Source organism: Pantherophis guttatus, chromosome 1, assembly GCF_059756535.1.
Source record: "Pantherophis guttatus breed Tessera chromosome 1, ASM5975653v1, whole genome shotgun sequence".
Lineage (NCBI taxonomy): Eukaryota > Metazoa > Chordata > Lepidosauria > Squamata > Colubridae > Pantherophis > Pantherophis guttatus.
This window is the reverse complement of record NC_142063.1, coordinates 296,756,708-296,900,886: the sequence shown is the minus strand read 5'-3', so window position 1 is coordinate 296,900,886 and position 144,179 is coordinate 296,756,708. Positions and strand designations below refer to the sequence as shown.

The following is a 144,179-nucleotide window of genomic DNA, read 5'->3' as shown; positions in this document are numbered from 1 at the left end:
AAATTATTGAACCTATATAAGTTAAGAAAAAGTAAAAAGAAGTCTGAGAAACAATACAAATAAAAATTAGAAAAAGTTAAAGAAGCAACTTCCAATCTTATTTGCAGCAGTTACAAATCAACAGATTATCCCTCTTCCTTTTCTATGTTTATATCACATAGTTTGCTTCTATGGAAACTGCCCTTTGGAATGAACTGCCCCCGGAAATAAGCACAATCTCTGACCTCCGAGTTTTTCGCTGTGCCCTCAAGACCTGCTCTTCCGACAGGCAGGGCTATCTGTGTAATGGAGTTTTAAATTTGGTGTTTTTAAATTTTTGGGTTTTTAATGAATTTCGGCCGCAAATGTAAGAATTTTAATAATTTTTAAATTTAATTATGATGTTTGTATTGTGTTTTTACTTGGCTGTGCACTGCCCCGAGTCCTTCAGGAGAGGGGCAGTATAGAAATAAAATTATCTTATCTTATCTTATTTCATATTCACTCTTTTTAATCAGCAAATCCAAAAATCACATTTCATTATTTTATATTTTCAGCAAAAGGTCCATAAAAGGTTTCCAATCTGTTATAAAACCACATGTTGTTTTATTCCTGATCAAACAGGGATCAGTTTTGTCATTTCCACAAATTCTACCAACTTCACAATCCATTCCTACCGTGTGGGTATCTCCATATTTCTCCAATGTCGTGCATACAATTGACTGTTATTCAATTGCAATTATCTTCCCAGTTATGTTAAAACTTTCTCTGAATTGTGAATATGAAAACCTTTGAAAACTAAATCCCTCTGCAATCAATTGTTCTTCTGAGTTCATTTTAAGTTCTCCATGTTTCTGCACTAATAATAATTTTGCACTTTCATTTGACATGTTGCCCATTCTTTTTGCCTACCGTTTCTTTTCTATAAAATGCTTCTTATAATAAATAAAGGTATTTTTGGACACAGTTTGAGTTTTCATCTATTCCATATTCTTAACAAGGCGCTGCTAACATAACTTTTTAAAAATCTACATAAACTTTAAATTTATTGTTGGCTCAAATTATTAAAGTATTAAAGGACCTCAGCTTCTGCAATTAGAGCCAAACTGGAAATATATACAATTTGTTCTTTATTTAAAATCAGGGCATACAATTACTGTTGCAATCTTATGGCTTCTCTTTGTCCAGAAAAGCTTTGAAAGTCTGGGCTCACCATCTGGCCACCAACCTTCACCTCAACATCTTCACCACTATGCGAAGGCATATTAGTCTGTCATTTCCCTACTTGGTAGTGTTCAATAAATAAAAATAATCATTTGCTCCAATTAATGAACTCTTCATAATGGAGGAAAGGGAGAATTTTAATGTTTGTTTTTTTTTAACTCAAGTTGGCATTCTTATCCTAAGCCAGTTAACATGGCAGTTAAAGAAGAGTGCTAATTGAGCAGAAGCATAGTGGATCATTTTTATTAGTCATGATTAAATAGGAATCATCTGTTTCCTTATGACACAGAAGAAAGGCTGTCATTTAGACTCACAAAAGCAGTAAGATATGTAGGTGTAGTTTGAAAACTGCTCATATTTTTAAAGTAGGTCCAATTCAGGTTTACATATGATTTTCTTTTTTCTTTTTTCCTCCTTATTTTTGTCTGTTCAGCTTTGGCACATGAAAGCTTCTGGTAAATTTTACATCACATTTTTGTTTATGCCAGAGTTGTAATAATAAAGTTTTGGTTTACTAATCTCTAAGGAAAATCTCCTGGGTTTTCTGACTGGAAAATCTTAAAGGGATCATCAAAACAGCCCTGTTTGATGCAGAAAACGAATGTGTACCATTCTGTTTCTAATATAACTGATGAACTCCTGCCTTTACATTTAGCAGAAAGTATGTATATGAGTCCCAAATTGTTACTCATGAAAAGAGGAATGAGTGGCCTTTATTGGAAGTCATTCCCACAGATCTGGACTGACTAAACTGAAGAACCAACACAAGCTGATTGGAAAAATGCAAAACCACAACATTAAATCTACAGGAAGAATCATCTCAGGTTAAGCAACTGCAGTTACTTTTCAGCAATAAATGATGAACTCAAATGATGATTGAGTTCATCATTTTTGGAGCTGGATGATAAGCAGAATTGTTTCCTTCTGTTGTTTCCTGAAATTTAGCAAAGCCAGAACTGGAAATCATAGAGATGTAGCTGATACCCTCCTTTGTGAGTTCATCTTTTGAGTGTGCAGCATTCCAAACACCAGTTGTTCAGGAACGAAGCAATAAAGAACTTCTAGTCTCAGTAGCATCTGAAAGATTCTCCATAGATGCTTTGTGTATTATAGAAAATAAGATGATAAGACTAAAATGCCTATTTGGTCTGATATAACATAACTCTTCATACAATATTTAATGACTTGCTGCACATAGTAAAATATGTGAAATAGGGCTGAATACATCCTTTTAATACGCTGTTTTTATTTTTATTATTTGACTTAGAAAAGTACTGTACAACTGATATGCTGAATCCCGACACATTTATTCATTGTTATTACTGAAAACAAAACTTTTGCAGAGTGTCTCAAATAAAGAACAACTTTGAAACTAGAGAAAGGAAATGGAAAAAATGATGTTATAATATATGACCAAGATGGCAAACCTATGGCACGCGTGCCAGAGGTGGCATACAGCACCCGCTCTGTGGGCACATGACCTGTCACCCCAGTTCAGCTCCGCCACGCATGCGTGCACACCTCTCACCAGCCAGCTGGTCTTCAGGTCTCTGCCACGCATGCATGGGCGTGGGGCCCATGCGGGGGGCACGTGTACATGCACGGGAGCATTGTGGGGGCCGTGCGTGCATGCAAGGGGGCAGGGCACATGCGGGGCCCATACGTGCATTGCATTTTGGGGGTTCGGGTGCGCACATGTGCATTCGTGCATGCACAAGCGTGGTTTGGGCACTCAGTCCGGAAAAGATTAGTCATCACTGATAAATGATTTTGAGGATTAAAATATAAATAATAGATTACAGAGAAAATGTAAAGAAAAATGTAATCATAAAGTAAGTAGTTATGATATATTATACTTGTAACTGCTGTAGAAGAAAATTGGAAATCACTTCGTTATAATTCTTTTTTCTTCTTTCTTTGCTCTTTTCTTTTTTCTTTCACTTTTCCTCTTTTTTCATATTTTAAAAAAAGGAAAGTGGAGAAATTTAAAGGAAAGGAAGCACAACTGACATGGAATAACTCTTTTCAAATTGTACTGCACCTTGGATTCCCATTGACAGCTGATTGAAGGCACCAAGGGACTGCAGTGACATCAACAACAAAGTAGAAAAATAGAGCCATGTTGTACAGATAATGTGTCTTGTTTAACAGCATCACTTGTTCAAATGGAAGAAGTCTGACACATGGCTTTTGAGTTCAAACCAGCTCCACTTTTAGCAATTTCTGCACTCAACCCCCAGTTTTGCAAAGAGGCATGAACTTAAATAACAAATAATGGCAAGGATGAACATGATTTATATCAGCATAATTTGCATGCCTCCTTCCAAAAATGAAATAACTTGGTTTCATGGAACGTACAATTTAATATCATTTTAATTTTATATCGAGTATATGAATGGCCTGAGAATTTTTTAAATGTTGGTTTAGCAGTTTCATCTGATGTCAATAATTGTTTCTTTTCCAGACTCTCTAATGATTGTGAAATATATAGAATTTAAGTTGCACACTATTTGGAGGTTGCAGATTTGAAAAAAAAGAGACTTGCTTCCTCAACTTTCAACTATTCAGCTCAGTAAATGCTGGATAATTTCCAGCACACTTCCAGTCAATAATTCCTATATCAGATCAGAGTAAGCCGCTTGGTTCCATTGGCAAGAAACAGTGCAGCAAAGATAAAAATGAGTTAATTGATAGGATGGGACAAAAGGCAGGCAAAGGCAGGGAAAGAGAAAAAGAAATGAACAAGCTTTCTTCTTCCCTTGTGAATTTTGTAAAGTAATTAAACATTGGCAAGCAAAGAATCAAGCCCATCATTACTATGCATAACAGCATGATTCTTAAGCAGAATTAAGTGGTGCTACCAGTCATCCAAGCACTCCTTCTACCTACTTCTCCTCACTTTCTTTGGGAAAATAAAACAATCTTTAGACGTTTGGCTGCTTTCTGTTTTTCAATTCTGGCATCACTATAAAATTGAGGCTTCTTTTTTCCATTGCTTACTTGGACTTGTTATTCTGAACTTGGCCTGACTAATTTTCTTCAGTTCTTTTTTTATTTCCCTCCTTTATAGACAAGTTACCGTATATTCAGTCCTCTAATTCTTGAAGGAGTTGCATATTTCTGCAGGATTGTTCACTAAACCCAGCCAACTGCAATTTATTGAATAAACCATGGTTCAACAAACATTATTTAATGTGATATGGAACAAACTACTCTTTTTAGTGGATATTCTTGTCATTTATCTTAAATACAATTCAAATGACATAAACTTTATAACTCTGTGTGTGTGTGTGTATCTGTGTTTGGGTGTAGCAGGCAAGTCTCTCAGTCAATGAAAAACTACATCCTCACTGAAGTAAATCAGGCTTCATTCTGTCATAATGGAGCTGAAGCTCCAATGGAACTGGCTATATAGCCAGTTTACACTATGGTGGGGCTGTACTTAGAATGCAGTACTGCAGGCTACTTCTGTTGCCTGTCGGCTGCCTGCAATTCGGCTGTTCGATTCTCACCAGGCTCACGGTTGACTCAGCTCTTCATCTTTCTGAGGTTGGTAAAATGAGGACCCAGATTGTTGGGGGCAATATGCTGACTCTGTAAACTTCTTAGAGAGGGCTGTAAAGCACTGTGAAGTGGTATATAAGTCTAAGTGCTATTGCTATTGCTACATGCTATGATGATCCTTCCAATTCTCCATCTACCAACAATGTATTAAATAGAATTAGATCTCTGGGATTTACAGGTAGTCCTCAGCTTACAACCACAATTGAGCCCAAAATTTACGTTGTTAAGTGAGACATGTATTAAGTGAGTTTTGTCTCATTTTATGACCTTTCTTGCCACAGTTGTTAAGTGAATCATTGCAATTGTTAAATTAGTAACCCGGTTGTCAAGTGAAACTGGCTTCTCATTGACTTTGCTTGTCAGAAAGTCGCAAAACCTGATCACATGTCCCTGGGACACTGCAGCCATTGTAAATATGTACCAGTTGCCAAGCAGAAAAATTTTGATTTGGCCTCATGTGACCACGAGGATTCTGCAATGGTCATAAGTGTGAAAAATGGTCATAAGTCACTTTTTTCAGTGCCATTGTAACTTTGAACAGTCACTGAACGAACTGTTGTAAATCAAGGACTACCTGTATTGGTTTTGTGTTTTCTTGGTGGGCTAGCGTTTGTCACTTAGGACATTTGGTGAATTTATGTTGCAAAGTATTGTGGAAACTCCGAACACTGGACAATTCAGTAATCATATGAAGCATGCGATGTGAACACAGCCATAGTTTTACAAAGCTTATCTCATCTGTTGCTATTAAAGGGATTGGCATCTGTTGCATGCAGCCCTCAGCATACATTTTAGAGTGCTCTTGAGTACTATATGACTAAACCTCTAGACCAGTAATGGCTAATCTTTTTGCCATCGTGTACCAAAAGTGGGGGAAGCACGGGGTGGTCACACATGAGTGTGCCCACACCCATATGCGACCTCCCCCGTGCTCCCCTCGCTTTTGGCACGTGATGGCCCGGTGGGCCTGGTAGGCCTGTTTTTTGTCCTCCCCAGGCTCCAGAGCCTTTCTAAGATCCTGGGGAGGGTGAAAACGGCCTTCCCCACCCCCCTTGGATGCACTCCGGAGTCCAGAAATGGCCTGTTTGCCAATGTCCGGTGGGCTCAGAAGGCCCGAAAATCAGCTGGCGAACCTAAGCTCACGTGCCCCCTGATACGGCTCCATGTGCCACCTGTGGCATGTGTGCCATAGGTTCACCATCATGGCTCTAGACTCTGTTTGCATTTTTGGGGAAGGCAATTATGGGCAAAACAGATGCTGAAAATTGTAGCATGCACACCTTCAATAATACAGAGAAAGAGACAGGAAGGGGAAAATGTTGATCTCAACACTTCTAGTGCAATGTGATATCTCCCTCCATTGTATGTGCTCCATGTACTGGTATGCTGTTTTCCATAGTAGTAATGGTATAGAACTGAGATATAAAGATGCTAAAAATAAACATTTGAATTCAAACAGCTGTGAACAGAAGAACTATAAACCTCACTGGGAAATGCATTAACATTAACATTAACATTAACAGATTAACAGAGTTGGAAGGGACCTTGTAGGTCATCTAGTCCAACCCTCCGCTCAAGCAACAGTAGAAAAAACAGGACCCAACTCTCAATAGCTGTGCCTTAGAAGTAAGCAAGAAATATGGATACCTTCTGGATTCGATGTGCAGCTTCATTTACTGAGCTTTTGTAAAAGTATATCAGACTCATGCTAGAAGCATCTTCGCTCCCCCCTCCTTCCCTTGGCCTCACTAAGCGGCCTTGTTGAAATTGGGCTGGTTCACATCCACACTTGCTGCTGGGCTAAGGCACTTGCTCTGCCACTGCGTGATCTATCACATCCAGGCAGCAGCAAATAAATCATCTCCCAAGGTCTATGTTGTGCTGCTCAGACAGTGACTGATAGGGTTTCATCAGGCTCCTATAACCACAATGGCTTCCTTTACGGGTAAAGAAGAGCAGCAGGCACCGAAAAGAGCATTTCAGCTATGGAATCTTGGAATCTCCTTCCCCAGCAGTGAGTTTTGCCATAAATCCAGTAACCACTCATGGCCTTCTTGTTCTCTTTCATTTAAGTTAAATATACTTATCCAGACCCAATTCTTCTGCTGTATCCCTAGGATGAACAGCGGTCACAGTTTAGATAATCTATATCAATTGTTTCTTAGCCTCATCAACTTTAAGATGTGTGGACTTCAACATGATGTCTGGAGAATTCTGGGAGTTGTCCACACCTCTTAAAATGGCAGAGATTGAGAAATACTGGTCTATACAGTTTATTCAATGGCTGTTAATAATTCCTTTTGGAGTCCTTCTGTTGGGTTCCTAAATCAACTTAATGATTAAGGGTCAAGACTTGTTACTATTTGTATTGGAAGGAAGCTTTAGTCTTTGAACCACTTGCTAAACAGAACACATTTTCTAGATTAGTTGTTTTCCATTTTTATCCATTTATATTCCTGATATGGAACAAAGTAGCCACATGTAGAAACTGAAGTTAAATATTCCAAATAGTAAAATGGCTAGAAACATTAACTGTCCCTGACAGTTTGGCTTCTGATGGCAGCCTCCAACTGATACTTTTCCTATAACTATGAATATAAATTTATAGAATATAAATTTTATTTACTTATTTATTAATCACATTTGTATGGCTTACAAGAAGCCGTTCAGGGCAGTTTACAAAAATCAGTAAAAATAACAAATATATAAAAAGGCAAGGGCTAGTGTTGATGTCCCACAAAACCAGATCATGGCATCTCTGCCCTGAAGGTATACCCCAGATAGATCCAACTGGATTGCAGAAGGAGCTTGGGGTTGTTCCTGAAGATTTGATGCATACTTGGTATGAGAGGGTAAAACTTGCTCTATTCTCAACTCTTCCGCAGTAACTTCATACATTTTCAAGAAACAGAAGTTCAAAGTATCACCTACTGGCTGTTCTATCAGCAGATTCTTGTCCCCACATTAGAGGGCTTAATCTTGGCACCCGTGGATTTAATATTATATTATGCGTTGAGGCAAAATGCCTCTATGCCATGCTGAGCCACTGACTTGGCTAGCTATTGTCCTTAGTGTGCTTTATTTAACAAACTGTAGTTAAGCAAGCTATTACTTTCTGTGACATTGAAATTTTATGACAAGCCTTTCCACAAAGTTTATTTTGAGATACATTGATACTGAAGAAAAACTGAAGAGATGTAGTTACTTCTTTAAGGCTAAGTACATCTCTTGAGAAAGTTGGAATTCTGTTCTGACAAGATCCAAGATGTATATGCATCAAGGCTATTTTAATCATTCTTCAGAAGCCCCACCATCTACACTGAGAGAGCTGTTTTCCAAAATATGCATATGACCTCAGGCAGAGGTCCCAAAAGCAATTCATCAACTTGCCAAAGGTACATGGATTTTTCAAAAACCACTCAATGAATTCCAGGCTATGGAAGCCACTAATCGGAAACAAGAAGCTTCCCTCTTCCCTCTTCACTCTGAAGTGAAGCTTCAATGTCTCTCTTTAATACTTTCCAAAGTCTACTCAGTGCTTCCTTTTCTCCCAAGGAAATAGGCACAAAACTGCAGTTTCAGTTCTAGGTAAATAGGTCAATGATTGCTTGGCTAAGTTGCAAAATTATATGGATGCTTCATTCAGAAGCCCTCTTAAGTCTCATACTTGGATATCTATTCATTATGCATTGAACATACTAAAATTGACTTTCATGTAAACGTACAGAGCTTGTACAATAAGACCTATTTTTCTCACCCAAGGCCGGTGTTAGTAGAATCTGCCCAGTGCTTGCCACATATCTATAGCACACAACCCTATATTGAGCATATCAGTAGCAATAGCACTTAGACTTATATACCACTTCACAGTGCTTTACAGCCCTCTCTAAGAAGTTTACAGAGTCAGCATATTGCCCCCAACAATCTGGGTCCTTATTTTACCCACCTCGGAAGGATGGAAGGCTGAGTCAACCTTCAGCCGGTAAGATTTAAACTGCTGAACTGCATCATTGGTTTTCTATAAAAGAAAAGGCCACAAATGATCCTACCAAGTTGGCTTTATCTTTTCAATTGGAACAAGCCATTCCTTATGGGGAGAAGAATTTTAGGGTTGAAAGCTTTGGGTTTTTTGTTGTTGTTGTTTTTTTTTTTTTGGCAAAATTAACTTCCAGGGGAAACAAGATACTGTACATCTAAATGGAAAAGCCTGGCCTAAGTACAACTTGGGGGATGTTTAATATGCTGTATTCGCTATCATTACGAAAGAAGGAAATAAAAAAACCTGTTTCTGTTATTGAGAAGGGAAGGTAGACATTGCAGTCATGGTTGTGGGAGGTGGGGGTTGGGAGTGCTATCATAAATTCTGAGTTACCATAAATTCCTGATCAAAAAATTAAATAGGCTCAAGTTTAATCATACCACCAGTAAATCAAATATCAAATTTGAAGCAACGAATTACAAAGAGCCTCCTCACAGTCACTTAGCATTGATAAATTAGTAATGTAATATTAAATTATTCATATCCTTTCCTCCCCCTCCCCCTCCTCGCTGGGACTATAATGATATACTGTACACAGTAGTGATAATTTACTTAGGCTGAGTCCATTCATTTAATTATGCTGCTAAACTTTGTAGGCCAATTGGTCATCATGAGAGTTTCCAGGCAAGCTAATCACAAATATATAGAACATGTCCCTTATTGTCCCCAGCGGCTAAGTGCTAAAATGCTATTTAGTACTCCGAAGGTTAATGTCCTGCTTATGTAAATTGTCCAATTTAACATTCAGCAGCAGTATCATAAATTCTGGCGCCAAGATTTCATTAAACGTATGTTCAAACTAGTTGACCTTAAAGGTTAACAAGCACAAGTTAAACAGGACAATTATTTAACTCGCTTCTTATCAAGAGACAGAAGTGCTCCACTCAAGCCATTTAATAGTTCTGCATACTTCACAATTAGAATTCTTAAAAGGTCCCTGATAAAGTGGCAGGTCATGAATTTTCATAAGGATGTCAGATAATAACTATTTATCTGTGCTTGTTTTCTTCTCTTATAAACTTAAACTTTGATCTTAATATTCAATTAGAAATCCTTCTACTTAAAGGACCAGGTGGCTCAAGGTTCTTACCTTTACCTTGAATTTTATTTTAAATTGTGTGTAAATTAATGGTGTGTCCTTCTAAACATTAGCTTGGAATTTAGAGGATGTTATCCCCACATGCCTCCACTTCCATTCCTACTTGAAATCATTACTAAGATGCTGATTATATTATTATGACACCCAGGTACAGTTTATATTCTGGAAGAAAGCTTTTTTTTATTCATTGGTGCACATAATCGATTGATTGAACTAGAGATTTAAAATGTGGTTTTAAAAAAGCTATTAATCAGACTGTTTCAAAGCATAAAAATAGCATTATTTGGCTATATTATAAACCAGCATTCCTGAACTTGGTATCTTTCGATTGTAGGATTACAACTCCAGGAATTTCCAGCCAGTAAGTATGAACAGAGTTACAATCCCAACTCATCTAGAGGACACCAAATTGAGATAGTCGTTTAGAAGCAGTGGCTGGTTTATATATCATACCAACCAGGGGTGGCTTCTACTTATCTTTACTACCGGTTCGCAATGGGATCGTGCATGCGCACTCGCTTTGCTCATGCCCGTACCTTGCTTCTGCGCATGCACAGATTGCCAATGATGACATCCGGGGAAGTGGGTGGGGCCTCCCACCGGTTTTACTACCGGTTCTTGTGAACCGGTCTGAACCAGGGGCAACCTACCACTGATACCAACCCATAATACTATGTGGTTTCTTTTTTGTTTGCCTAATCAGTGAAGTACCCATTAATGGGTAATATTCTTTGCAAACTATCATGTGTTGCCTTGCAAAACAAAAAAAGCAATATTGATTCATGTTTGTTCTTAAGATTTGTGAAAGATTAACAGACTCTTGGCATGTCCTAGAGCACGAGTGTCAAACTCAAGGCCTGCTGGCCGGATCCAGCCCACAAGGTACTTAGATCAGGGCTGTGGGGCCACCCTGGAAACAGTGAAGGACCAGCCTGTGGTACCTCTGCCAGAAAAATGGAGTTTGGGGGGACACATGGCCCCCAGGCTCCGTTTTCAGCTGCAACGGCCTCCTGCGACCCTCTGCCAGTGAAAATGGAGCTAGGGTGGCCACATGCTTCATTTTTGCTGGTAGAAGGCAGCAGAAGGCCATCACTGCTGAAAACGGAGCCTGGGGGGGCCATGCACAACCCACCCACCCCCACCCCCAATCTCTGTTTTCACTGGCAGAGGGCTGCAAGAGGCTGTCACGGCTGAAAACAGAGCTCAGGAACCAGTTTTTGCTTACAGCACTCAGGCCACCATAGACGCCCCCAACATGAGTGCCGTCAAGCTGGCCACACCCACCCTGGCCATGCCCACTCCAGCCCCCAATGTCAAACACAACTCTGTTGCGATCCTCAATGAAATCGAGTTTGACATCCCATCCTAGCACTATCTGTTGTTGGGAGTGAGACAGTGTACAGAAATCAGGTCTTCTGATCACAGCGCACTTGTGTCAGAAGCACTGAGGCACTTCTGAGTTGAAAGGATTAACCATTGCTGAGGCAGTTGGAGGCTCCTTTCATGTTCTCAGCAGGAGCTGGAATGAATGACAGGAGCTTACCGCATCCTATAGCAGCATTCGGTTCTTGAACATGGGCTTGCTGCCTGTCAATCCAGTGTCCTAACCACATGAGCCACCATGCTCCAGGTCCTCTGATAACATTTCAAATCTATATTCTATATTTAGATAGTCCTTGGTTTATGACCAGAACTGGGACCAGAATTTCTATTGCCAAGCAAAACAGACGTTAAGTGAGTCAGAGCTGATTTTACAGCCTTTTTTGCCACAGTAAATCACAGTAATTGTTAAATGAATCATGCAATTGTTAAGTGAATCCAACTTCTCCCATTGACTTTGCTTGTTGGAAGCCAGCTGGAAGGGTTGCCAATGGTGATCACATGAGTCCATAGCACTGCAATTGTCATAAATACATACCGGTTGCCAGGCAACCAAATTTTGAAGATGCAACCATGGGGATGCTGCAAAGGTTTTAAGTGCAAGGACCATTGTAGTCACTTTTTGAGTACAAGTGTAGCTTTGTTGCTAAACAAATCGTTATAAGTTGAGGATTATCTATACAATAGAATCAAGAGATAGTTTCAGAGTTGCATTAAAACTAATAAAGGAAAAAAATCTCTGGGCCAGATGCTAAATAGATAATCATCTGTAACACAACTTGTCTTTCAAGCTTAATTTCATCACAGGAACATTCTCTATTAGCAGATACAATAATAACCACAATTTAGATTCATCAATCCATCATGTGCTGTCCTTTAACACTGCAAAGATGGAAGAGGTAGAATGAAAAGAAGTAGCACCAAGATACTACTTTGTATTGAGAGCCAAACTCTGAGGGCAATGGTATGTTAAGGAAAAAGACCAGCCTCTGGCTGGGGACCCCAAGAAAGGAAGGAAGCGATCTGCCCTCTTTTAGTTTTGAGCTAGCCTGTATTTCTTTTATGAAGAAACATCTCTTTTACTAGGTTCTATCTATTTTATGTAACTAATGACCTTTCATCCAATTCAAAAAGTGCTCATTTCAGACTGTTGGCAAGAGTAATGTGTCCCTTGATTGGCTGGGTGGGAGACAGAGTGAAAAAGAGAGCAAAAAGAGAAAGAAATAGAATGAGAATGACAAGAAAGGAGAAAAATAGAAAAGAGATGAGTCTCAACAGGAGAAAGCTGTCTCACTATTTCTAGAAGATCTGCCTTCTCTATTATGTCCCAGGAGAAAGCAGATTTGTTCTCAGTGTTGCTAAAATCCTATCACCACCTAAGGATTGCTGTGCCTTCACATATCTGCTATCATACAGTAATTCATCAACATAAGAATAAGTAGCAAGGAACAATTTTTCCGGCTCAATGGATATAATCAAGATAGTATCACACTGATAAATTGTTTACTCTAGTTTTATATTAGTCTGCCATTAATTGATCCTGCTTCTTCAAATAATTTGGATAACATTCAAGTTGCAAGGCAGAAGGCAAAGTCTAGGGAGAGTGTTGTGGATCTGTGCCTCTTCTGCGCAAGATACAAATCAGAGTTCATTGAGAAGGGTCTCTGAAATTTAAAAGACCCCTTCCTTAAAGGACCTCTCTCAGTTTTAGTCCACAGAGAGAACACAGGATAGAAGAGAAGAGAAGAGAAGAGAAGAGAAGAGAAGAGAAGAGAAGAGAAGAGAAGAGAAGAGAAGAGAAGAGAAGAGAAGAGAAGAGAAGAGAAGAGAAGGGAATGCAGCCTTGCCTGCAGATGACATATATATTGGGGGCACTGCATTAGCTACCAATAGGCTTCCAGGTATAATATACTGCTAATTACTGCTATAACACCCTTTATGCCTTGGGACTTTGTTACTTTCAGAACTCTCTCCTATGAATGGAATCTGATATAAAATTATTTTTAAACCTACAATAAGAAAATCTTGGAAGTCTGAATGTTCTCGCCTCTCCCTCCCTTTATCTTTGAGGGTCTTGACTGAGATGTTTATTCAAATTAGATTCTTTGAGTGGGCTCAGGCTCTACTTGTCTGATCTTTGCCTCGTGTGATGGGTCTTCCTTTTATTCCCTATGCCCTCTACATCTCCCTAAAGTATGGCATCATTAATAATTTCTCCTAGGAAGATTGAACTGGCTGAATCTATTGCTTATTTATTTGTTAAATTTATTTGCTACCTATCTCACTGCTGTAGGCTACTGTAGGCCGTTCATCAACATCACTAACCAGACTCAGGGGAATCTATAACCCCTTGCAAGCCAAAGCCTCCACCCCTTGAAATTCTTGTCAAAAATTATGAACTGCCAAAACTGTTTCTTGCAGAACAATGGAGTGGGGGGAAAGGCCATCATGCACGTGGAACTAAATTCTGATTATGGCACTTTCTCTAACCATCATTTCACTGTGTAAAGCTCAACTTAGAGTGCTTATAGATCCCATGGTTCTAGTGAAATATTTTGCATCTGTTATAGAGGCAATCTGAAAAAGAAGGGAATATTTCTTATGTGAACTATCTTCTCCTTTGGCAACATTAGAGTTTAGCCTTTTGCTTCACTGTTGCCAGGATAAACAAAGAATAGACCAGGATTAATACTTTATTCTTTCTTTTAAAAACTGCCTGCAGAGTGTAGTTAAAACAAAAAAAAAAAAAAAGGATTTTTTTAGCATAAGGACTACGTCCATGTTTTATATCACTGTGCACCATTTCTTTTCCAAATTTCATCTCCTGAATAACTGGCTCCAAACTCTAGTGAAAAAGAGGACATAAATAAAGCAGAATGGCTAATGGACTAAAAACACTTATGATCAGGTTTTCATAACTAACGTTATTGATAGCTTCCTTTGAACACATACTTCCATACCCTACAATTTTCTTTTCTACAGCAAGATTTAGAACCCTATTTGCAATAAAAAAAAAAAAAGCTAACATGGGGAAATGAAAAAGGAGAGAATCCATTACGTAGCTAGATGCCATGGATTTGTTCAGAGAATATAAAGGGAGGCCCACTTCTGAAAACCAAATGCAAAACAGCCTCTCCCAAGATTCTATCAAGCAGATTTCCCACAAACCTTTTATAATTATTTTGAGAAAGGGATCTGGATATTTTCTTATATTTGTCACAATCCTAAAACAAGAGATGCTGCTTTTCTGTTTTTGTTGGGGAATGATGTCATAAAATCTATACTATGTTATCTTTGTCTGTTTTTTAGGCTTTCGAGGCACTTGTGTTCTGCTGTATATAAAACAAATCAATGTGATGTTGAAAGTTAATAGTAGTAATTAATATTTGCAAGACATTTGTAAAGAAAGAGTTTTGTAAAAACAAATAGTTAACTATGTGATATAGTGTCTGCCTCAGTGGTGAAGTCCAATTATTTTTATTACCGGTTCTGTGGGTGTGGCTTGGTGGGCATGGTGTGACTTGGTGGGCATGGCTTGGTGGGTGTGGCAGGGGAAGGATATTGCAAAATCTCCATTCCCACCCCACTCTGGGGCCAGCCAGAGGTGATATTTGCCGGTTCTCCGAACTACTCAAAATTTCCTCTGTTGGTTCTCCAAACTGTTCAAAATTTCCGCTACCGGCTCTCCAGAACCTGTCAGAACCTGCTGGATTTCACCCCTGGTCTGCCTATTGGAACAAAATCCTGTTAGAAATCTGCTCAGCTCCTGTTCTGATCTTTGGATGATAATGGTGATGATGTCCTGTAATTTGGAATTCCCTGAGCAAGAAATATTATTATTTATGGCAGCCCTTCAAATATTTGAAGTTCACAATCTATATGTTTGAAAGGTTATCAGATGCACCCTTCAAATGGATTGCCTCTTCTAAAACTGAAACGTTCACTATATAGCCTCTATTGTATTCTGTAGTCTTTTACATATTTAAGAAAGTTCTTTTCTGAAGTGCCTAGGTAAGAATGCAACATAAAAAGGTTTTTTAAAAAATGTTTTTCCGTGACATCAATAATAACACCTATGGCAGGAAAAACATTTTTCTTTCTCTGATAAACATTTCAGTATATTTTGAACTATAGGGAAGATGGATGGCATAAAAATTTAATAAATAATAATAAGGAATGTTTTAAGCCTCTTTTTAAACCATCTAAATGGGGTTTAAATGGGCCATTTCCACGTTTAATGGCTATAAATAAGGTAAGTCATAAAAAATCCTTATTTGGGACCTGAATCTCCCAATAGATCTAATATTATGAGAAGGGGAGAAAAACTACCTTTCCTTATTTTCATATCATATCTAATTTTAAATACCAAGGGTGTGCCACCTCCCTCAGCCAATATATAGTTTCCACCTCCAGCTTTAATCTCCATATCTGGATGAGAGCAAGTGGTCTCCCAAAACCCAAAAGCCTCTTAGTCCTATCCTACTCCTACCCCTGCCCAAACCCAATCAAATAGTGCAAAAAGCTGAAAAAGTCAGAGGTTGCATGCTTCTTGAGATATTACAGAATCAACAGCCTGCTTTCTGCAGCTTCCCAGAAAGTTGTCATGCAAAGTTGTAGTCCTCACCCCTCAAATATTGTGAATCCATTTAAACCTTGTTTATGTTTCTTCTTATCCACCTTTGCTCAGGCAAAACAAAAACTAAATCTCCCTAAACCACAAATATATTAGTCTTTTCCTCAAGTGACTAATTTCAGTTGCTTTTTGCATTATCTTCATATTCATAATTTACAATGTACAGATAAAAAAATAAAGTTTTTTTCCCTGTATTTTCTGTTAAATAATACATTTCGATTTAATGTTCCCTTTACTCATCCTATATTAGCCATTCCTGGGGTACATCAAGAGTGCCACACTGAAATGTCTCTTATTTGTATAGAAAATTTTGTAATTTTGCCACAGTTTTCAATAAGGCAAAACATTCCATCTTATGTTGAAACAGAATGCTGTTTCTTATTACTTATTTGCTTATTCTGATTGATTATGTTTTTACACTACACAAAACAACACAGAGGCTCTTTTATTCCTGCCAGGACATTTATGATTTAAGAAATAAATAAATAAATAAATAAATAAATACCAATCAATCAATCAATCTTTAGTCAGTCATAGATCAGCAAATAAAAGAATACCTGAAGACATTGAATATCACTTTGTAAATCTTTGTATTTTGAGGTGACTGAAGTAAATGTTTATTATCTTATTGATTTTCTGAGAAAGTTGCAAATGGGGAAAAGTGTCAATGTCTTATTTTTATGTTTTTCTTATGTAATAAATTCTTTTAAACTGAACTAAGCATCACATGGAGCTAGATATGTTCTGGGCATAAATACACAAAATACAATATTGGGAAATGAACACACCACAGTAATATATAAATTCTATTCTGTACTTGTAATATACATTACAACATATGTGGTTCAACAGACATCTAAAATGAATACAGCATATAACTCTGTAATTATATGTGACAGCATCCTCTTTGTACCAGTGGTGAAATCTAAAATTTGTTACTACCGGTTCTGTGGGAGTGGCTTGGTGGTGGTGGTGGTAATGTGACTGGGTGGGCGTGGCCATTTTTTTTTTAACTTTTAAAACCATTTTTCTACAACCTCTTCGGCAACTCAGCTGGGATTGTCAGAGGCATTTGTTAGGATATGGCCTAACAAGTTGTCCAGGCAATATAAGTGTACTGTAACTTTAATCTGTAAATGTATTATGTGACTTTACTGCTGAGTCATGCTGTAATTAGATAATGACTGGTTGTGAGAATATTTAAGCAAGGTATTGTAACGTATTCAGTTTGATGATGAAGCTGCTATGATATGCTGCCATTGTGTATGAAGCTGATGTGATATGCTACCAGAGTATGATATATAGTGAGGAGTTGCTATCTGCTAATCATCGTTGGATGGATCTGCAACCATTGTGGTTTGTGAACCAGAGTGAGTTTGTTATTCTAACCAACTACTGTTTGTTGGGTAAGAAGATTCTGTAACTACTGGACTGATTTAAATGGCAAAGACTTGGAATTTGTTTAAAGACTATGAGACTGTTTTTTCTACTATAAAATAAGCTTTTGATAAACCAGTTTGCATATCTCTTATTCATTGCTCTCAGCAATGTTTCCTTGTGCATTTACTCTGCTGGTTGATAACACAACACCAATATCCTTAACAGCATTTAAAAGAAAAAAGGGGCTTTTTTCTTTTAAATGCCTCTGACTATCCAAGCTGAGCCGCACAATTATCAGAGGCGCTTTTTTTTTTTTTACTTTTAAAAGCATTTTTTCAGCCGAAGAGGTTGTAGAAAAAATGCTTTTAAAAGTAAAAAAAAAGCCTCTGATAATTGTGCGGCTCAGCTGGGCATGGGGGGGGGGCAGGGATTTTTGCTACCGGTTCTCCGAACCACCTGCCTCATTGCTACCGGATCGGGCGATCTGGTCTGAACCGGGAGCATTTCACCCCTGCTTTGTACCCTGTTTTCCCCAAAATAAGACATCCCCTAATAATAAGCCCAATTGGGCTTTTGAGCGCAGAGCAATAAGGCCAAGTGCTCATTTCAGGGTTCAAAAAAAATACAAGACAGGGTCTTATTTTCAGGGAAACACGGTATATGATCAAAGATTTCTTAATATATTGCCTGGGGTTTAAAAGTTATTTTAAAATGTCTTATAAATTCTTATCAAGATAAAGAGATAAATATAAAATTACAAATCACAGAATAGATCACAACACTCATCAACTCAATCAGAATGGGCAATCAATAGGGGAAATGGGGGAAATAATCCCAAAATATCAGAAAGACGACAAGCTTATTGTATTTAATGTCCATAGGTAATTATGACATTTTGGCAAAGATTTGCAATGGGCAGTTATACATTTAGAATTTCACAGGGAAGAGTACCTATCCTCATTTATGATGGGGTCACAGAATGGTTTCCCCTCTTGCCTCTGAAAAGTCTTAAGCTTTTTATTCTGTTCATTATATTTCTACCTCACTTTCCTGCCTAGATTTGAGAGTTGCCTGCATGATTCTTTCTCCATCACACTACACTATATATTTTTAAGCACTCTACAAGGTAGTCTTGCTGAAGTACTTACGTACTCCAATTCACCTAATAAGAATGACAATTTAGTAGGATTTGAATCTGAGGATCTTGCCTCTCAGTCTAACAAGATACTTCAAGAGTGGGCAACATTTGACCCTAGGATATGGCCTTCAGCCTAATTTCAAAAGTCTTTCTAAATCATCATTTAAAACTTTAGACAACAACCCTTTGACTTTCCCATGACAACTACTGCTATGATGCTACTTATCATAGCATCAGCCCTAAACAAATTACCAAGTCCCTGAAAAACAGAACTATACTGTACTATAAAGATTTCAATGCTAGGTGGTGTCTCTGTGTTTGTATGTCTGTTTCCTTTCCATGATTCCACAAACAGGAGAAACTCAATAAATATTCAAGCCCCACTGGCATCTTCATTACTGTATTTTTTTCTCTCCCCAGATTGCTGAACAATATATTTGGAATTTCAACAACTATGCTATTTACACTTCAAACTTTTGAATGCTGAGTCAGTTGTCTTTAAAATTAAGATCCATATTCATAATTAAAAGGTTTGTTTATATCTCACACTGCTACATAAAACCCTAAACTGGAATTCCCTTCTTATTGTAAAGATGGAAGTGAAAAACAATGATTTGGCAGAAATACTGTAGGAAGCCTAGGAAGGTATGCTATTCTCTGTAATGAAAAAAATCACTCATTCACTAATAAGACATTAGAAATATGGTGGATACATCTATTGATTCCCCTACCTTAAGATATACTTTTAACATGTCTCCACCAACTTGAAACAGTTAACAAGTTTATCAGCTTTTACTGATTCCAGTAAGGTATAGTAACAACCTTATCTGCAAAAATCCCTATCCCCTATGTAGCATTGTAAGAGAACCTCCCTCAGTCATAGAGCTCATAAAAAAGATGAGAACTGTAAACAGTCTTCATGTTCTGTTACTGATCACGGTAAAGGGGCATCCCACAGCCATCTTTGCAGGCATCACCTTCCAGGATTCCTGCTTAGAGATGGCACCATACTGTTTAGCCTGTGTCAGCTCTCCTAAGATAAACCTAGAGCTATTCTTGCTTCCTCTATAAATCCCATGGAGTTAGAGACACTTAGTCTTTTCCTTCCTCCTGCTCATTTGCTTAAGTAGTTGTTTCAATCTGGAACATTTATAGTGACTATGTGATTTCTCTGGAATGTTTAATGGAAGAGAACATGAGTTAGGTAAGGTGGTAGATGCTACAGGTGTTTCACATGGAGAGCCAGAAACTGCTGCCTTGACAAGAGCAGAACATGGTACCTTTGTCGACTCCCAGAGAGACTGTGCTGTTTAAGCTGATTAAATGGGCTAAGTCTGGTGCCCTTGAGGAGTAACTGAGGGCAAAAAGCAAGCAACGTCTTTCTTAGAATGTATGAAAGTTGGTTTAGGAGGAAAGTGTGTGTTTGGATTGCTGTCTCTTAACAGCCCAGTCTTCTATCGCATCCCAAGTCCCTTGATTATTTATGTATCCGTGGTTCACCCATCCATTTTCACATTGTTCCATATTATACTTCTACTAATTCTGTATTATGCTAATTTCTGTGCCAATCACTAATTATTTCACAGAAACTAATACAGTAGAACCTCTGGTCACGACCATAATTAATTTCATAACTTTGGTCGCAAACCAATTTGGTCGTGACCTGAACCTAATTTTGGAAATTTGGCACTTACAAAAAAATAGCATGGAAGGTGAAATTGGCCATGAAAAAAATGTGATTTTTTTGGTTGGAACTCGATTTGGTCATGGTCAGAAGCATTCATGACCAGAGGTACTACTGTATCTTGAACGTTATTGCTTTTCAAAAATATCTTGGATTTTAGGGAAGTCTCTATTCTTTATTGTTTATATAAATTTCTAATCTCAATTATTACAAGTGTCTATATTCTTAGTCATTCAGGCCATGGTTGTCCCAAAAGTGCTTTTTCAAAAGGCAACTGGAGTTTGTTTTTCTTTGAGGAATAAATCCTTCCTCAATAAATTCCTCATAAATCCCCCCATCCTCCACCATTCGGTCAGAGCTGAAGAAGCTTCTTGAATGGAGAAGCAAAATGTTTTCAAGGAAAAACAAAATCCAGTTGTCTTTTGAAAAAAACACTTTTGGATCAGTTATTATAACTGAGTTAGTCTATTAACATTTACATTTATTATGGCCACTCACTTTGGAAGACTGAAGTGAAAATACAGTGCAGAACTATCTGATTATTTTTCACTTGCCTGAATGCCTCTAATTTTAGCAAAATTCTTTGTTTTCCTTTAATGACAAAGACAAATTAGTACAGGCAGAATACTTGAGGCATCTCATGAGAATGTACTCACTGTTCTGCATATCACTAAAACTAAGAAACTAAAAGAGTTATTTTGGTCTAGTCTAGTGGGTAAGACATTAGGCTAGAAACCAGGAAATTCTGAGTTTTCCACTTTAGGCATAAAAGCCGATTTTGTGCCATTCATTCTCTCAGTTCAACTCACCTAATAGAGTTGTTGTGTGGGGGAAATAGGAGGAGGAAAAAGTGTTAGATATACTTGCCATCTTGAGTTATTTGAAATTTAAAAGAATAGCACTACAATTGTCTTGCCTGCTACCGGTATGTGCCTCTCGCAACTTAAACGTGCAGGAAATTGAGACCTCTGACATTAGCTATAAATCGTTCTACATGTTCATGTCAGAAATTCATTGTGATTTGCCCATTTCCTCAAATCTCATATAATTCTACCTGTATGCCTTCATAGCACAAGCCCTCTTTGGAGCGTGCAAACTAAATTCCAAGTAAAAGGGTTGCAGAAGGAAAGAAAAGCAGTAAACAGGAAGAACTTGAATTCATTAGTTAATTTAATTAAAGTTAGTTAATTTTGGACTGTAGATTTCAAGACTGGGTATGCTTTGATTATAATATATAATAAGTTTAAAGAAAGAAGTGATTGTTGAAATATGCCTGGAACAGTAGTGGGTTTCAATTTCGGCTGCTACCAGTTCGCTCGTGGGTGGGTGGGTGGAGAGACATCTGGGCAGGTGGGCGGAGCCTCCTACTGCCACCACTACCGGTTAACCCGATCTGGGGCGAACCAGTAGCAACCCACCACTGGTCTGGAAGCATGTCAAAATCAAAGACAACCAGGAAAGAAGTATAGACATCAGGAGTCCATTGAATGGCTAAGTGGATTGGAACAAAAGAAATTCCTTTTTCTGTTTTATGAATGTGATAGAAAAGGTGTTTTTTATAGCTTGTTTTAGATCAATATTTTTCTTAAACCCAGGCTAGGCTCTATGCATTTAGAATTAGCCTTCTCTTTTATGACTCCTCTGGTTATGTTGCACTTTAGCTTCCTAATCTCTGGCTGGTGTGTTTGATGGGTGTGCTGCTTTCCATCAAGTTATTTAAAAAGTGTACTCTCCAACAGTCATTAAGATTCCCTGGAGAGGCCCTGCTCATTGTTCCATTAGGGACATACTATAACCAGAAGTACAGATTAAGTTATAAGACTTCTCATGTTGGAAATAACTCCCAAGGGTTTTATTTGGTTGACTCAAATACTGTATTGTTTTATTTATTTATTTTTTAAAAAAAGATCGCCCTAATATTTTTATACCTCAGTTTGTACGCATCTCTGAATTCTTCTGGGAGAGACATATAGAAATAAGCAATAACATATAGCAGATATGATAACTATAGCCTTAAATTTTCTGTGTATAGAAAGCACTTCCTAGTCATGCTTGGAAATTGCCTCTAACTAGAACAAGTGCTCACTTGAGATGTAATTACTGAATTGGATTGCATAAAATCCTGCTCATTTCAACTTCATTTGGTCTTCAGATTTCAACACTAGAGGTCAGTGTTGTAGTTTTATTTCTTTTAAATAAACCAACACTTTCCTCTAATGTTCTGTAATTGCTTAAAATGTTAATAATTTTTTTTAAAAAAAATAGTTATTTGTTTTATTACAGTGCCTCCTCAGGAAAAATTGTTTGCAATGCCCAAAAGATATTCTAATAATTATCTTAAAATTATGCATCCTATACTTGATGCAGCCAGGTCTTTGAATTCAATTAACTTTTTACATAGTTGGAACAAAACTGTTTTCTGTGGTTAAGGATGTGCTTACAAGTAATAAGAAAGTGAGCATGTCTTTTCTTTTAGGATCTGAATGGAGCCTACATGTTGCAGAAAATAACTTTATATTTGATGACTTGAAGAATTAACAGAGAAAATAGCAATGAAGATAAAACTCTGGATACCTAGTTAAAGATGCATAAAACCAGGGGTGAAATGCTCCCAGGTCAGACTGGATCGCCTGATCCGGTAGCGATGGAGGCGGGTGGTTCGGAGAACCGGTAGCAAAAATCCCTGCCCCCTCCCCACCATGCCCAGCTAAGCCGCACAATCATCAGAGGCTTTTTCTTTTAATTTTTAAAAGCATTTTTTCTACAACCTCTTCGGCGGAAAAAATGCTTTTAAAAGTAAAAAAAAAAAAAAGCCTCTGATGATCCAGCTGACTTGCCTAATCAGCACAGCCTTTTTTTCTTTTAAATGCTTCTGATGATCCAAGCTGAGTTGTCTGATCGGCAGAGGCTTTTAAAAGAAAAAAAAGCCTCTGCCGATCAGGCAATTCAGCTGGGATCGTCAGAGCCTTTTGAAAGCATTTTTTAACAACCTCTTTGCCGAAGAGGTTGTAGAAAAAATGGTTTTAAAAGAAAAAAAAATTGGCCACGCCCACCCAGTCACATTACCTCACCACCACCAAGCCACGCCCACAGAACCGGTAGTAACAAATTTTAGATTTCACCACTGCATAAAACCTACCTGCACTTAATAAAAGGATTTTCAAAGGTAAGATAACCTGATCCAGGAAGAGAAGGAAATCGAATAATTACAGCTATTGCAATCACTTAGTACTACCGATGTTAGAAACATGAAGATATTGCTGTTAGCTAAAAATGTAATTCATGTATAAACATTTAATAAATATTTGAAATATATCTTATTTATTTACTTTACATTCATAGTGCGATAGTGCCACATTTTCCAAGAGACTCCTTGTAACACACACACACACATGATGGAAATACTATTTTAGAAGGTTGGTACTATCACTGGGAAGTACTGACTTCTTGTCCCTATATTTTTCAGAAAAGAGGCTGCTTTCAAAACAGCATTTTTATTATATTTCTGTTACTTTTACCATAATTGGGGAATTTAAAATCAGCCTTAAAAAAATGCTTACTTCAATGTTTCAGTCTGTACCTTCTGACAATAATGTAGTTAAATATTTTTAAGGCAGTGGCAATCAAAGTAATAATTGTGCGATTGCCAAAAACACAGAAAATTCATGGATGGTAATATCGGTCATATTATACCTCTGAGAGTATAAAGAAGTTTCAGGGATTTAGCAACTACTAATAGACCTTGATTTAAAACTAACGGAGCCTGGAATTTTAAGTCGTAACGGTCATAGGTCTAAGGCAATCACATGACTCTCCTGATTTTTTTACCTGTTTTCTGGCAGTTCTTAAACTCCATGGTCATAAAGCAAACATTGCGGTCATAAAGGAGACACTGCAGTCATTAAGCAAGTTGATGCATTCCTAAGGATGGTGGGGTTTTTTTGCTGGAAAATGGCCATAAAGGCTAGTTTCCAGCAAAAACAAATGTTGTAACAAATGTGGTCCATGGGACCACAGAACTCTGCAACTGGCTGTAAATGTGGACCAGTTTTCAAATGCCCAAAATGCAGTCATGTGACCATCGGAAGGGTGCTGCAGGAAGAACTCTGGAACCAGGTCATAAGTACCCTTTGGAGGGGAATCCTTTGTAACTTTGATAGGTTGCTAAGTGATTGGTCATTAAGCAAAGGCTATGGCGGCTCAGTTGCTAAGGAGTGTAATGTAATGGAGTGAGCTCCCGATACTTGCCCCAGCTTCTGCCAACCTAGCAGTTTGAAAGCATGTAAAACTGCAAGTAGAAAAATAGGGACCACCTTTGGTGGGAAGGTAACAGCATTTTGTGCGCCTTTGGCATTTAGTCATGCCGGCCACATGACCACGGAATTGTCATCAGACATTGATGGCTCTTCGGCTTAGAAACGGAGATGAACACCTCCCCCTAGAATCGGGAACGACTAACACATATGTGTGTGGGGAACCTTTACCTTTACCTGCATGAAGCAAACTGTAACGCTAGTTAGTGATTTTGTTTTTTGTTGTTTTATATTTTTAACTTGAAAGCTACTTCATATCTGAACACTGCCCAGAGATCTTTTAAAAGTGCAAATGAAGTTCAGTAGTTTAAAAGTGCAGTAGATTTTTTTTGTTTATGCAACAGTTTCCATTTGTGCTGTTGAATAAGAACTCCCATAATCCAGTGACAACTGTGGTTACAGAAACTATAACCAGTACCTCCGGAAGCTGACAGGCTGGGAGAGGCTGTCCGAATAAGTATTTTAGAATTGGCTGTTCTGATGGAATGGTTTCCAGTCTCAAAAATTGTTCAAGAGAAATTTAATTGTTTAATTATGTTTAAATGGTTTGCTTCAGTAGCAGCATGTTGTAGTAGAGAGCTGTTGCTATGTACTTTTCAAAACATTCTCCTGACCAAGAGGAATTACTTTAGCCCCAAACAAATCCTTAATTAGTTTTAACTGTGTCAGTTGTCTTGGCTCAGATAGAGTGCTTGCACAACGTATTAACTGTCCCCATGATCCAATTAAGTGTGTTATGGCTGTGGTGAGGCATGTCTTCTGAATTTAATTAGCCTCTTTGTACTCTTGAAAAATGCCAGTCCTACTTATGGCTATATTATTTCAATTTATCACTGCAAAGCTCATCTATACGTTTATTATCACGTAATGATTTTTGATGCCATCCTAACAGTCAGTGGCAAAGAAATTAATTATATCTATTTTCCCTACATAAATATAAACAGGTTTTATATTCATTTTCGTGATTTATCATTCTAAAGTAAAATCTAGACGTTGATGTTCCATAGTGCTTGATAATACTGACTTTGATACTAATTATTGATGCTATTCTAACTGAATATTTATTTTTATTTGATAAATTTACATAGCTGCCCATTTCAGATACATGCCTTTGAGTGGCATACAAAACTTAAACACACAAAAACAATACAACAAAATAACCAAAAGCATAACAAAAAACATTAAAAATCATTTTAAAAACCATTAAAAATCTGCAGAACACATTCAATTTCCTTAGCAATACCGGATCCCATGGCTAGAAGGCAAAGCCATGTTTTCAAGCCCTTTCAGAAGGCCAGCAAAATTGGGATTAATCTGATCTCAAGTGGAATGATATACCAAATAGAATAGAGTATTGTTTTCACAGGTTGTTCAGTTTAGGACAGTGTAGTCCTTTAGACTTGGAATTTTGTTTAGTACAATAATAATGTAATGCTGAAACTCTGTAAATTAAACATTTTAATTTCTAATGTTCTTAAAGGTCTTTAAGACCTAACTAAGCAAGGTGCCATACATTCTACACAAATTGGCAGAGGTGATGTGGTGAGGCAATTAAAAATGTGATGTATAGGGAGTAAGGCTTAGTTTCCCCATAATATAATGTTAATAACATTGCTCTTTCCTTAAAGAATGTTTGGTCTGAAAGAATAATTGCCTCTTACTGTAGTATTTATCTTTCCGGAATGACAGTTTAAAAAGAGATTTTTATGGGTTTATGGTTCAAAAAGACTGATTTCTCATTAGGTATTTGCTATTAAATACAAGTCAGACATACTTTGATAATCAAGATGATACAGTTTGCTTGATTGCACATTAAACACTTTGAGTAACTGCCAATATTGTTACTTAAAGAGTTGCTATCATAATGACATTCGTATTATTTTATTATTTTTCTTTTTATTCTTCTTATTTCTTTTATATGGTGCTTTTATATCCTTGTAAGATGCCTTGAGTCACCATGTGCAAGTAAACAGCAATATAAATTTTCTAAGTAAATAAGTATTAAGAATAGATAGACCTAAGGGACCACACTCAGAATCTGTTTTTTATTGTTGGAAGCTATTCTCATATTCCCTTCTTGGGAATCCTTGGATTTAGTATTAAATAATGTGCCCAGGTTAATTTTTGTCAAGAGGGAAGTGAGTGCCACACTGTTGCGTAAATGAGGCTCTATTTTTTTGTTTGATTGTGTGTAGAACAAAGATTCATTTGTCTAGTTGAGCACCCAAATGCCAGATTAAACTTTCAGTTGTGATGTGGTTCTTTTCTTTGGTTGAGGGATGAGTTGTATGTTGAATAATTCATCTCAATGTTTAGAAAGCCTCCTTGAAGAACAGTTGGTGCTAATGCAATTGGAAAGACTCATGGGTGAGCCCATTCTATGAAAATTCACTCCATTGATCTGTGATGTGTTGCATGACCCTACAGAAGTAGAGCATAGATGTATCCTCTCTGTCCTCCTCTAATATTGTTCTATATGATTTATCAATTTTACTTTTTTTTTAAAAAGTACTCTATATATTGTGCCACATTTTAAAATGCCTAATTCTTTTCCACATAACAATATTTATGGTGCAACTTGATAAAAAGCGGGAGTGGGAAATGATGTACAGAGTGAAGCCAGATGTTACCAAAGGCAGAGAAATGGAGAGAAGCCTTCAGAGAATTGCCACGAGGTAAGAGTGTGTATTTTCGCTCTTGAAAACAGATCTAAAGGCATGCCTGAGTAATCTGTTTCTAATCAAATTGAACTCTTAAGAAGTGACTCGTGGGAGTCAAATGATTTATACTTCATACTGTCTCATACTATATCAAATGCAACAAAAGATTTCAGAAGTCTCATGAAAGCTTATAATCTGGACAAGAGTATAACAAGTTAAGTGTTTACCCAGGAGGAGTTCTGAGCCTGAGCTCATCATTTTGTTAATTCCATCCTTTAAAAAAATATACATACAAATCAATCATTTCTCTCATTCTTCATATTTCTTTAAAGTGTAGTCACTCACCTCAACTTGCTGTTTCTGCAATCATATGACTATGTTGCGTTGGCCTCCACATAGCTGCATAGAGCTGGTCAAGGCATTGGTCTTATTTTAATACTCTTACAGGCTGCTTGAAAAAGCTAGCCCTCATACTGCGCTTAAATTACTGTGCTATTAAATTAAATTACTGTGCACTTAAATTACTGTGCTATTGGTTGATGTTCATCCTGTGACATAGCTTATTTTAAATGGTAAATAAACAGCAGTAGTTTATTTTAAACAGTAAATATAAAAAAACAATTCACACAAACAGATGGCATTTCAGTCTTCTATGTTATAAAGTACAGTTAAGAGAAATGCAATGTTGAATTGGGGATCTTGACTATATGTTACGTATCTGTATTTATTTTAATTTCTGGGTTCTTTTGGAAAACCTGCAGAATTTGGGGTAGGGGAACTTTTGAATAATCGCCTAACTTTCTAAGTCTTTTTAAAGAACCTGTTACTGTCATCCCAAGTTTTTCTCATTTGTGAATCTGGGCTTTGTGTCTGAAATGACACTATGTGATAAATGTCCTGCCATGTGTACTAGTGATACTGTCCCTATAATGAAAAGTAGTGGCCTGACTATTTCTTTTAGTTCCTAGGAGAGTGAGCAGTTTTGGTATAGGCAGGGCCGGATTTAGATGAAAAGAGGCCCTAGGCTATTCCACTTATGAGGCCCTTTCACCTATAGTGAAAGTGTAATTTTAATTTTGCTAACAATTTGAATGTAGGCCCCTCTTGATCTTGAGGCCGTAGGCTGAAGCCTAGTTAGCCTATAGGAAAATCCGGCCCTGGGTATAGGTTGGGAGTATCAAAATAATGTTTTTGAAAAGGTAAAGTAGCCTAGTATTTCTGCTAGAACAAGCTAGAAGAGAAGGAAGGAATGGAAAAGGAAAGAAAGTATGTTTTTTAAAATACATCTCTTTAAAAAAAGTATTTTTAAAGGCAAAGGAAAGAAAAACTCAACAAGTAAGCAATATTCTTGAAAGGAAATTATCTGTTACAATTAAAGCACCCAGTTCCCTTTGCACCATAGACCTCAAATAATTATGGGATTAGAGCTTTTGTCACATAACAATCTATGTGGGTTCTATGAGCAGTTCCAGTGTCCTTGGGCAAATACATGTGTGGAGAAATGTAAAGTGGGCAGTTACTGATGTTGGTTTGCAGAAATCAAAATTATCTTTTTACATTTGCCAGGAGTGTTCTGAATCATATACAAAAGCAGCAGAAATATGCGAATTGGCATTATGCCATTAATTAATTCAAAAACTCTTGTAGACTTTGCGTATGTGATATTCCCCTTCATCTGAAAATATGTGTGTGTGTGTGAGAGAGAGAGAGGGAGGGAGGGAGGGAGGGAGGGGCAGAGGGAGAGGCAGAGGCAGAGGGAGAGAGAGAGAGAGAGAGAGAAAGAGAGAGAGAGAGAGAGAGAGAGAGAGAGAGAGAGAGAGAGAGAGAGAGAGAGACGCCTCATGAAGCCTCATGAGTTCAAAAGATATTGAGCAAGTATTCAAAATAACTGGTTTGATTTTTTTTTCCAGCAGTTGCTTTAGAATCAAGGAAAGTTTTGGAATCTGTATTGATTAGCTCTTACTTTGATTACTGTAAATAAAGTTCACATCTGGTTCCCATTTTCAGATCAGAGTGCTTGTTATGAGCCTCAAAGAAGAACCGAATATACTTAGTATTGTTGCCTATCTTCAACTGATTTTTTAAAAAATATTTTTTTTCTTTAACATCTTAATTTTTGCAGTTTAATTTATTTGGGAAAATGTTACTGAATTGGCACTAAATACCAATTGCATATTTACATGACCCAAAGAGTCTCCAATTGAGATTAGATAGAATAAAATAGAATTCTTTATTGGCCAAGTGTGATTGGATACACAAGGAATTTGTCTTGGTGCATACTCTCTCAGTGTACATAAAAGAAAAGATACATTAAAGAAGGGAAATAGATATTTATTCCATAACAATCTTATTTTAAATCTATGCAAGCATTTTTGTCCCCTGGTTACCTCTCTCTGCTTCTCACATGGGGCTTTTGTCTCTGGGCACATTTATTTCTTTGTTTACTTGCATTTGTAGTCCACTTATCTCACATAGTGACTCTGGGTTGTATTCATAATAATAACAGAAATATGTAACAATCCATTAAAAACTATATCAATTTGAATTAAAAATAAAAAACAAAATGGCAGGAAAACATACAGGAAGTTTATTCCATTAACTACCATCTATCAGGTCCCGCCGAATCATGGGATTTCCAAGCTAGTTGACAAAGCTTTATGCTTTAAAGGGCCTTCTGGAAAGCTGACAGGATTGGGGCCAGCCTGATCTCAGGAGGAAATATGTTCACAATGATCAGTTTTACATGTTGTGTGAAGCCAGATCTGGTCATGTGATGACTCACTTAATATCTGCATTGCTTAGTGACCGAAATTCTGATCCCAATTGTGATTGTAAGTTGAGAAATAGCTGTAATGCTACTAAAAACCTGAAAGAACATGTTGGGGAAACATTTTATCCTACAAAATGCTATTTGTTGCATTGGCCCATCATTAATACCATTGATATTCTGGATAATATGATATGGGGTTGAATTCAAAAAGACCATTAGTCACATTAATTGGAACTGAGATGTAGTTCTAGCTGCAGTGTTTTATTAGTTTTTATTAAAAGCTGTATAGTGCAGATCTAGTTTCCATTTTGTTATACATTCTTGCTTAATTATAATAATGTATAATAATGTATAATAATGTAGATATAGATGTTACAGAAATACTTCCAAGAAAAATGTATGATTAAAATGTCAGCTGAGCACCAAGAAGTTGACTTATTTAGATTTTAAATAGAAGAGAGTGAAGAGTCTGACAAAATATAATTTCAGAAAGTGTATGTTTATAATGAATATTTGTATTCATGCTTGAACTTTCTACTCAGTAGTTGGTAGAAGAAGTCGTGGCCTCAGGCCACTGAAGTTAACTAAGCATTTTCTTGTACCAACAAGAAAGACTACGATTGAAAAGCTTTGTCATGTGTTTGTCATGTGTCAGTTGAGAGGCTTTGTCATGTGTTCTTTGTAAAGTCACTTTTAAGAAGCATGTTGAAACTCTCATGGATTGAAACAACAATATGAACTACATCCAAGTGTATAATTACAGTATTTTAAAAATTCCATTATTGATCATTTTAAACTGGGGCCAAATTAATATATATTCTTTTAATTGTTCTTAATGTTTGTATTGTATGTTTTTATCTGGCTGTACACCGCCCTGAGTTCCTTGGAGAAGGTGCGGTATATAAATTTGAAATAAAATAAAAAAATAAAAAAATAAGAACCTTAGGTGTTACCTATATGTTCTTAAATAAGTCCAGTTTATTTTTAAAAAAGTAGAATAATGACATCATGATACAACTGCTGTTCTAAAGAAAGTAATATATGGATGAACTGCATGCCTAACATAATATTCATCAAAGATTTCATCAGATTTCATCAAAGCCTATCCTGCCATCAAGGGTATCAAGGATGCAAAACAAGAGCATAGATTGAACTAGATCATAGAACTAGAATGTAGAGATATGTGATCCTGTATAAGAGCAGAATACAGAAGACCGAAGTGATGTACCAGCCAGCTCCAAAAGCCCAACACCAAGAACCCACCATCACAGTGAAGGGACAAAAGCTTCAAGCAGTGGACCGATTTACATACCTTGGCAGCACCCTCTCCTGTGCAGTGACAATTGACATTGAGGTCAACTGTAGAATCACTAAGGCAAGCTTTGCATATGGCAGACTACTGACCAATATGTGGGACCACTGTGGAATAAGCCTTGTTACAAAGCTCAAAGTCTGCCGAGCAGTAGTGCTAAACATCCTGATGTATGACAGTGAGACTTGGAGGCACTCTAGGCAATTGAACCATTTCCACACAACCTGCCTCCACAGACTTCTGAGGATCTGGTGGCAGGACAAGGTGCCAGACACAGAAGTCCTCTCCAGAGCAGGCCTGCCCTTAGTTCACACCCTGCTGATGAAAGCCCAGACACACTGGCCAGGCCATGTTACAAGGATACTAGATCATCGCATCCCTAAACAGCTCCTCTATGGTGAGCTCTTCTCAAGGAAAGCGATCGCATGGGGGATAAAGGAAGTGATACAAAGATTTGTATCTTTGTAGCCTCCTTCAAGTCCTTGGATATCGACACCACCTCCTGCGAAACCCTGGTACAAGATTGATTGACATGGCGCATGTTGATCCACCAAGGCTGCCAGGTATTTGAAAACAGAAGAACAACCACAGCACAAGAGAAGCAAGCACTCCACAAAGCCAGAGCTGCAAATGATGCAACAATGGTGCCCACACATGTCTGCCCGATATGTGCCCGTATAAGCCTTACCAGCCACCTGTGGACACACCGTGGACAGCCCACAACCCATTAGATGTCAAGGTCCTCTTCAAACACAATGGACGAACATCATTACAGCAGAATAGATAACTGGCCGAAAAGGATTTGTTTTGTACTATGGGGCATCACAGTATAAAAAGAGAACAAAATATATTTCTGTCAAGTTTTCTATTACTATGTTGATAAACTGTGAGCTAATGGAGAAAGTAGAGATGGATAAAATGTAATAGGACCTGATCAAACTTCCCAGTTGGAGAAGTTATGACTTAGTGCATCCATCTATCACGTGAATATAGAAGTACTGATAAACAAAAAAAAATTGTTTCAAATAAAAAGGAAATTATATTGAGCTTTCTATGTCTGTGAAATTTAATAGTTATGACATGAGTTACATTTATCTTTTTGTATGACAAAAATCAGTTGGATCCTTTGATTCTTCTTCCCTCTGAAAATTTGGGTGCCAGAAACTGTAATTTACCTAATATCTGATTTCCTTTTTGCTTCAGTTGAATAAGATTATACAATTGGATGGGCATACAAAATTCAATATTTTACATCACATATTTCCCAAGGAAGTTTTACTCTGTGATAATTTTTAATGAATATTTTTTTCACTTCCTTTTCTAGTCTCTATTTACTGCAGCTTCTCAATTCTATCCGTTGTGGGAATTAATCCAGTTCTGGAGAAGCGTCTGCTATATGACGTTGGCTTAGCTCTTCTTTCTTCATGACATTGGCTTAGATCTTCTTTTACTCTTATCTTTCAGCAGGTTAAGAAATAAATTGAATGCAAGTTTCATATTATTCAACAAGAGGCAAGGACTTGATTATTGAACCCAACTATTTATCATTGGAGTTTGAAGATTTCCTGTGCTTTCTTTCTACAGTAAGTTAAACCAAAAGTGGGTCACAATAAATATTATTTATTGCCATATCCTAAAGTTTGAAGTTCATCGTATCACCTGGTTCTTCCATAAATCCTATCCTTGGTTATCTGTTTCTATTCAGCAGATTGGGTGTTTCTCTTATCTGCTGTCCTCATAGCTTCCAAAGAAGTTCTTCAGTCTGTGAAATGCTACTTTAAAATCTGTAGCACTTTCTGCAGATTTAGTGAGATCAGATGGAAGTAATTGTTTTTTTTTTTTGAACTACATCCAAAGGTTTTGCTTTTCATATAATTAATGGTTTATCAAAATATTTCTTCATCCTTGCCAAACCTTATGACTTCTGTAGAAGACTTTTTTCTTTCTCCAAGATTAAAAAAAAAAAGCTTGTTTCTGGAAAGGATCTTTTTGTCTCCTCCTCTTCCTTCTTTCTTATCTGAAAAGCTTCTTTGGATGGGCAGATTCAACTTATTTCAGGCATATTGTTTAGGATGGGCTCATAGAAATTGTTTTAAACAATTATATAAATGTTCTAAATGTATATATAAATGTTTAAACATTTATATCCTGAGCATATTGAATACAACTAGGGATGAGGACTTATATAGGTCAATTAAACTAGAATTCTTATTTCTTTTCTATATCAGGTATGTACTGTATAATAAAATATAAAATATCCTATGCCAATTGCCATAATACTACACGTGTTCTACATGTAAATGCGATTTAATATAAAAACATATCAGCTTCTGAAGTGTTAGAAGCCAGTAAATTTTAACAAAGAAAGAATCAAATAAGTAGCAGAATTGAAAAAAGTGATTTATGGCCATTCTTCACACTTATATACATTGCATCAGCCCCATGGTCACGTGATTTAATTCGGATACTTGACAACTGGTTCACATTTTTATGATGGTTGCAATGGTCATGTGATCCCCTTTTGCCATCTTCTGACAAGCAAAGTCAACGGGGAAGCCAGATTCACTTAACAGCCATGTTTCTAACTTAACAACTGCAGTGATTCACTTAAACAATATGGCAAGAAAAGTTGCAAAATGGGGCAAAACTAACTTAACAAACTTTCTCACTTAGCAACATATATTTTGAGCTCATTTGTGGATCATAAATTGAGGAATACCTGTAGTTAATTCCAGAGAAGCTTGCAAAGGATGACACCTACAGTTACATTTTCTTTTGACACTCAATTGCAACTTTATTTCTATAATCATAAATGCCTTAAAGCTTTTTCATTGTTATATATGCAAGAGGAAGGCAAGCAGCAATGGGTGCACTGTATACCTGAAGGACCAGGATAGGGAAAGATTATCATGGGGAAAAAAAACCAACCTATGCAGTTAAGATTTGATAAGATTCGGCTTGATGGCACATAATCAATAATGCCAAAGTCTAGTTAATCCGAAGTTTCTGATCTTTCCCTTTGTTCCTAGCCTGTTATAGTCTTCTCATTTGTGGAAGATGAGAAAGCAGGAAATGTGAAGAACAGTTGAATTAGATTTATATATATGTACCTAGAATTTAACTGTTTGGAGTTTCCAAAATGAATATATTTTTTCCTATTTTTCTATAATTATTAAAATATAAGTAAAGTGAATAATGCATTAATGTATTTGCATATATTCTGATAAAATTCTTTACAAATTCATTCTGTATATTACTTAGATGTAATTTCTTGATTCTTCCCTTTAACTTGATCAGAAACTCTTGGCTAGTAAAACAATTTCCATTTTGATATTTTTGCAGAATCTAAACACACACTCACATTAATTATATTTATTAAGTACATACTGAATCCCAATTAAGTTTAAAGCACTGAGCATTTATTCAGGATGTGTGTGTGTGTGTGTATGTATAGGTATAGGCATAGGCATAGGTATAGGTATAGGTATAGACATATATATGTGTGTGTATGTCTATATTATGGTATAATCTGTGATCAGTAATTTGAACTGTATGAAATTTCTCTAGTATCTTTCAGAAGTTTTGAGTGACAGTTCCAGTCATTACATGCCATGCAATTTATAGTCAGAAACATCCAGAGAGTTATTTTTGTAATCAATATCATTTGTATTAAGGGAGAGAATGTAATGGGGACTATGTGTTAGCTGGGTTTCCATTACACTTATAAAGTCAGCAATTGGAAAATCAATCATTTGAAAGTTTGAAAATGAAGATGCTTATATTATAAATATTTTTGTGCTTCTAAGGTTAAATTAAAATTTAAATTCTGAGTTAATATTTTCCTGATATTTAAGTTCAGAGCAGTTCAAATCTCACCAAGCTTAGAAAAATATATATTTATCACAAGCTCCAGTAGCTTATGCTTATTTAAAACAATTTCTTTTCATTTTTTTGTTCAGAAGAATGTTTTGTGCACAATATCATAATCCCAATCTGGAAAGATCAAGCAAACTTTGGAATTTATTGGGAAATCATAGTCCCACTAAGACTTGCATATGGTCCATATCACAAATTGGAAACTGGTTCATTACATCTACAATTTGGCAGACTCTTTTCCAGCAAGGCCAATAGCTAATGTAGTATAAAAATGGATTCTTTCCGATAGACGGTGTGATCTCTCGGGTCAGGATTAAAAAATTCAACAAAATATTATAGCTACATTAACCTTATCTGGCTTATGGGCAGAGAATTTAGATCCTAGCACTGCCAGTCTCTCAGCTGCCTGTACAAACATTCCTCTCATAATTAATACAGTCTAATTTTTGTTAAAGGTATCATCCATAGAATTTCACTTTACCAAAAAATCTGAAGTTTAAAATTTTAGATAGAAGATATTTTCTTTCCCAGTTTTTAAAATAATAAATACCTTTGTACCTAGTACTAACTTTATGTAGTAGAATGCAAAATTTCAGTGTCATTTGGACACTGGCTGTGAATAGTCCATGAAAAACATTTGGCAGCGATGGTTTTCATTGAGACTAGAGCTGAAAAATATCCCTGATAACCTAGATTTGTTAGCCTTGTTTAAATATCCATAAGTGAACAGCAATTTTCTATAGGCAAATATACAGTATTAATAGTAAGGTAAAGGTAAAGGTTCCCCTTGCACATATGTGCTAGTTGTTCCCAACTCTAGGAGGCGGTGCTCTGTTTCAAAGCCGAAGAGCCAGCGCTGTCTGATGACAATTCTGTGGTCATGTGGCTGGCATGCCTAAATGCCAAAGGCACACGAAACGCTGTTACCTTCCCACCAAAGGTGGTCCCTATTTCTCTACTTGCATTTTTACATGCTTTCGAACTGCTAGGTAGATTAAATCAGCCAAACTTGGTATCTTCAAGATTATTGGCTTTCAGTTCTATAATTCCTGGCCCGCATGGCCAAAAATGTGAAATCCCAATATTCCTGGAAGGTATGATGGAAGAAGAGTTAAGACTTTTGTGTCCCTCCTTCTAATCCCCTAGGCATATAATTTGCCTCTTTTTGTCAAGTATAATTCTGCTTTCATGTTCTGCTCTTAATGAGAAATTAAGTCAACTTGCCTATAGACATTTTTGTCCAGCTGTTTACTTGTGGACATGTTTTTTGGATTTAAGAGGGAGTGATTCTCAAATGGAGGCCTAAGTTTGTAGGTCTAGTGGACTGATAAGAGAGAACATCCTAGATGCATGTTCTGCAATCCTCTTTTTTTTTTTTTAAGTGACCTTTATTTGGACATAGTTTAAATGACTGAAATGGTTCAGTAGGAGTTTGTACCAGATAAGAAGATTACAAATCTTCTTTGTAATATGCAGCTGCAATGCAGATACATTATTCTCTGAATATATCTAATAATTCCAAACTTCTTTCTGATATTGGGGTTGGGGGAAGCGTTATCACTGATTCACTCTGGATTCCTAGGGATTTATGAGCTAGTGATCAACCTTGGTTCTCCAATTAAGAATGAGATGAGAATGGGGAGATACACTGTCAGGTATGCTATAAATGTTGACTGTTTACTATAGTTATTCTTAACATTTTATTATGTATTTATCAAACTTCTATGCTGCCCATCTCACCAAAGGCAACTCTTGGTGGCTTACAGAAATCGAATGGCTATGTAATATGGATAGCTTACATATCCAGAGAAGCATGTACTTTTTCTCTCCCACTTCCTCTCTCTGTTTTACACACATTTTTCTTTTTTCTTCTTCTTCTATTTGTATTTGAAGCAGATAGAAAAATATAATAATTTTCATAATGAATTTGTATAACATTCTGTCTTCAGGAAGGCTGAACCAAATGCCTCTGTTTCCAAATAAGAGGGGCATTACGAGGGATAACTGTGGCACCCTACAGGTTTGCCATTCCTCTAAATACCATTGTAAGTATCAGCTGTGCACCTATCCTCTGCTTTCTTGATATACTTCGGAAGAATTTCCAGGTAGGAAAATTTCTTTTGCATCCAGGCTTCTATGCTTTCAGAAGTAAAATGCATCAGTGCATATGTACATTCTCACATTACACTAGAAGAAAGTGCATGCATCCATAGGAAAGAAACAAGTTACTCTATCCATATCTAAATTGTTTTCAAATATGATCATTTTTCCCATGCAGCAGAGTTTTATATGATATTTGTTTTCATGTTAGGCTGCTTTTAGAAATGAGAGGTATCTCTAAAAAGGCGTACAATTTTGATAACAGCTTTTTGGAAATGGGATATTGATTATCTAGACTAAAAGCTCATGAGGAACTTTGGAATCCTAATGGACGATCACTTAAACATGAGTCAGCAGTATGCAACAGCAGCCCAAAAAATTAATACAATCCTTGGTTGCATAAACAGAGGCATAGAATCAAAATCACAAGAAATATTAGTACCGCTTTATAAAGCTTTAGTAAGGGCACACCTGGAATACTGTATCTGGTTTTGCTCACCAAATTACAAAAAAAGATATTGAGACTTGGAAAAAAAGTGCAAAGAAGAGCAATTAAGATGATTAAAGACCCGGAGACTAAAACATATGGTTGCAGGACATGATAGTACTATTCCAGTACTTGAGAGGATGCCACAAGAAGAGAGGGTCAATTTATTTTCCAAAGCACCAGAGGGCTTTGGAAACAATGGATGGAAACTAATCAAGGTCAGCCACAACGTGGAATTAAGGAGAAACTTTCTAACAGTGATGACAATTAACCAGTGAAAGAGCTTGCCTTCAGAAGTTGTAGGTGCTTCATCACGGGAGGCTTTTAAGAAGAGCCTGGACAGTCTCTTGTCTGAAATGGTATAGGGTCTCCTGCTTGAACAGGGGGCTGGACTAGAATACCTCCAAGATCTCTTCCAGCTCTATTCTGATCATTAGATTTGATTTACTCCCAGGTTAAGTATATGTAGAATTGCCACCAAAGGCATAATGATGTGGCCTTTAATATTGTGTGTTTCCTTGATGCTTATTTTTTATAATTTGATGCTAGACTATTTTTTGCAGTTTAATTCTTAGTAGATGATATCCTGAAGTATGGCTTCATGGGCACCCCACTTATTTTAACAGATGAAAATATGACTTTGAAATATTGAGGTGGGGGAAATTCCTTGGGTGGTCCCCATCACGACTCCACATGAAAACATATGTCCTGCCTTAATCAAGGGCACAGTGGTGGAGTTACAGCATTTGCTGTGGGCTGAAAATGAAGTTATCCAGGGTAGAGTGGAGACCAGGTAATGTAAACAATGTTTTGTAATGTTTGCTTATTGTGGATGTTTTCCAGCAGCTGCAACTGAGTTTTCTGATTAAGAGCTGTAAATGAGGTTGTGAATGATCCCTTGTGTGCATCATTTTTCATATTTGGGTTTTGAAGCCCAGCATGCACACTTTTTTCTGAGTTGGTGTTTAAGACTGAGTTCTATATAAAGTAAAAGAGTTTTGTAATATTCTTCCTTGCAATACTTTCCCTCCAGAAAGTATTGAGGTTAGTTTGCTTTTTTAAACAAGGGATCGATGTTTAATTGGAGAGATTTTTTAAAACAAACATATCCTTTAGTCTAAATTTGAATTCATGCATATTGTATTATTCACTAAACTTTGGGGATGAAGCTTCTCCTATGTAGAAAGTACATGTTTTAATATATAGACAAAGGTTACCATCGGAAAGACTTTGTTATTAATATTCTCCATTTGCTTATTTTTATATAGAGTATGCAATGTTGCCTGTTTATAGAGTAGCATTAGAATGAATTCTATTGCCAATAGACTTGCTTCCTTCTACTTGTATTTTTATGAACATCCCTAAATCAGCTCCAGAAGGTCAGTGATCCATCACAGTGGCCTGTTCTATTCATGGAACTGATTGGATATAACCCATGCTAATTATACCAAGTCACAGTGGCTTAATTGAAGCAAGCCAAATCCCATCAGTACTGTAAAACAAAAAGATACTGTCATTGGCTTCAACTGACTACTCCTTACTTTAGTTATTTATTGTTAGAGAGAGTGGAAGAGGTATTTGTTTCTAATATGTGAAATATTTGCTAATTCCAAATCCAATCTGGAATAACTCTTCTTCACTACTTTTAAATCATCATTCAGAGGAGCAAGTCACTGTGTAGGTGGCATAAATAATGAAGTACTAGAACTAGACTGCAACAATTTGGATAGCCATTGCATGGCAGCAGCGGGTTCATGTTTCTGTACCTCTCCACTGTCATATATAGTGATTATCTGGTTTTTTGCAGCCATACTACAAAACCAATCTTGATTTTAGGTTGAGCCCCTTTTCAGTAAAACCTTAATTTCAAGTCTGCTTTTTTAAGTTACAGTTTTTATAGACAGTCATACTTGTGTGACATTCTCTTATGTTGCAACTGGGATCTTACCCATTAAATTGGGCCCTTTTCCTGGATTCCACTGGTTCGTTCTAAGGGAGAGGAGGAAGAATGAATAAAGGGAGAGATTAGAAGAAAGCTGCCCCCTAATGAAGAATTGAGGAAAAAAAATGCCTCTTTTGGAGTGTTTCCCTGTCCAAAGATTTGCTGTTATTTTTTATACTAGGATAATCCCAGAGAACAAGTTTATCATATAGGTAAAGGTCAAAATTATACTTCTGTCAGGACATCTTCCAACTGTACTTCATAGCCTCTAATACAGAAAACATAATAAGCTTTGGGTTTTTAAAAAGCACTTTGTTGAATTCATTAATGGAAAAAATGGATGCCATGGTACATAAATTCAGTATACTTTAATATTGTTAATTTGACCATCCATATCCTATGTCTATGGAGATTCTCAGCCATCCAGGTCATCCAGGTTGTCCCAAACGTGCTTTTTCAAGAGGCAACTGGACTTTCTGGTTTTTCTTTGAAGACATTTCGCTTCTCATCCAAGAAGCTTCTTCAGCTCTGAAGAAAAAGTGGCAGTGGGAATGGGGAGCAGCAGTGGTGGGACTCATTACATTACCAATTTCTCCTGTGTCCCCTTGGGAAAATTAATTGTTTACCCCAATGTAGAATATCTAACTATTTTTAAAGTATTCTTTGAAATGATGATGTTTTAAATTTAAAATGATTTTGTTTTATTAGCTACCGAGTGGCTTTTAAAATTAAGAGTTGGTTTCATCCAGTGGTTTAGTAATAATTATTCTAAAAAAAAGATTTAAAAGATGATTGTCCTAAATCAAATTTTGGAAGCTTTTTTTTATTTTAGCGAAAGAGTTTAATGAGAACACCGTACAATTTTAGGATGTATTATATAAAATAATCTTTACATTTGCTCTTGAATCTGGATTATGCAAGTGAAATGAATTTGTTCAAATTGATTACAGATAAAAATGTTAAAATCATGAATCAATGAATGCAGAACTTTAAAGGCATATCAAGGTTTTGGGAATATTTAAAAGGACATTTCAAAGAACTAAAACACCATAGTGGATGAGTAAGAAAATAAACAGAAGGGAGGGAAGGATCAGAACTCAGGTTAATTGGTAGAGATATCTTCTAATTCTTAGTAACAAGTATATTTTGTAAGAAACCTTCAGAGACCAGTTGTGGCTCAGTACAGTGGATGAACTGTTCTTATCTTAGGACACTTGTAACACACTGCCCCAGCACTGTATGTTCTTGCTTGAACTGAAGCCACAGAGTGGAGCTGTTGCACTGTATAAAATATTTTACTGCTTCTTGAACCTTAAAGATCGGGCAACTCGAGAAGCTGTAAATCTTACCACCATTTCTGCATACTGCTAGTTTCTAGGCAGAAAAGAAAAACATGGATTAGCATCCCTATCTGATTGCTATCCATAAATACTGGCAGTGATTTTTTTCCCTGGCTGAGGTTGCTGTGTACCTAGGCAGTATCGTCAGTTTGGCTATGAAATAGTTGAATATGAGTTCAAAGTACTTAAATGTGAACTTTTGCAAAGGAACTTTTATCATGAAAATAATACAGGAGGTCATAAGGCCATTTGGAGTGCTATAAAGAAGTCTTTTCCAGGGATAACTGTAAATTAAGCCCAAGAGAGAGGTGTGTTATTATCTCATTTCTACTACTGGCTACTAACTTGCTTTTTACTGAAGTTTCTGACCCCGGATTCTTATGTCATCTTGTTTACAAAGAGAAATTGAAATTGGCTTTTAGTTTGCATGTATCATTTTAGTAATCCTTCTAATAAGGTGGAGTTGGAAAGTGTAATTCTGATCTATTCATTTTTTACTTTGATCCAACAAAAAAAAAATGTAGGGAGTAGTGCAGCTCCCTATGTACCATAGTTCTCATCTGAAACTTGATGAACCAGCTAAATCAGTTTTGGCAGGTGATTTATGTGCAAAGGTAATTATATCCAATTGGATAAATAAAATTTGGATCTTGTATTAATGGGAATTGAGATTATGTAACATATATCCACAACTGAACTAAATGTCCATCTAAAATTTACAAAAATCAACATAAGTTCTAACATATTTGAAACAAGTATCTATAATGGAGTCTGTTTATTGAAGGCATTTCCACATTAAACATAGGAAGGAAGGAAGGAAGGAAGGAAGGAAGGAAGGAAGGAAGGAAGGAAGGAAGAAAGAAAGAAAGAAAGAAAGAAAGAAAGAAAGAAAGAAAGAAAGAAAGAAAGAAAGAAAGAAAGAAAGAAAGAAAGAAAGAAAGAAAGCAAGCAAGCCTTGGAAAGCTGGAACAAATGATGGTTCATGTAACTCCAGTATTTGTGGATCAGACAGGTGTTTCTAAATTGATTATGCTTAAGCTAGTGGTTTATCTATGACAGAAGAGGAAGAGTGGAATTTCAGGGTTTTTTATTTTAATTCCTAGTTCTCCCTCCTCATATTTGTTCCTAGTCAGATTCAGCTATTGGCCTTTTCGCTTTTTTGCCATAGACAAAAGCTGCTCACAAAATCAGAAGAAACCCTAGTGAAGAACAATAAGAAAAAAAAAATGTCAGAAGACCCTTGGATTTTCCCTGAAAACCATTTATTTAATTATTGTGGCACATACACATTTATCAGCCAACCCATTTAAAATGGCAAAAATTGCATGATTTTCTCAAATAGCCTTTCATAAATTGAAGGTCCTGAGTGCTTTCTTCTTATCACCTATTTGGTGATATAATAGACATTTGAGTTAGATTTTGTATTGTTTTCAACCTATTTGCAAATTACATTATTGATTATTATAAATTTATACTGACTTTTTCAATTGCCACTTAATTTTCATCTACTCTTCTCTCAACTTTTACAATGCACTGAAATTTAAAGGACAGACATGGGGAATACAGTGAGAAGGCTAGATGATGGAAGCCTCAAATAAAGGGATTAAGAGAATGATGGGGAAAATATGGTAGTATCAAACAGAAAAATGAAAGTCAAATTGATAATATTGGAAGGAACTTACAGATCCACAGTGAGAGAGGGCTCAAGTCAAAGATGCTTTTTTATTCCAGAGTTCTCTTAACTCAACAAGGCATTGTCTAACAAACTAGAAATTAGCAATATTTCCTAAACTAAACAGGTCCAATACTCTTTGTATACCCAGAACAGAGGCAATTGCCCCATCAGAAAAAGAACTTTGAAGAGATCACTAGAAGTTTAAATGTTGATTAGCATTAGTGTAAGATTTTGTTTGTCTTTCCATTTTGGTGATTGCAACTTGGCTTTATTTTTATCATAAAACACATGGTAAAATATTCTTTGTACAAAATGCACTGCTCTTGTAGAGATTATTGCCTTAAAAAGGCTTTATAGGTTACTTCTCAAGTGTTGTGAATATGAATATTAACTGAGATTTTAAAAGGTGAAATAAAATCCAGTTATAGACCATTTTTATACTTATGGTTGTGCATGTTGACGTTCTCAATTTATCCTTTAGGTAACAATATATAAAATATTGGGAATTTATTTAACTTCAGTTTTTAGATTAGCAGACCATCATATTGCTTGGCAGAATATACTAAATAAACTGGTATATTTTCCTCTACCCCCTTAAAAATATCTTCTAACCTCAAATGGATAAATATATTGTGTGACTTTAATAATTATCTCTCTCTCTCTCTCATCTTGATTTCTGTTGCTATTCTTTCTTTTGTCATGCAATATACTGTTCTTCTTACAGACATTTCCCATACAAGGCAAATGTAGCACATCTATATAAATGTATTACATTAGGTATGCTAACACTGAGTTGCTGAAAAGTTCAAAAGTATGCAAAAACTACCTCTGTAATTATGTGACATTTGATTGGCCCAAATAAAATATTTTCCTAATGTGTTCCCAATGTTTCGATTTGAAAACCTGTGAAATTCTCAAGCTGAAGCTACGGATTTGAACTAAACTAAATTTTCTATTTATATGAACCCATGTTTATAAAATGTCACAGCAGAAGTCAGCACCTAGGGGAACTTGGTTGTTCTAAAAAAAAAAAAAATCTATCTAGTATCCAACCAGTTTTTACTTGGATAGAAGAGTACCAGGAAATTCCAGGGCTGTAGAATAGCCTGGAAAGGCCAAAAAAAGAAGAAAAAAAAATCTAAAGACAGCCATGGCAAACAACTTCTGTATTATAGCCAAGAAGTGACTTGAACATGTCCAGAAATTGTGCTTGATTTTTTTATTAACATCCAAAAATATAGCACATTTGAGTTTCAAGTCATATAAGCTGTTGAATTCTACACATGCCAGTTTGAATAACGGGTTCGTATTTTTCAAACATAATTGGGGAGAATTCAATAAGTAGAGGCGGAAAAATTAGTTTGGCTATTGCAAAGTATATACAATCATCAGTATTTTATTGTAGTAATTTAATGATTGCTGAAAGAAAATTAGTTCGTATTTTCAGCATCTTAAATACTTAAAAGATATAGATCTGTGATTTTGAATCTCATGTCAGAAAAAAGTAGATGTATGTATATTATTTTTATTTATATCCATATATTCATTCTGGTTTTCTAGATTGAGATAAAAAAAAGTCAGTAAGAAGGGTCATGACATCAAACTATGCCTCACATGAAGAAAGTGAAAAAATAAATATTTTTTCTCATTTTTACGTTAGAATTAAGGTCCCTGAATGAAACTGAACTCACTATTTTCCTTCTAAAATTATGAAATGTAAAGTATTAGTACAACTTAGAATGTCTATGATTAAATGATTGAAATTTGTGGACAAAGTAAAATAGAGCTAACCTCATAAATAATATTGCATATTGTTACTATATGGCCATGATGACGAACCTATGGCACCTGTGTGCTTGCACGCGGCAACCAGCTGCTCTTCCAGGTTCCATCTCGCGCATGCACTCTGGTCAGCTGCTCTTTTCCGGGTTCCAGCGCTTGGTGCTGAAAAGGTTAACCATCAGTGCTATATGGCAGAGTCTTTTCAGATTGTTACTTAAAGAAATAGATTACACACACACACAAACAAACAAACATGTCTCTTGAGTTTAGGTACCTATGAGGTTGGTAAAGTAGCCAGATTATATAAATGATCTAAGATCCTCTATTAATCAAAAACTCTGTCATTCACTCACTCACTAACTGGGGTTCACATCACAAAAAAGTTTTAATATGCATAGCAAATTCTTGTAGATCTTTGCCATGCTTTGTCATTAAAACAAAAACATTTTCTTTGTTCTTCCTTGTGTGGGTGAGAGAGAGAGACTCCTGACATGATAGCATTAGAAAGTTTCTACCTTAGAATAATTTTGTGAAATATGTTTTTTTTTCTTTTCCTAGTAACAAGCTAATGTTAATTCAATTGCACACAATTTTAGTAGACTGATGATTTGTACCAAGGCCTTCCATATGTTAAATGTGCACTTGAGGCACAATAGGAAAGCTTTTTTTATTTCTTTACTGATATGTTCTGAAGTTTTTTTATTTTATTTTACAATATATCCATATCAATGCATGAACAGTGTGGCACCTGGGTATCATACATTTTAGTACAAATAAAAATAGTGCTATTAATCTTATTTGTTACATTCCTCAAGCTTATGTAGTTCTAGTGTTAAGACACATATTTGTATTAAATTATAGGCTTTCATTATTTACAGTAATTATTCAGTGTTTCAATGTTATTCCAATGCCAATCACAATATTGTTTAAACATACATAATACCATCATTCAATTTCTAATCTTCCCTCTTATTACATTTGTCTTATTCAATAAAAATGTTTATACTAATATTTCCCCTATTTCTATCCCTATTCTAACTTTTAATCATGCCATCATTATATTTAAAAACAAATCCTTTCTATCTGTCATCTCTTGCTTGCTTTAAAGCTTTGTTTGTTTTTTAACTTGCCTCCCATATTCCTCTATCTGCATCTACATCCTGATTATTCATTTTAAATATTTCTCCCATCTCTGCCCTTTTCCATTGTCTGGCTTCCAAAATATCTACTCCTGCTCCTGTCTCCCTTTCAAAAATGTCTTTCTGCATCTCCGGTTCCCTTTTTAAATCTCTTAAAATGTTTTCCCCTGAAGTAAGATTGATGTTTATTTCATCAGTCATTGTTGTTTTTGTTATTGTCTCCTTTTTGTTGTCTTGTTTTATTTTCTGGTTAATCCATTCTGCTTTTTCATCTGCTCTTTCAATTGGCTTCTCCTTTTCCTGGGCATCTCAGTCACTCATTGTCCTTTGTATAATATTTCCCAGTTTTTCATCCATGCCATGCATTAAGTTCTTAATCTCCTTGTGATTTATTATCAGAATGTCCTTGATGCTTTGAAACACTGATGCCATTTCTTCCCAAATTCCACTCATTTCCTCCTGATGTAGCATCTTGTCTTGTTTTAATAAGTCCCGCTTTTGTCCAGTAATCCAAAAACAATATATTCAAGCCTAAAGTCACTCCCCCCCAAAAAATTCAATGTATTCCATAGTTAACCAATCTGTTCCTTTAGATAATCCCAAAAGCTTTCCAGAACCTCCTTAAATCCCCTTTATGCATTCAATCTTGTATCATTCAGGGATCTCTTTAATGAAAAAATCTTCCTTATTCTCATATTTAAATCTCCAATAGTCACGTCATAGGTGGATAAAACATATCCTTGTCAGAATTTTCCAAGATTTAAGAATATGTAATACTTTCCTTTCATCAGCAGATGGCACTCTCAGTTTAGATTTCAATGTTAACCAGTTTTAGTCAAATAATAAGTCAAAATATAGAAACAAAGTTAATTTTTTAGATAAATATTTCCAGTATTTTTAAAATGCCTTTCCAAAACAATGCCTGCTCAGTTTGAAAGTTCAATTTTATGTATTTTTAACAGGTTAGGGTTTTTTTTGCTTTTCTCCCCTTAATTATTTTCTTTCAATTCTGAAGTTTTTCTCAAAGTGCTTAGTTGCTGCTTTAGCAAATAGTTGTGAGCCTCTCTTCTCCTGGATTTTTTCCTTTTGGGATTAGGTTTTAAATAAGAAAGAATCCTCTCACCCAGTTCCAGACACTGTTCACTAACTCCACTCCAGCACCAATCTTAGGTGTTCCTTGCCTGACCCAGCTTTGTGGCAGCCATCTTTAAGCTGTCTTTTCTCCCTGTCGTGGCTGAGAGGGAAAAAAATGGGATCCAGCAGGAGAGTTGCGACTCTCCATGGTCTCATAAGGCACCCCTCTTTGCTTCGCCGCTCCTACAGGGAGACTTTGGCTCCTTTCAGAGCCCACCAACAGGGAAAACTCGGCACAGGACCGCGGAGACCCGCTCATGTCCGATCTTGCTGCGACATCAACCGGAAGTCCATTCTGAAATTAATCTTGAATTTTCTCAAACTAGTTTAAGACCAATTTTCTAATGAGTGATAGATACCTTGGATTGCCATTATGCTCATGAAGCTCTGTGAATAAATCTTAATTATTTTTCTACATTCAGCTATTATTTTTTAAAAAATGCCTAAATGCTACAATGTGTGCAATCATCTGAATGTCTTCTAATTAATCTGCTTTCATCATCACAAGTTATCCAAGTAGTAATGTATAATTTAAATTAATTTATTTTCCCCTTCAGGACATATTATTTAAGTACAGATTTTTCAATTAAATATGTGGTTGGGGACAGCAAAAGAATTTTGTATCAACCATATGAAGCAAAGGAATAGGAAAAGCAAAATAACAATGCTTGAGAGACCAAGATATGAATGCAATGACCAAGACTGGAGATTTTTTTTAAATAGATACTTAGCTGGATAGATGGATATGATAGGCACTATCAACTGGCATAGTTTAAAAAGACAGTTAAATAAATCAATGGCAGATAAATCCAATAATTTTTGGATCCTTCTAAGAACTAGTTGGACGGGAGAAAAGTAGCAGGTGAAAATTGTTTATTATCCTGCCCTGCTCCCATGAATATCTAGCCAGCCACCAAATAAATCAGTTAATGAGCTGTATAGGTCTTTGGTCTGATGGTATTAAGACTGGAATTTGTAGGATTAAGAAATGAGTGGCTGTTCAGATTTTGATGAGAATTAAGCTTCTGATAGTATCACCTTTTTCTTGCTAAGATTCTAGAGACGGAAACCTAATTCTGGATCTTAACTTGGAGTAAAAATCTGTGCTGATTTTATTTTCTGTAGGTTACAGCATTTCTTTGGAAGTACTTCTACACAAAGTGATTTGCATTGTCATCAGTCACAGTACAGTCATTTTGATGACATAATGACCTGGATGTCACTTAAAACTAAGACTTAATGTGGATATTTGGTTTATAGTTTGCAAACCCATCTATTGTGGCTTTATATTATCTGTGAAATAGGCTATTGTGATTTGTTCAGTCAGATGCTCAAGGTCCTGGCAGTCCTTTACCAAAGTCTTAACATTAACTGTGAATGAGTGTGTGTGTTTGTGTGTGTACCTCTTATGTTAAATTTATCTTGGCTCCTGGTAATACCTGGACAAACCCTAATGTTTTCTTGGCAATTTGGAAATGATTTGCCATTGCCTTTTTTGGCTGAGAATTACTGGTCCAAGATCACCCAGCTGGTTCCAGGCTTAAATTGGGTTTCTAAATTTCATTTAGTTTTTAGATCCTAAATTAGAAGACAGGATCATCAAGCAATCATTTTTTTTTTTTTTTTACTAAAGGTGGCAAGATAGGATTTCTAAGGACTTTTTCACTAGGACATTAGCCTAGCCTGTTTGATACCAGCCTAATTGTCATTATTATAATAGGTGATAAATATAGAACTGCAGAAAATCACAAAATAGAAAGACCTGTAAATAGAAGTGGAACAACTGTGGCAAAAGACGGCAAAGATAGTACAAATAGTAATAGATGCTTTGGGTATAATCCCAAAATATTTGGAGCACCACTTGAGCACCATCAAAATCACTATCGGTTGATTGCTTTAGGCACCTTTACTTGAAACAGCTCACATCCTATAATAATATATCCTTTAATACCATCAAACAACATCTGCCAATCCCAGATCCTTGGGAAGGGCTCAACAGATTAACAAAAATGCCAAACAGTCTAAACATCTGGCTGACTATGTGACCAACCATAATATTCTTTTTTCAAGCACAGCTGTAGCATGTAACAAGAGATGTGACAATGAACAATGAACGTGTTCTTCAATTAGAACTGAGTATTTCAACTCCATGTTACTTTTCTTTTTTTAAATTTTTTTTTATTAATTTAAGAAACCACATAATACATTTATAAATGCAAGTAAAACAATTTACAACAAGCATCATCTTGTAACTCCATGTTACTTTTCAAAGAGTCTTGCTTTAAGGATGGGGAATTGTCATTGTACCACAAGTTATATTTTGGAAATTATAATATTTTTTAATATTTCTTCATGAATTACCTTCAGCTAATAAAATATGGCTATGTTACATAATAGTTTGGTCATCAATTGCATAAAGTGAGTTTTTCTATTTTATACCTTATTATTTTTAACAATCAAAATCAGGTTAAAAAGAAACTTCAAGATTGTTAAAAATCACATAATTTTTCCTAAAAAAGGAAATATAAGTTCCTTTTGCTTAGTTAGCAATCTTCTAGGTGTCCCCATTTTGGCAATAAAGTTTTATTTTTAAAATATGTGGAAAAGAACCAATTGTACTCAGCAAGAAACATGGAACAGATAATCTGATGATTAAACATTACTACAGATCTTATCTTCATATTAGTTTGCACTATAAGGTCTCTGCAAACATTTATTCTGACTCCTAGATGACTTGAAAAAAATGTCTTTTAATTAAAGAAGGAAGCCAATAGTGAAGGAAGATATAACATTTTAACTTGGTATATGGCATTTATTTTTAAAATAAATGCTTTAAATGATCACAACATACTTTGCCACAAACCATGGTTTAGAAATCAACAGTATCTTAATTAAACTGAAATTAATCCAACATGCTTAACATGAATGTGGCCAGAAAGAGGCATTGGGTAATCTGTTTCAACCAATTATCTGAGCATATGCTGACCTTAATGTTGAGTCATTTGTTCTATTCAATTAATAATTGTTATGATGGACCAAATTTTCAAAAATAGCTGAATAGCTTTTATAGCTGAAGACAAGGTTCTACATCACTTGAAGAAGTGCTCCTTTGGAAATCTTTCTCATCCCCTAAACACCTTTTTTGTGGAAATGCCAGCCTAACAACCTCTTTGTCTAGCAAAGAGCCTAAATTGTATTGAACCAGGACAAAAAGTCTACCCACTATCAGGGTGGATAAAAATCAATGATTTTTTTAAAAAAATTAAAAAAAATCAGATTTTTTTGATTTAAATCGGATTTTTTTGATTTTTATCAAATTTATTTTAATAAAAAACTTTTGGGGTAAAAATCTATCGTAAGATAGTTTTCTATTTAAGATACATAAATAATTTAGTTTATTCAGCATGGAATGGAGCTTAGTTATGTAGCATGAGGCTGTATATTCTGCAACACTGGGACTATAGGTGAGTCAACAGTGGGTCAAAGGAGTAGCAGAGATGACAGTTGTTCTTTAAAAATTATGATTTAAATTGAGTTGATTTAAATCAAGCCTTTTTACTAGTGATTTAAATCATGATTTAAATTGTGCTTTAAATCAACTCGATTTAAATCAAATCCACCCTGCCCACTATAAACATAAAAACTTTGAAAAACTTGTTTAAACATTACAGTTACTTTTCACTTGCTTTGCTGGGGCCCGTGCTTGATAAAACAGGAAAAACAATACAGGAAGCATTAAAAGAATGGCTTATGTTCATATGTGTCTGTCATTAAACTATATGGATTATGTGATATAGCCTTCAGGATGATAACCCTGAATTTAAGATGCCTCCTTCAAAGGAAAGCTTGACAGAAAAAAAATTACAGCATTCTCATCAAATCTTAGACAACATTCCTAAATTATTTGAGAAGAAAAATTCAGGGTACACAAATGAGGTTTAGAACCCCCAGTCCTAAAATTCATACACATCTGGAAATTGATTCTATGTAGAAAGCTCCCCTTCAACTAATGCAGGGGTGTCAAACTTGCATCGTCATATTGTCATATTGTCTTTTTTCCCCTTCACTAAAATGGGGGTGGCCAGCATGTGATACATCAGGCCCGTGGGCTGCCAGTTTGACACTCCTGAACCAGGGGTGAAATTCAGCAGGTTCTGACAGGTTTTAGAGAACCAGTACCGGAAATTTTGAGCAGTTTGGAGAACAGGCAAATACCACCTCTGGCTGGCCTCAGAGTGGGGAAAGAATGGGGATTTTGCAGTATCCTTCTCCTGCCATGCCCATCAAGTCACTCCCACAGAACCGGTAGTAAAAAAAATTGGATTTCACCACTGCCTTGAATTTTTTTTAAAAAAATTGATTTATATGCCGCCCTTCTCCGGAGACTCAGGGTGGCTTACAATGCGTTAAGCAATAGCCTTCATACTTTTGTATATTTATACAAAGTCAGCTTATTGCCCCCACAAATTAGGTCCTCATTTTACCTACCTTAGAAAGGATGGAAGGCTGAGTCAACCTTGAGCCTGGTGAGATTCGAACTTACAGTAATTGCAGACAGCTGGTGTTAATCACAATGCTATCAGTCTGCTGAGCCACCAGGCCTCAGAATTAAGGGAAGCTACGTGCCTGTCAAGAGAACTGCCCTCTTCTGCAATCTGCTAATTAGCAACTGGGAAAGCAGAACATCCAGATTCAGCCACAGTTTTGTTCCATATAGTATTGTGACTTACGGCCGTTTTTCACAGTTATGACCTTTGCAGCATTCCCATGATCATATGTTCAAGATTCAGATCCTTAGCAACTGGTTCATATTTATGAGGGTTGCAATGTCACACAGTCATGTGATTACCTACCTTCTCACAAGAAAAGTCATTGAGGAAGTCAGATTCACTTAGCAATTGGGTTACTAAGTCATCAGCTGCAGTGATTCACTTAACAACTGTGGCAAGAAAGGTCGTAAAATGGGAAACTCACTTAACAAATTTCTTAACATTGGAAATTTTGGACTCAACTGTGGTCATAAGTAGAGGATTACCTGTTCAGAGGGACATCTTTTTTTGCATCATCTTCAACAGTGTAACAGGTGTGCAAGCAGTTTGACAGTGAAAGTGCACCAAGATGTACTTGGGCTGTTTGTGGTTCAGCCAACCATAAAGTGGGGAGGCTGAAAATGCCCATGCAGGACCCTCCCTCCATTTCTTATATTTAATGTGACTCCTGTAGTTGGAGTGGATCTCCAGCCCTGGCATATAAAAAATTTAGATGACCAGATCATGACCAGATCATTTCACTGTAATGTTGAAGCCATTCAACAACTGGGAGCTTGCAGCCACTGAAACGTTTGGCAAAGTTGTTTTTTTTTTTTAAAGCATGCACAAATCATGCCAAAAAGTATGTAGAAACTTAGTTTTATAACTGGGCAAGATTCTACAAATGTAGGCAAGAAAGAGGACATTTGGAACGGAACATATGAATCACAGACAGTGCAAATTTGGGAACCAGTTTGGAGCAAGTGAGACTGAGTCTGCCTGTTCTGTCCAGACTAATTAAAATCGTAACGTTTTATTGTTTTATATATTATTGTTCACATAAAGAGTTGACCGCCTGGATTTCCAGATCTGTTGATTTTAACTCCCTACAGACTCCGGATACCATCACCAACGGAATTCTGGGAACTGAAGTCTAAAACATCTGGAAGGCACCGGGTAGGTAGCCCATTCTAGTTCGCACCTCATGAATCAGAATCACACCCTTAAAAAGAGACACGGCTGTTGCACCTCCATCGCCTCGCGGTAACACCCGACAGCTCTCCCGACCAAAGACACTTTCTGTCACCATCTTTTTGATGCGGACCTACCAGGCTTCCTGCCCCCCGCCCCCGCCGCCCCCACTGGAACAGAGCAAGACGTAGCCCAGGTTCAAGAAGGCGGCAGGGTCCTTATCCGTTAGGTCACTTAAAGTCTGCCGGCTCCCACTCCGCGTCATTTTTGTGGAGGCAGCGGACACACACACACACACACACACACACACACACACCCGCGGTCCGAGAGGACCTTATCAACCCGCCCTCTCCGGCAGAGCGCGAGGTTCTCTGCGGGCGAAAGCCGTGAGTTGAGCGCGGGGGCTCCGAGAGAGGGGAGAGGCTAGAAGACGTGGGGACGAGGGGCGGCGTGCCTGCCAGCCCCATCTCCTCAAGCTCCGTGGGGAAGGAGGGAGCCGTGGGCCAAAAAGAAAAAAAAAAGGAAAGGGAAAGGGAAAAAAAAAAAAGGCACGCCACCTACTACTCCGCGTGGAAAAGTGCCAAGGCGAGGGCGGAAAACGAACTTTGCAATCTCCAGTCTTGGGAGAAAACGCGCGGGTGGAGGGGGCGGAATCCCGAAAGCCTCGGAGAAGCAGCGGTAGCTCAGCCTTCTTGATTCGGTTTGGCTTTTTAAAAACTGAGGAGGAGGACGAGGAGGAGGAGGAGGAGAGGGAGCTCCTGGAAAAGTTGTGCAGCCCTCAGTCGCCAGAGAGAGAGAGAGAGAGAGAAGAGGGAGGGAGGGAGGTGAGCTGGTCGGTTAATGCAAACAGCCTCTGCAGTCCGCCGTCCCCAGGAAAGCAGGACCGTTCAGAATCCTGCCCACGCCGCGAAGGGGGTTGGTGGGCGGGTGTGGAAGAGCAACAGTCGTGGGAGGAGAAGGGAGAGAAGCCGGCAGAACCACCTTGAAGGCGTCCAGCTGTCCCAGGCGCGTCTCGGGGTCTGTCCTGGCGCCGGCACGCGCGTATACACACACACACACACACACGCATCTCTACACACGTGGGCGCATTTCGCCTCCGTTCGCAGCTGGACACCAACCCCCTGGGCCAAAGGGGTGGGGGAGCGACGCACTGATTCCCAGAAGGGGGGCATCACCCAACCCCGGACCTACTTTCCTCCGCCTGCCAGTCGGTGCCATCTCAATTTGGAGCGTGGGAGCTTGTGGGCAGCTGGGCGCCGAGTCTCCGGAGCCCTCGCTTTAGTGGCGGCCAGTTTCCCTTCTTTTTTTCCCCTCCTTCCACGCACTCCTTCAACCCTTAAGATTTTTTAAAATTTCTTTTTGTATGTACCAGACGTTATTCCCTCCACCCCCATCTCTTGGCAACGTTTTTGGGATTTTATTATCTTCTTTAGTAGCCGGGAAGAGAAAAAGCAACCTGCTTTCCTGCTTTGAAGCAACATTTGCAACCTGTTACATTTCTTTTTTATTATTATTATTATTAGGCGCTATCTGTTGCAGGTTTTTTGCTTGTTTTTTGCTTTAATAGAAAGCGATTGCTGGCTTGAACCCGCCACTTTTGCTTGGAGCATCGCATCTGCTAGCAAACTCACTCTTGGACTTGCAACCAATTCAAGCAGTTTGGCGGACCGGCAACTTGGCATATGCTATCTGGACTCACGATCGGGATTGCGTTTATTCTTTCGATCCCTGGTTTTTTGGTTTGTTTGTTTTTTTTTTTAAAGAAGATCTGAGGCTTGTTTGCACATCTTAAACTGCCACGGAGAAAATCCCAGGAAGCATTTTGGTCCTTTCTTTGTGGGAGAAGCCGAACGAAAAGAAGTGTGTTTTGAGTTCTGTTTTATTTTTCACTTTTAAACCTTTTTTTTCCCCTTTCCTAAAATGCACTGCTATCTCCTGAGCGTGCTCCTCACCCTGGATCTGGCCACGGTGGCCTTTGCTCTGTCTACGTGCAGCACCCTAGACACGGACCAGTTCATGCGTAAGCGGATCGAAGCCATCCGAGGCCAGATCCTCAGCAAACTGAAACTCACCAGCCCTCCGGAAGAGTACCCCGAGCCCGAGGAGGTTCCTCCGGAGGTCATCTCAATCTACAATAGCACAAGGGACTTGCTGCAGGAGAAGGCGAACCACAGGGCAGCCTCTTGTGAAAAGGAAAGGAGCGATGAGGAATATTACGCCAAAGAAGTTTACAAAATTGACATGGGGAGTTACCACCCGTCCGCAAGTAAGTCTACTCTGAGTAAATTGTGTGTGCCTGTGCCAGGTAGAGCTTGGTTGCTGTGGGATTGCATAATGTGCCTGACGGGTGCGAGGAGGCGTGGAGAGGTATCTTCACGGTTACCTTGAGACCGCTCAGGTGGAGAGTGCCTGGAGGTTCAGGTCCCACAGAAATTGCAAGGGGGCAGTCCAGAGTAATCCAGAGGTGTGACATCCCAGGCCCCCTCCCCCCCCACATCTTAAAAATGCAGCAAGGGGTTTCCTCTGCAGAAAGGGAGGATGTTGACACAGCCTCCTACCAGTTTTATTTCTGTAATACTTGAACGGTACAGCACAGTGTTATTCCTCAGGATAAAACCCCAAGGAAGTGAGTTAAATTTCATCAGTGAGGTTTACTTGGTAATCAGACTCTATTTGGATCTGAACGCTGGGAATGTTTTGAGTGCCGAGGTGTAAACCTGGGACGGGCTAAGTAAGAAGAGATGTGTGTGCCTCTGAACATCTGCAGAGCGCCTGTCTTGCCCTTCTGTGAGAACTAAACCCTACACAGCCAAACTTAAGCACTTGCAGAGGCTTCACAGCAGAAAACACAAATACAAATTGGGCTTTGCCTTTGGTAAAGAGTACATAACATCCCACCCCACCCCACCCCAATTTGACCAGCTGGTATCTTTGAGGAGCAGATTATATCTGTAAGACTCCTTTTTCTGGTTCTTTCCTGTCATTCTTCCCTGTGTAATATTTCTTCATATTGGGAACTCTAGCTCCCCAGCGCTTTCTCCTTAGATACTCTCCACCTCAGCACTTCATCAGACCCGCTGCTCCAAGTCCCTGATCTTTCTCAGTGAACACCTGGGTCAACAAATCTCACAAAGGGGATTAGCTTACTTGTTAAGCTCCCTCTGACCCCCCCTCAAGGGGTCCACCACCCCCACATCCCTTCCTGTTGCCTTATCAGTTTCCTATCTCTTGTTCCCATCCTGTGGCCTCCTCTTCTCTAGCCACTGCTGGATTATGTTGGAATTGGGCAGGATTTTCAGTGTGGAGGGGGTAAGAAATGGGGAGAATGGAGAAAAACAAGAATTATCTCTGACCCTAAAATTCAAGTTTTTCTTGCCTGCCAAAAAATTGTCCAAACCTGGAAGTTCCACTCTAGGTTTCCTTTTTCAGTTTAATAGTCCGTCATATTTGTGGTCATCTTCTCTCCAGGTACAAAATAAATCTCCCTCCAACATTTTTTTTAAGGGCCAGCTTCCTGGACACAGCCTGGGAATGTGTCAGCTGGAACTGATTAGATGGACTCTCTTCTGAAAATCAGGGCGAGCTTGAAGAAGTTGGCTTCATACAAATCTAAAGGCTGAGCATTCAGGGTTGGCAGTGGCAGAATTCAAATTGCAGCTCCAGTTTGGACTTGCTGTTGGGCTGTGGCCAAAAAGGTCTAGTCAATTAGAGTGCATATATACCCCAAAAGGCAAGATATAAATATAAAAATAACAATGCTCTGCATTGTAACTACAAACAACTCCAGCCCAGTGGAGTTATCTTCACATAAAGGGGCAGGGTTATACTGCTATCCTGTGTGTATTGCATTAATATTAGACAGTGTTGTTGCTTTAACTCTCTGAAATTGTGGACTTTTTTGCTCTTTAGAAAATCAGACTATTAAATATGTGGAAGTCTAATAACTTATTATTATGGTCCAGAGCAGAATTGGAATACCTTAGAACAACGTTTCTCAACCATGTGCTGGCTGGAGAATTCTGGTAGTTGAAGTCCACCCTTCTTAAAGTTGCCAAAGTTAAGAAATACTGTGTTAGAACAATAGTCAAATGTAGGTCAGCTTGAGAAATTTTCTAGGAGGAAGAAAAGGATTGGACTCCATGTGTTCACTAAAGTGCTCACTGATTAATTTTCTAATTTGTTCTCTTCTGCTTCTGTTATATGGAGCCTATATATTGATACCTGACCCATCTCTGAGAAGTAGGTAATGGAGAAGGCATTGCAGCCACCTGGGTAACTCCATACTAGATTCTCTATCTCAATATTCTATTTATTTTGACTGTTACAGAGGTGTAACTTTGAGGCTTGCTGGGGCACGCCAGTGAGAGTCAGGGAGCGAGAGTGCCAGCCAGCAATTTCTGCACCCACTTCTCAGTGAGCTGCCTTCTCTCTCTCTTTTTTTTTTATTGTCAAATGACAATCCAAGGAAGAGGACACCCTGGGAATCAAAGGGCTTTATTATTGTAATTAAGGCACCATCCAGAAGTCTTATGATAAATACACTCCACCCTTGCTGCCCTGAGGGAAAAAACATTTTGCAGAACGTGCTGGAGCCAAGCAGGGATGTGCAAGCTCTCTGATATAATTTGTGGCAATGCTGAAATGCAGAAGAGAACTCGAGACATTAGAATGCACACGTACATAGTGCGTGTACACACATCCGCACATGCAGTTGCCTGCCCCCCCCCATGTGTCTTAACATGCAAAAACTCATTTCTTTTGTGACTGTTTACCATCTTAAATAACCTCCCAATCCCTTTGATCATGTTTCTGATGTGGCTGAGCCATAGAAAGAGGCAGGGTTATCCAGAGTGATCGGTTTACAGCTATGCATTGTTTTTTCTGGAAAATTTAATTGTCCGTGGAAAATGAAGGGTTATCTTGGCATGAACGCAAAAGTGCCCCCGACACTTTTGGATCCCTTTGCCTGGATTTGAAATAGAACAGCAGAAAAGGACAAGTGGAGGTTGCAGGCCTTGGCCAATAGGGAGCATCAGATGTTCAAGAGCCCATAGCTAGCTAGCTTGCTTGCTTGCTTACTGCAGCCAGGCCTCCTGTGCAAATACTTGGTTGAGAAGATCAGAGTAAAAGAGTTAACCATTTTTCCACTGCTGTCTAGTTATACGTTAGGCTGGATGAGCCGTTCTGAAGGGGGGGAAAAGCGTACACAGTCAAGAAGAAACGGCTACAATATAAATGAGAAAACACAAGGCTAGGCTGCTCTGCACCGTTTCCCTTCAGCCTTAAAAGGTTTAAGTCTCTAGTACCAGTCAAGCAGACAATGTGATGGTGGTGGGAGGGGAGGAGATCTCCGCAAACACACTGAGGTCATAGAGTAAAAGGCCTGGGAAAGAGTAATCATTCAGGGTTTTTTTTTTTAAAGAAACTTTTTTTAAACCACAGAGACATTAGCATTTGGTAACAGACTTCAGCTCAAATATTACAAATATGCTCTAATTATACTCATAGTTGGCTATATATCACTGCGCAGATCCCTGATAGGTCTTTGAGGGACATTTTGTAAATATTTTTAGCAATGAAGAGATTTAAAAGGAAAACCCAGAGATATTGTATATATCTCAAGGCATATTTTGTCTTCAATATTATCTTTGGCCAACTGTTCTATATAAATACAGTAAATATGAATAGCCCTGGCATGGTGCCAATCTCCTGGGATGAATTTTAGTCAGAAGGTATTTATGGGATATGCATAATACTGTGTCAACATTTAAAGAAGGAACCTGATTAGTTCAGAATTTATTCACATTAAACTTTTCGTGTGCTGCTGGGTTAAGACTTGAAGTAGAATTGTGCTAAAATTTTGCCAGTTCATTTACACATAGGGAATAAAAGGGCATTTGGCTTCTCCTGGATGGGCTGAAGGAGCTGTAAAAGATATCAGGATAGGTTGCTTAATGTGTCCCCCAAAACCACTGAACTGGATTTTCTGCGAAATAGGCAAAGACATGCCAGTCTGATTACTTTCCTTAACCTAGCTTCTGTATAAGCATTCCCAGTGAAGTTTCTGAGTAGATAGATGTGTATTAATTTAGAATCAATATATATTTCTGAATCATCAGTTTGTATTAGCATTCTATTTCCACTTCCTATTCTGCTAGAAAATTCTCTTCTGATTGCAATGGATCCGACTTCCATCTAAAGCAGGGGTGTCAAACTGGTATCATCACAGCGTCATCACGTGACATATCGCTACTTTTTCCTCCTTCGCTAAATCAGGCGTGGGCGTGGCCAGCGTGTGACACATCCGGTCCACGGGCCGCAAGTTTAACACCCCTGATCTAGGCTGTACATGAAATATTTATCACAACACTGTATCAGTTATTTTCTTTCCTAGGTTTCCTAGGAGCATGCCATAACATTTAAAATAAAAGACTGATAAAGCTGCTAACTCCACTAGTTGTATTGAGTTAGTAAATGTTTGTCTGTCTGTCTGCTTTGTGCCAATTGCACTCATAAATAGTAAGGTCAAGAGTGAGAAGGAATAAACTAGTAAAGCACCTTCCCTGCTTAAATCAGTTATTCATTCTTAATATAAAAATACAGCCAGCTACAAACCGGTATGAATATGACATCTACACACACACACACACACATATATATATATTAGATATAGAATCCTGAACATACTTTTTAGCAGGTTGATCCTATTAAACTCAGTGGAACCTTCACTCATATTAATGCACATATAGTTGAGCAAAAGCAGATTTCCCAAACCCAGTACTTTTTTTGGATATGCTGGGATTACAATTTATGGCTGGGTGGGGGTTGGTAAAGGCTGAGCAAGAGCCTGCTCTTCATTTTGGCGTAATCCAGTTGAGCTGCTTCACATCATCAAATACATTTTCTGCTGTGCACACACAGACATGAGTCACTCCTTCAGCTTTTCAAGTTCACGTATAAAATTAAACACAATGTCCACAGTATAACTGTGCTTGAAGGGAAAACCTGGTGCTGGAGCATTTTGGGTATTCTCCTCCTTACATATCAGTGTTGATTTATGAGTAGCACAAGGTTCTATGTATAGTACCAGGTTTGAGCATATCAAGCACAAACCATTAAGAGATGCGGAATCAGTGGCCTTCCAGATGTTGCTGAACTACAGCTCCCAACATTCCTCACCATATGAGAAATATAACAATACAAGTAGTCCTCGAGTTACAGCAATTCGCTTAGGGACCACTCAAAGTTAACAGTAAAAGGACTTACAACCGTTTTTCACAGTTATGACATTTCCAGCATCCCCATGATTAAGTGATCAACATTCAGATGCTTAGCAACTGGTTCATATTTATGACCGATGTTGTGTCCCAAGATCATGTGATCACCTTTTGCAGCCTTCTAACAAGCAAAATCAACGGAGAAGGCAGATTCACTTAATAACCGGGTTACTAACTTTATCAACTGCAGTGATTCACTTAACAACTGAGGCAAGAAAGGTCATAAAATGGGGCAAAATTAACTTTTAACAAATGGGTCACTTAACAACAGACATTTTTGAGCTCCGTTGTAGTCATAAGCCGAGGACTACCTGTATTAGGAGGGCTGCAAAGCCCATCCTGCACTGTCTGTTGAAAGTTGTGTTCTGTGTGGTCTGAAATAGGTTGAATCAGGTTGTGGAAATCCTTGGAAACCGATACTTCACAATGTTTGAGATTGCACACATAACACCTTTCCTTGACCCATTAAAGCAGGGGTGAAATCTCCTTCCCTTCCCTACCGCATGTGCGCCTCATGTGCAATTTTAGATCCTCTCCGCATGCGCAAAGCCTTCTGCACATGCACAGAGGGTCAAAAACAGGTTACTTCCTGGTTAAAACCAGGAAGTTAAAACCAGGAAGTAACAACGTCTGGGTGGGTGGACGGAGCCTTGCGCTGCCATCGCTACTGGTTCGCCAACCACCCGCCACCGCTACCTATTCACCCGAACCGGTAGCATTTCACCCCTGCATTAAAGCAACCATGTAGTTTTCCAGGTTCACTCAACTACTTTGGAAACTGCTGCTGCCAGTGATGGGTTCCACATGGTGCAAAATATCACCATTTTGCTGTGCTGAGAAAAAAGTGATACAAAGCAGTTATGTGTACATAGTTTGGGCCGGTTCGGGTGAGCCGGTAGTGATGATGTGATGTCACCGAACTAATTCTCTTTGACTGGGAGCTGTGCCCTCCTGCCTGCCCCTGTGTTAAACTTACCTTTATTTCTTGTTTTTTAGCCCAGCTGATAGGTTTGGCAGAGTGGATTGCCGCACCTCAGCTGGGCAGAAACTTAATGCTCTTGTGCGGAGTGCAAGTTCGGCATGTGTGCGAGCAAAGCAAGTATGCACGTGGCAATCGCACGCAAAGTGCATGCGCGAAGAGAACCGGTGGTAACACCAGTTGGAACCCACCACTGATTGCCACCTGCTATAACTTGCATTCCCAGACACTCAGAATCAAATACGTATAATTGGATACAGTAGTAATGTTAAGGAGTGTTTGAGATTAAATTGCTGATGAATTGGCCTTTTTATTTCAATTGCCATTGCTTCTTCTCATTCTGCAACTGAATTTTTGGCCATTCAGAGCTTGGAAGTAAAATTAGAATCACGTGAGAAAGTAGTTTATTCTAAGGATTATTAGCGTACCTTTCTAGAATCTAAAATTGCATAACTGGGCTTTAATACATATAAAAGAGCCAATTATGTCTTTTTCTTTGCTTTTTTTTTTTCCGAGGAAAAACTTTTTTTTTTCTTTAGCTATAATGAGAGTTTTGCTTGAGTAAGAACTGGGCTTAAGTTTAGAGAGTAATTTATCACTTTGATGTTCAGAGGTTGGGATATAAATTTACAGAGTCCCGAAAAACTGCAACTGTTTATACTTTTTGTAGCAGTTCCACATGAAAGTTAAAATAATTTAATGCAGAACAGTTCACCGCCACCTCCGCCCCTGTACTCTTTGAATCTCTGGTTTGTACCTCAGCTTTACAAGTGCTGCTGGTGTGATTTATCCTTCTGTTAGTTCGAATATTCACTCATGTCTTTCCCCCCTCCCCCTTTGCTCAGCATTTTATCTAATGAAAGAAAACATTCTAAACTAACAGCATAGAATGGTTTAGTTCTATTTTATCAATGAGGAATTGGATTTACCAGTGTTTATAAGGGTGCTAATTCTTTGCCTTCAAAGGAGTTGGGTTACTAGCCTAGTGAAGGCAGGGCTTTGTTTTTGTTTTCCGAGAGTGTAACAGGGTTGCAAGACAGTCACGGATGAGGGCAAAACTAAGCCAGAATTTACTAGAAAGCCACTAACTCTGTGAGACTCCCTTCCAGTGCATTGGCTTGGCCTCCAAAAAAATTCACTTAAGGGATTGAGAGTTGAGAAAAAGAATGGGAGGAGCTTCAGCAAGAGTGTAAAGAAATATGTTGTTTCACAGCTGTGAAAGATGTTGTCTTTTGGCATGTCAGAGGTCAAGAAACATGTGTGGAATGTTGCTAAACTCCAACTTGCAAAAAGGACATGACTGACGCAAATAATACAATTTATGTAATTTGCATGACATTGTGATACAGACAATGTCACCTGAATCCTTTCCCATGAACTCCCATGAATAGTGATGGTGCTCCATCCCTCTTGGGATGAGGTGATGGGTTTCTGGAAGAAAGAAAGAGACAGAAGCATTATTGGGGAATCTGCTGAAACATGAAGGATTGTACTGAATTTTTGACAACATATTTTAAGGTGAGAAGAAGATGGACAATTAACTGGTACTCAAGTTACAGTAAAATTTTTGAGAAACGATTAACACGTGGCCTGCAAAGTCTTGAGAATTCTGCTTCAGGCTGAATTTTATCCATGAAATGCTGAAGTTTTTGAAATTGTACCTTTCTCCAACCTTTATTTTGATTCAAGAGTGTGAAATCTATCCTCTTTCAATTAGTACACAAATTTATCTAGAATAAATGGAAGGCCTGAATCAATTCATTGTGTGAATCTTTATTAATAATTTATATGAGGTACTTGCTTTTTAAATTAATCTGCATCTTGTATGATATAATTACCTGATAGACTCAAACTGGTGTAACAAATTCTTTCAAATAAATTGCATGCTTCAACTATTCTATAGACTCACAATTATTTTTGTAACATTCATTATGGCATTATTGCAAATTCTGCTGAGCTGGGAAACAATACTCTTAGGAATTTATCAGGAAATGTCAGGAACTGAAGTCCCACTATACCTGGAAGACATCACTAGAATCCTAATAATGTGCCCTTGGGGAAACTGACGTTGGATGAGGTTCTCTCTTTTTGGAAAGGAGATTGAATCCTGACCTTTCAGAGGGAATCATATTTGGGCAAAACTGATAGGTTTTAAATAAATTTGCGCCCAACTTCCTTCAGTGTTGATCACATGAAACAATGAGCTGCTGAATGGAAAAAGTATTCCATTTTCAGTTGGCTGTAGTTTTAAAGAAAGAAGATCAGCTTTCTTCTCTACCTCTTCGTTTTATAATGAAAACTATGAATTGAGAGAAGTGAACTCTGACACAGAAGTTCTTTTAGAAATGAAAAGGTAAATTCATGCCAAAATAAATGTGCCAGCCTTGAAAATATACCACAGAGGCTTTGTAGTTTTTCATGAATTGAAGAAGTTGTGGGTTCTTGTGCCTCTTGTCACATTTGTGATTCAACTTATAAGGTGTGTTCCTTTAATATGTTGTAATGTCACTTTGGTATTTTGGAAGCATGCTTTTTTGTTACTTTCTTAAAATTGTTGTATTTATTGATGTTATTATAGCTGCTTCTGATACCTCTAAACTGCCATATATGGTTCTGTTTGTAGCTTTTTATGATGTTTTGCTTTTCTTCTCATAAGTTTTAATTCTCAAACACTGCTTAGAAAAGCTGTAGTTATTGAGCTATATGGAATAAGTAAATAAATTAAGGTGGGTTCTAGCTTTCCTGATAACCAAAAGAAAGCGAATAAATGTTTGCAGACTTGAAATATAAATAACATTTTGTTGGTCATAAGAATATAAGATCTCTGCTGAATTAGACCATAAATTCTCTTAGTCCAGCTTTTGGAATCAGGCAATGGCCAGCTACAAGAATTTTGGGAATGGAATATAGTAGCTCCCACATTATCTCCCACATACCAGTTGTTCCCAGAAACCAATATTTAAGGTATGCTACTTGTGACTGAAGATGCCATCAGTGTTAGTTGCCTTATATACCTTATTCTCTGTGACTCTGCCCAGTCCCCTTTTGAAACAATTCAGAATGGCTGTTGTTGTCATGAAGTCGTGTCTGACCCATCGCAACCCCATGGACAACGTTCCTTCAGGCCTTCCTGTCCTCTACCATTTCCTGGAGTCCATTTAAGCTCACGCCGACTGCTTCAGTGACTCTATCCAGCCACCTCGTTCTCTGTCGTCTTCTTTTGCCCTCAATCATTCCCAGAATTAGGCTCTTCTCCAGTGAATTCTTCCTTCTCATTAGGTGGCCAAAGTATTTGAGCTTCATCTTCAGGATCTGGCCTTGTAAAGAGCAGTCAGGATTGATCTCCTCTAGGACTGACCAGTTTGATCACCTTGCAGTCCAAGGGACTCGCAGGAGTCTTCTCTAGCACCATAGTTCAAAGGCCTCAATTCTTTGGCGCTCAGCCTTTCTTATGGTCCAACTTTCACAACCATACATTGCAACTGGGAAAACCATAGCCTTGTCTATACACAGTTTTGTTGGCAGGGTGATGTCTCTGCTTTTTAGAATGCTGTCTAGATTTGCCATAGCTTTCCTCCCCAGGATCAAGCGTCTTTTAATTTCTCGGCTGTAGTCCCCATCTGCGGTGATCTTGAAGCCCAGGAAAATAAAATCTGTCACTACCTCCATTTCTTCCCCATCTATTTGCCAGGAATTGATAGGGCCGGATGCCGTGATCTTAGTTTTCTTAATGTTGAGTTTCAACCCAACTTTTGCACTCTCTGCCTTCACCCGCATCAAGAAGCTTTTTAGTTCCTGTTCACTTTCTGCTATTAGAGTGGTATCATCTGTATATCTGAGGTTGTTGATATTTCTCCTGGCAATCTGAATTCAACTTTTGATTCACCTAGCCCCAACTTTCTCAAGATGTGCTTGCATACAAGTTAAATAGGCAGAGTGACAGTATACAGCCTAGCCAAACTCCTTTCTCAATTTTGAACCAATCAGTGGTTCTGTGTCCAGTTCTCACTGTTGCTTCTTGACCTGCATATAGGTTTCTCAAGAGACAAATAAGATGGTCTGGTACTCCCATCTCTTTAAGAACTTGACACAATTCGTTGTGATCCACACAATCAAAGGCTTTAGCATAGTCAATGAAGCAGAAGTAGATGTTTTTCTGGAACTCCCTAGCTTTCTCCATGATCCAGCGTATGTTGGCAATTTGATCTCTAGTTCTTCTGCCTCTTCGAAATCCTGCCTCTACTTCTGGTAGTTCTCGGTCCACATACTGCTGGAGCCTAGCTTGTAGGATTTTGAGCATAACTTTACTAGCATGTGAAATGAATGCAATGGTGTGGTAGTTTGAACATTCTTTGGCATTGCCCTTCTTTGGAATTGGAATGTACGCTGACCTTTTCCAATCCTGTGGCCACTGTTGAGTTTTCCAAATTTGCTGGCAAATTGAATGTAGCACTTTTATTGCATCATCTTTTAAGATTTTGAATAGCTCAGCTGGAATACTGTCACCTCCACTAGCTTTGTTGCTGCTCAGATTTCCTAAGGCCCATTTGACTTCACTTTCTAGGATGTCTGGCTCGAGGTCAGTGACCACCCCATTGTGGTTATCAGGGACGTTAAGCTCGTTCTTGTATAGTTCTTCTGTATAATTTTGCCACTTCTGCTTAATCTCTTCTGCCTCTGTTAGGTCCCTGCTATTTTGGTCCTTTATCATGCCCATCTTTGCATGAAACGTTCCCTTCATATCTCCAATTTTCTTGAAGAGATCTCTGGTCCTCCCTATTCTATTGTTTTTTTTTATTTCTTTGCACTGTTCATTTAAGAAGGTATTCTTATATCTTCTAGCTATTCTCTGGCATTCTGCATTCAATTTGGAGTATCTTTCTCTCTTGCCTTTTGCTTCCCTTCTTTCCTCAGCTATTTGTAAAGCTTCCTGAGACAGACATTTTGCTTTCTTCCATTCCTTTTTCTTTGGGATGGTTTTACTTGCTACCTTTTGTACGATGTTACGAACCTCTGTCCATAGTTCTTCAGGCATTTTGTCTATCAGATTTAATTCCTTAAATCTATTCGTCACATCTACTGTATACTCATCAGGGATATGATTTAGTTCATACCTGAAAGTAGGGGAAAGAACTAGTGCTTTCCCCAATTTTCTTTAATTTAAGCCTAAATTTTGGAATGAGAAGCTCATGATCTGAGCCACAGTCAGCTCCTGGTCTTGTTTTACTGACTATGCTGCAGAACACATAGTCAATCTGATTTCTGTGGTGACTGGTGATGTCCATGTGTAGAGTCATCTCTTGGGTTGTTGGAAAAGAGTGTTTGCTATGACTATCGTATTCTCTTGACAAAATTCTACCAGCCTGTGCCCTGCTTCATTTTGTATGCCAAGGCCAAACTTGCCTGTTATTCTGATTATCCTTTGGCTTCCTACTTTAGCATTCCAATCCCCCATGATGATAAGGACATCAATTTTTGGTGTTAATTCTAGAAGGTGTTGTAGGGCTTCATAGAACCAGTCAACTTCATCCTCTTCCACACCAGTGGTTGGGGCATAGACTTGGACTACAGAATGGTTTGCCTTGGATTTGAACTGAGATCATTCTGTCATATTGTGGATTGTATCCCAGTCCTGCTTTTCCTATTCTTTTATTGATTATGAAGGCTACTCCATTTCTTCTGAGAGATTCTTGCCCGCTGTAGTATACCTGATGGTCATCTGAAGTAAATTCACCCATTCCTGTCCATTTTAGTTCGCTGATTCCTAAAATGTTGATGTTCAGTCTTGTCATCTCGTTTGACCACGTCCAGCTTGCCTTGATTCATGGATCTTACATTCCAGGTTCCTATGAAGTATAGATCTTTACAGCATTGGACTTTCCTTTCACCACCAGATACATCCACAGCTGAGTGTCCTTTCAGCTTTGACCCAGTCGCTTCATTCTTTCTGGCCCTACTAGTACTAGCCCTCTGCTCTTCCCCAGTAGCATATTGGACAACTTCCGACCTGAGGGACTCATCTTCCAGCAGCATATCTTTTTTCCTTTTGGTACTGTCCATGGGGTTTTCATGGCAAAGATATATCAGAATGGCTGCTAGGATTAAGATGGCAAATTTCACAGTTTAATTATATGCTTTGTGAAGAAGTACTTCCTTCCATCAATCCCTAATCTCCTGCATCAGATGGTCTTTTGAAATTATGAAAGATGGAGAAAAAGTTATCGTCTTTTTTCTGTGTTATCCCTTGAGGGTGGCAGGTTAAGTTTGTATGAGGGCATTATTATATGGGCAGTTCTATTTTCAGTTACCTTCCTAATGTTTCTAGGAATAGAATTTCTCTTTTTATAGCAGCTGCTCCCTGGCTGACCTTTTCCTCAAGCTGCCCATCATGACTCCAGGATCCCTTTTCTAGCACTGCCAGTTTAGACCAATGGATTAATGCCTAGATGAAGTTTGTAGATGATGGATAGACGGATGATAGATCAGTGTTAGTATGCATCATTTGCACATGTATAAGCATAAGGAAAGGATTTCATTCAGGGAGTGACTATGTAAGTACTCATATTCTTTTCTATGCATAGAAAATGTGGGTTGCCCTTCTGTTCTATATGTGATTAATACTTCCCACATCCCTTAGCATAGGGGTATCAAACATGTGTCTTCACAGTGGCATCACGTGACTTCCCCCCCTTTTGATAAACCGGACATGGGCGTGGCCAGTGTGTGAGACATCCAGCCCGCAGGCCATGAGTTTGACAGCCCTGCCTTAGCATATTTGGCTTCAATTGGAATGGAATGCTGGGATTCCTTTTTCCATAGGCATGGATGGCAGCCATTGACTTTTTGGGGGAGAGAAAAGGGATGTTTTGGGGAAGCCAGTTCTGGAACATAGCAGATACCCATAGTCTTCATTGTTGTAATTCCTTGCATTTCCCCACTCAACTTAATGGAAACCATGAACATTTGGTGACTTGCACTTATTGTAATCTACACAGAAGTTGAATGCTATTTCTTAGCTGCTATTTTTAGATTGCAATTAGGCAACAGAACACTTATAGCAGCCCTTTACTTGAGCATGAAAACTTCTTATTTTTGTCCCACCTTTTCTGTCCAGGATTTTTACAGCTCTCCTCTTTAGAATCAGCTTCTAAAGAACTTCTTTTCCTAAATATGTGCTGCTAACTGTCAACATTCCCAGGAAATGAAATATGAGGCATTGGTGTGTGAGAAGCTTTCTCTTTCCAGTGACAGTGTGATCCTAAAGAACCTTTTCCAGCTGGCTTCTGGCTTCCTTTGCCTGCACAGTGTCTCTCATCTCAGCCTTTCTGCATTACCGATTCAACCAAATTTCCAATGCATTTTGACAAAACAAGTCTTCATGAGAATACACAAATGTTTTCATTCCCATTACAAATCATACCTTACAATTTTTATTTTTATTTTTGCTTTTTAATGCTCCCTAACCCTAACCCCTTCAGCCTTGGACTGTGGTGCTTCTTCAGGTTTTAATTTAAATTCTTAATAAACTAGGAATGCTTCATCAACAGGATTGTCAGGGAGGAAAAGACTGTTGTTTTTGTTTAGGTTGGCTTTTCCTATCCATGTGTCCTTCTGATGTATTGGGACTGCAGTTCTCAGAATTCCTAGATGGTGTGCTGGCTGGGGATTCTGGGCCTTCTAGTCCCAATACATTCAGAAGACACCAGGCTGAGGAAGCCCAAAATAAAATGTGTTGGCATCCCAGTTGTCATTGTGGATTAGTTTTCTTTTTGTTTGGTTTTTTGGAAATGGCTTTTCCCAAAGAATGGGTATTTACCTTGCAGCTGAGAACCATCTGCTGTGAAAGGGGATTGCTTCCCTTTTCTGACCAAACTATAACCAGGCCATCATTATTTTGATCTAATACCTATGACTACAACAATTGCCGTGCCAAATGCAAAAAAATATAAGAGGAGTTGTCTGCTTTGGGTAATTTGCTAAAGATGCATAATAGGGAAGGGAGGAAAGTGCCATTAGTAGAGATGAACTAATCTGTCAAGTTCAATTTCACTCATTTCTTATTTTTCCAAACTTTAGAACTTTGTTCTTTCCTGTTTCTGCAGCAGTTTCTTTCTTACCAAAAAAAAAAAAAAAAGCCACATAAAATGTAGCATGCATTTTACACATGTTTTTTCTAATGTGTACATACATTTTTCTCCTATATACATTTGGTATTCATTTTATATGCTTTTTTTAAAAAATGGAAAAATAGCATGACCAAATTTGGAAAAGGATAAATATAAATGGAAAATTGCATTACAACTCATGCTTCAGTTTAGGAAGTGTGGATTTGCTCACATTAAATCACAGTCCAAAGGAATATCTCCATCCCTGGGCTCAGTTTCAGCATACTTCAAAGCTGTGGTTCTTGGTGTTACAGCAACAAGCCTAAGGATTGTATGCAACCTTCTTTCTTTAGGTCGTGAAGGGAAGATGTTGGTAGGCTGGGAAGTTTTCTTGCCTTTCATGTTAATCTGAGCTAAGATAATGTTTCCTAAAATCATGATAATCTGTAATATTGTTTTTGTCTTTAGGCTAACATTTAAAAAGATGCATTTAGACTGTCCCACTTTTTGGCAATCCCAGAAAATCTTTTCCTATTCTATCTGTGGAACTGTCTTTCCCCAAAGCAATTTGCCTGACCCACTTTTGCTGGCAGAAGGGGTTTACTGTGGACCCCATCAACCAAGGAATTTTATCTAGTGGGATCTAGGAGAAGAGCTTTTTTTGCCATGGCTCCTGCCCTTTGGAACATCTTGCAACAGGAGGTGAGATCTGCTCCCTCTCTATTAACCTTCAGGAAAGACCTTAAAACCTGACTGTGGACTGGAGGTACCTATGAAGGAGAAGCTATTGGCTGGAGGTAGTTGGTGCACTAACAAAATGCCAAACCCTTGCTTTTTGGTATGTTTAAATTTCTGTAATTTTAATCAATTTTTATATGTATTGAATGTTTGCTTTATCTTGATGTAAGCCATTCAGAGTCGTCTGGACCACGAGATGGATAGCAAATAAGTTTGATAATTAATTAATTAATAAAAAGAAATAAATTATAGTGCTCTGATTTTGGATGTTTAGCCTGGTGGTTGGTGATACCACTTAAATACAGTCATGTGGATAAGCCCATAGATTTATAGATGCCAGGGAATTCCCTGCATTTTAGGATCAATTGCCTAAGTTTTATTCATGTTAGTGATCAATGAATTATCACAGGCAAACAAATGGATAATAAGAGTTCTGTTTGCATGATTTTGTGAAGTTATTAGTATTTCTGCTTAACAAAACTTTAAAAATATGATCACCATCTTCTTTTAAAATCTTGCCCAGCATATATTTTCATTTTCTTTGATATGAGGCATTTTCTTTTATTAATTAAAATTGGGTTTTGTATGCATTTTCTCATAATATATACATTTTTGATGTATCAGAGAACTTGCAATTTGGAGAAGTAGAAATACTGATAGATAAGTGTGATTTGGTTTGCAGATTGGTTAGAATTATGCAGGATAGATTAAATTCTCAATCAGATGCAACTCCCACATATTCCTCCTCCATCCATAATTTTTTCTTGATATGTTGGCTGAAAAGATATGCCCTTAAGAATGGAATTGAGTGCTTATTTATTTTTATTTTAATTATCAAAGTTTTATACCATTCAACACACTTTCATGCCCTTCAAAAGCGTCCATTAATTACAAGTTAAAAATCAGATTAAAACAAAAAGGAACAATTGCAAAGTTAAAAGACAGAGGGAGCACTTCCAACTATCAATCACCCCAGGTTTGCATGTCACTCTTGGACCCCCAGGCATTTGGTAGAGCTAGGTCTTAATGCACTTCTGGAAGTCCAGGAGTGGAGGCAAGCTGTTTCATAGGGCAGGCACAATGTCAGCGAAGGCTCTCTTCCTAGAAGACCTTGCCAGTCAAAAATCTTTAACCCATAGGGTCAGAAATATATCCTGCCTGCCGGTCAATGAAATTGAGATGAGACAGTTCCTCAAATAACCTGGATACGGGGATGTTGACTTTGTTTTGAAATGAACAGAGAAAAGAAGAAGTGCATCATTTGCAAAAATTATACCAACAAGAACAGGTGGAGGGGTTACATAGTGTAGTCCCAGTTTCTTCCCTATGCATGGCTGCTGTATTGTCCAAAGCATTGTAATATTTCCTTAAATTTTATTAATGTAAATATATATTATGAACCTTTTTGATTACCTGTCATTTTTATTTTCAGCATTATATTGTTCAAGTAGTCCAGTGACCTTCTTTTTTAAACAGTATTAGCTGCTGATGCTAATGTTGTGCCAAGAATCTCTTGTCACTTAACTATTTTTGTGTGAACTTTACCTCCTTTGGCTCTCTAGATTGCTCAGATCTCCTCTTGCTATTGATGTATCTCCTACTCTCTGTGTGGGTGTAAAAGAGAAAGAAAGAAAGCATGCACAAAATGTTTCTTTAAAAAAAAAAAAAGCTATGATGTGGGCTTCCCTCTTCGATGACAGTGTCATCCTTTACCATTCTTGTTTCATCCACAGATGAAGAACCAAAGGTAAACTAAGCCATAATATCCAAGGAAATCATTTATTTGTTTTAGACTGGCTAGTTTATTTGGTAGATAGATTTTCATGGAGTTTAATTGTGGGATTATCTCTTCCCAGGCAGGAGGAAGCATAAACATAGCCACTGTAATAAAGCAGTATTGGAGGTCCAAAGCGAACAACTCTTCATGAGCTACTGAATCCAAGAGAGCAGTTCAGGGTAGAATGAGTATCAAGGATTTGCACTGTGCTCCATTTCTATCTGTCCCTTTACTTGCTCTTTGCCTATGAGATTACTCATTGGAAGTCATTTCTCTCCGTCTTTGTTCCCAAGCACAACCAGCACAGAACAGATGAGCTTGGTCTCTCCTAACAATTTTGCCTATCCCTGTGTATTCCCTCAGAATAGATTTCCACTCTCAAGATTTGTGTGTGTGTGTATGTTAGTGTGTGTGTGTTTGAGTCAGTGTTGACTCCAGGCCGCTACCTAATCAGACCACCTCAGTTTTCTTGGCAAGATTTTTCAGAAATCGTTTGCCAGTATTTCCTTCCTAGGGCTAAGAGGAGTGACAAGGTCAACTAGCTGGATTTGTGCCCATGAGAACTCAGCTATGTCACAATTCAATTTTCCTTTATACCTCAAATATCTAAAATTTGATTGTAGGAAAAACAGTTCCAGTAGTTTAAGCAGGTGAGTCAAACTACATGCTATAAATGGGAAGCCTTGTAGTCAATGTGATTGAGCATTCCAAGTGATAAAATTGACCAGATATTAAAAGAAGTCCATATCCAAGGAATTTTTTAGCAGGTTCTACTTTATTGTTCTTAGAGATTCTAGTCTTGTAATCAAATGAACTGAAAGATTTCATGAGTACCAGTTTTCTGTAATGGTTCAAAGCACCAGACTAGAAACAAAGAGACAAGGACTTTTAAGTCCCACCTTAGGCATGAAGCCAACTGAGTGACTTTGGGCCAGTCACTCGCTCAGTTCTAGGAAGACGGCCATAGCAAACCACTTTTGAAAATTCTGCCAAGAAAACTGCAGGGACTTGTCCAGGCAATCTCTAAAAGTCAAGAATGACTTGAAGGAGCATGCATGCATGCGCACACACAGAGACACAAATACACATTTAATGCAGTTTGTTTTCAGCAATTTCTATAAAGTTGCTCTTTAAAAAAATGGCTGCAAAAGTCCAAGGGAGGTCTTACCTAACAGAAGGTCCTATCTAACCCTCTTTTTTAAAAAAAAAAGTATGTTTCAGTTTAGTTCAAGCTTTCAGATTTTTTTCTTTTTGCCAAAGCCCAAATTGGAATGCTTGGGGAAATATAATTTAATTTCATTGATTGGGTCAGTATCAGTAGTGGAAATTTCAACACTTCCTGAGAAGAGGCTATCTGCAATCAAGGCACAGGCAAAGCAAAATGAGCAGTAAACAGTTCATCCTTTCCAAAAAAAAATTTTCTTTCCCATAGAAATTTGTGGTATTTTACTCATTTGGCCAGCATCAAATGAGTGTGTTTACCCAAGTATCCTTTTGTTCAAAATCCTGCCTTGAATTTAAAGACAGCCCAACAACTGGGCCCTGTGATTTTGTTTTTCCTTTAAGCATTTGCAAGTCAGCAGCTGGCACATCTCAAATGGAGCTTAGGAGTGAAATAGATCATTGGTCTATTTCATACTGTTTTGGCTGAGAAGCAGCTGATCACAGCACTGTATTTTTCCTTATCCACAAGATGAGAGAATTTAATTGATGAAAAATGGAGAATGTGATTACTGTGGCTCAAAATCCAGTAAATCTTTGAGCTTGCAGAGGAGTATGTGGTACTTCTCTTTCCTATCAGAGATTCAGCTGGGGCTCTTCTAAAAGTTTTAGATGGAAAAACATCCACTTGAATGTCCCCATCATTTTCCTCTCACTGAACCCTAAATCCATTGCTTTCTATCTGTTGCAGTCAATGGTAGTATATGCAGAACATTCAAAGTCCTGAAATATTCTTTGATATTATATTTCAACTCTTTGATTTCCCTGTCTTGAAAAAAAATACCAACCCGAACATTTCTAATATGGAGCTATGCTTTAGGTAGTTCCCATTTCTCCCCTTAAAAAGGCCTTATATTCAGCATATGAATGTATTGGATGTTAAAACAGGCTTATAAAGAAAAGACAACACATATTTACTAGGGAGATTGCTGGCTATTGTGAACTAAAGAAAAATATATAGGCTAATAATAATGATTGAAATTGTATTGGGATTATGAATGTACATAATCCCCAATTATATATGAAATATTCTAAGGACCAACTTTGGCAGTTAAGATATATGCAGACCTAAAAAGAAAACAGTTATGGAGACACTGAGTGGGATACCAAGGGAACTTTCTGTTTATAAATTGCAAGGGGGAAAGAAATAAAGGGCCCAGGAGTTACGCCTATTTATATCCATGCAACAAGATTTGCCGTATAGTATTACAAACTGAAGATCTTGCAGGATCATCTTGTTCCTACCTTATCCAGTAGAGTTTTTCTCCAGATCTGTTTTTTCCAAATGGAAAATGGAAAATCCAACTCTCACCCAAACTTTCTTCCAACTTGTATTCAATAGTACTTCCTGGCAATTCTGGGTATTGTAGTCTGAAACCTTTTGAAGGATTCTAGGCTGGAGAAATGTGGTATACAGAACATATGAAGCAAGCCAGAAGCAAGACTCTTGCCAGCTGTGTAGGAGTAAATGTATCTAGGAATGAAGCCCAAATAAATGGTAAATTCCAGTCTGCAAGGATGGCATGGAAATGTTGTCAAGGCTTACGGTAAAGGCTGAGAGCACCATGCTGTGTACAATCCTTTTTATTGTTATTTTAATCTTTAAATTTTTAATTTTCACAATCGGCATACAGAAGATGATCATACAGTGAAGGAGAGACACAGTTCTGAAATGGGAGGGTGAATAGATGACTAATGTAAGAGAAGCAATAGATTACACTAAAGAAGAACAAACAATATAATCACTGTAAGATAGAGGATCCAAAAAAAAAAAAGGAAATATTTTCCATTTACTGATAAGCTGCTTCAGTTAAAACAGCAACTTGTTACAGAATAAATGGTAGGATATTAAATAAAAAGATTCTGATATATAGATATCAAGGATGTAGCAAGCTAAGGATATTACTGCTACCAGTAGTGAATCATTGGCATCCAGTTATGTGTATTAACTTTCTCAATGTTTTTAACAATTTAGAAAATTAACAGAATAATTTTGTCTACGTAAGAAATAATAATACACAAATCTATACATAAAAGAAATGCATATTTAAGTTGGTGTGCCATTTTGTCTCTTTCATGGGAGAAGTTCCATTTACAAAAAGCCATTTTTCCATTTGAAAAAGTGATTCAAAACAGTGCCTGAATTCCTTAAAACAAAATCATCACGTTCAAAATTATTAGAAGAAATTGATGTACGGCTGTGTGTGTGTGTGTGTGTGTGTGTGAGAGAGAGAGAGAGAGAGAGAGAGAGAGAGAGAGAGATTATATATATCTATATATCACACAAATGTGTGCATATATGGAGGTAGGGTTGTAAACAAAGAAAATAGATACTGAGGAGGGAAACTAATTAAGATCAAATTCAGTCTAAATTTGTGACTGCATAGTAGAATACTATATCATGTGCAGGGAAAAACATCTGATTAGTCTCTTTCCAAGCTTTTCTATCTGTAACATGATACAATTTGTCTATAGTTATGAGCTTTTAAAAAATTATATATAAGCAACATAAACAATGAAATCTTTTACAGCACTGTGTATTAATTGACAGCTAGGTGTGCTTGTAGGATAGAATTATATTTTTCATCAAATGTTTTTGATCTGGATTTTGAAAAAGCACAAGCACAAGCTCTGCTGAGTTATACTTTCTGGAGGGGGAGGGGGTTTGATGTCAATTGTGGCAAAAACAATAGTGCATTTTAGGTTATTTAATCAGACAGGATTTAGTAATCACACAGGAGTCCAGTGGGAACTATTTCTAGAAGTAGCCAGCTTCTACAGCTTCTATCACCAGCTGGCTAGTGATTGCCAGTAGCCAGAATTTTCAGTAAATCTAGTTTAGGTTTTTTGTTGTTGTTGAACTATAGCTAGCTTTCTTTTAAATGAACATCTTCTGCAGCATCACTGGGGCCTCCCTGATTCATGCATTATGTATGAAACCTTTCTAGTAGCTGTGAATGAAATGCTAATAACAGAATTCCTGGAAGTGTAAATTGGTCCCTTTTGTTTATAGTTTAATTTAGGGAGGAGAATAAAATGCCAGCCCAGCCCAAAGAGTGAAGAGGATGTGATTTTATTCTTAGACAGGTAAACATTACACTTCTGGGCATCATTACAAGAGTTGTGGATGCAAGATATTTTGGAATGCCTTTTAAAAATGCGGCTGTTGCAATATTTTCAGGATCAGACTCAATAATAATAATAAGAGTTAGAGGTTTAAATATATTTCTCTTTAATTATAATAGGCATTCTATATTCACTGAATATTCACAGATAGAAGCAAAGAAAATGGTGAAGGTGGCTCCTTATATATACAAAGGGTGGAGCCAAGAGTGGGAGTGGTGAATTATGAATACATTAAGAGTCAAAGAATAAGTTAACCCCTGATATCCCATATATACATTATTTACACATTAGGGAATAAGGCATTTACATCTGACAAATCCCCCTCTAAATGCCGGTTCGCTATACAACACCAATTACATTCAGATTCAGGACAATATAAGACATACAATTTGGAAGTTAAGTATTTGTGCTGTTTAGAAGGTAAAGGCTTCGTCAATATGTCAGCTAATTGTTCAGAGGTATCACAATGCACTGCTTTGATAAATCCATCTTGAGACAATTGTCTCACATGCTTAAATTTTATATCTATATGCCTGGATCTTTGTCCAATGGCATCGGATCTAGATATTTCAATGGCTGCTTTATTGTCTTCATGCATAACAAAAGGCAAAGCAGGTTTTTTCCAAACATCTGAAATTAAATCATTAAACCATACAAGGTTATTTGCAGCTTTGGATAAACAAACATATTCCGCTTCTGTGGTTGAAGTGGCTACCAGTTCTTGTTTACCAGTGTACCAGTAAACTGGACAGTCATTTAACAGAAAAATATAACCAGAAGTACTTTTTCTGCATGATATATCTCCAGCCCAATCTGCATCTGCGTAACATGTAAGTTTTGGTTCTTTATTATCACTAGGTTCTAATACTAGGCAAAAGTCTAATGTACTTTTCAGATATCTTAAAATTCTTTTGACAGCTTCCCAGTGATACATTGTTGGTTTGCTAACGTGCCTTGATAATAAATTGAGTGGTAATGCAATATCTGGCCTAGTCCAATTAGATATATAAAGAAGTGAACCTATGACTGATCTATAAAATGTATTATCCTTGAATTCAGGGGAAGATTCATTAGTATTTCTAAGGAAATCAGTTTGCATAGGAGTATCACAGGGTTTGGCATTGTTTAAATTGCATTTGTTTAGAAGTTCAATAATCTTATCTTTCTGAGTAAGTTTGAATCCCCTTCTAGTTTTGTTAATTTGTACACCAAGGTATTTGTTTACTTTACCTAGAGATTTCAACGAGAAATGTTCATTTAGCTTGTTTACAAAGATTTCTCTTCTCTCTTTGTGTTTTCCTATATATAAAATATCATCTACATAAATCAATACGAATTCAATGTAATCATCACTCTTTTTGACAAAGAAACAGTTATCAGCAGTGGTAGCGTTGAAATCCATGGTCTTAAGTACTTTTACCAAGCAATCGTACCATCTTTTGCCAGATTGCTTTAATCCGTATAAACTCTTGTTCAATAGCCAAATTTCATTTTTATTAGTGTATTGACTGTGAGGTGCTCTTACATATATTTCCTTATCTAGTTTTGCGTGTAGATACGCAGTCTGTATGTCATATTGAAATACATCAAGATTGTGTGCGGATGCTACTACTAGAGCTGTTTTAACACTCTCTGTTCTTACTGTGGGGGAGTACGTGTCAGTATAGTCCTCCGGATATTTTTGTGCATAACCTTGTGCAACCAATCTAGCTTTGTATAGGGTATTGCCTCCTTCTAGGTTCTTAATTTTATAAATCCACCTGGTACCAATAATTGTTTTATCTTTAGGTGCAATCGCAGGTGTGAATACATTTAATCCTTGCAAACTTTCCATCTCTTTTTTCATAGCTAGTTCCCATTTTTCCTTTTCTTCACGAGGGAGTTTTAATACTTCCTCATATGTATTAGGTGTTATTTGTTCACCATCCATATGCATTATGTAATCTCTGTATTTATTTGGTATTTGATTTCTGTTGTTCCTAATAGCTCTTTCAGGTTTGCTATGGTAGTCATGCAAATATCTCGCTTCCTTTTTTGTTAATGTGTCTGTCTTTATTTTGTGTTGACTATTTGTCCATGTTTTGTTTTTGTTTTTACTTTTGTTGATATTTTGATTTTCTATTGTCCCTTCCTCACGAGATTTTGCATTTATGCATTTATCTGGAAATATTTCATTAAGATGTAATTTAGACCAGTTGGCCTGTTCATGGAACACAGCTGTTCTGGAAACTATAAATTTGTTATTATTATCAATGAATCTGTACCCTTTGGTGCCAGTTTCATATCCCATAAATCTTAGTCTTCTGGATACGTTTTCTCCCTTTCTTCTCAACTGTTTAGGTATGTGTACGTCTGCAGTGACCCCAAATATGTGCATGTGTGCTAATTTTGGTTTCCTATTATACATCACCTCATATGGTGTCTTATTCACAATACTGGACCAGGTTCTATTTTGAGTGTAATTTGAATAATGTAAGGCTTCTGACCAAAATTGTTTGCCTAAACCAGCATCCTCTAATGTGCACCTAATCATGGTTTGTAATGTGGAATTCTTTCTCTCTGCAATCCCGTTCTGGAACGCAGAAAATGGACTAGACGTGTAATGTAGCATTCCTCTATCTTTTAACCATTGGGAGAATTCTTTAGACATGAATTCACATCCCCTATCTGTCATAATTTGCTTTATTCTGATATTATGTTGTGTTTCTATGCGTTTGTAAAATTCCTTAAATTTTTGAAAGGTTTCATCCTTGTGTTTTAATGTGTAAACAAAACCATAGCGACTGTAATCGTCTACTATTGTTAGGAAGTAACGTTTTCTATAAGTGATTGATGGAGTTAATGGGCCAACTAAGTCCATGTGTACTAAGTCAAAAATTTTGTTAGTTGATCTGGTGGATTTTTTTGGCCTGGGACTAGTTTTTAGTTTAGTAGATTTACATACTGAGCATTCCAAATAATTTTCACAATTTTTTATTTTGACACCTTCTGCGTGTTCAGTCATTTTTTGTACTACAGGAAAACTTGCATGTCCTAACTTCCTATGTAAGATGTGAGCACATTCGTCATGAATTGGTTTACCTATTTTTGGTTTCTTCTCATTGTGTGTATCTGTGTGATCATGAGATATTTTACATTCATCATTGTCACTGTTACTAATATTTTCATCATCTGCCTCAATACAATCTTCCATATTTGAATCAATGTTATGTAACCATCTTTCTTTTGTTATTAGATAGGGTAGGCCTCCTTTAATCATCACAGTGCCTACATTTGTTTTATTCTTCTCTAAAGTTGCTTTTCCCTTTGAGAAAACTATATTGATGTCAGAATCTCTGCTTAGTTTTATGGCACTTAGTATGTTATGAGGTATTTCTGGTATTAACAATACCCCCTCTATTTTTCCTAGACCAGGCAAGGTCACATTCCCTCTGCCTAATACTTGAACTTTTTCTTGATTAGCTACCTTTATTACAAACTTATCTTCCGTAAATGAAGACAATATATTTTTGTTATTAGTGGTGTGATTAGTTGCCCCAGAATCAATAAGCCAATTATTGTTCTCATTTTGTTGCGTTTTAGTGCTGTCTTGTTTATTTAGTCCATTCAGTGAACCAGATTTTCTCTCTTTTGAATTTTCTCTGCCCCCTCTACTTTCTCTGTAATTTGGTGGGCTTCTATATTTATGTCTATCTGTGGAAGACTGTCTATAATTGTATTTATTCCTATATTCTGACCTATGTCTTTCCTTTGAAATTTTGGGACAATCTCTTCTATTGTGTTCCCTGGACCCACAATTGTGGCATTTAAAAGTTTCATTATATTTTTCTTGGAAAGCTACCTTCCTAAAAGATTTGTGTTCTGTGTGATTGCTATAACGATTTTTTCTTGAATTGTCTTCTGCTATCAATTTGTTAGACAGACTTTCTATTGATAAATATCCTAGATTGATGGTGTCTAAGTGTGACATAAAACTATCCCATGATGAATCAAGTGAGTTGATAATAACACTTTTCATTGTTTGATCTGAAATCACTTCCCCCCTCAAATGCAGCTCAGCTCTTATTTTGTTTAAAGATATTAAATGCTCACTTATGGAAACCCCTGGTTTTACTCTGGAAGAAAAGAAGTCCTTAGACATTCTTGTGGTGGTAGCTACACTATCGCTGTGAAACAAATTGAACATGCATTGAATTATTTCTGAAACAGTTAGATTTGGTTTGATGCTATGATACATTGCAGGAGACACGCTAAATATTATTAAGAAAAATGCCTTATGGTGTAAACAATCTATTTTTAAAGTCCAAGGTCTTCTTGGGGGACTAGTGATAAAAAATAGTAAATTTTCTTTCATAAAGACAACCTGGAGCTGTTGGTACCATTCTTGCAAATTAATGCCATCAACCCTAAGTTTTGGGAAGTCACTGGGTAAGTTTCCCACATTATTTTGTCCATTACTTACAACCTGAGGTAGTCCGTGGTCTCGCAAGTGTAGGAAATTGCAAAACGGCATGGGGATGCTCGCAACGAGTCTGCGCGGTTCTCTGGCCAGTTCAAGTCTTTCCGGACCGTCTACGTAGTTTCGCACATGCGCGTTGTTCATTTCTTCTTTGGCGTCGTCGTGGAAGGTTCTCTCCATTGTAGCTCGCTCGCTCCGCTCCTCTTCAGACGAGTCGGTCTCTGGCTCGGTCTTAGGAGTTCTGATGGCGGCGACTGTTCTTCTCTTTCTTTTGGGTGCGTTGGCACTTGCTTCGGTCTGCGGTGTAGGGCGGAATCGACATGGCTCTCTGGGCTCGGGCGTCGTCGCTCTCGAAGTCAGGATGGGAGCGTGCAGGTCTTGAAGTATCGGCTTGTTCGCTTGCTTCTTCGTTGGCGCTTTGGAAATTTTTAATTTTGGCCCAAATGCAGCAAAAAGCGTCTTCATTGCTGACTTTACTTGGGATTTCGTTAAGTCGTCTTCACTTTCTGATTCTGGCTCTTCCGAAGATTTTGAATCCTCCTTTTCACTTTCGTTGTCTGATAACGTTTTTCGCGCCAGAAATTTTGAACTGAGCATTTTGATTGGCTCTGCTTCGCTCACTTTGGAGGCTTGTTGAAACCAAGATGGCTGCCATTCAAAATTTCGCGCGGGATCACATTTTTTCTTTTTCATAACGACTTTCTCTGTAGTCATATCACTCACAGTTTTTTGGTCTTTGGTTTTCTCTTTAGCGATGTTTTTCTCTCTCGCTGCTCCGCTGTTCTTCAGCATTTCTTGGAGGTTCGCGATGAGGCTTTCATCATTCTTCTGGCTTTTTAATAACTTCAATATCTCTGACCTGAGTTCGTTATTTTCTATTTCGATTTCCTCCTGGCTATCATTTTCATTTATTAATTCTTCTTCTTCAGTGGTGTATTCTTCGGATTCTCTCGAAATCGCGTTTGTGGATTCGTTGATTATTTCTTGTTCAGTTTCTATTTCTTTGCTGTAGGCCCTGGTGTTGGGCCTATCTTTCTTAGACATTTTTAGGTATTTATTGAGTCAATTAACCATCCTCTGCTACCAGCTTGTTGCAATATTTTCAGGATCAGACTCAATAATAATAATAAGAGTTAGAGGTTTAAATATATTTCTCTTTAATTATAATAGGCATTCTATATTCACTGAATATTCACAGATAGAAGCAAAGAAAATGGTGAAGGTGGCTCCTTATATATACAAAGGGTGGAGCCAAGAGTGGGAGTGGTGAATTATGAATACATTAAGAGTCAAAGAATAAGTTAACCCCTGATATCCCATATATACATTATTTACACATTAGGGAATAAGGCATTTACATCTGACAGCGGCCCTTTTCCTTTGAATTACTCTTTACACAAGCTAGTTTTTTTTCTAAAACAAAAAAGAATGTAGAAATAAACAGAGTGGCAGGTTATTGGTAGCTGCATTTGATAGCAGTTGTCATCTGGTAGCAACATATGGCAGCAATATGGCTCTAGCATGTGGTTTCAGAATGCAAGAAAATAAGCTTAAGTTTATGCACTCTACCTTCCTGGTATTCAAAATGCACACCCTTTTCCATAATAAATGATGATCTGACCTTTCAAATAAACATGTTATAATGTCTTTCCTTCATGCCTTCCCCCAAAGCTGTTACTCATCAAAGAGCCAAACTGGGCTTTACACTAAAAAAAAAAAGAGTCCCCAAGGACAAATGCCAACTCACATTTTAAAGCATTTGAATGTAAACATCAAAGTTTCTAATAACTACAAATAGTCACTGTGATCAGAAAGAAAAAACAAAGGTGAAATACATCAGTGAAGCTGTCAAACATAATCCAAGTTTTTTTTGGCAGAATCTGCTTTGGATGGGGAAAAAGAATTAATGAATGGCAAAATATAAGCATTTTGAGCAGGGATCTCCAAACTTGGCAACTTTAAGACTTGTGGACTTCAATTCCCAGAATTCCCCAGCCAGCCATGCCATGTTGGGGAATTCTGGGAGTTGAAACCCACAAGTCTTAAAAAAGTGCCAAGTTTGGAGACCCCTGATTTTGAGTATCATTTTAAAAGAGTGAATGTATCATTAGGAAAGCCATTAAAATAATGGGTGGCAGTATTTTGCTGCCAGACCTATAGCACAATATTTGCAGTATTTTGTATAGCTCTACTTGGGGACAGCAGAGGATGAGATTATGTCATCGACATAATGAACATGAATTTGGGCAAACTCCAGGAGACGGTGGAGGACAGGAGGTCTGGCATGCTATGGTCCATGGGGTCACAAAGAATTGGACAGGATTTAGCGACTGAACAACAACAAAATATGACAGATGAGTGCAAGGAAGCTACATACCAAAAAATAGTCAAGGACAGGATGAGGAATCTTCCCTTATTCAATTACCGTATTTATATAGTAGTCATCATCCCTGGCCATTGGCTAAATTTGCTGATCAATAAAAGCTGGCATCAAACAACATCAGGCGGGTCAAAATTCTGTTTTCTATGGGTTTATTATCTTTGGAAAGAGAAAGAAGGAATGGAACACATAAATTATAATGACTTGCTTCAGAACAAGGGAAACACAGACAACCTCATTTTGATTGATGATGAACAATTAGATATATTTGGAAAAGATAGTTCTGTAGTCCCTCAGAGTTTGATTATGAATTTATTGGAAGAAGCCTTGAGCTTTCTAAGCAACACTGCAATTAGATAGCGGCCAGTGAATGTGTGACTGTAGTTCTAGAACATGAATGTTCACAGCCACAATGAGGAAGCTGAAGAGTTGTTTAGCTATTATTCCAGAATCATCACAATTTGTATCAGTGTGATATAGTGATGGAGGTGTTGGAGTAGGATCTGGGCAATCCAAGTTAAAGATCACCTGCTGTGGTGAGTTATGGAACAGAGTCACCAAAGGAAGGTGGTCTTTCCCAAAGAGCAAAGAGGCAGCTCATATCTTTGATATGCAGGAAGGGAGACAGGGGGGCCTTCCCTAACCAGGATATATCTAGTAGTTATGCAGATTTGTGCTTTAGTCTGGCAAGATTCATGCCTATAGGTGAACAACAATAAGGAAACTTCTCTGGAGTAATTCCTCTTGTCATTTTTGGTTCCTTCAGGACTCTTTCAGCTAGAAATTCAATTGAATCTTTTTCAACCCAATCTACCTCATAGGGTTATTGTTGAGAAAATAATAGAGAAAGGAATGCTGTATAAACCATCTGGGCTCTTGGGGAACAGGTGGGATATAAGAAGTATGTAAATATAGACAGATCTAAAAATAACTAACTTGGATATGCTTGGCTTTATATCTTCGCTGTAAACTTCTTAAAATGTTCCAAATTCCCCACTTGACCAGTACAACTGTTGGCTCAAAACTAGTAACTTGATCCTAAGATATGACTCATTGAAAAATATCAGAAATATAAGTAGAGAAGCCAGGCTTTGGATTCTAAGAGGAGCCTATAAAGCTTTATTTTTGGGTGTGCAAGGTAAATGCATCTCTGTGGCAAAGAGCCTTGGTAGTACAGTGGTTTAAAGCACCCTGTTATTAACACAGCTGCCTGCAATTATTGCAGGTTCGAATCTTACCAGGCTCAAGGCTCAAGGTTGACTCAGCCTTCCATCCTTTCTAAGGTAGGTTAAATGAGGACCCAGTTTGTGGGGGCAATAAACTGACTTTGTATAAATATACAAAAGTATGAAGGCTATTGCTTAACGCATTGTAAGCCGCCCTGAGTCTCCGGAGAAGGGCAGCATATAAATCAAATTTTTAAAAAAATGAACTAATAAGATTGGATAACTGAGAATCTCCACAGACTTTTAACTAATATGATTGTTTATGAAAATAAGGACAGGGCTGTTTCTGACCCTGGGAACATTGGCAGACACCAAAATAGGATTAATGTGAGGTTTATGATTATGATGAAAGTTTTTAGAGAATAATTGATCCTCCAGCCAGGTAAAAGTCAACAAATATGGGTGTCCTGGCAGAAAGGTGCTGGTTCCTGGATTCAAAATTTTAAGGTTTGAAATGTAGAGGACAAGGATTCTACTGCTAATCAATTATAACAATCTATATATGTAACAATGAGTATCCTGCTGAATCATTTGAGACTTCAGCCATGGTGGGTTGATCATAGTTTGGAGATTGAAAAAGCTTGCAGATACTACAGCATTTATGTTTTCTGATACTGGATTGCAAAATTATTTCTATTCTGCATTGGTCAAACTATCTGAAATACTGTATTCATTTGTGAGTGCCATCATTTTAAGAAAAGAAATTTGAGCCTGTTCAGAAAAAAAATTACCAGGAAAGTGAATAATCTGAAATGTCCGAACCATGAGGGAGAGAGGAAATAAGAGTTTTGCCTGGTGAAGAGAAAAATTAAAGGGAATTGTGCTTGCTACCATTACCTAGCTATCACACAGAAGATAGAGCAGACTTGAAAGCATGCAGAAGTATAACAGTGGATAACAATTGCAGGATTGCAGAGTTAGACTGGATTGAAACCTAACTGGGAGTTGTTTAACAAGGAATATGAGAATCTTTGAAAGTGTTAAAGCTGAGGTGGAATAGTCCTGTCTAAGCAATACTATAGTTCTCCACCCAACCCTAATACAGGTAGCCCTCAATTTATGACCACACTTGAGCCCAAAATTTAACTTGTTAAGTGAGTTTTGCCTCATGACCTATTTTGCCACAGTTGTTAAGTGAATCTGGCTTCAGTTGATAAAGTTAGTAACCTGATTGTTAAGTGAATCTGGTTTCCTCATTGACTTTGCTTCTCAGAAGGTGATCACATGACCTTGGGACACAGCAATGGGCATAAGTATGAAACAGTGGCCGAGCATTTGAAATTTGATCACATGATCATGGGGATGCTGCAAAGGTCTTAACTGTGAAAAAAAATTTTATTGCTGTTGTAACAGTCACTAAATGAACTGTAAATCGAGGACCACCTGTACTTAGATTCTTCAATCAACAGGTTAGGGTAGATGCCCACCAAGATTCCTTCCTATTGTGAGTTTCGATGAATAAGACCAAGTCCTTTTTCATCATGGCAATAGGCATAATGACAGTTATTCAACAGTAGAATTGTTGGATGTATTAATGTAGGACTCCATGTGGGTCTATAATATGAGACAAGGAAATAACTTAGGGTACCCTTTGAATAAGGTCAATCATATGGTTGCTTCCTTAAAGATATGCTTTGCATGTTTGGGAACTGCATATGAAGTCTAGGCATGATGGCATATCTTCCAAAGGAAGGCATTTTCAATCACTAGCACCAGCATTTCTTAGCAGAATTACGCAGAAGACAGATCATCATGATTTGGCATTACAAGCTGACAGAGGCATATTGGGAATATATATGAAACATTCATTGCCACTGTTTTGGCAAGGCAGAGAAACTAAAGTATAAATATACCCTGCCTCCCACATAGTTGGAATGGCACTAAGGATGCTTACAGTACATGAGGATGACGCCTATCCTTTCCTGTTCTAATAGGATCCTAATTGGCAAGCTGGCAGGTCACTAATCTGTTAACTGGGTGATTATATGTACAGTCTTTGCTTCAGATTCATGGCCAAAGCTTCCAATTACTATAGCTTTTTACATTGAAAAGAGAGTCTAACTGTATGTCTGTAATGGTGTAAATTAGGTAATGGAACAAGCTGAGATTAGTCTAAAACAGTGTTTCCCAAACTTGGCTATTTTAAGATGCATGGACTTCAACTCCCAGAATTCCCCAGCCAGTATGCCTGGTTGAAGAATTCTGGGAGTTGAAGTCCATACATCTTCAAAGGGTCAAGTTTGGGAAACACTGGAAAAGATCCATTTAACACAATAATAAATATATTGCAATTTTGGTATGATCTAGATAGGAACTGTCAAACTCCCGGCCCATGGGCTGGATGCATCATGCGCTGGCCACGCCTACGCCCAGTTTAGTGAAGGGGGGGAAAGTTCCAATACATCACGTGACACTGCAAGTTTGACACCCCTGATCTAGATAGAACTTATACTCATAATTGCCACCATCTGTCAACACCATCCTTCTTTCGGTTACATAGGCCAAACAGAACAATTATTAGCCTTGGATAAAGACTTGGTAATACCCAAGAACTACGTGGGTGCCTTTTGATTTCTGGATGTTATACAGAAGGCTGAACACTGTTTTTCTCCAACAAAAATATTATGAAGGCATGTTTCCTCTCCACAACTCTTGGGAATTATTTTTTTCCAGGTTTACATTTGTACTACTGATCAGCATTGGCCAGTTATCAAGAGCGTGCAAGTCAGTTACTGGTTCTTAACCTTATTTGATTTCATCTGGTTGTATTTCATCTTCCTCCATTTCTTCTGTAGTATTACTGCTTTTGCAGCTATGCGCATGCTTTAAATGAGCGCTGAACTTCTTTAGGGTAACCATTTCACTTATCTGCTGAAATGGATATTAATGCAGTATGTCTTAAAATGCAACTAATTGATTAGCAACTAAATGTACCACTGTTAACGGTTTCCAAAATTCTGGCTTTTGAAAGCATTTGATCTGGCAAGCTTCCTTGCAAACACAAATGACACTGGGAATATAAACCATTGCACGTAAGTACAGCTTTACATAAATTTATCACGGACAGATCCAATAAAGACTGGCTCTGTTTTATCCCACTGAAAATAATACTAATGTTCAAGATTAGGTCATCCAATTCACTTCATTTGAACATCTGTTAGTCCCATATAACCATCGAATTGGAAAACCCATAAAACCATTGAATTGCAAATCACTTCTGCAAAGCAGAACACTGAGTTCTCTTTGATTTTCCCAGGCTTTTTGCAATCTTTGTTGCCATAATTCATATTATTTGGGAGCATCCACTAAACTTACTGGATATCACAGAAATTTGTAGAGAGTTAATTTTTTACCTAGAACAGTGATGGCTAACCTTTTTGCCATCACATGCCAGGAGGGGGGGCGGGGGGTCATGCATATGTGTGCCCACACCCATAATTCTATGCGCCTTGACCCCTGCACGCGACCCCCCCCCATTTCTCCCGCTCCTGGCACGCAATGGCCCAGTAGGCCTGTTTTTCTTTCTCACCTGGCTCCAGGGCCTCTCTAGGAGTCTGGGGAGGGTGAAAACGGCCTTCCCTACCCTGCCGGAGGTCCTCCAAAGGCTAAAAACTGCCTGTTTCCCTACTTCTGATGGGCCCAGAAGACCCGAAAATCAGCTGGCAGAGCTGAACTCGCGTGCCCACTGATATGGCTACGTGTGCCACCTGTGGAATGCGTGCCATAACTTCGCCATCACGGACCTAGAACAAACCAACATAGCATACTCTGCTGGAGGGCTGCTATCTATAACCCGTTGACATTAACCCGTTGCATGCAGATTGATAAACTGGGTATTTTGCTAACAGAAAAAAAATATAGCAGGATTGTGTCAAATCGTAACATTTTGCTTTCTGGGGCTACCTTGAGCTCAGTTGCTAAAGCAGTGCTTGGCATAGAAAAGCAAGGTTCATTTTACCTGTCTACTTGGCTTCATAAAAACTGCCTTCTACACAAATGTACAAGTATGGTGAAGTCCAACAAAGACATTGCTTTGGAATAGCTCCATAACAACTGGAAGCTAGGCATCACTTTGCATTTGCACAGGCCTACTCACTAATTTCTTTTTTACTTGTATTTGTGTGGCTAATAATTTGTCCTCGGTAAGTATTTAAGTCTTAAAGAGTATCAGAAACAGCTGTGATCTAATGCATTTGGAAAACTATAAAATTAACATGAAGCTTTCCTCACTTTTTAAAGGGTTTAATCAAGGTTTATTTATAATTGCATTTATTTTTATAGTGAGCTTTGGAAAGGAAAGAAAAGACATTGGAGTTTGCTGCTGTTAAATATTTGTAATGTTATGTCTTACTTGGCCTGGGTTTATTCAATATTTAGTTAGCCATCATCCAGGTTTCTTGCTACGCATCCTAGAATCTTTCATCTATGGTTTTTTTTGGTTTAGATTCTAAATTCTTCTGAAAATTTGTTTTTTAATTTTCCTGGGCTTGCTTGCTTTCTTGCTTTTTCTTCTTTCTTTCCGTGTTCAATCATCTACAGTACCTGTAGACATTATTAGTGATGTTCAATAATAGCAGTTTTTTGTTAATCAAGAGTTGTAATCTCAGACAAACTACCCTGCTGTTTTTTTTTTCTTTTGAAAATGACTGATTTTTCTTCTGCAGTCAAGGCATGGTTTGAACATTTTCTTCTTTGTAACCTTTCATGTCTCCATGGTGGAGTATGCTAAAGAGAACGAGAGCTCTTCCGGGGCAGAATCGGGTTTAGAGGCAACGAGGGAATGGTTGGATGAGTAGAATTTCTCTGTGCAGTCGTATTGTTGCCTATTTCTTCTTTAGGATACTGTGCTTTGCTGATACTTTAAAATCTTCTGTTTGGTGTTACTAGCCAATTTGGGCCTGGTTTTTAAAGGTTGAGTAAAGGAAAACTACCCTGTTCTCTCTCTGTTTCTTTTATAAATAGTAATTGAATAAAAATGTTAAGTTAGCCAGTGCCAGGAGGCAAGCATCCAGAAAAAGAGTGGATTTCTCCATCCTGAGTGTGATTTTGAGGACTCGTCAAGGGAAAATATACTTTGCCAAGTAGCTAGAGTACCATCAGTATTATCTTCCCTAAATAGCATCTTCTCAGCTGTGCTCAAAATGTTTCTCTGGTAATGGGGGATAATATCATCCTAAAACTCTATGAAAATGTCATGTTCATCAATAAGTTCCAGACAGGCGAAGGTCCCAAAATTCAGAATCAGATTTTCTTACCACAGTGCCAATTGTCATAACTGCATTGTAGGGAGTACAGTGAGGCTTTGCGCTTGAAGTTTAAAGACCCTGAAATGATTGTGATGACATTTCAGTGATGACTGAAATTATTTTATTCTGTCAGAATGAGGATCAAAATTTTCTGCAGAAGGTCCCTGGGGCAAGGGAAACCCAGAAATGGTATAGTCTTGGATAGTTGCAGATTTCAGGGAAGTAATGCTTTATGTGATAACTCCTTTGGACTTAAAGGTAAAGGTTCCCCTGTCCAGTTGTGTTTGACTCCAGGACGCAGTGCTCATCTCTATTTCTTGGCCAAGAGAACCAATATTGTCCAAAGACAATTTACATAGTTATGTGGCCAGCATGGCTATACGCCAAAGGTGCACAGAACACTGTTATCTTCCCACTGAAATGGTATCTGTTAATCTACTTGCATTTTCATGCTTTCAAATTGCTAGGTAGGCAGGTTCTGGGGCAAGAACGGGAGTTCATCCCATTGAGCGGCACTAGGGTCTTGAACCCCGGGCTGTCAGCTTTCCAGCTGACAAGCTCAGCATCTTTAACCACTGAACCATCACACACTCCATCCCTTCTGGCTTTACACCATTCTAAATGCAAACCTAAGATACTATGCTTATGGGTTTAATTTGCTGGTTGTAACCGGTATTGTTTCTGCTTTGAAAACTGGGAAGACTTTCAAAATTCATCAGGACCTGTGGATGGATACTAATTCATTTGTTGAGATGCGTGGCTATAGAAATCTAATCCAATCCAGCAAAACAATCAATCAATGAGTTCCAGTTTAAGCCTGGAGTTGTCATCCTAATACTGCAGATTTTTGTTTGTTTGTTTTTTCTTTTTTTAGTGATTTGGTAAAATCAGCATGGGTTATTCAGTTGAATCCATAAATGAGATTTCTTATCCAAAGTCATGGCCTACCATTTAGCTCAATCTTACCATGGTTTTCCCAGTTTTGTGCCCTTGTCTGGAAATCCCACTAGTGTATGAAAAGTCTCAGAAGTAGGCCTGCAAAGAAGGTGTTAAAAACATACTGCAAGATTCAATAAAGCATCAGATCCGGAGACACCATTCAGAAGGCCTCTGTTCCGAGAACTAGTCCATCTTTCTTTCAGTGTTCTTTCTTCCAGTCTTTGGTTCACTGCTTCCCCAGACCCCTTGTGTTGTTCTTGCTGTGAATCCAGAATGAGCCCAACAAAGTTAGTGCCTGTACTAACGGGAAACATAGAGAAATGGGCAGGTAAAGCAAAGTTGCATTGGGAATAGTAGGTAAGACCTACTGCTCCTCAAGCCCAGCTTCTGTACTTCTGTATTGCTTTATTTTTTATCTTTGTCCTGGTTAAGTTCTTGAAAATACAGTGAGCAATGCCATTCCCTCTAGCCTATCTCACTAGATACAGCACTAGCTGTTCTTAAGCTTACTATACCATTAGATATGATCCAATGAACAGAACAGTTCCTACTGCAGATTGTTCTTCACTCAGATCTTTATCTGGATAAGAACGTCTGTCCTCATCTGTTGCTACAATCTCACTGGAGGATCTGGGATGGTTTCCTTGAATTGTGGCAACTGATGTTAAGAGGACTTTTGCACATTTGAACTTAAGTCATTTTGACATATTTGTGTCTCAAATAGTGATTGTTTTCAATCATTCTTTTTAAACCTATTCCTTCTTCTAAAAGTATTAACCCCTTGTAACCTGGATATAAATTTGCAAGACTGTCTCCATTCAAGCTGGTCTTTGTTCACATTGCATACAATTCATTCTTGAAAGCTGTGGAACGTTCTTGTTATAAATTACTGTCAGAATATAATCCTTATTTTTGATCCTTGTACTTAATGGCTTATAAATGGGAATGAGGCTGAAATCCAGCCTTTCCTATTTTCCCAGATGTAAGTTCCTATTGTACTCAAGCAGGATATACTTCTGGGCAAATATGCATGGATTGCCTTTGGGGGGATTCCAGCTTTTGCCAGTGTTTTTCCATTTGGAAAGAAATATGGCCAAGAGGAAACTATGCCAAATTTTCATAAGATGAGGCAAAATATAGAGAAAATGAATAGAGAGAATAGTCCACACCTCTCACAACATTAATTTACAGAAAATGTAGGTCAGACTGACAACACCTAGAAAAGCTGGGGAGGGAGGGAGGAGCAGTTAAGATTGCATAGCATACAGTAAATTTATGGATTTTTTTTCTTCTTTAAGGAGGTGATAGTGCAATGACTTCAGGAGAATAGAGAGATTCGTGAAAGAGAAACTGACAAAAAATTTACCAAGGGATGATAATCATTAAAATTACGTGATGAACTTGTATAGCTAATGTGTGTACCATTGGAAAATGGCCAACCACCAGATAATGTTTTAACTAAATAATTATTTCCAGCATTGACTATGTGGGCAAGGACAGCTCTTCAAGATTTCTGACTAGAGTCTTTTTTAGCCTTTTCAGGAGAAACCAGGGATTAAATCAGGGGCTTTTTGTATGCAAAAAGATTCTCTATTACTGAGCTAGTTTCTAGTTGTTGTTGTTGTTAGTTGCGAAGTCGTGTCCAACTCATCGTGACCCCATGGACAACACGGAATGGGACTTTTTGGCTCGATTCCTTCTCCTTGGCTGTTTTGCCTCGAGGTTTTCGCCTCTGGGCGAAATTTTTCTCCTCAGCTGGCCCTCTGCCAGTCTTTCGCCCTGGCACAACGGACATGGCCACTCCCTCCCAGGTGCTTCACCACAGCCAGACCCTGGACAACATTCCTCCAGGCCTTCCTGTCCTCTACCATCCTCTGGAGTCCATTTAAGCTCACACCTACTGCTTCAGTGACTCCATCCAGCCACCTCGTTCTCTGTCTTCCCATTCTTCTTTTGCCCTCAATCTTTCCCAGCATTAGGCTCTTCTCCAGTGAGTCTGGTAGATTCTAGTACAACTGGCTATTATGCAAATTTAATGAACTACTTAACTGCAGAGATCTATTGGTAGTGGCATACTGTATGTATTGACCTGGAAATATGCATACTGATTGGAGAATATGCATATTGCTCAGAAATGCAGAAATGCAAGCTGAGAAACTCACATTCCAATAGGCCTGGGAAATATGAGTCTTTCATTTATATTTTGTACTTCCTGAATCAACTAATCTTACAGAAGTTCTGATTAGAATCGCCTCGAGGTTGTAGTGTTAGGGAATTATGTCTTTCTTTGGCATGGCTTAAGCCTGGAAAATACTACCTAACATTTTATTTCTTTGGTATTTGACTTTTTCCAGTCAGAAACAGAAGCTGTACTGGGATGAGTGTTAAGATTGTTTCAGCAAACTTGCTTTGGTGTCCTTGTTTTTTGGAAGGCTTTATTTACCGTAGGACGGTCACACATTGCCAGATACCCTTGACAAATCAGCTTATGAGCTAGAATGTAAATGTTACTAAACATTGGAATCCTTTAGCAGAACTGTTTTCCAAAGGTTGGGGAGGAGGGTGAGAATATCTTAGTTTCTTGAGGGTACCACTAATTGTTGTTTTTTTACTCTCCAAGCTCAGCCATGTGCTTGGTGATAGTGACAAATGGTGATTACTGTTGGCAGGTGAATAATTTTGCTGTTATCAAAACATTATGGATGGATTCTCATAGAGAAGTACAAGAGAAATCATCACATCCAGTTTATTCCATATGTATTAGGGTCATTCCCATTGTTTCCAGCCATGCGAGCATTAGGTCTGGCTAATGGTAGCCTAGGAAAATAACATTTTGACTGTTCTCATGCTCTATTATCCTGTATAGGTGGCTGGACAATTTCTCAGAATTCCAGAAGCAGTAATGCATTGGTTTCATGATGAACTGCAGAAATTATTCTACAGAATACATATCTTAAGATAGCAGTAAGTGCTCATGAAATAAAACTAAGTTGAGACAAACTCCAAGTCTGTCTGATCTCAGATGAGTGGAATATATATCAGGCATAGAGTTGTGTTTCCTATTAAGGATCAGGTTTAGGAGTTGTTAGATTCATTGAATTCCACAGTTTTAAACTAGTTTGGCTCAGTGGTGTTTCAACTACATGCCATTCTGGAAACAGGTAACCTGGCCATGGTTATCTGTTCATTCTGTTCCAACTTGACAACTGCAATCCTTGTTTTGAAGCTCTTTTTTTGGGGGGGGGATTTTTATTGGTACAAGATAATATATGTTCAGCTCACAACAAATATTTTACATGTTTCTGATACTATTCAAACTACTGATATCAGCATCATTCAAAACCTTTTGGGAATTCCCATCCTTCTATGAAAAAATTAGTTTTGGTGAATTCATTTTCTGGGCCACCAGCCTGCTGAGGTTAGGTGAGTTCTCCAAGGAAGAAGGTCCCTCTTGTAATGTTAGCTTAATTTTGAAGCAGTTTCTTGAGTTTCCATTGCTGGGATAACAGGTCCCCCCCCCCGCCCAAGGATCTTCTTTCTTTCCCTTCTCCTTCTCCCCCACCACACCCTCCATGTATTTCATGATATTTCATTGGTCCCCCTACAATAGGACCTTTATAAAATATAACAGGATATTTCAGGTAAACAACTTGTGATGGAAAATAAATAGAAATGAAATGCATCTATTATTACAGATCATTGTGTAATACCTGAATGTGGGGTCCTTGAAAGTTCAACAAAGACTTTGCACACAACTAACAGAGGGGTGCATGACAGCCAAATACAGGAGGATTTGGAACAAGAACACAAGGATTTTTTTTTCAAATGTTTACCCAACATTGGATGTTTTTATTAGCACACTAGATCAGAAGCAGCAGTCAGGACCTTCAGAAAGCTTTTAGGCACATGGGGAGTTTTCTTTTGTGCTTGGCCTGTGATTTATATATTTATTTAATCATATTTTTAAAATGGAAAATTTCTGACATTCTGTCCCCATTAAGAATGAAACAACCTTTGGCATTCCAAAGCTTCCTTTAGCATGGAAATTCCATTTCTGAAGCAGATCTCTAGGGCTTGTGTGTTTTCGGAGGTTTGGGGTGGGGGGGTAGAGAGAAATCCAGAGATAAATCTATTCTGATCGAAACATACATGGTGCTCTTTTATTAGTTGCAGAGAGAATGAATTCAGCAGCTGTTTAAGTTTCCAGCTGCTGACCCAGTAGTCCCAGAATATCATGCCTGACCTTGAGCTAACCAGGATCCCTGGAGCCTGTCCTTGAAGTCTTAATTTTTTGTCCATTTCCGGAGAAAGGGGAATATATAGCGTGTGCCGGGAGAGGCATTCCCTTTTTGTGAACATATTCCTTTTCCCTTCTTTGGGGCCTGCCCCATGGTGCCTTCAGCTTTTCATTCAGTGTATATTTTCTTTTTCTGTCTCTGGTGGTACGTTCACCATCTTTCTTTACAAAAGGCACATAGTTCTTGTCAGAGCTGAAAAGCTCTGTTTGTAATTCTCATACTGTGAAAGAATAAGGGGGGAAAAGGCCTTTGGGTGGCTTTGATAAAATGTGCATTGAGCTGATTGGTCTGGGCAGGGCTAAATATGAAGTGGCTGCTGAGATTTTCAGATAACTCGTGATAACCGAGCCCTTTTAGGATGGTGGCTTCTTTCTTTCTCCCCCCCACTCTCTCTCTCTCTTGGCTTTGGCACTTTTTAGAGAGTTGACTGACATTCATTCAGTGATCTCTCATGGGAGGTTTATTTCCAAATTGTAGACATTAAAATAGAAAAACAAGCCTCCACTTACATCTTTATTGAACAATTCCAGTAAGAAAACTAATCCACTCATCTACATTAGACCAATAGCAATAATATATATCAATATGCACCTATTTTTGCTCTTATTCATTAATCTCCATTACATTCTGTGCAGAATCATGATTTGTTTCAAGAGTGGTTTGTCTAATAAATCTTAGTTGGTGTATCTCATGAAATCACTTGGATTAGTACCCTGCACAACCTTCAGTTACTTTTAGATTTCAGAACATAGATCTGAAATTGCTTTGTTAGGACTATCTGTTATTAAAACTAATGTAATTCAGTTTGAATACAGTCGTTAGTTGAAAATGAAAGCTGTAGTTTTCTTCTTTCTTCTTGTAGACAATCAGAGAGATGACCTTGAGGGAAACAGATACAAACCTTTATATAAACAAAGAGGACTGAAATCTTCCTTAAGTCCTGGTAACAAGATAGTATTTGGAAGACATTTGGGAGATCAAATCAGAAAACAGACTCCATGAGAAAACTAGGTCTGTTTTCGGATGAACCGGTAGTGGCGGTGGAGGGAGATTCCGCCCACCCACCCAGACATCATCACAGACTCTCTGCACATGCGCAGAAGGTTCTGCGCATGCACAGAAGCGCTGCACACGAGCAAAGCAAGTGCGCGCGCACACACGCTCCCAGTTCTGAACCGGTAGCAAAGGTAAGAGGAACCCACTACTGGTCTGTACTTTGTATGAGAGGCCGTAATAACAGAACCTTGCAAGGCTGACTGTGTTTTGTCTCCCTCCCTCTTACATCTTCTCATGCCAAAAGTGTGTGTGTATATGACAGAGAGAAAGAGAAGGTGAGGAAAGTGCATAAGTCCCAAACTTGTTCTTGTATTGTAATTCGGCATGAAGAAAGCCATATATATCCTGTTCCTAAACTTCATTGTACAGAGGAAGCAGGATCAGTTAAATATTATGGTAGTATTAAATGTACTGGCGTTAGAAACAGTGGTGAAATCCAATTTTTTTTATTACCGGTTCTGTGGACATGGCTTGGTGGGCGTGGTGTGGCTTGGTGGGCATGGTTTGCTTGGCGGGCTTGGCAGGGAAAGAATACTGCAAAATCTCCATTCCCTCCCCACTCCTGGGGGAAGGATATTGCAAAATCTCCATTTCCACCCCATTCTGGGGCCAGCCAGAGGTGGTATTTGCTAGTTCTCCGAACTGCTCAAAATTTCTGCTACCAGTTCTTCAGAACCTGTAAGAACCTGCTGGATTTCACCCCTGATTAGAAAGCAACTTAAGTTTTTTCCCTGCAAGCATTTTTTATTTTCATGCATATATATGAGGTTTAACGGAATAAGGTGTCTTTAAGGTATTTGATGGAAGAAATGAGATTAGGAGGCACATGAAGAAGTCTGCTGTATATGTATAAACTAGATTTACATATTGTGGCGAGTCCATTGGCTTCTATTAGAACCCATGTTAAACTCATGCACATTCATGGTATCTTACTGTGAATGAGATGAGTAATGGTGTTTATATCAGAGTACAAATTACATAATTTGCAACTTCTGCATGAAAACATCATGTGTATGAGATAATTTCTTTTCCTTGCCGATACTTTATTGGTGCCCATGAATCAGTCCTAAAGCATTTGTGGACTTTAGCAAATGTATAAGATGCAATTTGTAGCTTAAGGTTTTATGAATTTGGTTACAACAGCTTATTTTAAGAAATCATCACATAGTTTGATGTGTAGGCTCAGCCAGGGAATAGAAGAAAACAACATAACTGGAAGGTAAACTAAGATGAAGGTACATCGCATTGCATCACTATATGTTATTTGTTATTAGCTTACAATTGTTTCAAGAATTAGAATTGCCTCTTTGTTTAAGCAGGAATCTTTTGTCTGGCCCTCAGACAATAGCTGAATGAAAGTTGATTCCTCTTGGCCATGAGCATATTCAGTCTGAATATTGTGCAAGAGATATGAAGAAAATATATAGAAAGTGAGGCAGTGTATGATGGGAAGGAGGGAGTCATAAAGGGGAAGAGCATTCAAAAAAATTTTTTAAACTCTTCAACATTAGTGAAAGGCCGAGTTTGTATAGTCAAGCCATAATGTGTTATATGAATCCAACTGATTGTAATTGATTAAATGTATCCTTACACTATCCCCATACATATTTTAGCAATATGCAAAACACATATGAAGCCTTCTTCATCCCCTCTTTTAAATGCAAGTTACTCCTGTGGCTATGATTAGTCAGTATAAGAGTTTGAGATGTTTTAAAAATATTGTTATATTAGTGCAATTAGAATCTTGTGCTTCTTCCTTGATGCATTGTAATCCTAATCAGTGATGCTTATTCTTTCTTGGAATGAGAATCAATTCAAACATTCAGTTAATGAAGCTGTATTGCTGTTCACGAGACAGTTACCACCTCATTTATGTGAAAACTGGATATTTGAAAGTGCTCAGTCCAAAATTGCTTTTCCTTGGGGACTTGCCTTTTCTCTGAGAAAGAATTTAAGATAGAATTCTCTTCTCATATAACAGAATTATCAAAGTACATGGTTGCATTTTCAAACAAGACACATAAGTCCAATAGTATTATGAATTGGCTGAGATGGGCTCATGAACATAAACGTCTGACTGATTTTCTCTATGGTCTTATAATGGGATGCATGTAACTCATGTTCACCAATATTGCAGACACTATGCATTTCCACACTGGGAAAAGAAGTGCATAGTTTGATTGATCAACTTCATGGAATCCACCTTTCTTTACACATTGGGATGTTTTAGGGATTATTAACTATCAGGATAATACATTTCCCTAGCAGAAATTTCCTAAGGTGCTATACAGCTCAAGTGTTCCAGCTTAAGGAGGTCCCTCAACTCCTTTCTTCAAGCCCGGGTCTTCTTTAGCTCTTTATAAAGTCCCACCTTTGAAACATGGCTGCGTTTTGCCACCATGTCTTGCCACAGGATTCTGGAATTCATTTCTCAAATTATTGAATTGAAGCATGGCAACCACTGTCTTCTATGTCATATTTGGACCAGTCAGCCAACACAGCTTGCTACCTGACTGTGTTTTGTTTTACCCATTTTCTTTAGCCTCTTAAGGTGGTTTCTTTAGCCTATTAAGGTATTTAATAGTGGTTCATCCCATCTCCACCTTTCCTTAATGGTCGGAGATTTTTCACAAAATCAGGGCTTCCCTTCTTTAGAAATTCTGGGTTTTCTGATTTTCTGAATGCCTGGTTTGGAGATTAATTCTCTGCAGATGTACTCAATTAGTTGGTATTTTTCTAGATTCACTATGTAAAATACATACTAAGGACTCAAAATACAGACATAGGACTCAGGAAACAGTTGGTACATTAAAGAGGGAAAATGGCAAGGAAGTAACAGGTAGTAGAGAGAAAGAAGAGCTGCTTAACTCATTCTTTGCATCAGTCTTCACGCAAAAAAGAAACCCTATAGCATAACTGTAAATGATAGACTAGAAATAAAAATTAAAAAATCCTGGAGCAGTGGGGAACTACCAGAGGATTGGAAAAGAGCTAATGTGGTTCCCATCTTCAAAAAAGGAAAAAAATAAAACAGACCCAGGAAACTGCAGACTAATCAGCCTAACATCAATAACTGGGAATAATCAAAAAACAGATATGTAAACTTCTAGAAACAAATAAACTTTTAACTAGTAGCCAGCATGGGTTTCCTAAAAACAGATCATGCCAGACCAATCTTATTTTATTATTTGACAAAGTGACTAAATAATAGACCAGTGAAATGCTGTAGACATAGTATATTTAAACTTCAGCAAGGCATTTGACAAAGTAGACCATAGTCTACTTCTTGGTAAACTAGAAAAATGTAGGATAGTCAGCATTACAATCAGATGGATTTGTAACTGGCTGACAATCTGTATTCAATTAGTAGTTCTTAATGATACTACCTCTACATGGAGGGAAGTAAGCCACAAGGTTCTGTCTTAGGCACAGTACCCTTCAATATCTTCATAAATGCCTGCAGTTGCAGGAATTGGGTATGGCTAGTCTAGAGAAAAGAAGGACTAGGGGTGACATAATAGCAGTATTCCAGTATTTGAGGGGCTGACACAAAGAAGAGGGGGTCAGCTTATTCTCCAAAGCACCAGATGGCAAGACAAGAAACAATGGATGGGAACTAATCAAGAAGAGAAGCTATCTGGAATTAAGGAGAAACTTCCTAACAGTGAGGACAATTAACTAGTGGAACACCTTGCCTTCAGAAGTTGTAGGTGCTTCATCACTGGAGGTTTTAAAGAAAAGACTGCACAGCCACCTATCTGAAATGGTATAGGGTCTCCTGCTTGAGAAGTGGGTTGGAAAAGAACTCCAAGGTCCCTTCCAGCTCTATTTTGATTGACTGACTCTATCTGATACCTAATACAGAAATTCCCCTTTAACCACTACATACTTCTAAATTTACTTCATTGTGAGTATTCAAGATTCAAGCAAAACGTGGATGTCATCAAACAAAAAATTGCATAGATTTTCAGAGCAATGACCTTTGTGACTGCTCAACAGTCAGTATAACTGTTCAGTTTTTTAATTGCTATACAACTCCACAGAAAGCCTGTTTCAGCCAGAAACAGACAGGGCAAAATACAGCTCAGGAAAATAGGCAAACTATGGAAGAAGAAACCTCTCAATTTTTATTCTGCGTATAATTTTATTTTCATCACCAGACCTAAGCTTGCATGGATAGCGTTTCATCCACAAATCTATTCCTGATTTTTTTTCTAAGCTTTCTTAATTGGTAGAGGAATGGCTTTTGGTTTGCTGCTCAGTTAAATCATAAATCAGAAAGCCTTGCTGAGTTCTTGCTGAGCTATTTTATGCGTACCTTGCTTTTAGCTATGGTAGGCAAACTTCTTCTGACTGAGAATTCTACCCTGTTATTGAGCAATTTGGTAGAAGTCCAGTGGCTGAACTAGGGCTGAAGGCAGGCCTTAAAGCAGCCTTAAACCAGACCAGCATAAGAACAATTCTGGGTCAAACATACCCTACACTGGTGTTTTTCAACCTTGGCAACATTAAGATGGGTGGATTTCAACACTCCTGTTTAATATCTACATGAACTTCTAGGTAGATCATCTGCTCCCTCTGGGTTAGATCTCTTCAATATGCAGATAATACCCAATTGTTGGTATCAAAGTTCTGTCTTCATGTCTGGAGGATCTAAGATCCAGATGGGAAAGAGAAGGCTAGACACACACATACCAAGAAGTAATTGCAAGGAGCTTTACTTAGGATTTAGTAGATACAGGCAGCAGCAGACAGGAGATATATGCAGACAGAAGCACAAAGCAGCAGAGCAACAAATCCCTGGAGAGCTTCCGGCAAAGAGTTTGTACAGCCAGAATCCAAAGTGGGGGAACAAAAGCATAGCCAGTCCATCCAAGAGTTCAAACAGGGCTTGTCAGTCATTCTGGGTTCCAAGAAGTAGTTTCCATAGGCAACAGGTACACGAGACAAACAACAGAAGGTTTAGCAAGCAGAGCAGTTGGGCAGCAATGGCTCTTAAGTGGAATTGCATGATGGACAGAAACATCCTTAACATGCAAGAAGCCTTGCAGATCTCTGTTCTGCTCTGTGCTCAGTCTTACATGTTATAAGAAGGGTGCTGGATCCAGCCCCTCATCCTCTGTTGCCTCCAGGTAACTGAAATGTTCCTCAGCCATGTTAGCCTCTGGCAGCTGATTTCTGGGCTCCCTTTGAGGTTGCTATTTCTCCAGGCATCCTGAACAGCTTAATCTCATATTCATCTCAGTCTGAGTTGGCCATCACATAGCTCTAGAAGAGCTAAATGGCTATGGATTGATGGGCCCTCTGTTTCTGAAATCTTGCTATGCAGTTCCCCAACTGAAGTCCTCCTGGAGTCACTACTCTTGTTCATGGGGTACTGGAAGCTTGAGTGGCTGTGGCTTTGGACAAATCCTTTTTATGTAATAATTATGCCTTTTTTTATTAGAAAGTTATATTCATGCCTTGGTCTCTTTGTAGTTGGACTATGACAACACGGTCTTCAAGGGCAGAGCCAAGTAGAGTATTTGGAACATACATCAATGCATATAGTGGGCAAAAGATGCATATAGTTGGCAAAAGAGTTATTCAATGGTGAAATTCCCCCTGGTTCTATCTGGCTCGCCGAACTGGTAGCGCTGGCAGTGGGAGGCTCCGCCCACCCACCGGGATGTCATTACAACCTGGTTTTTTACCATCTGCGCATACGCAGAAGAGGCACATAATGCACACACACTCCCACATGTTACCGGTAGCAAAGGTAAGTGGATTTCACCGCTGGAGTTATGGATGCATTTTCATTCATCTGGATAACACCTTTGCTCGACAAGGAGCAATCATTGCTACTTGACTTTTAGATGGATTCCGAGGTGCTTGTCTTCAATTGTAATAGTATGTGAGAGACGTGGTGAAGAAATGCTGCCCAGAGAACAATCAGATAAGAGACATCATAGCTCGCAGATGTATAATGACCAGAGAAAAAGGCTCAGAAGGGACCCTCCCTAGCTTCAAATACAAAATTGAAACCAGAAGTTTTCCTTTTAGGGCTGTTGGATAAAAAACGTGAAAGAAAATTTGGAACTTTGTTATTATATAAATTGACAGCGGTGAGAATCCTACAGTATATGCGCAAAAATGGAAAGACACGTCAGTTCCCACAATGGAAGAATGGATGGAAAAAGTGATGGAGTTGGCGGAGATGACAAAGCTAACTGTTTTAATTAAAGAGACAAACTAATCCAGTTTTGTTTCCACTTGGAAACCGCTTCTGGACTTTATATTCGAAACAGAAAAAGATGAAATGTTCATTTTAGATTTTGATGATTAGATTAACTTTGTTGTTATAGAACTGGCTCGTATCTTTTAGAAATGTAAAGCAAAAAGTTGAGATTGCAACTATATTTTGTATAGTATTTGCTTGAAAGCACTCAATAGAGGAGACTCCCTTTCTTCTCTTAGCACTTAGACTTATATACCGCTTCATAGTGCTTTTATAGCCCTCTCTAAGCGGTGTACAGAGTCAGCATATTGCCCCCAACAATCCAGATCCTCATTTTACCCACCTCAGAAGGATGGAAGGCTGAGTCAACCTTGAGCCGGTGAGATTTGAACTGCTGAATTGCAGCTAGCAGTCAGCTGAAGTAGCCTGCAGTGCTGCACTCTAACCACTGCGCCACTTCGGCTCTTAGTAACAGGTTCCATTGTCAATTTTCTTTTGCTATTAGATTTTTTCCTAGTGTTCGGCTAGTTGTTGGATATCATTAAACATCAAACTACTGTTTTCCCAATTTGCATTTCAACACATAATTGAAGAATATAAAATATAAATAAATGGTTGCCTTTGGGGCACTGGGGATAAATAATGGTTTTGTTTTCCTTATATGAATCCTCTTTTGCTGGGAATTGCAAGCTTTGAGAAATGAACCAATATTTTTCAGCTATTTATTAGTCTACAGCAGGGATCTCCAATGTTGGCAACTTTAAGACTTGTGGACTTCAACTCCCAGAATTCCTCAGCCAGCAAAGCTGGCTGAGGAATTCTGGGAGTTGAAGTCCACAAGTCTTAAAGCTGCCAAGATTAGATACCCCTGGCCTACAGTGTTGATTAGCAATGGGGATACTGTCTTGTTAGAAACAGGATGGTACCTAGGAGTATCTACAGTATATAAATGTCAAAAAAAGTGAAGATGGGAGGTAGAACGGAATAATCAAATCTGTACAACTGTGGTTGGAGGAACAAAGGTTCAAATACATGATCACAGCTGCCATCTTGACTTGACAATCCTGATCCCTTGGGCTATGTCTGTTTATGTCTAAATGAATTCTGAAAGGTCTTAGGAAAGAGGAGGAGAACAGTGTAAAGGTTTAGTTTAAAAGTTTGAAGTTTTACTTTGAAAGTATTTGCTTTTCTTTCATCCTCATACTACAGGGTTAAAATAGTTTCAGGGTATATCAAATTCTTCATCTTTCTCATTATGACTTACCAATTTATTCCAGCCAGGGCACCTCTCCAGTTTTACAGTATTTTAAATAGGTCAGTTTTTGGACTGCCTAGGACACAAAATATGTAAAGTCCAAATGGGTCAGGAAAATAATATATCAACTCTAACCCAACGGCAAGACAGTTGCAGTGGTAAGTTTAGAAATCTGTGCCTTATTTCTGTTTTTCTAACAAGCTCCTTCCCCTTAAAAAAATAACTTACTCCTTTGGGGGTTCACACAGAATCATGGTTTGCTTTTCTGACAGACAAGCCAAACTAAACAAACCACATTAGGATTTAGCACGATTATGAGTCAACTGAAGAAAGGTTATCACCACCACACTTCTACATCTTAAACAAATCTATTTCACAACTCTGTTTTTAAAAAATTAAATAAAGCTGGCTATAACTTCAAGCTCATATTTGCATTATCTGTTCAAACTCTCCCATCTTGAGTAAAATACTGGTAAAATGCCTATTTTAATTGCTAGGCCAGTATACGTTTCAGAATTCATGACCAATGTTTGTGGAGGTAGCAGGTATGTGACACTTAAAGTCCCACAACGTCTTCTGTGACCTGAGTTTCAATATATTAGAGAATCTTTCTCAGATGCCATTTTTTCAAATCTAGAGCAATGCAACTCCTTTCCCACAACATTTGTTAAATGTTACTCTTTGGAGTTTATTTTTAATTCATGGTGAAGCCAGATTTTTGAAACATTTAAAACCCTTATTTAGGGCTTCTCAATAGCCTTCAAATGTTTATTTAATAGAGTGAATAAAAATCTGTGTTTAGAAAAGGGAGGAGATGAATTAAAACTTCTAAGTGCTTTGACTACATACATGAAACCTCTTCTAAAAATTAGTTATATTCTACTAATTCGCTATAATATCTTACTATACATCAAACAATACAATTGTTCATATATTTAACAGGAATAAAATACACAAAATTTAGTGGGAATAATTTCTTAGGAAGCCTGATTTGAATTGTGGTGCAAAGCATACTGATTATCTACTGAATCAAGGCTGGTCAACAATAATGCAATCATTATATTTATGCTAAAAAAAGAAATGCTCTGGAGCCCTCTTTTCCAAAGATTATCACTCCGAAGGACTTACCCAATCTATTATTGGTCTAAAGAAAATTAGCAAAAAGAAGGAGGAGGAATTGCTTAGTCTTTGACTTGCTCATGAATAGAGCCCGGGTAGCAGACTGAACAGCTGCCAACTCTCATAGCCAAATATTTATGCCAGCAAACATTTTTATTTTATTTTATTTTTTATTTTTTACTTTATTTTATGAAGCCATCCTAAAAGCAAGCATTCCTCCCATCTCATACTACTTCTTTCTGGGTAATCTTAGCTGTTTGGGTTTTGAAAGTCTACTGCAGTGATGGCGAACCTATGGCACGCTTGCCACAGGTGGCACGCAGCGCCCTCTCTGTGGGCATGCGAGCCGTTGCCCCAGTTCAGCTCTGCCACACATGCATGTGTGCCTCCCGCCGGCCAGCTGGTCATCGGGTCTCTGCCACGCATGCATGGGGCGGGGTGCATGTAGGTGCCATGCACATATGCAGGACGCATGCACAGGGGCCGCACTCGCATTGCATTTTGGGGGTTTGGGACACACATGCACATTCACGCACACGCTTTGGGCACTCAGTCCGGAAAAGGTTAGCCATCACTGGTCTACCATATGTGTTTAGATCTGGAGGAAGAGCTAGAATACCTGCATGGGAATTTGGTCTCTGTGTTTACTAATCAGAAATAAAATGTTTAGCTAAAGCCAGTTTTGCACATATTCAGGGTTACTATCCATCATAAGTTGGAAAAAAGAAAGCTATTTGCTTCAAATCACACAATGTTTTAGGTGACTCCTGGATATAGTCAGGCTGAGTAAATGTTAACTACAACATTTGGATATTGACAGGCTGAGGAATGAAATAAAATTTCTCCAGCATGGATTCAACCCAGATATACATAGAGAGAAAATCTCCCAGTGATGGTCACATTGGCTGGAAAATTCTGGGGACAGATGTCTGGGTATCTGGAGATGCCCAGTCTGGGTAAATCTAGAATAAATGACTATTCTCAGCAAAAAAATGTTCAGTCGTAATCTATCCCTTCCTTCCTTGGAGAAAGTTGTTCTTGAGAAACTATAGTTTTTAAGGGTGACGTGTAACTTTTTTAATAAATACAAGTTGCTTTTGGAATATGTTTATTTAATTTAATTTAATTTAATTTTCAATTTATATACCGCCCTTCTCCCTGAGGACTCAGGGCGGTGTACAGCCAAGATAAAAAAAAACATAGAATACAAATATTAAAAAACATTTAAAAATATATATAAATTTTGACCCGAAAATTAAGAAATCACAGACTGATTAAAAGAATTTAAAAATTTCTTCTTAAGCCAACCCGGCTTGCTGGAAAAGATGGGTTTTAAGGGAACGACGGAAGGCATTGAGGTCATGGATTCTCCTTATCTCCGGGGGCAACTGATTCCAGAGGGTGGGAGCCTCCACCGAGAAGGCTCTCCCCCTGGGGGTCACCAGCCTACATTGTTTGGCTGATGGCACCCTGAGGAGGCCCTCTCTGCAGGAGCGCACGGGTCGATGCAAGGTCGTCGGTAGCAGCAGGCGGTCTCACAGATAGCTAGGCCCATGCCATGGAGCGCTTTAAAGGTGATAACCAACACCTTGAAGCGCACCCGGAAGACCACCGGGAGCCAGTGCAGCTCGCGCAGGAGTGGTGTTACATGGGAGCGCCATGTTCCTCCCATCACTACCCGCGCTGCTGCATTCTGGACCAGCTGGAGCCTCTGGGTGCCCTTCAAGGGGAGCCCCATGTAGAGAGCATTGCAGTAGTCAAGGCGAGAGGTGACGAGGGCGTGAGTGACTGTACACAAGGAATCCCGATCGAGAAAGGGCCGCAACTGGCGAATCAGGCGAACCTGATAAAAGGTCCCCCTGGTAACAGCCGTCAGATGTTCCTCCAAAGAAGCTGCCTATCCAGGAGGACTCCCAGATTGCGAGCCCTTTCAGTGGGGGCCAAAGACTCGCCCCCAATAGTCAGTGATGGAGTCAACTGACTATATCGGGATGCCGGGAGCCACAGCCACTCAGTCTTGGAAGAGTTGAGCCTGAGCCTGTTCCTCCCCATCCAGATCCGCACAGCCTCCAGGCACAATTTATATTCCCTATTTCTTGTATTTCCAATACTTTACTTGATGTAGTCAGAAAGGGATTTGGCACTATATGGTTGTACAATGGGAAGAGCAATTTCTTTAATGACTGGGGATTTCTACCTTAATGATTGACAGTATCACCCAGTCATCACCCACCTGGATGATGCTATAAATTGCAATTATGGAAATGCTATATATTTGTGGTTATTAACATACTCTACATAGAACTCCTTATTTGAGGGGCTGTTGCAGAGCACCCTTTGAAAGACTTTTTATATGTTCATTATCTCCCATCAGGTTAACTTGGTTGCAGTGAAGGTTTCTGATGGGGGAAGTGTTGGGACCGTGATTTAAATGTCCTATAATCCAGGACCAAACCAAGAATGGTTCATGCCTAAGTCACCATGTGAAGATCCTTTCTCAGTCTTGGGAAGAGCCTTTTTTTCATTGATGATGAATCAAAGGTTCATTGTCTTTACCTGAATTATGTATCTATGTACAGTATGTAGAACTAGTTGAATATAGTTTGGCACCAAGCAATTGCATCTATGCAGCTAGATGCCAAGAAGAGTCTCTGCCTGGATGTCTTAAATTCCAAAACTTTTTCCTTGTAACTATAATATTTATCAGTTTTACTTCAACTGAAAACAGAAAGAAGAATGGGACAGGAACAAAAGCCTATATCTGATTTCTGTGTGGTTAGTGTTTTTGTTGGACCTAGCACTGTTTTCTTTAGTGATACATCAGTGATCCTTCATTCATATCTAGCTGCTGATCTCTCCAGTTAAGAAAAAGGGCAAGAGAATATTGGCAGTGGGATTATGCTCAGGAGATGTAGGAAGCACTACTCTGAATGATGTGATGTTTGCCTCACATGTTAGCACCACTGCTTTCTTAATAGGGGACTCTGCTACCAGAAGAGAAGACTTTGATTTCTGGTTACTATTCTGGGTCTGGCAGGGGGTTGGGCAAGAGGAGTGTAATGGGCTCATTTTGCTTTTTATCTTCCCATTTAAAAGCCAATGCCTGGAGCTGCTCCCTGTGCTAAATCATGATTTGTGTAAATACCTTTTGTTGAATAAACCACTTCATAACCCATAAGCAATGATTTACAAACCAACAAACCATTTTATCACTCAGTATTACATATAAACCCAACAAACGTGTGACATTCTACAAAAAGTTTAATCCTTTCCCCTTGATTTGCTGAATAACTACAGCATGATATCAGGAAAAATCAGTATGTTTCAAACACTATGACTAGAGTCAAAAAATAGGCATTTGGGTCTATATTCTCAAGGAAGGATTCTTCCTTGGTGTGAATAGAAAAAAGCAGTTTCCAGGATTATCTTTAGGTATAAGAATTCTCTGGCCTTTCTTCTTTCTCTGGCCTTTAGACTTTCTTCTAAGGGATGCAGTGGCTCAGTGGCTAATATGCTGAGCTTGTCAATCGAAAGGTCGGCAGTTCAGTGGTTCGAATCCCTAGCGCCGCGTAACAGGGTGAGCTCCCATTACTTGTTCCAGCTTCTGCCAACCTAGCAGTTCGAAAGCACGTAAAAAATGCAAGTAGAAAAATACAGACCACCTTTGGTGAGAAGGTAACAGTGTTCCATGTGCCTTTGGTGTTTAGTCATGCCAGCCACATGACCACAGAGACATCCAGACAGCGTTGGCCCTTTGGCTTTGAAATGGAGATGAGCACTGCCCCCTAGAGTCGGGAATGACTAACACATATGTGTGAGGGGAACCTTTACCTTTATAGACTTTCTTAGAAACTGAAACTGAAGTGACAGAGAGCTTCGGTTGTTTGATTTGGAAGTTTGTATGTTAACCAATATGACTCTTAAGTTTGTGCTGTTAGTGGTTACTTCAGTGGTGCTGAAATGTACCATGGTAGTTATTCATAATCTTGGATCTAGTAGATAACCCGATAAATATAAAAGATACTTTCTATGCAGGCTAAAAACTGGTGAAATAGATCAGACAAATACAAATGTTAATGGATTAAGGGAAAGGGGATTAGAAATAAAGGTATGGAAAAGGAATAATGAATCAATAATTACAACAGACATGTTGGATGAAGGTTTTGTTTTCCTTTCTCTTCTGCAACAGAACTCCAACACACTGTTGAAGTATATTGGCAGGATTGTATTACAAACGGTCTTGCATTGCAGTCAATTAGAGCCAGTCCAATAATCTTGTATCACTTAAGCTAAACTCTCTCACGCACAGTTTCCCAGCCACAAGCCTGAGTTTAAAAAGTTCAGACCGTACTTATTTCAATCTTACTGGGATATTTTTGAGAGAGTGTCCACAAAATGAATTTAGTATTAAAATACATACCAAGACTAATGCTTAGTATTACCATTTTCCCATAAAACTTTTTCTGCAGATTGTTTCAGCATTATCAACAAATTTATTCACCATAGCTTTATGATGCATCTGTCTCATACACATTTATTTCCAGTTATCTGGCACTCCCCAAAAGTTAATCATCAGTTCAATGATTTTCTTCAACTTTTAAGCAAGATCTACCAGAAGGTTGGAATAACCAGACTTGGTTGGATTTTTTAACACTAAGGTGGAGACACATAAACATAGCCATCAACAGTGCCCAAACTGAATTGTGAAATAGCTTGAGAATGTCTTTTTACTGCCATTTTCTTGATTTCAACACTGCTAAACTTGTCATGGATGACCGCTTTGTGGTTCATGTGACACTGCTGGAGAAAATTGGATTTAAGGAAAGTTTATTTAGCTCTCTAAATAATTCAAAATGTTTTCAATTTAACTTTCCTTCAGCACAACATATGCCTTCTAAATCATAAAGCGAGAATAGTAAGTGTCTATCCTCTTCTAATAACCTCAGGATTTGGTTGAGTTTGGTTTTCTCGGTTTGATGTGGAACAGAGGATTGTTCAGAGCATATTCTGGCTGTGGCGCTACACATGTAATTATAACTCTTTCACATGGACAGTGTTAACATAAATGCAGATATTTGGTTAAAGAGGTTAATGTGGTGTCCTGAGAATACATAGGAATACCCTATAGAGTTATTTAGGAGAGGAGGATCCTGCCCTGGATAAACTAAAGGTCAGTTTCTTATCAGGTTCTCAGAGACTTAGAAGTGGTTAGATTAGTCTAAAATTAGCAGGAGTGACAATTTTTACAATAGTAGAAGGCAAGTCTACTTGGCAACTTCTGCCAAGAATGAATTATTCAGATGTAGGAAGTCGTCTGGGAGTAAGATTTTTGTAGAAACAGACAGACCCTTCCTATTCACACAGATCATCTGGGTTGATGAATTACCATATCTTCTCTACCAACATAATGGTTTGAAGTTTAAGCTCTCTTCGTTGGCCAATAATTTACTCTTAGTTGCTCATACTAAAATATTTGGACTACAGTATACTGTATATTCAGAGACTCCGATTTCTACAGGTCCATAACCTAGTGGTATAGTTAAAGCTTATTAAACCAAATAACTTCAGTGACAATACTAAATATCTCCCATTAACAAGATATATGTTGCATAAAATCCATGCCAGGTAATAAATTAAAAATACATTTAAAAGGCTGCCATTCTATACCTTGAACATGGGATTTGCTTTAGAGTAAACATGTAAAAATGTACTTATACCACAAAGTCTTGTAAGACTAATATGTCCAACGTCACTGCTAATGTCTATTACCAAAGTTTCATGCCTGGAGGAAACCACAATGAGGCTTGCGAATTCATAGAGATTATAATATGTTAAAAATAAAATAATTTCTATCTACCCTAGAAGCAGAATTTTTCAGCTATAAAAATAATTTTAGTCATTCAAGTCATATTCTCCCAGATGTATTTTTACAGATGAGAAAAAAACTTTAGAATGTTCACTCCTAATGTCCCAGATTTCCACCAGACTCCTCAAATATTATAGTTGAGTTTCATCAAGTTTTAAGATGAATTCCTATCTTTAGAATACAAAAGAAAATGATCTTTGAGAAAAGAGTAGAAAGTAAAGTCATGATCTAATGTAGCTTAGCAAATAAGATTGGTATTTTTCAAAAATTAAAAAAGGAATACAAAGCCTGCATCTTCACTCTATCATTCCTGAACTTTCAATATTATTTTTCACATATGTATTTAAATATAAACAGGCAACAATAATGCAGCATCCTTTATTCTGAACATTCCATTGTATTCTGCTCTGCTTATGTACGGTAGTTAGAAATCCATCGGGGCAGAGCATTCTAACTAAGCTGAATTGGGTCCTTTTTCGTTCTTTTTTTTAAAAAAAAATTACAAACCTTCTACTTTTTCTTACACTTCCATATATGGGAAAATGTGGGTTATGCATGCATGTATTCCTTTTCGGCTATATAAGTTATAGTACTCAGAGTATGACTATAGGAAACAGGGAATGATGGCACACCTACCAAACCCATCTTCATGTTATTACAAATGTTCCATGCTTTCCATGACTGCTGGAACCTTTCCATGATTGCTAGACTGCTGGAACAAAAGTCCAGGATTTCCATGACTGTTCCAACCTAATCCACTGGAGCCTCTGTCTTCATTATATAGTGCAGTCTTCCCCAATAAGATGTCCTCCAAATATATTGAGTCTGACTAGGAATTCCAGGAGTTATGTCCCAGCACATCTGGAAGGCACCAAGTTATGAGAAGGATATATACCACTATAATTGTGATCCAAGTTTTATTTCTGTAATAGTAGAAAAACACTTGGACAGTAATAGGGTAATTGTGGAAGTGTTTTGAGGCTAGGAGAAACAAGGCCAAATTTGGGGCAGGGAGAACATCCAATTCATTTTGATTCCTTTGTGGTTCTTTGATGAGAGCTTGGTGGCAAAAACACAAGAATCCATTATTCTTGGAGTTGAATATTTTGCATTTTTGGCGGTCAGGTATTCACATATTAGAAGCAAGATTGTAGTACGTTCTTAAATTGTATTTAAAACTGGCTTGTGCAAAGCACAGCATGTAAGAAATAAGCAAATGCTTGTTTAACCTTGGCACACCAATTTATATTTGCTACACCACTCCTACTGATGTAGTTAATGGGTAGCAAGCCAAGAGCTGAGCAGGGGCTATAATCATCAAATGGCTTAATCATAGATCAGCTACAGTCTACACTTCCAATAGTGGAATTTGCTATGTAATCTGGTTCCTATGATGGCCAGACTCTGAAAACTTAAATGCAGTTGTCTTTCAAAATTAATTTCTGACATGATCATAAAAGAGATGATCAAAGAATATATGATGCACTGTATGAAGTCAGAGATGTTCCCATTCTGTTACCACTGGAACCTGGAATCTTTCTATAACAGTATTTGGCAAAAGATTCAAGACAAAAGAAACAGCCTCTTCACACAATACGTAATTAGCTTATGGATTTTACTGCTGGAGGTTGGCTGCTGATTTACATGGCTTAAATAGCAGGATGTGGGGAAAGTTACAGAGAAAATAAAAGCCAGTATGGTGGTTACCTTAAATTTCTAGATGCACAGTAATATATTCCTATAATTCCCTATTAAGGAAGGGGGAAAAAGAAAGTTTTTATTAGAGGCTTTTGATTACTGGACCTGATGAACTTTTGGTCTGATCTAGCACAGCCTAGTTTATCCTCTCATGTTAATCCAGCTTCCTGCACTATAAATCTATAAATCTTTATCCTGCTACTAGATAACAAAAAAAAAAAAAAATGGTCATAACCACTCTTAGTTAATATTCTGAATGCATTGCCTTTCTAATCACCACATATGTATACCTTATAGTTATATAAAACTTTAGATATAATTGACATAACATTGTCTGTTCTCTAATTTATATTGTATGAGAGAGTTCCTTATGCATTTTAATTTAACACACAAAAACTTTGTGGCAGTCAATTAGAAATTCCAAAAACTACATGTTGCTTTTAAATTATCTAGGTCTGGATACCATGCTGGCCCCAGATTTTCATCTTCTGCTGCAAGTATATTTTGGACACCTTTAGCAAGTTTAATATTGCTATTGCTAGCATTATGTTCCTAAGAGTCTGTCTCTCACCATCTCATTGTTCGACCTCTTTTTTCTTATGAACTTTTGGACAAAAGGAATGATTATTGGGAGTTAGGTATATAAAAAAGTTCATATACTAAATGACAAAGTTAATGTATTGAAATGGAAGTTCATATAGTAAAATCAACTTACTAAAATTACTTCCCAGTCTACGGACCAGGAGAAACTAGATAACATAGATAGGAAGAATCTATGTGACTGCTGTAGTTATGTAGTGATTAGCTCCTATTCCATACCAGTAACAGAGTGTGACTGATAATCTAAACCAGGGGTGGAACATCTGTGACTTCACAAATACTGTTTGTACAGCCATCAAAAATCTTGGGTAAAATCTCCAATTCACCTCCAAAAATAAATTGATAATGTAGCAAAAACTGAAGATGACAACATCTAGGAAATAATCATACAAACAATTATTTTAAAAAGCTTAAGTTAGTTTTGCCCTATACCCATTTACATTCAATGTTCACTCTTAAATTGGATTTCTAAATAATCTTTTCCCATCTTGATGACCTCCAGAAATAGTGAAATAATGAACTATAGAATAGTATGTTGTTGTTGTTGTTAGTTACGAAGTCATGTCCGACCCATCGCGACCCCATGGACAACTTTCCTCCAAGCCTTCCTGTCCTCTACCATCCCCCGGAGACTATTTAAACTCACGCTGACCACTTCAGTGACTCCATCCAGCCACTTCATTCTCTGCTGTCCCTCAATTGTTCCCAGCATTAGGCTCTTCTCCAGTGAGTCCTTCCTTCTCATTAGGTGGCCAAGATATTTCAGTTTCATCTTCAGGATTTGGCCTTCTAAAGAGCAGTCAGGGTTGTTCTCCTCTAGGCCTGACTGGTTTGATCGCCTTGCAGGCCAAGGAACTCGCAGGAGTCTTCTCCAGCACCATAGTTCAAAGGCCTCAATTCTTTGACACTCAGCCTTCCTTAGGGTCCAGCTTTCACAACCAAAAATTGCAACTGGGAAAACAGTAGCCTTGACTATACACAGTTTTGTTGGCAGGGTGATGTCTCTGCTTTTTAGTATGCTGTCTAACTTTGCCATAGCTTTCCTCCCCAGGATATATACTCCCCAGGATATATACTTGGTAAAGAGTGTTTTGTACATACTTTTAAGACTAGAGTTGGAAAGACTGGAAGCAAAAGCCTGAGACTAGACAGAACAAATACCAAATTTGGTGCAGATGCTCTCCACTTCCAAGGTTTAAAAAACAAATAACAATATGTTTGTAAGGCCATGACAGAGAGACATAAGATTTAAACCCTGAAGTGGTTACAAATAAAAGGTTGAATTGCTTGAATCCACAGTAGCCGATCATCTTCATTATTAGGGCTTCTTATATCTGCAGTAACAGTTATACCATGTCCTTGACTCTTCCGTTAGTTCCTAGGGGTGAATCTGAGTTTCAAAATGTATTGCCAAGCCCTGGATGAAGCTTTGACAGTAGCCAGAGATCACTGCTCTAATCACCTATTAAGAGGCTTGGTAGCACCAAATAATTCCAAGCTATCAACAGAGAGATAGTCAGAAGTGTCTGGAATTAAGTAAGCGTTGTTGCCGCATTAATATATTTAAGATTGGAATCAGCAGTGAAAGCTGGTTTAAATTAATTTTTACACCTTGGATCTATTCTAGTCATTTTAGTATCTGAAGTTATGTAATTAATTTGGGAAGGAATGTTTAAGGAAGGAATGGGAAGGTACATCCCACAACGAGGGGTCTGATGGACATGTGAAGGGCTTCCCTCTGAACTCCCAGATAGGCTTTGCCAGTCAGAGGAAGCAGTAAGGCAATTCTAGTTTCCTTTTTAGAGTAAGCTAATGGATGAGTCTAATTTAAGACTTAATGTTTGTACAGTGCTTCTAAACATTTACAAAGTTCTGCCTGTGACCTAGCTGTAATCCTTGCAATAGATCCTTTGCAATATATGGTATTGAGAAATAAAATAACAGCCCTGCAAAGTTAATCAGAAGTATTGGCCTTCCAAATTTCAGGTGTTTGACATTACTGATGCCAAAAAATATGTGACTTGTCCAAGATCCATAACAATTCATGGAAGAAAGATATGCCTTCTGCCACCAATAGCCTCCCATCACCGGTACGCTCCCACAGAGAGGGGCTCCTCCGGGTGCCGTCAGCTAGACAATGCCGGTTGACGATCCCCAGGGGGAGAGCATTCTCTGTGGGGGCCCCTACCCTCTGGAATGAGCTGCCCCCAGAGATTCGTAGGATTACCGACCTGCGTACTTTTCGCCGTGCCCTAAAAACATTACTATTCCAACAAGCAGGGTTGACCTAAATAATAATAATATTTTTACTATTTTAATGGGTTGTTTTATTAGAATTTTCGGCCAATTGATTTAATTGTTTTAACTTGTTTTTAATTTTTCTATTGTCATGGTTTTATTTCTGGCTGTACACTGCCCTGAGTCTTTCGGGAGAAGGGCGGTATAGAAATTCAATAAAAATAAAAAATAAATAAACAAATTTTCTAATCCGTAGTTCAGTTTCTTAACCAATATTATCTTATCCATATAGCTAACTTTATGCAGCCAAACTGGATCATCTTGCCCATGTGAGTTTCTGTCCTCCATTTGCTAGGAGGTAGATAGGTTTGCAATTCACAAACATTAATATAAGCCAGTAGAGAAGCTGTTCTTCATGGAAGGAGATGAAAGTGTTATGGATATATTTCCTTTAAAAAAATGCTCAGTGTAAGCAGAATACTGTGAAGTGCATGCCTGAACGTTTTCCAAAAACAACACACATTTAGTGGAGTATTTTATTTCACTGGTGATACAGGAGACATTATCTTCAGGCCAAAGATGCAATTTTGATAGTGCTTTGGAAGGGACTTTGGCTTTCTCAGATGTTTCAGCAAAAGCCAAAGGACTTTTGTTGCTTATCTGAAACATCAGAGGAGAATATGGAGGACACAGCTTGGGCTAGGAATAACCTCTCCTATTTCAATTGCCACGAACTCAATTTGGTTCTCTGGACATCCCAGCTGAACACATCTTAAGTCTTAGATGTATAATATTGGATATCTGACATGCTCATCTGCTTGCAGGATATGTCAGTTGAAGCCCATGTTTAATGCCACCGGAAAAGCAGATTTTTCAGGTCATGCAGAGACAGGCTTGCTTTCTTTTAATCAAAAAGGAAAACACTTGTTTTCTACCAGAGATGATAAATTAAATTCTATATTACATCAAGCAAATCATGCTGGGATCCCAAACCCTCAGTGCACTCGGCATAACCAAACATAGGCACAACAACCAGATCGACGACAATAAAGGATGTTTTATTTATTTTTTCAAGCAACATTAAGGTAATGCAAATTATCTGCAGCCAACTGATGCAAATTCTTCTAACTGTCTTTACAATTAAGAAATGAGACAGTAAAAATAAGGTTCATATCAAGATGCATTGGGGTGCGACTTTTTGGTACTCAAATATTACCGCAGCAACATACGCTGCAAGGCATCTCAGATGAGTGATTTATCTAAAAACATTTTGCAGAGTGGTCGAAGATTTTCTCTCCTGTACCTATTAGGGAAAGTGTAGGTCACTTTAAATATTGCTTCTCAATGACATTTTGAAGAGTTTATATTCCTGTTTCATTATATTCATATTTTAGTTTTCATTATTTGGCAGTTAATAGGTATGTCAACTGGAGAGAGATTATATCTTTCATATTTATCATTTCAAGGTTCCAGAGATCCACCATGCTCACGACCAGGTTGCTGGGAAAATCCTGAGTACCTGCAAGAAAACACCTGCCTCTTAGGGCAGACCGTGCAACTAATCTTCCATCCCTGCAGGTGTCAATTGTGTTGAGAGGACTGGTAATGGGTAGAGAGCAATGGAAAGCAGGAATTCCTTCATCATCCAATCATAAGCTCCATGATAAAAACTGAATTCAGGGTATGGCCACTTTTATGAGTTGATGCAGGGATCACCTGGCACAAACTCACGGGGGCCATGGAAACCTAAGCCAATCCTAGCCCCAGGGCATAGAGACTAAAGTCCCTCAATATCAATAGCTAGAAATAATTCAGTATCTTGTATCCAGTAATAAACTCAGGCATCAACAAAACTTGAGTGTATCCATTCATTAAAACAGCCTATACAATAGATGATGCTAAGGATTGGTCTGATCTAGTGAGTTTTATACCAATGGCATTTTTAACATAGAACATGAAGCGACTGGATGAGATTCTCCATTACCATGGGTTGAGGTATCATAAGTATGTCTATGGAGATTCTCAGGTCATAGTTGTCCCAAAGACATTTCACTTATCTTGAAGAAGCACCTGAAGCCGAAGAAGCTTCTTGAATGAGAAGTGAAACATCTTCAAAGAAAAACAAGAAAGTCCAGGTGCTTGAAAAAGCACTTTTGGGATATCATCAGCATAATGATGATACTCAACTCTATATCCTCCATCCCTTGACCCAGGTGCTGCTGTTGCTGCCCTCTTGCAGTGCCTGCAGGCTATGGGAGCCTGGATGGTGGATAACAGGCTTCAGTTGAACCCTGGCAAGACCAAATGGCTTTGGGTGCATGGAGCTTCAAGATCAGAGACTTTGACATCTTTACTTCTGGATGGGTGGCACTACCCCAGACAGATCCAATTCGCAGCTTGGGGATTCTCCTGGATTTGCAACTCCTGCTTGAAGAGCAGGTGGCAGCTGCAGCTAGGAAAGCCTTTGCACAATTGGGTTGTATACACCAGTTGCAATCTTTCCTGGATCAGGAGTCCCCACACTCAGTCATTCAAGCCCTGGTTATCCTGTACTACTGTAATTCTCTTTACGTGGAGCTAATCTTGAAGAGCATTCATAAGCTACAACTGGTACAGAGTGTAGTAGCTCAGGCCTCTAGAGTGGCCCATGCTAACCTCTCTTCCATTAGCTGCACTGGCTGCTGGTTTGCTTCTGGGGCAATTCAAGGTGTTGGTTATTACCTTTAAAGCCCTGCATGCAAGGGGGTCCAGGTTACTTGAGGAACTGTCTCACCCCAATGGGACAGCCCTACCCATGCTGATAGAGGAGGCATGCTGTGGATTCCATTGGTCAAGCAATTCTGGCTGGTGGGATCCAGGAAAAGAGTCTGCTCTGCTGTGGCATTGGTCCTTAGGAACATATTGCCCCTTGCGGTGAGATCTCCACCACCCTCCTGACCTTCCGTATGGCCTGAAGACCTAGCTCTGCCAGTTGGCCTTGGTCCCCAATAGGGGAGTATCACGCTGGATCTGGTTGATGAACCAATAGTAGATCCCACTTCCCCCCTGTGCATTCTGCTCTCTCCCTTCCCATCTTTTAATCATAATTTATATTTTTATTGTGTGGTTTTAGGACTGAACAAAAAGTAAATCGGAGAGATTCTTAGTTTTTTGTTGTCAAGCAATTACCTGCTATGGGATTGCTCAGACAAAACGAGGAGCAAAGCCAGAGTGAGTTTTGACAATCCTCCCATTATGCTTGTGCAAACCTTGTTTTAACAAAGGCAACAAGATATTTGACACTCTTGGGGGTGTTCCTCCCTGTAGAAAGTCAATAGAAAGAATAGTCTTTTTTCTTCTGTGGGTATCTCTGAAGCTCAAGATTGTTTTATTGCATTTTAGCCTGGAGTGTATATCTACCACATGGTCCATTGCTAAGGCTACCAGCCTTATGTGTCTTCATTACAACACTTTTCCCCTGATCAAGTCAGTTTCGATTGTGGAGTAGCAATAAACTAGAAAATAGCTACTTAAAACTTGTGGGGAATGAACACATGTTGCCCATACAGCAGCCAATTTCTTAATGAGTAAAGTCCTTGTATTTCAAGCCATTTACTAGGAATCGGTATTTTTCAGATTGTTGATATAGACATTGCTAGGAACATTGTGGAAAAACTGATTATCTGCTTAATGCCCAATGACAGAGAAGCTACTTTGAAATGTGATGGAAATTACATCAGCAGTTCTGGGACAACTTTCACATGCAGACACATGTGAAAGAATTTAAACTTCATTCATTCCTGCGTATAATAGCCAATTACAGTCATCATTTCAAAACTATGTCCTTTTTTCCCTTCTATTTTCATAATTTTAAGTACTATTACCAGTCCTAGTAGTGTCTTTCAGGTCCTGCTCAGATAGTTCACCCCTTGTTGTGGTATGATTTGGTTGTTCTTCAGATACTTACTTAAAGCACCACTATCATAGTGCATGACACTCCATTATTTTTTTTACAAAAAAATACCTATAGACATGTTCAGTGTATCGTATGACACAGAAAGAAGTCATTTTAAGCCAAACAACTGTTTTTGAAAATAGTCATTAAATAGGTGACATGTTGCTTCTATGAACAGATGTGATCCATAGAATTATATATAGATGTCACTCCCAGATTTACTAGAGTGAAATAGAAACATTTGTTCCTCCTGAGGCCATGATTGCTCATACATTAAGGAGTTGAAGCACACTAGCTAGAGTATGACAATAAATTTGGAGATTGTTGAAAATAATTGGTTCTTATACTACCTTAGTACTCATCATTAATTGGTTCTGGGAGGCACAATGAGTATCAAAAACAATGAGAACCAAACACATTTTTCCCATAAGGAACAATGTAGTGAGTCACAAGATAGCCAACACTGACCAGTTCTAGTTTGTGCACTGAGTTAGCAAACAAATGAATAGTACCAGGGGAAATTTTCATGTAAAAATGCATTGATTATCAAAGCATTTGAGTATCAGGGTACCACTGTATTTGTAAATTACTATTAGTTCTGTTCTATTTTCTCCTCTAGTGAAATAGGTTTTTAAAGGGCACAAGGTTTAAAATGTTTGTGACAGCAATAAAGACAGTTGTCTTCGCTCTGAAGTATCTTTGCTTCTCCATTACAATGCATCACATAGTTTTGCCAATTACCAGAAATTACTAGTGGTTGCACTCTCTATAAACTGCATTCTCCTTTCCTCGGTACAGATAGGAATGACAAGTTGTTGTGATATCCCAGATTTAATTCCAAAAAGGGACGTTCATAGAGAGCTATTCCAAAGAGTATAGAGAGTAAGAGTCAGTAAGAGATATCAAGGTTGCAAGGAATGAGGAGGAGAATGAAAGTCAACATCCGGGTAATATAGAACTGCAGAACAACTTTACAAGATGCTGTAGTTCACAAATTTTATACTAGAGCAGGGGTGTCAAACTCTCATTGTTATGGCGGCATCACATGATATATTGGGACTTTTTTCCCTTCGCTAAACCGGGCGGGGGCATGGCCAGCACATGATACATCCGGCCTGAGGCCTGCAAGTTTGACAGCCCTGTACTAGAGACTGCACTTACCCTTGTCCGAGTCAATAGAACTCATTAATCCTGGTCTGTCATATGGTTATTCAGGTATTGATTTGCCTTTCAGTAGCTCAGCTTCTGCTCTTTAGGCCTGATTTGGTTGCATAGCCTCCAGGCACTATGTCATCTGTTGAATAGACCTTCATTCCCAAGAAGTTCTCTCTTACGAGAGTACATTGACATACTTCCAGTATTCGACCCAGTGGAATTAGGCTGCATGACTACATTTTTAACCTGATAGCAGACTAATGGGAATGATTTTAACTCAGGTACTATGCTGAAGTCTTGTTCATCTAGTGCAGATAGTTCAGTGGGATCATTTGACCTGTCTTGTTCCTCTCAGGAGTCTTCCACAGATGAGGCCATGATACTTAATCTCAATCATTCCAGAGGCTTTCAAGGAGCTGAAAATAGCCACACGTATCTTTTCAGCACATGCAAGCAGCCACATGGTTCCTGAGAGCTTATTCCAAAAAGACCCCCTCCCCCATTTTGTAATGAGCTGAAACATCCCTATAACTGCTCACCATAACCCCATGACCTTTATTCTGAATCATTTCTAATGATGAGTAGGTTTGGAAAAGTATAGGGAAATTTGGTTTAACCCAGGGGTGAAATCCAGCAGGTTCTGACAGAGACAAAATTTCAGAGACATTTTGAATAGTTCAGAGAACCGGCAAATACCACCTCTGGCTGGCCCCAGAGTGGGGAGGGAATGGGGATTTTGTAGTATCCTTCCCCTGGAGTGGGGTGGGAATAGAGATTTTGCAGTATCCTTCCCCTGCCACGCCCACTAAGCCACGCCCACAGAACCGGTAGTAAAAAAAATTGGATTTCACCACTGGTTTAACCCATTTCACTCTTCAGTCATTAATAGATGCATACATTATAGAAATAGCAAATAGATGTGGTGGGGGTGAGAAGAATCACTTTGAAGGATAATTTGAAATGGAGAAAGGGGAGAGGAGAAAGCTTTAACAGTTTGTATCCTGCATCTTTTCCAATCCTTGGTCTTCAAATGATCATTGGAATATTCAATAATGGCACAAATTCCTACTTATTTGGTATTAAACTGCCCTTAGAATATGTGCTAATTTGTTTTGCTTGACTCCTATTGTTTTGCATCTTACCCATCATTTATTATTTATTCATGCAGTTATATTTGTACATGAGGAAGATTGTAATGTGATTAAAAAAAAACCTAGTTGCATTTGTTGCAATTCAAGTCCTACATCAATCCATCTACTCAGTGCAGCTCCTGAATGCTTATACCTTAATAAAATTTGTTGGAAAAGATGCTACTCAACTTCTGATTTTAGGTCACCATAGACCACGGGTGTCAAACTTGATTGCATCATGTGACATATCGTGAAGTTTTTTCCTTTGCGGAGCCGGGGTGGGCATGGTCTATGTGTGATGCATCTGGCTCGCGGGCCGCCAGTTTGGCAGGCCTGCCCACAGACCAATGTTTCTTAACCTTTCTAATTTTTAAGGTGTGGACTTTAATTCCCAGGATTCTCTAGCCAGCATGTGGAATTCTGGAAGCTGAGTCCACACACCTTAAAGTTGCCCACATTGAGACACAGTGCCATAGACTGAAACAACTGTCCTTCTATGATACATTTACATCAGAATATCAAAAGAGATAGGAGTGAGAGAAGGTAGTACTTAGGCATGGATTGGGATTCCAATTGGAGGCCATGTGTGTGGTGTGTTGTGTTGTGTTGTGTTGTGTTTGTTTTGTTTTGTTTTGTTTTGTTTTTAGAGAAAGCCTGACATTTTTGCTCTCTGGGCAACAAAAGAGCATGGGATCATGCCAGAAAGTCACTCAGTGGCCAACTAATAACTGCTTCATTTGGATTTGCTTTCCATGCAGATCTGTCAGTTACCACATTTCATAACAGGGAGGAGACACTTCTGGACAGAAGCCCGTATGTGGTTCAGGGAGGAAACTCTAAACAGGCCAGGAAGAATGGCTTTTCTCTGAGCAGAAGGGACTAGTTTGTGCTCATTGTGCTTTTTTGTTTGCTTTAATTAATTTATGTTATCAGATGAAACTTAAATAACTTAACACAGACCTAGTAGACAGAGGGTTAGGGAAGGGAGCCAGAGCATTACAAAAACTTTTAATCACAATCAAGTGACTCTTATAAATATTTGTAGTCACACATTTTCACACAGAGCATCAAACCCAGCCTATGGCTGCTGTAAATAAGGTTCAGCAAAGAGGAAGGAAGGTAGGAAGGAAGGTTATTACCCACCTGTATGGGAAGGATTTGATTGCTCTCAGTTCCTGTTAACACATATTAAAGAGAGACTAAGCAAATCAGTAAGGTCGTCCTGGATAGTCTGCCTTTTCTTCCAAATAAGAAAAGTTGTTTATATCTCCCTGCAACAGGAAACCTATTGAATTAGTTCCACTCATTTAGGACAACATATCAAAGAAAGTTTGATGCGTCTGGCACTCTAGAAAAGAAAAACGGGGGGAAAGCTGCATTTAAAGCTGAAATGGAGCACATTTTCAACTATGGTTATTCCTGTGAAATGGGCAGATTTTCCAAATGTCTGTGAACATAACACTTTGCAGTGTATTGTAAATGAAAAGGAAGTGGCAGATGACTCTACTTCTGGATATAGAATAAGGATCGGCAAACTTAGTTTGAAAAGACCTCCTCCCCTTTGGCTCCATGGGGTCAGCAGACCAAGGAGTGCAGGAGCCATATAAGCATGCTACTCCATCAGCTTTCACTGCCCAGGTGGCCCACTGTCCTTGACCCTCAAACCTCAACCTGCCCCTTGCTTCAAGAACTTGGCTGAGTCTGGGGCCTATTATAGTTCCCACAGCCTTGGTAGTACAGAGGTTTAAGGCACCCTGTTATTAAGCTGGTTATTAAGACCAGCTGCCTGTAATTACTGCAGGTTTGAATCTCGCCAAGGCTCAAAGTTGACTCAGCCTTCCATCCTTTCTAAGGTAGGTAAATTGAGGACCCAGTTGTGGGGGCAATAAGCTGACTTTGTATAAATATACAAAAGGATGAAGGCTATTGCTGAGCACATTGTAAGCCGCCCTGAGTCTTCGGAGAAGGGCGGCATATAAATCAAATTAAAAAAAAAAATGGGAAGGAGAATGTTAACTTTAAATATGATTTCTATGGAGTACCCAGAATTATAACCTGGGACTGGACGGTAACCCAATTCAATTCAAATCTTTATTGTCAGTCCACAACATATGTACAATGAGATTGGTTGAGCTCCCACAGAGCACCCCACACAAACAATACAACTCACAGTAAAGACAGAAAATCCGTAACCCAATAAATCATTTTAACAAAACATCCAGTCCTATTGCACCAGTGAACCAAAGAATTCTCTCTTCAATTGCACAAATTATTTTATAGAAATCTCAGTTTTTCAGCTTTGTCTCAATGAGTTGAAATGATTAGCTGAGCTTTCGGATAAAGTCGTTTATTAATCTTGTGGATGTGGTACCTGGCATTTCAGTTTGACCTTGACAAGGACTAAGAAAATCCAATAGGATTTCTTTTTTCTTTGGATAATTATGACCTACTGAGAGACCCTACCTACTGGGCGACATGACCAACTGATAATGATCAATTCAGTGATGACCTATTCAAGAACGCCAGAGTAGGTAAAGGAAAACTCAAATTCTCAATGGAACCAATATAATCATCCCTACTTTGGCAACTTTGTGGACTTCAGCTACCAAAATTCCCCAGCCAGTATGGAGAATTCTGGAAGTCCATACATCTTGAACTTAACAAGTGTGAAAAGCCCACTGACAACTGGTTTATACTAATCTAATAAATATTAATCCTCAGCTTTTGGAATTTTTTAGAAAATGATGAACTATAGCTAACCAATTTCTGTAAGTATTATGAGTTCACCTTTAATAAAGATAAAAGGGTTGTTTTAGACAGATTCCCCAATCAGTAGCTCTCCAGACATATGAAATTAAATTGTCATTGTCCCCAGCCAGCATTGCCCATTTCCTAAGAGATCTCTCAGAACAAGCAGAGCTTAATCCCTTTAATAGATTCTTAACAGTAAGGATTTTTGCTAAACAAATATCTTTTTGACACTTTAATGAATAATCTCATCAATCAAAAGGTGGTACAGAAATCACTTGAATAGTATGGATAAAGTGATTGATTGATTTCAATAAATGTCTTTTCTTTAAATGATTGATATTTTCTGCCCTTAAATAGTAATTGAAAATACATGGGGATGATCTGCAATTTTCTGATAATCTGATTTCCATTTCAACCACGGATATTTGTCAGTCTAATGAAATTTCATGTATCATTATAAATGGACATACAATAATTATACTGCTAATTATGTAGTTCATAATAATTTATACTTTCAGTATTTGTATCAATATGTTATTTACTTGGCAGAGGTTTTTTTTTCTGATTGCAGACCCTAAGCATATAGTACGTACCGTTAACTACTCATTGCTGGTAACTTCTGTGTTTATCTTGAAAAGCTCAACCTCAAATGTGGAAACTGTGTGATATTCTGTTAAGGAATACTTCACTGGCTAATCCTAAATTTGTTATATAGTTAACAAAGGTGTAAAATAAGACATGCAAGTAAATGCTACAAAACAGCATAGAAGAATATGACACTGAAAAGTGACATTGCTCTGTTTAGGCTCCAGGATTTGTAACGGGCCGCTGAGCCTTTTCAGCACTGCTCTCTGAAATCTTTGCAAACTACAGACCCTAAAAATGAATCTGAGGACCTCTCTTTGTAATCGGGGTAGCAATATGCTAGACCTGCTTTTACATCTAAAGTTATTTATATTTTTATTTTATTTTTATTTTTTTAAAAATAAACTATTCAGTGGGTATGACTGTGGCTGAACTGCTTCCTTTTCTTGAGTGTTTTCAAATCTGAAAGTGTTATTCAGAGATGGTTCACCACTTTCCAAGTGGTGAAAGCTGTGGTCAGTGTAAGCTATGAAGATTTTGAAGTCCACATTGCTGCCTCAGTTGGCACTTTCTCACTACACAATAACCACAGCATCGTTTGCTGAGCTAGGCTGTGCATGAACATGCATTCATGGTTTAGAAATAGTTATTCTGTGGGCAGTTAATTGCCAAATGTGTGGCCAAGGTTTTTTATGGGCTTACAACTCATCAGCTGTTGTGGCATTTACCCTGATGTTTTGGTTAGTATTTCAAGGGGCTGACCAAACAGGTAGTAGGATAGTCAAAAAGTTAGACTATCCTTGCAACTCCTGCTCACCTGCTTTGATTATTGTCTACAGAGGCACATGGGATTAATTTTTAAAAGCAAAGCAAAAAAGGGGAATGATTAGTATTTCTCCAACCCATCCATAGTGGATACCATATACTTATGGCTAATTACAAAAGAGAAACAGGATATGATTGTGTGGTTCTGTTGCTTCATTCATCCCGATCAAGTCAGTTGAGATATTTGCTCTCAGTTGCCCCACAACTATTGCTGGTGAAGTACAGACAAGCATTTCTTTTTACTTCTTTGTCTGCGGATACATTTATTGCATTAGATTTAGAACTACCTAACTTCCAAGCAACACTGGCTAGCTTACATCACAAAAATAAGAAACAAAATGAAGAAAAATACACTTCTATCTGGAAAAATAGATCAATACTTAGAAAAGAAACAAAGAAACTAACAGAGGCTTAACAATCCCCTAACCCCAGGCTTGTTCTCAAAAGATTTGAGCAACTGTTATAGGTTAGGCAACAAACAGCTCTCCAGGGGATTACTGTACATAGGTTCTCCCACTTATGGTTAGTTCTAATGCAAATGAGATCACTCATACTGAGTTTGGCTGGGAATTCTGGTAGATGTAATCTACCAGATGGTAGATGGGTTCTACTTATCTCCGCTACCAGTTCGCAATGGGACCGTGCACGCAGAAGCTTCTGTGCATGCGCAGTTCGTTCATGATGACGTTCGGGAGGGTGGGTGGAGCCTTCTGCTGCCGTTATTACCGGTTCATAAGAACCGGACTGAACCGGGAGCAACCCACCACTGATATAATCCCAGCACATTTCAGGGTTGCCTAACTGAGGGAGGTTGGGCTTTCCTGTTTGAAATCGCCATTGCAAACTAATAGCTACTGGTTTTTAGTTCCACTAAGGAACTATTTGGGTCATTTTAAAAAATATAATTATCATAAGTTTGTTCCAATTTATAATACTCAGTTGCTTTCAAAGAATAGGGTTAAATGCATGCCCTGAAATAAACTTGGGCATGTTTTTTTCTGATAACTATTAATCTGCTGTTTCTGTAACCAAACACATATGTTTGTTTATCCACTTAAACAGTAATGATATCAAAATTGATTGCTGGAAGTTGTATCATCCTACAGACATTTCCGTCACTGTTTCTGGGGTTGAAGTCTGTCTTATGTTGAAGGCTGTAAAAAAAAAAAAGCAATGTCTTTATAATTTTAATTTCTTGCAGATTTCATCTCAACAAGCAATCAAAACCCGTACTTTAGAAGAGTGAGGTTTGATGTCTCAGCGATGGAGAAAAATGCTTCCAATCTAGTGAAAGCAGAATTTAGAGTCTTCCGCTTACAGAATCCAAAAGCTCGTGTATCAGAACAACGGATAGAACTATATCAGGTAAAGCTTTGATTGTTGCTGTCCTTATATGGTTTTTTAATCTGCGATATTTTTCTATAACACATTTAAACACTATAGAGTTAAATTGATAGTAATATTCATTCTCTTTTCTTTGGACACTTTGGGAAATGTAGTTTATGAGAAGAGATCTCACGCACTGTAGCAGAAAAATCTCATTCTTTAAATTTACCATTTCTCAGGATTGCAAAAAAAAAGTTTAAAATGTACATTATACTTAAATATATTTAAATGCTTGCTTTTTAAAGGCATGTATGAATTTTGTTTTACAAAAGCAAAGCAAAAACTATTTTTTTACAAAAATAGTTTTGTATCTTTATTAGAAGCTGATAGAAAACTACTTTAAACTATATATATAAAAAAAGTTTACTGTACTGAATTATTGTAATTGCATCTCTTGCTTCTGATCCCTCTTTTTTAGATTTGCTATGTGAGTCAGGGAGAAGTAAATTTTCCAGGCTAAAAGCCATGTTGCAGACCTCATTCCAAAAAACAGAAATGAGACAAGGACAAAAAATAAAACTGATTTCATTTCATTTGCATTTAATTAAAATTACACATAGATAACCTGATTAATCCACAATCGTCAGTTTGATCATTCTTCTCTTTTGCTATATTAAAAATTACAAATCTGTGACTGTAGTGTACACTTTTTGCAACTGTCTGGGAGCTACACCTCAGACTTTAGTAACTGATGGTTCCTTTTTAAATTAAATTGTGGTTCTGCTGGGGGGGGGGATCAAGATCCTGAAGCTACAACAGACAAGGTGTCAGTTTGCTTATTTTACCAGCGTGAGGAGAACATAATTTGTAACTTTCTGGAATGATCCAAGCAATATATGCTTTTTCTGTTGCTCCTGTTGCCACAATGAGATTTAGGGATAAAAAAAATAATAAATATACATGGAATATGACATTTATTGGCATTCACAAGGTCTGGCTTGATACACTTTACTCAGTGTGTCATACTGATTCTAACATATATAAACATGTTTATCATTACAGTATTTCAGCTTTGTCCTCTGCTTTCTTAGAAGCAAATCCAGTTCAGCACAGTGCAACTTATTCTCAAATAAATCAAGCCCAAGATTGCAGCTTTACTTTGCAAAAAAATATGACAGAGTCCTGGGTGGAGTCCTTCTCATCCTCAGTGACCCCACCTGACCTCATTTTGTCTTAGTTCAATTGATGCTGTTTTGTGTTCCATGGAGTTAAAGCCAGGAGCTTGTTTTATTTTGTTTCTAACTGCTCAGTGCCAGCGAGCTCTTTTTATGCTCTTTTTAATTCACTTGCAACTTCATATGTAATCCAGTTAAATCAACTTCTAAGATTTAAGGCCGATTCGTTCCACTGAAGCCAGGGACACTAATCTGGTATACATCTTTGCATTTCCAAGTAATCTAGGCTAAAGTTTTTCTAAAAAAAACTTTTATTCTTTTTTTAAAAAGTCATGTGGCAGATTTCTGTAAAGTTAGGCCTTGAGATGAATTCTTGACATTAAGATCCAGCCTTAATAGGTTTTTCGCTCTTAACTTATTTTTGCTACTGAGTTAGATTTATAGATTGCCGAAGACTAACATAGTTGGGTTACAAAGTAAAAACAGCATAAAAATACAATGTGAAACTACAGTAATAAACACAACACATTGAAGAGAAAAATACACTTAGATACTAATAAGTCTATAAAACGTCTGTACTGCACCACTCAGTTGGAAAGCCATCAAGAACAAGGGCTTTTCCCAATTTCATAGCTTGGATTGTCTCTGCAATTTCCTGTTATGGTTGTCCCAATTTCCTTTCATATTTTTGATAGATCTCTTCTGTTTAATTTGTTCCCCCAGTTTAGTAATTTGTTGTCCGGTTACAGGTGACTCCAGTTTATTTAAAAAAAAAAACACATAAAAATAGTGTGGTCCAGTAATTAAATCACCAGATTACAAACCAAGAGGTTGAGTTCTAGTCAAGTCCAAATGATTGACTTTGGATCAATCATTCTCCCTCAGCCAGGGCTGAAATCCAGCAGGTTCTAACAGGTTCTGGAGAACTGGTAGCGGAAATTTTGAGCAGTTCGGAAAACCGGCAAATACCACATCTGGCTGGCCCCAGAGTGGGGTGGGAATGGAGATTTTGCAATATCCTTCCCCCAGGAGGGAATGGGGAGGGAATGGGGATTTTGCAGTATCCTTCCCCTGCCATGCCCACCAGGCCACACCACACCCACCAAGCCACACCCACAGAACCAGTAGTAAAAAAATTTGGATTTCACCACTGCCCTCAGCCTAGTTCACCTCAGAGGGTTATTGTGGGGAAAAGAGGAGGAGGAAGGAATACTAGGTATGTTAGCTGTCTTGAGTTATTTCAGGTAGTCCTCAATTTACAACTACAATTGAGCCCAAAATTTATGTTGCTAAGTGAGAAATTTGTTAAGTGAGTTTTGCCCCGTTTTACGACTTTTTCGTGCCACATATGTTAAGTGAATCATTGCTGTTATTAAATTATCAATATGGTTGTTAAATAAATCTGGTTTCATTTAGCCAGATTCTGACTTTGCTTGTCAGAAAATTGCAAAAGGTGATCACATGACCCCGGGATGCTGCAACTGTCATAAATGTGAGTCAGTTTTCAAGCATCCAAGTGTAAATCACATGACCATGGGGATGCTGCAATGGTCATAAGTGTGAAAATGGTCATAAGTCTCTTTTTCAGTGCCGTTTGAATGGTCTTTGAAATGGTCACTAAGCAAATTGTTGTAAGTTGAGAACTACCTATATTTTAAAAAGTTAATGATTTCTGGCTCAGCACTGTGACAGGCCATTCTTTGCCTGAATTACCAATGAAGTTTTGCTGTTGTTTCTCTGCCTGTGAGTCTATAACTTGTCAGCTTTTTTCTCCAGATCTCCAGCAATTCCAATTAACAGATAAAACTACTTTAAAATCTGGGGGGAGGGGAGAAAATAAAATGATTAAATCTCAAACATCCAGCGTCTCTTCCTTTGCTTCTTTGCTTCCAAGATCCAGGATTTACTGGAATTTAATCAGATAAAAGGTTGAATGTTATGGGAATGTCTTTGAACACATATCCACAGTAGCATTTTTGCTGACTTCACGATATCTTTACTTTTTAAAGAAACTTCTTGCATAGAAAGAAAAATAGGAAAATAAAATTTGACACATTTCTAGTTTACAAATTGGCATTTGAAAAAGAAATAGGCATTGTGGCATGGAAGGCAAGCAAAGAGCAGAAGTAGGCAAAACATCCTCTCCCTTATTTTGAATGGTTGTAGCAGTTTTGTTTTTATGGCACATTAGCTGCCAGACATAGTAGACATATACTATAGTCCAGTGATGGCAAACCTTTTCGGCACCGAGTGCTGAAAAGGTTGCATGGAAACATCGTACACGTGTGCTCATGCTCAGCCGTACTCCGGAAAAGCTGAACTTCTGAGTTCTAGCGTACCTGTGCGCCCAATGATCAGCTGGCTGGCGCGCATGCGCACAGTGGTTTTTGGCACTGCCACACGTGCGAAGGACAACTGATCGTCACACTCGCATATGCGCCAGAAACCCAGAAGACAAACAGGCAAGGCCGCGTGTGTCGGGAGACATGGCTTTGCATGCCACTTTGGGCACCCATGCCATAGGTTCGTCATCACGGCTATGGTCTATACAGACTATAAAACAAGCAAGTGATTTCCCATGGAAACAGTATCATGTTTTGATAGCACATCAAGCATCATGAAAAATGGAGCTAAAATTCTGGGTTTGACTGCTGCTCTTATCAGAGGCTTTAACATACCTATATATTTGATAAGCTTCTGGAAGGAATGCAGTGTACTCTATGCCACACAGGAAAGGAGAAGGAAAACATTCTAGAGGGCAGGTGCAGAAACAGTCTATTGGGTCCCAACAGATTGTATTGTTTAATTAATCGAAGGGGCCAGAGGCATACTGATTCTGCCTGATCTTACCAGGTGGGCAGGAGCCATGGGAGATAGGAGAAAAACCTAGTCCAATGCCATGAAAAGCTTTATAGATGATAATCAACACCTTGAATTGCACCTGGGAGTCTAATGGCAAACAAGGCAACTTGAGAAGCAATAGTCTCATATAAACATACTGTGGCATTACCACCATTGCTTGTGCTGTTACATTCTTGATCAACTGCAGCTTCCATGTAGAACAAGAAGAGCACCCTTGAGAAATCCAACAGTGTTATGGCTAAAGCATGAATGATAGTCTAGACCAGGGATGTCAAACTCAAGGCCTGCGGGCCGCATCCAACCCGTGGGGTGCTTAAACCTGGCCCATAGGGCCAGCCTGAAAATAGCAAAGGACCGGCCTGCAGTGCCTCTGGCAGCCAAAAAGGGGCGCCAGGGGCTGTGCATGCCCCCCCCCGCATCCCATTTTCGGCCTAGACTGCCTGCAGCACTCTGCCATCCAAAACAGGGCATGGGGGGCACACAACACTCCCCGCGCCCCATTTTGGCTGGCAAAATGCTGCAGAAAACATCTGTCCCATCTTCCCCCCGCCCCGCCGGCGGCCTGTGGAGAACTACAATGCTGATCCGGCCCTTGAAGAAATCCAGTTTGACACCCCTGGACTAGTTGGTCATCTGATTCAGGAACAGACATAGCTGGGACACTGTGTGAGGGCCCCCTTGGTCACATGCTATTATGCATTCTTTTGACAGCCCCCAATATAGAGTGTACAAAGCAGAAATGATGTGAGATATTAAAATGTCTTCCAGCTCTGAAGGTATGTTTTGACTAACTGGTAAGTTGAAGAACAATACTTTAATAATGAAATTGTTCTGTCCCAGTTTCAGTTTCTTCAAATCATTTGATTCCCATAAATTATTTAGAATGTGAACAACAATCAATTGATCTTCCCTAGGGGAATCTGCTAATGCAACGGGAGGAATATGGCAGCTTTATTGTGGGAAGTATCAGTGCTTGTGTCAAAGAACAAAACCGGCATATGCAAATAGTGACAGCTATTGTATTGTAGCCCATCCCATTTTTTTCTCCAATAAAAGCCTCATTGCACACTTAACTGTACAGATGTCTTCAGTTCTTTAAATGACTGTAGATGGGTACATCGAAATACAAAGAATTCACAGTAATCATTTCTCAAACAAGCCAAAAATAAATTACATTTTCAGTATTTTCACAGCTTAATACATTTTAACCTCTAGCAGGAAAAAAATCTTGGCAAAGATGACTTTTTGATAAAATATATTTGGCCCAGGAAGAAAGACAAACTTAGAGCACTGTTTTATCCTCATGTAAGCTGTGGAGATTACAGGCACTGAGGTGTGGTGTTTATAGCAGCCAAGATAAAGAACTGGCATTGAAATAAAGATGAAAGCATCAGAGAAATGATAGTGGTGCAGGGCCCATGGTAGCTTTTCCTTAGAGCCCTAACATATGTTTTCCTCACAGACACGAAGGCTAGATTTTTTTTTTCATTTTTAAACTATGATAGTTTTTACCATGATAAGTACAAACAGAGGAAATTGAAGCCACTATTAAGAGAATGTTATGATACCACAAACAATCAATATCCACTATAGTTGTGTTACCCCCATGCAAGCTATAAGCGGGGTTTATGTAGTGTGCCACATGTCCTTGTTATTTGCAATCTTGCATGATGAACGTGCTTGGCAAGATCACAGGAAGTGGATCACAGAACTATCGGCTTTAAAACATTTGGCAAGTCATATGTACCTTTTGTATTTTGGCAAGTGTGCTGTACCTCGTACAATAGCTTGTTAAGGTCCACACTCTGTTCTCAGTGCCTGCCAGATACAAAGCTGATTGAAGCCAAAAGAAAGACCCCAACTGCCTTCCGCTTCTGCAGAACTATTTCCCTTTACAGCTACATAGCTTTAAGGAAGTCCAGCTGACGGAATAACATGACCTGCAGAATTTAGCAGGTGGCTGAGGTTGCCAAAATCCTGCTGTCAAAAGTTATTCATGGGAAATATCCTGGAAACACTTTTCAGCAAACAGCCAACAACATTAATCACTTTCAAGCAAGCGAGAGAGAAGCAGGCATCTGTGCTAAGGCCACTGCTTAATATTCGGGCATAGTTAAAGGCAGAATGGTCTGTTTATTATATTTACTATGTTATATAACTACTGTGGTAATGTTTAATATGTTTATTAAACTCATGTTTCCTGATTGCTTATTTGTACCCTATGACTATCATTAAGTGTTGTACCTTATGATTCTTGACAAATGTATCTTTTCTTTTTATGTACATTGAGAGCATATGCACCAAGACAAATTCCTTGTGTGTCCAATCACACTTGGCCAATAAAAAATTCTATTCTATTCTATTCTATTCTATTCTATTCTATTCTATTCTATTCTATTCTATTCTATTCTATTCTATTCTATTCTATTCTATTCTAAATTCTATGTTGTCCTTCCTCTGGGAAGTTAAAGAAACCCTGTGTGACCCTCTTCTTTATTTTATCTTCCCAGAGGATGGTAACACCTCCTATTTTTTCACTCTGACCTCACCATAATGAAAAAAAATTTAAAAATACATTTATTTCCAAGATTTTGTTTTTCATAATTGATTTCAAGAGACAGAGAGAGATAGCTGGAAGTAAATAAGAAGCCTTGTGATATGAGATGGGGGTAAGGAAAAATCCTGTAAACCCAAAGTTTTTGAATGTGGTGAAATAACATTTTGAGTATGATCAAACTATATCTTGAATAATGAAATGGCTGAGTCATATTACCTGGATTCTTTTCAGGCCAACGTACAGCTCTGAGACAGCATTGGTAATGCTTGCTGATGACCTTTGGAGGGCTCCAGATGGGGAAGGTGCAACTGTCCTGGCTCTCCTGGATCTCTCAGGAGCTTTTGATCTCAGTGACTTTTGATACATTGATACCATGTTATCCTTCTGGACTGGCTCCAGCAGTTGGGAATAGGAGGCAATATTTTGCACTGGTTCTCCTTTCTCCATGACCAGTTCCAGTTGGTGTTGAATAGGGAGGAAAGTTCAAGCCTTAGGCCTTGCAATGTGCGGTGCCTCAGAACTTGACTCTTTCACCTCTCCTCTTTAACATCTATATGATTGCTGGATGAGGCTATCCAACAACATGGGGTACAGTATCATCAGTATGTTGATGATATGCAATTATTCTTCGCACAGATTTGTGTTGTGCACCATTTGCAGTCTTCCCTGGACCTGGAGACCTTGCTCAGTCACTCACATCTTAGTTACCTTAGTTTGAGAAGATGTTTCACTTCTCAAAGAAAAACCAGAAAGTTCAGTTGCCTCTTGAAAAAGCACCTTCGGAACAACCATGACCTGGATGAATCTCCATAGACATCCCACCTGGATTATTGCAATATGCAATAATCCAGGCATTATGCATGGAGCTGCCCTTGAAGACCATTTGAAATTTACAACTGGTCCGGAAGACAACAGCTGCCACTAGGTTTGCCCGTGTAACATCTTTATTGACTGAGCTGCACTGGCTTCAGTTTTCTTTCAGATGCAATTCAAAGTGCTAGTTATCACATTTAATTTACCCACCCGGCAAGGAATCAGACTATTTGTGGGACCACATTTCCCTAAAAATATCTGCCCATCCCACTAGTTCAGATGGGGTGGGCATGTTCTAAGTTCCCTTCTTGAAATCTTGCCATCTAGCAGGACTTCAGTAGCATGACTTTTCTGTGTCTACATGGAAGGAGGGTAACTGAGCCTGCTGTGGAGCATCCCAAGGGGCCAATTATGGCACAGGGTTTTTGTTCATTGTTTTATTGGTTTGATTTGTTTTATGGTTGTTGTAAGCCATCCAGATTTGCTTAAGATGAGTGGCCATATAAAATGTTTAAATAAACAAATTTTACTGGGTGAGAAGAGAGAAATCCATATATGTTTCAAAGATAAAATACTCTAGGAAAGTTTGGAAAAAGCAGGTTGCAGTAGATATAGTTCTGGGAGTAGTTTGTGTTTGAGAGAGATTTCAGTTTTTCTCCTAACAGATCACATAGAGTGTGAATCTCTAACTCACTTGACTGTTGTAACATCCCTCTTTAGCATCTGGATTTTAATTTAATTCTTTTGCTTTGCCTGGAAAGACACAGCCCTAGGCATTTATGGCATGAGCAATATTCCCAGAGAACAAGCTCCTTTGGAGCCTGGACATAAAACTATTTTGAACTTTAAAGCTCTCAATGGACTAGGGCCAGGTATACAAAAGAACTCCCTCATCCTATATGACTGTAGCTTTCTTTAAGATCTTATTTGGAGAGCAGGCTTCAAGACCACTCACGGCTTGAAATTTGGTAGTGGATCAACCAGTCTATTTAGGGTATGTCCAAATTTGTATCTATGTTGTAAAAATGCATCTTTTAGGGAAACTGAATATTTATGGAATTCATCTGTCACTAGGAAATTGCTTCCCATTATGACCTGAAGATCATCTTTCTGAAGATGCTACTATCCAGTAGTTCAGAAACCTACAAATCAACTGAGTAAACAAGAATTAAGAAACAATCAGTTATCTAGACAGTGGAATTTTACTGAGGACTAGCTTCTCATCTAGATAATGGAATTTATAAGGTTTCCAAGAAAGAAAAGCAAAGTGGAGACGTAAAAGACTTAATTGAAAAAAAAAGGAAGTATACCAAGAGAAAAGAAACAGACATATCAAATTATGAAAGGTCAATTAGCAAACATTTGAAGGCTATCCCAGAAGGATTAAGAACGAGAAAGACAGTAAACTGACAGAGGGAGGGAGGAGAGAGAGAGAGGGGGGAGAAGTATTGTCTATCATTATCTTCTGAGACAAATGGAGAAATGGTAATTCTCAGTGGTAAAAAAGCAGATTGTGTGTTCCCAAGCCACAATTTAACTTTCATTGGCCAGGCATTTGAGATGATGTACAAAGAAAGGCATCCAGCCAAGATACACAAAAAGGATTTGGGCAAAGTATATGCCTAGAAACAGCCTAAATGTAGGAAGCCATAATTATACTTTGATGAAAACAAAATACTTGGATGTTTATTGTGAAAGAAGTTTCATGAAAAGTTAAAGAGTTGTGCTTGATAGGTGAACTGAGTTCTTGGTATTGTTAGTATCTCAGTTGCAATTTATGTGTGTTGTCTGGATTATGCTTGGTGCAGGGAAAACTAGTTTAGTACCTTTAGGAATATGTTTGCTTTAATCCATTCTGGCAATATCTAGAATAGGATACTTGTCCGGTCCCATCAGTGTTGGATTTCCAATTGATTATGTGCCATCAAGTCATTTGTGACTCCTAGCAACTAATTGTATTTTCTAAGGGAGGAAAGATCTTGGTCCCAGAGCATTTTAAAGTAGGTATAGGATGTGTTAAATCTATATTAAACTCAGTCTTTAAATGTTCATTTGGACATAATTTGGTCTCCCATAATGCTATGAATATGAAACAATGCCTACTGAAGTCTGGGCCAAACTCTTTTAAGTATCCATAATACTGGGTTTCACACACTCATGCAATTAAAATCTCTTGCAAGATTTTCTTAGATGCATCTTTCGCTTTTTGTTTATTATATTTTCATTGTCAGTAGATTAAGTAGTAATATATTAAAATCTTCACCTGAACTATCACATTCATTTGTAAGTTGCAATCCAAATATTACATTATCATCTTGAAAGCCATTTTTGGTTGTGATCTCCATATTTCAGACTTTAAGAAGTGCTGTCTTCTTAGTGCAATCAGGAATATTAGAAATTGTCTTGTATTGTAATGATCCATGTTTCAAATATGCATAGGAATGTAAAAAAAAAATCTGAGGAACAGATTTATCCATTTTTCTCTAGTAAAGAAACTCTTCAAAAACATTGCATTTGTTCACAAAAGGTACATGCAGGAATAAAAGTCTTGAAATTGATTTCCATCTATCTTGCATTGGTTTAAAACATTGTTAGGGTTACTTTAACATAAAGAAAAAGAGCTGAATCATAAACAACTAGGTGAAAAAAAAATGACATCAGGAAATTTGCTTAAGTTATGGTAAAGCAATAGAAGTTTGTGTACACAGTCCCCATTTGAAGAAAAGAATCTCACTTGTGCAGTTGAGCTGTGTATCTCTACAAATTATTTCCATATTTTTTTCTTGTAATTGTATTGTATAAGAGCTGGTCAAAGCACTATGTCAGAATCTGTTTTCATGACATTGATAGATAAGTAGATAGATTGATGGCACAACCTTTTGAGGTTTATAGTTATTTTCTATATTCTTTTTGAGTCCTTCTTAGCTATTTTTTTCAAATTAAATTGTGAGAACTAAATATCACTGAATATAAATGTTCTTGTTTTACAGATGATCAAAAATAAAGATCCCACATCACCTACACAACGCTATATTGATAGCAAGGTCGTGAAAACAAGGGCTGAGGGAGAATGGTTATCTTTTGATGTAACTGAGGCTGTACATGAATGGCTCCATCACAAAGGTGATAGTCATTAATTATTTTAGTGTTAGCCTGTATTAAATTTGAACAGTATGAAGTCTTGCCTGACCTGATATAAAGCAAATTTTCTTTCTCTGATATTTTGCAGACAGAAATTTGGGGCTTAAGATCAGTTTACATTGCCCATGCTGTACATTTGTGCCTTCAAATAATTATATTATTCCAAATAAAAGTGAAGAATTAGAGGCAAGATTTGCAGGTAATAACTAAAAATTTAAAAATAAAATAATTGTGTAATGAATGTGAAATGTTTCAGCAGATCTTATAATATGTCCAGTATTGCTAAACTCAACTAATGAAGGAAAATATGGAGTGTCAGACGGTGTGGGATCCTTAAACAATTGCTTTCAAAATCTGGTGTAGCATTATGTATCTTTGTTTAAAGTATTTAGAATGATAATAGATTATAACATGATTAATAAGTTACTTCTTAGCATAATTTTCTTGCTAGCTTCATTAGTACTCATGCAAATCTTTCTGCCTGTGTGATCTTTTCTGTATTGCAACTTGCTTAGGGATTCATGATTTTGAGCATCCAGCTAAGCACTGATGCTCAGAGAAACATACATTCAGAATGTAAATGATTAATTTCAACCCTGGCCATTATCTAACTGGTGACCTTAGATGTATCCAAGCATATTAATGGAGTCTATATGGCAATGCAGGTAACTAGATTCACATGTTATCTGTGATAACTACTTGTCCCTGCTTCACTGAGGCTGATTCTCTAGCTCAGGGGTGTCCAACTGATGGCCTGCGGGCTGGATGCATCATGTGCAGGCAATGTCCACCCCGGCTCCGCAAAGGCAAAACCCGCCGTGATATGTTGCAATGTGTCACATGACACAATCAAGTTTGACACCCGTGCCATAGCTGCTTCTTTTAGATCTCCATCTGTATGGAACTAAAGTGACACACTATTGTCTATGGCCCTTCTTTGAAAAGAATTTATATTTGCTTGGGATTAAATAAATATTATGTTGATATTTATAATAATTATGGGATAAATAAACCTATAACCGATCATATGACTAATAATTGATATGAACAAAGCAAGTGTTCCTGATCTGAAATGATGCAGAGATAATAAGAATATAGGATATTTAAATTAACGCAGATCCCTGCTTCTCACATTCATGTATCAGCATGTCGTAAATCAGCCCAGCTGATGCCAGCACACCTGATGATGATTCTGTGATTTAAATTTCTTGTGAAGAGATACTTTATATAATTTGTTCCAAAAAAAAGCAACTCTATATTTATTACCAAAATGTATTTTTTAAAGGTATTGATGACCACCCTTATTCCAGTGGTGAGAAAGCTTTAAAGTCCAGTAGGAAAAAATACAGTGGGAAGAGCCCACATCTTCTGCTAATGTTATTACCCTCCTACAGACTTGAGTCGCAACAATCCAGTCGGCGGAAGAAGCGTGCTTTAGATGCTGCCTATTGTTTTAGGTAATTACATTATAAGATGTTCTAGGCTTTTATGCATGTGTAAAAATATTAATGCATATTAATGCAACCCTTTTTTTAAAAAAAAATCTGCTTTTTATTTATAATTTTAACAGCATTGTATTTGAAAGGGATATATGTCACTTCCCACTCCTACCCCACCCACATAACTTTGGATAAAAGTTTGTATTTCTCTGGATTTGTTCCTCAAAGTCTTGAAGGGCTACAGCTGCTGAAGGACTTGGGTGGCTGCTTTGAAGAAGACACTTTCTTCAGGATAGTTGGCAAAGGAACCATTGAGCAGCTGCTTCATAACTTCAACAAGCAGATCAAGAATTGTGTGTGGGGGGGGGAGGAGGAACTTCATACACATCAGATTATATATTCAAACCTAAATCTCATTTGTTCATTTTCTGGCAATCTATACTAACTGCATTTTTTACTGAAGAATAACATTTGCTTTTATTTGCACCTTTGTTAAAATCCCTGTGACATTTTGGCTGTTCAAAAGGTAGGCTATCTCCAATCTGAAGAATTAAACAAATAAAATCTAGTAATATGTCTCAAATGTATAAAACAAGAGCATATGCTCAGAATCATGTAGTAATTGAGCAGCTGCTAATGTAGTGCCAGAAATCATAAAATGCGGCTTGGAACCAGTTAGGGTCTGAATAGGGAGGAACTGAGGCTCAGTTGCAGCAAGAGACAGTGGCTTTTCAAAGCCTTCTGACAGCAGGATATTCCATTTTGGATACTGGAAAGGATTGCATTTCCTATGCAAAACTGGCTTGTAATAGGGAGATTCTCATGGACTCACAACTCCAGGAGAAGAATAGCTGGCAACAGTGGCTAGAAAGGCTTTCTATCACCTCGTTTTGGGCATGAATTGTGATCTTTCTTGGTTCAGGAAGTGCTGCTGACTATCATTCATGCTTTTGGTCACCTCTCATTCTGATTATTGCATTGGAATATTTGAAGACCTAGAAACTGGTCCAGAAAACAGAGGCTCATGGAAACCAGTTAATTTGCTCTCATATCACAAGTACTTCAAGGCTACCAATTGGCTTCCAGCTACAATTTATGGTACTGTTCTTCTCCTTTAAAGGCAAAGAAAGAGTCCCCTGCCCTTCCTCACAATTATGCACATAGCATAATTAAGAGCATCTGTCTAGAGATAAATTTTGCATTTGTTAATTCATTTGTATGGATGCAGTTGTAAAAATAGATTTTAACAGGTGACAGCTCATGTCTGGGTTTGGAAGATAAAATAGGCTCCTTTCTGAATAGAGCCTTCTAGAGAATACCAGGACAATAGGAGGTCAGATTGGGAGGTTATGGTATGGTATGATAAACGCCTTCTGTTCCCAAGAAAATTGCATGTATATGTCAATGCAAAAATCACACTCATCTCAAAAGAAAATAAATACTGGGTCCAGCAAGTTGGGCATTTTTTGGGTCCCATCAGTCAAGAAATGTTGACTGGCCAGGACCAGGAGATGTGGCTTCTCTATGGGAGCCTATACCCTATGGAACATTTTCTCCTCAGAGATTAGGATGACCCCAAACCTGTTGGCTTTTTGCTAAAGCCATGAAGACCTGATAATGTACCTTAACCCCCCCCTCCCCCGGGTATGTTAAGGGCCCCTTTTCTTGGCTATATTAATAACCACGACAGTAGTTTTATTCAATAACTATAGAGACAGACAGACAGAAAGAGTATTGTTTTAATGTTGCTATGATATATGCTTCCCAGAATAATTTGTTCAGCTGGGTAAGTACAGAAATCAAACAAATGATAAATCTTAGTACAAGTTGTACATCTGCTGGATCTGCCATTTGGTTTTGATTGCTAAGGAACAGTTTCAAAGTCCCTGCTCCTATAATTCCTTCACTTTCAGCTAGACATGGTTTAGTCCATTGTTCAAAGAAATTGTTGAAAAACAGAAATATCTCCTGCCTGCCTGACACCAGAGAGTCCATATTTTTCCCATGAATGGCTAAGGCAGCTTCCCAATTTTACACCTGAAGATAGGTTGTAGGTATTCTAATTACACTAACGAGAACAAGATCCACCTCTTCAAAGACTCTAGTAGTCACCAGGATCAATTTTTTCTATTTTCCTCCAGCTTTGAACAATACATATTTGATATCCATTCTCCTAAATGGATGCAGAGAAACTTAAAAATATAATTTACTTAAGGATACAAATAAAAATCTGTAGCTAGTATAAAAGATGAATGTGAGAATAATATCTAGTTATGACTGATTGTATACACAAAATTATAAGATATACACAGAAACTTGAAATGTCTGCAAGAAATCCTAACAATGCATGACATACACAAAGCCTTCATTAATTCAAGTGAAAGAACAACTATCATGCTCCTTTTCCTTCCAAAGTTCTAGCTAGAAAGAAGCAGATTACAATTTTAAAATTTTATTTTATGTTATCTTTTTCATTATTTCATATTATATTATATTTCTAGGCCATCTGATTCCCAAACAATAAAAACAAAATAAAGTGAAACATAATAAATAAATAAAATAAAAAAATAAACAGACACACATGAGAAGTGAAGAAATAATATTTCCTGGATATATTTGCCGATTAAGTGTCAATCATGTGCTATTTTAATGCATTCTTTTAAAAAAACCTGAATTTAATTATCAGTACATAATTATATAATTATGATATGATGCTTAACATTTCATTCATTAATTCCTTCTTATGCATGAATATTAGTACATTGTGAACCCAGAGTGGCACAAAGTATAAAAATATAGTATTAAACTTCACAATGTGTATATTTGTGTTTCTATGTGTAAACTCAAGGATTTCTCCCTTCTACAATCTGTGACAGACTGAGAACTAAAGCAAAAGAGTAATTTAACGTGCCTTTTTAAAAAATGGCCATTCTGGAGGTGGGGGATTAAAGAATTGTTTTTTCCTGTGCCATGGCCTTGATCACCCATCCACCCCATTCATTAAAGCTGAAATGTGTACTACTACTCTTCTGTCCATCCAATTTTATGATGGAAAATTCTTAAGAGGCAGTCCTATGCCTAGGCTCAGGTTTATTTATGACAAGTTGGAAATTAGATCTTATTAATAAGAGAGTTCGGAAAGTGTGATAAAAATATCATTAAACTGTGGATTTCATAAAATTCACCCACAGAAGAGGCTGTTTGTTGCATTTCTGAATGATTTATTGCATTAAGGAATCTGCACTGCATAGCAGCATTCCGACTGGCAGAATCTTATTAAATATCTTGTCTATAACTCCATTTACAGGAACGTGCAAGATAACTGCTGTCTACGTCCATTTTATATTGATTTCAAGAAAGATCTTGGATGGAAATGGATACATGAACCTAAAGGATATCATGCAAATTTCTGTGCAGGAGCTTGTCCCTATTTATGGAGCTCAGATACCCAGCACAGTAGAGTAAGTATTTTAGAACACTAAGAAATATTAGGGCTATCAAGTAGAACGAAACCTATTTTGTCAGTTTAAAATGTGTTTTTAATTAATTTAATTGATTGATCATATACTAACACTTCATTTCCCCCAACTTTTTTAAAAATCTGATTATTATGGCATATACCATTGACAGAAATTGAAAGAAAGGGAAAGAACATTTTAAAATCAGAAGAACTGTACTTCATATCCAGATTGAGTATGTAAAGAAACTCAAGAGACATCAAAGGATGATGCAGCAAAAGCAATCCTTGTATTAACGGAAACACTGGAACATTTTATTTTAATTTCCACTTTGATTTTTTATGCCCAAAGACATTGGGGTCACATTCTTGTTCAGCCATTACCACCATATTTTCTCAGGATGTATTGAAGGAAAAGCTATGCTATACCTACCAATTCTGCTTCGGTGATCATGTGAGCTACGATCTTTGTTGGAAAATACTGATAAATCTTCCTCCTGAATGTGCTGAATTCAGTGAACAGTGTTTCAGAACATATGGAGTTTGTCACTCTGTTTACCATCATGTTCAGTTCTTCTTCCTTCATACTATCCTATCCAGTATGCAAAAGACTTACTCTTGATCTTAGCCCTCTGGTTACTGTACTGTACGTTTTCAATAGTTATTTTACATAATTTTATCAACTTCTCCCTCAAAATAAGCCAAAGAATAATATGCCATTTTCAACTCTATCCCTTCTTGTGAATCCTAGAAACTTGAGAGAACTTTTCATTTTAGAAGGTATTCAGTATTTTCACTGGTGTCTCTTTTTTTAATCAACAGTTGTTTCATTAAAAAAAAAAAAGTAATTCACTGCTGTGAAAATTCTCTACTGTTTGGATGTTTTACATATCTGTGTTTTTATTGATTCCAGCTGTCTAGGCTTATACAGAGGAAAAGAATTTGAGTATAATTACTTTAAAATGAATAAATTCTCACCATGTCAATGGTGCCATCAGAGCCGTAGGCTCCTTGTTATCCAAAGTTATTTGCTACTGTAATAACTGCAGAAGGTGAAGAAGTATCTTCTTTTTTTTCTTTTTCCTCCTAGGTGCTTAGCTTGTACAACTCAATCAACCCAGAAGCATCTGCTTCCCCATGTTGTGTATCCCAGGATCTGGAACCCCTCACTATCTTGTATTACATTGGCAAAACACCCAAAATTGAACAGCTTTCAAACATGATTGTAAAGTCTTGCAAATGCAGCTAAGGGGGATGTATTGGAGCATTTTGGAATATGTATATTTTTTTCCCCCTCTGGAAAGAAAGGAAGAAAAAGAAACATTCAAAAAAGAAGGAAACGAGAAAAAAAAATACATCATCCATGGTTTTTAAAAAGAAAAGAAAATGAAACGGTACTAGTCTGAATGGATTGAAACTTGGTTTCATTGTTTCGTGTTTTGTTTTTAAACAGTCACCTGATGCAAAACCGTGACGCCTTATCCTACATTTCATCTACTTGGTTAGTGAGATAGACATGAAGCATTTTTAGGAAAGCAGAAATACTAACAAGAACGAAAAAAAAGAAAGAAAACCTTTTTTAAAAAAAATAAACACTGGAAGAAATTGTTAAAGAGTTCTTATGTGAAAGGAAAAAAACAGGAAAAACCCATTAAGTGGAGTTGCTGTATCTATCCCGTGGCTTACTTGATTTTTATATTGTTATGCCATAGATGCCCTATCTGTTCCTTGTAGTTTTTAGAATTAACAGTGCATTATTTATTTTTGTGTAATGCGATCAAACAAGAATATGTATTGCCCTAGGGGTTGTGGGGACAGACCAGAAAGACATAAATGTTCAGACCAAACAAACAACTAAACGTTTTTAATACCTAGGGAACATGAACTCAGAAATATCCTGAAAAACAATAATTAGTTTAATCCAATTAAAACAGAACTCTGTTATTACGTCATTAAGAAAGCCTACTATAAAAGAAAAGCCACACACACACACACACCTTGTTTTCTTGCAAAAAGCCTAAGAGGGCTTCTATGTAAAGCCTCATACCATTGTTGTAATACTGAGGAGGTTATTAATAAAGGACATTTTGTTTTCGTCTCAAAGACAAATCTATTAAGATTAAAACAACAACTGTAAATGAATTACAATTTAGTAAGCCAGTGAAATATTTAACATGTACTGGTCTCATCTTCAGACCCTAATATGTTGCTGTATAGTTATGCTTTGAGATTGTTTTTGATATATGTAACCACACCTATGATATTAAAATAGGGTGGGTAGTAAGAAGCCAGCTAAATTGGAAACATATCTGTAGATCTCTATTGTAAACTATTAAAAAAATAAGTACTTTATGTGTAATGTGTAAATTTTCACCATATTTTTGTATTCTGTTAATACTGTCAACTCTGAAGAATTTGAATTTGGGGGCTCTTGTTGATTACTCAGAATCATGTGCTTCCCTCGAGCTGGCCAGTATAAGTAGAGTCCCCTGTACTTTTAACTTGCACTACAAATACATGTTTTATAATATTTGCTATACATGCGTTTTGTATGTTGTTTTTCATCTCTATGACGCAAGCTACTTTTTTTTTCCCTTTTGGTCTGTATTTAGACAGAGGGATAGATTTAAATATTGTTTTGTATAAAATGTATGTACTTCAAACATCTTAACATTTTAAATTTCACACACACACACACACACACACACACACTTCTGAAGATGGGTGATGGGATGAGACTGGAGTCTGCCCTTGATTGCCTTGTTCTGCTCACAGGCGGTTAGTCCAAAGACAAGATCTTCCAGATCGAAAGGCAAAAGTGAACTTGGCAATTGTGATG

General features: G+C 37.9%; 1 protein-coding gene across 1 annotated transcript; it reads left to right on the top strand.

Annotated features, from left to right (window-relative positions):
- The first annotated feature begins 52,055 nt into the window (after positions 1-52,055).
- Positions 52,056-143,879, top strand: TGFB2 (transforming growth factor beta 2). Its single transcript, XM_034427843.3, has 7 exons — positions 52,056-54,636; positions 125,772-125,935; positions 136,294-136,426; positions 136,533-136,643; positions 137,730-137,901; positions 141,191-141,344; positions 142,431-143,879. The coding sequence occupies exons 1-7, from the start codon at positions 54,291-54,293 to the stop codon at positions 142,587-142,589; spliced, it is 1,239 nt and encodes a 412-aa protein (XP_034283734.1). The 5' UTR covers positions 52,056-54,290; the 3' UTR covers positions 142,590-143,879.
- The last annotated feature ends 300 nt before the right edge of the window (positions 143,880-144,179 follow it).

Bases quoted from the DNA above. Each gene is read 5' to 3' on its own strand.
- TGFB2 (XM_034427843.3), top strand. From the start codon at position 54,291: ATGCACTGCTATCTCCTGAGCGTGCTCCTCACCCTGGATCTGGCCACG. The intron at 125,936-136,293 runs GTAAAGCTTTGA...CTTGTTTTACAG, and splicing joins AACGGATAGAACTATATCAG to ATGATCAAAAATAAAGATCC. The intron at 141,345-142,430 runs GTAAGTATTTTA...TTTTCCTCCTAG, and splicing joins CAGATACCCAGCACAGTAGA to GTGCTTAGCTTGTACAACTC.